Source organism: Diadema antillarum, unplaced genomic scaffold (genome assembly GCF_040938485.1).
Source record: "Diadema antillarum isolate AM-2024a unplaced genomic scaffold, OU_Dant_1.0 seq00000644_RagTag, whole genome shotgun sequence".
NCBI lineage: Eukaryota > Metazoa > Echinodermata > Echinoidea > Diadematoida > Diadematidae > Diadema > Diadema antillarum.
This window is the reverse complement of record NW_027271558.1, coordinates 300-122,730: the sequence shown is the minus strand read 5'-3', so window position 1 is coordinate 122,730 and position 122,431 is coordinate 300. Positions and strand designations below refer to the sequence as shown.

The 122,431-nt window shown below is 38.4% G+C and overlaps 2 protein-coding genes across 3 annotated transcripts; one reads left to right on the top strand and one right to left on the bottom strand.

Moving 5' to 3' along the window:
• Nucleotides 1-5,136: 5,136 nt before the first annotated feature.
• On the bottom strand, nucleotides 5,137-32,576 carry LOC139736413 (acetoacetyl-CoA synthetase-like). Its single transcript, XM_071647164.1, has 18 exons — nucleotides 32,435-32,576; nucleotides 27,021-27,124; nucleotides 24,901-25,018; nucleotides 22,896-23,009; nucleotides 20,908-21,005; nucleotides 19,250-19,446; nucleotides 17,943-18,096; nucleotides 16,446-16,526; nucleotides 14,694-14,818; nucleotides 14,004-14,068; nucleotides 13,224-13,346; nucleotides 12,389-12,502; nucleotides 11,869-11,994; nucleotides 11,224-11,293; nucleotides 9,660-9,718; nucleotides 8,339-8,541; nucleotides 7,029-7,158; nucleotides 5,137-6,251 (listed from the first exon to the last, which is right to left on the bottom strand). Exons 1-18 carry the CDS (start codon nucleotides 32,538-32,540, stop codon nucleotides 6,133-6,135), a joined length of 2,106 nt encoding a protein of 701 aa, XP_071503265.1. The 5' UTR covers nucleotides 32,541-32,576; the 3' UTR covers nucleotides 5,137-6,132.
• A 5,698-nt stretch (nucleotides 32,577-38,274) lies between these two features.
• On the top strand, nucleotides 38,275-116,839 carry LOC139736405 (transmembrane protein 132D-like). Of its 2 annotated transcripts, none has more exons than XM_071647156.1 (11): nucleotides 38,275-38,830; nucleotides 70,895-71,753; nucleotides 93,358-93,510; nucleotides 101,068-101,248; nucleotides 105,977-106,120; nucleotides 107,758-107,963; nucleotides 110,756-110,883; nucleotides 111,957-112,117; nucleotides 113,512-113,709; nucleotides 114,480-114,617; nucleotides 114,909-116,839. In XM_071647156.1, the coding sequence occupies exons 1-11, from the start codon at nucleotides 38,767-38,769 to the stop codon at nucleotides 116,106-116,108; spliced, it is 3,432 nt and encodes a 1,143-aa protein (XP_071503257.1). In that variant the 5' UTR covers nucleotides 38,275-38,766; the 3' UTR covers nucleotides 116,109-116,839. The 2 variants fall into 2 exon arrangements, with proteins under 2 accessions (XP_071503257.1, XP_071503258.1); XM_071647157.1 differs by lacking the exon at nucleotides 38,275-38,830 and adding an exon at nucleotides 69,779-70,511.
• The last annotated feature ends 5,592 nt before the right edge of the window (nucleotides 116,840-122,431 follow it).

The window sequence follows — 122,431 nt, the reverse complement described above, 5'->3', positions numbered from 1 at the left end:
CAGTGGCGGATCCAGAGGGGGGCGCAACTGGCGCACGCCCCCCCCCCCTTTATTTTTCCTAAAAAACAAAAGGAACAAAAAGAAAAAAATGAAATGAAACCCGGAAGTGGCACCAGAAATATTAGTCACGCCCCCCCCCCCTTTACAGAATTCCTGGATCCGCCCCTGGGGAATGAATGTAAAATAATAATAGTATGTAAAATAATAATAGTAGTGAGACTCTTATAAAGCGCACATTTCTACCTAAAAAAGATACCCAAGGCGCTATAGAACAGAGTACATATTGTGTCACGTTACAACAGTATCACAGAAAATAATAAGACCATAAACCAACAAACAATAGGCCTATATACGTACACATACTATACATACAGGTATACAATATTGTCAATTTAAATTGAAAATATATAGTGACAGAAAAACATATCAATTTTTTTGTGTATCTCAGTTGAGAGAGATGATATGAAATGAAAAGAAACCATGAGATTTATGAAGCTTTTGGCAGAAGATTCTTCTTTAATTCTTGTCTTGTAATTCAAGGGATAGCAATAAACATATCATGTAGGCCTATATGTTTTATGTATATTACACATATATGAACAGTCAAAAAAGATATTGCCACATACACACTTTCATCAATATGCATATTTCATATATATCATCCTGTCTTAGTTTATACCTTTATATCTTATCAGTGATTCCTTCATTACCATTTTTTGTGTGTATTTTGTCTGTTTTTAATAGATGTGAAATAAATGAACTTGAACTTATACAGCTAGATAGATACATACATACATACATACATCCATACATACATACACCACATACATACACACATAGGGCCTACACAGATCATTGGGAAGATACTAGTAGTAAAGAGGTGAAGTATTCTAGGTCAGCTGAATTTGTTACCATGAATTACGAGAGGGTGAAATAACAGGAACAAAAATTATATATTCAGTATTTCAACATGGGAAACAGCATTTCTCTCTCTCTCTACTTAACTATCTATATTCATTATATATTATTATATATATATATATATGCATTATATATAATAGACAGATATAGATATATTAGTTATGTGCCCTGAGTGTGTGTGTGTGTGTGTGTGTGTGTGTGTGTGTGTGTGTGTGTGTGTGTGTGTGTGTGTGTGTGTGTGTGTATGATGTCTAAATTTTACTTCCAAAAATATTTGGAATGTATTCTACAAGTCACATAAGTCCTTACAACCAATTCACAACCTATCATGATTAGCTAAATGATGGGATATTAATCCATTCACAATAGATACAAGCATTCAGAACACACACACAAAAAGAAGGTGACAGCATAAAACAAGACTTATTTGCTTATACTGAATATATTTTCCCATGAAATATCTTTATTATGAATAGTTATGACATTCAGACAGCAAAAGATAACTAATATGTCTTGACAAAAATATTGCCTCAGAGCCCAAACTCTCACACAACACTGATATTATGCCAAACATTCTTCAGGGAATGCCATACATTTTAGTCATTATGTTTACCCCATCCTTTAAATTGTTTCACACATTTGCCATACATCGATCACCTGTATGGTGCATACCACACTCTCTTACAGGAGATTAAAACTTGCTTGATAAATCTCACTTCTAATCACACAATAAAAATGAATATTGAGATAGAACGAACTTGTCTTGTCAGTAGAATACAGAGTACATTAGAGTCAATAAGTTAATTTGACTCTGACTGACCAAAATTTAAAAAAAAAAAGTTTGGATATTTTCTTAAGACAATGGTTTATGACTGAACTGCATTGTTATGTTCACGAGAGTTATGTAGTGACATCAAACCAAGACTAATTTCAAATTCACACTGGTTAGTAGCTGATTTGGGTCGACATATTTCAGGAGAATATTTCAGTCACAATTTCACACTACTGACAGTGATCTAGTCTGACTTGTACAGGAAGATAATACACGCACAAAGCGTGAAATTACAGTATATCCTTGTAGGATGGAACAGAACCTTTACTCAGTCTGCGGTGTAAACATTTTGGATTTGAGCATGACACGATACAGCCAGTTCATGTGTGAAGTCATATGATCTTGGCAGCACAACCAGCAATATGCACATATTCATGTCTGTCATACCTGTGATGGTATCATTTTCTGCTCACATACTCACTGTAACCCTCCAGGACTAGGAATGGCAAAATATCTGAAAACTGATACCAGAGATTTTCACTTGGGAAACACTTCACAGAAGATTTGCAATTGATGTAAACTGCAGTTATCATAACAATAGCCAGAAAAAAAGACGAAAATAAGAAAACATATTTGCTCTGACATTCTAAATTGCTGAAAAAAAAATGCAATTATTCTATCAACTAAAGACATCTTCACAAAATGGGGCACAGGTCACTCACTGTGCTGTTAATTCGCAATGTATCTCTGATGGCCCACATTGACCCATTAGGATGTTGGCTATGAGCAAAGACTACAAAACAACTAACACCTGTCATGCATGGCTGTTGATAAAACATAATAATATCACTGTATAGAATTCCCCATCTAATAGGACTGCTCTTCAATGATTTGTACTGTAATCCATCACAGCATTCCATGCAGCCATTTCAGCCATAATATATGAACTAATCATATACTTAAAGGACAAGTTCACCCTCATAAACATAAGGATTGAGAGAATGCAACAATATTAGTAGAACACATCAGTGAAAGTTTGAGGAAAATTGGACAATCGATGCAAAAGTAATGAATTTTAAAAATTTTTGTGTTGGAACCGCTGGATGAGGAGACTACTACAGCTTGTGAGTCATATGCGTACAACAGTATAAAGAAAATGTAAAAGAAAATTCAACATATTTTCACTTTTTTCGCATAATAAAAGAGCTCTTGACTTGCCTCTTTCTAAAGGCAGGGGGAATAATATTGCCCATAGCATTTGTCGGTAACGAGTCAGGGGAATGTGTATTTTTTTCAAAAGATGGAATTTTGTGAAATTCTCTTTATATTTTCCTTATATTGTTGTACGCAAGTTATTCATACACTGCAGTAGTCTTCTCATCCAGCGGTTGCTGCACAAAAATTTTAAAAATTCATAACTTTTGAACGGATTGTCTGATTTTCCTCAAACTTTCAATGATGTGTTCTACTAATATTGTTGCATTTTCTCAATCCTTATGTTTATGAAGGTGAACTTGTCCTTTAACTTGATCTCCAAATGTGTCATACAATGCATGATATCTACAGGTGAGATTCACGTCTTCATGATACATAAAAGTTCAGCACACATGCACACACTTACACACAAAAAAACAACAACCAAGATAATCTAATCTAATTCTCAGATGTTGAAACTTCTTCTCTACCACTTCTGATATATAATCATCAAGTATGTGTGGAATGAACAGGTTGTGTAGACATGATTTCGAAATGAATGAACTTATCAAAATGCTAATTCATTCTCAACCTCATGCTATGATTACAGATTTGAATTTACAGGAATAAAGACCACAAATATGGTAGGATATGTGAATTGTTACAGTGAACAAGTATTGTCAATGCAGCATATGCATTAACCATATAAGAATGCCTAAAATTTGTTACAGAGAGTATTTGATTTTGTTATACCCAGGAAAGTATTTACAATCAATAACTCATAAATTGACATATACTACAGCAAAGCATATATGCATGCAAAGAAATACTCCTCACCATCTATTACCTTCTCAATGTCAATAAACATCAAACTTTCAGCTCTTTGTACATAAAATGAGTTGGAACACACAATTTTCTTATTTGTGTATGATGTCACATCAACTGCACAGTAAAACAAAGTGATAGTTGTTTTACTCTGCACATACATTATATGTATTATCAGCTGATTTCATGCTTTGCAAACTGTAATGATAATATCTATCAACTGATTGGCATCTACATAAATAATTTCATGAATTTGAAGATCTATCAAATTGCTTCATTTGGTCAATAAAAACAATTTCATACACTACATGATAAACAGAATGCACCTGTCACAAATAATCTTATATACAGTAAAAATAACCTTTGTGTGTCTTCAGCTGTCTGGCTTTATCATTTCCATACTTCACTGACTGTTGCCCCTGTCTCTGTTTGAATTCTGCTGCCTGATTGGTTAAGAGTGAGTCACATGCATATTCATGCTCAGTTGCTCGGAGTCAATATTTTGCACAGACCTTCTACTATACTTCATGTTGACAAAACATGATGCTCATCCATTACGAGGGAAACTCTTTATCTAAATATTATGCGATACATGGAAGATGACAAATTTTTGATAATTACAAATCCTATATTATGTCATTAATTTGTTGGACAAATTGAAGCAGGTGTCAAAAAAGAATAAGAAGATCAACACATCACGTAAAACAAATTCATATCTAAGTCGTTGCATGGCTATTCTGTGTTCCTCATGCTAAATTCTAAAACACCAGCTCTGTAATGATAATCTTCACATACGAAATATCTTGTACAACCAGCTAAAACTGAATCAATGTCGGGAACATTGATCCGAATTGGAGTGGATTCTAATACTCTAATACTGTGATTTTGTTCGCACACATAGTTTAATCTCACGTTAAAGAGAGAAAGGCACACAGCATATATGGGGTCAAAAATGCCCTTATCCCCTTTACCAACATTTATATGTGAGAATGAATAGTCACAAAATCTAAATTGTCATTTTGCAAGGAAATGTAAATAAATACATTGGATCAATGCTGAATTCTATTCTTATTTTGAGACAAAAGTTGTAACTGAAAACAAAATGAGATAAAACTATCACTTTAAAAGCAGTGCCATTGACTATAAAGAATGAAACGGGAATTACAATGACTCTCTTTACAAAACAAGATGAGTTATTTTTTCGAAAGAAAAAAACCTCAATATCAAATGGGGTCAAGTCATCACATATTCCAGCATGCTTTCTGCAAATCTCAAAACTCGGTAAAAACATGAAATCTCTACTTATTCCCTCTGTTTTTGACAAATATCAAGTAAAATATCATACAAAGATCAGAATTTCATCATTTATCACATGATTTTATCATTGATAAAATAGTAACATTTCCACATTAATATTCACAAAAGAAAAGCATTGTTTCTTCAGAAAAAGAAAATTGAAGATTGACAATTTTAGCAGGAAGCTGAATTCCTTGAAGAATAGTTAGAAATCCTGGGAGTTCATTTAATAGTGGCAGTCATATGAATGGTGATGATATACTCAGTCTTTGGAATCAATTCTTTACTTTACAGAATTCCAGTAATGAAGGGTAGTATCATGAGATGATATTGGCATAACTCTATTCAAAGAGTGATGGAAATTGAGGTAATTTCTTGAGCAATTTGGCAAGACACAGACTCTTGACAGAATCCAACAGTAACCATACAACTCAACCTCTAGTCCAACCGTTGGCACATTTGTGTGGTGATGGGAGATGCTTGAATATCAAATTTATGAAAAATGCTGATGAGAAGTAAGCATGTACTTTGGATGATCACCATCCTCTTACTTGGACATTAGATCTTTCTTCATTCTACGTATTCACATCAGGAGAACTGAAGTCACACTCAAGGTTTTGCAATAGAGAAGATATCGGGGCAGAGATTTGTACTGCAAATATATGATACCACAAGATGTAGTGCAGTCTTTCCAAGTGTGTAGCCATTTCTCTCTACAGTTCTGGAGTCCGTGAGGAAAATGAATATTTCAAGCCTTCTATTCTTATACGTAACTTCTGTAGGATTTGTTAAATACCTCAAAGACTGGGTTTTGTGTCTAACATGGATTTTGAATGAATACAGTGCCCTGAGATAGCTTTAATCAAAATCAGAGAAGCCAACTATCAGCCACAGAAGGTCTAACGTGTCGTGAATACTAATACCAACGGTCAAACTCTCTTTCCTCACTATGCACTATCTTCACAAAAGGCTGCTATTGACAGCTATGGGCATACTCACACTATTGTTTTACTAATCTAGTTTCCTCAGAATATACTTATTTACAATAAAATATATACCAGAGGTCTATGTTACCCCTGTAATTGTGCTATATAAAGTGAGCTGTGAGCTGTGAACTGTGGAGGTCAGTTTTCAGGTGCTGTCTCACTGGTGGGTGATGACGTCGTGTCCACGTGAGCTTTCTTGACCGGTTGCATTGCACTTTGAGTGGGTGGGATGGGATTCTTGTTGGGCTTGTAGTAACCTAGCAACAGAAACAATAAAATTAGATCCAATTTCTGTAAATCATACATTTTTGTGTGCATGTTAACTTTTGCATATTTTGCGAGGCGCTAACATTCACAAAAGTAAAAAGCACACACAGGTTCTTATCTCCATAATGCATTAAATACCAGTGACGATTTGCAAAATTTTCATGCAACAAATAGGTAATCAGCTCCAATTCACAACAGTTTCATGTAGTGAATGTTTCTCCTTTTACACGATAAATATGATGGAAATCTGAGCCAGTTAGAGACACAGTAAGAGCCAAGAACAATAAAACCTACGTCAAATGATTTGACACTTGAAGGCAGGAAGAAATTACTGTGTTTCATGGATATTCTGACATTTTCTGACCTGGAATATCTGGAGCACATTTTGGTGGCATATCACAAAGTAAGAAAATGAGACAAACACAGTTCTCAGTGATTGTTTCTTGATTTAGCCTTGTAATTGTTCCAGAAATGCTTCTCTGGAAACCAACACCCGGCAAAATGTGTTTCTTTTATCATGTCGAGCTTTACCAAGTTTTAGAGTGGTTCATTCAAAATCATTTCTCAAAAAAAAAAGCAAAAATAGGATATCATCATTACGATAATCTCCAATATTGTTTTCATTACAATCATGACTAAAACTGGCAGTATTAGCATCTTTCATATCATCAATATGATCTTAAACACAATAATCATCACAATCTCTCATCCAGTTGTCATCATCATAACTATTACTCCAATAAGAATTGAAATCAAGTAAAATCTACCTTGTAACTCAGGAAGGTTCTTGTAGAGATCGAGAGAGTCGGGATTTGAGAAGGCTCCTCGCTGGACGATCTCCTCTCCAGCGATGATCTTCTTCACAGCCACTTCCACTTTCTTGCCGCTGATGGTGTACTGCAGATATCAATTGAACCACCATTTCAGTTGACATTGTCTATCATTCACCACACATTAGGGAGCTTTAGATTTTAGACGCGCGGACGTTCAAAGGGAAAAAAACATGGTCTGAGCGTGCGCAGTAGCGCACGTCAAGCTACTGCGCACGCTCAGACCATGTTTTTTTCCCTTTGAACGTCCACGCGTCTAAAATCTAAAGCTCCCTAATAACAGAATACAGTCACTTAAAGGTAAACATAGTTTTCATATGATTGCAGAAACTGTATATTTTTGCTCTAAAATGGAAATGTAAGAAATGCATGAGATATCACTGTAATGAAATGATTTCAGTTTCAGAAGTATTGCAATCTTACAGCACTCCCACTCATGGTTGCTATGATGCTTTGTAATTGATTACAATATACTGGGGCAATAGCCTAGTATCCATCCTGTGAAAGTTAATTGCATGCACAGCTTATTAGCTGCATGTGATTCAATACCAGAAATGCAATGTGAGGGCATGTTTCAATCATCCTGTACCAGTAACATTCTACCTACCCACAACTGAATGGGGAGGGCAACTTCAAAAATATAAGTCAGGTACACCGACTTTTATCATTTCACACTTATGACCTCAAAATACTTCAAAATAACTCATTACCCTCGGAAATTGCATCTGCCAGACAAGTTTCCTGGTAGAGCCTTTCAATATATTGCAAGCAAAGTCCAAATGGTGGGAGATAAATTTTGAGCCCTTCTAAGAACTATGTTTTAGCTTTCATCTGGGGTCCAACTGATATGCCACTTATGTCAGGACATAAGCTTGAAATACTTTGTATACACTGACAACAGAGAAGTCATTCAGACACTCTCATGCTCGCCCCCCCCCCCCCACTTTTTTTTTTGCCCCGGATGTGGCACCAGAAATATGAACTGCTCCCCCCCCCCCCCCACTTTTAAAAACTTAGTGCCTGCTGTGTATATGTATTTCCTAAATGCATCTTAGAACTCAATATCTATCAATCCCTCAGTACAATACCCACCCCTCAACAGGAACATTACTGGTAGGTTGTGATATCACTCTCTAAATTATAAATGTCTCTGCAATACTTGACCTGAATCCTGCAGTAATGTGCTTTCTTCTTTAAAGGGTGTTCTATAAAGAGCAAATTACCAATCATCAAATCTGTTCACTTACAGGAATGTCCTTGGTCTCAAGTATCAAGGCTGGCACATGGCGGGCGGACAGCTCAGATCGGATCAGGACCTTGACTCTCTTGACTACTTCCGGGTCAAAGGTCACACCCGAGGCCATTTTGAGGAAGAGGATAACTCTTTCCTCATTGAGGTGGTTTCTCTGAGGAACACAGAGACTGTCTTGAATCTCTTTCAGTCTCTCCACTGCAACAAATGTAAATACACACATATGGGACTATCATGACTCAAGCCTGGATAGCATATTCTAAAACCAGAAATTTTGGCATGCATGAAACTTTCACAAATTTCACTGGGAGCTATGATTTGCAAAAGTAATATGCATGTGAACGTTATTGTCTGCACAATGCATTAAATGCCAGTACAATGCTGTATACCTTCATATTTGGCAATTAACAAAAGTTTAACACTGCAAACAGGCCATCGGCTCCAATCCGCGAAAGATTCATGCTGCGAATGTTTCTGGGTTTACAGGATATGTATATTTGAAGACGGTGCTAGAGATTTTCTTTTTTTATCATTATTTGTTATCGGTTAAGACACTGAAGGTCAGATCAGGTCATTTCTTCTGAGACGACATCAATGACTTTGGCAACCTTTGACTTCACCACTCCTGTCAATAGTGTAAATATTGAATGTGCAGAAGTAAGAGACTAAATCTAATTCAATTCAGTCATTTATTCAGTGTAAATCCACCTGCTTCTCCAGTTCTTCTGGTGCTATCAATGATTTCAAGATAACATACATGCTGTCCAGCTTTTAATTGTTTTTGTCAGAGAGGGGTATATCTACAGACTGATGACTGAAAGTTGCCATGACAACAAACTCATAATACTGCCTCTTCAATGTGAGCCAAGGTTGGAGGAGGACTTATTATGCCTATGATAAGAAAGAATTACAGTTCTTTTATGTGAATGACACAAACATACAACAAAAACGAAGGGGAAAAAACGCTCATTAACATCACCTCTTGCAATGGTTTTGAAAACAAAATGTGTAAAAATTTGTTATTTGTGAAATTACCAACTTACATCAATATTGCCTCCCCTAATGCTTTATTTATCATATCCACGATGGAAAATTTTTAATTTTTCTCTTGAAAAGTGATAATACTTCTTTCTAATTCTGTCAATGTTGTTCTTGTTTTCAAATTCATGCACTCTTGACATTGTCTTACAAGTCCAACGTCACAAATTTCATGGTTGGAAAGTACAAGTGTTGTATATGGCATATACAGTTATTTCTTATTATAGTTCTACTGATGTTTATGAATTGATGGAGAATAAAAACAATGAAAATCTCACCAATATTGTAGATATCTGAACTGCCAAACCGTACTCCATTGGGATTCAATGTGCCATCACTGAAACAAAATGCAAAATGATTTAAAAATTAACATCTTGAGAGCAAAAACAAAAAAAAACAAACAAAAAAACCTGATTGTGGCAACAAAAGATACTTGCTGTGGATAACACTTCATGTATTCATCAGAACATGCCTCACCTGATCATGACTGTGAAGTTGATGGCTGTTGTTTGCAAAAGGTTTTTGGGCAGTATTATAGACAAATATGTTCATTCTAAAATGCAATGGTCTTTTATGCCATGTGCACATTACCATGAGAACTTTGTTATGACATAACATTGCTTTCTTTCAAATAATTTCGAAGATACACTAAGAATTCACTCACTGTAACATTACTTCTCCTCAAAAATTTAGGCAGCTGCATCTAAAACAGATAGACAATTTGTCAATCAGTTGCAAGAAAAACTATGAATCATACAATCTGCAAATAATATTTGGTAAGAATTGAAAGCTTAATTAGTTGAAAGTAATTATTCCCCATACATAGTGTGACGTGTGTAGCTTTTGGCGTATGAAAGGGCAGAAGCTGCTAGTGTTTGCACATGTTAGATTTGACTGTACAGGCACAGTACATATTGTATGTATCTTGAATCCAATTCAGCATGAATTTGTCTCAAAGCTGTCCTTCGTAAAATTGATGAGATTTCATATATTTTTAAAACAAATCACTCACATTAATTACATAAAACCCGTATGGCATCAAAGCAGTCCCCCAGTTGAGTGTCTGTGAGCATGTCTCATCAAAGCAGTTTTAGCCTTGGTACTTAAATCGCAAAATAGAGATAAAAACCCCACTCTTCCCATTAGCTCTGTCATTTTTACCATGTGTAACCTGTTGGCATACAATGGTGAGCTCAGGAGGGAATGAAAATGTGAACATTGAAAATGATGGCAAGATCATTAGCCATGATTTTCAACCACATATCTACATGTATTTCGCTCTTCTTCTTTTTTTTACATTTTCAAGTATTCATTCGTTACATTTTACACTGAGGTTTATGATATTCTTTTTTCAGATTACTCAGATCTGGATCTGGATCAGGATCTGATCATGGCAGTGTTACATTAATGTACCACAGGTACATAGACCCAAACCCAAAGTATCTCCTAAACAGGAGATTCTCCTGCCAGGACCTCCTAGCAAACTGGAGACTCTGCTTGCGAGAGCGTACACACAATATTATGCCCGCCTAGCGCACATCATGAGCACGCAGCATATCCTTTGAGACCGGGGTCTGGTTCCAGTGTTATAATATCTCAGCCTCATTTTTTAACTCATATGACAGAAGTGAGGTGGGGGAGAAAGCTTTACTTCAAACAGGAGAAAATACATCATAAGTTGAAGCTGAGTAGTCCCAACTCAGGTGGGAACGAGGGACATTATGCAAAAATGGTGTCCAGGAAAAGGTCTCCTGCCAAAGCGTTGGAGTTGGAGGAGTTGGAGGACTTTTTAGATGGATAGAAGTACCTAGCAAAATACTCACTTGGTTCCAACAGTCTTACCTTCTTCCCTGCATAAGGATTCCTTTTGTGACAGGATCAATGTTGATGAAGTCCCCATGAGCCCAAACACCTGGGCAAGAAATAGAAACAAAAATACAGTTACTACGTTTCCACATGAAGCAAACAATGTATTAATTCAATTAGTATGTATTTGATATTCCATCAAAAGAAAGAAACACCACACCATTTTCCCAGGGTAAGACAGGCATTCCATAAGCCCAACCCACTATAAGGAGTTACCATGGTTCATCTCAGAGCTCAATTTCACTTTCTCAATGCTGTGTCAAGACAGGTTTGTCTACTCTATGTAGCAATGAGTGTTAAGTTATTCATATGTAATCTTGCCTGCATATTTCCACAGTTTAAAACAAAAGACATCCACCACAATGTCAAATACTGGCCTGATGGAGCCGTCAACACACAAGTATCAAAATCACCAGGTATATGTTATTTATGTTTATATAAATCACACATTTAATGTAAATCATGGACTATTTGGTCTTGATAATGGAAAGTATTGCAATTCCTACTAAAACTTCCAATATCCACTCATTCAATGCTATGTTTATTGTTCCCTGTTTGGCACGTGCAAAATACAACCAGACAGATACAGCAATAGCCTTTAGTTCTGACACTAAAACAAACCTCTGTACTTGGCAAAGTAAGCCTTCTTGTATTTAAAGCCGTCCGCATCATTCCAGAAGTGTGTTGGCATGCAGGGAAAAGGTTTGATGCACACCAACTCCCCACTCTCACCATACACTGCCTTGCCTGATGAAGAAAAGCAAATCACCATAGGAGTTCAACAAGATTTAAACAATGACAAGAACAAAATTGGCAGAAGGAAAAATGAAAGATGAAAATGAAGAACATAATGCCATCCAAGGGATGTCCTGCTTATAGCAGCTGCAAATATGTCATCACGAAATAATTTCAATGCATAACCATCTGGTGTTAAGAAAAATATTGTGCTCACTTAACCTTTGAAACTTTCATTTATATTGTTAAGTAAAGAAAAAAAAGGTAGAAACATTAGTTATATTTATGCCAGTAGATCTCAGAGATTCGTGACTACTATTCTATTATCATCATTCTGAGTGTTCCAGTAATTATAAAAACTCATCTAATTTCACACTGGACCAGTTGACCAGAGTTTGAAGCTTACCATCTTCATTCCAAGCCTCTATCGCCATGCCCAGGTTCCTGGCCTGAATCTCGCCACGGTAGACTGGTACCGTCCAGTTCTGTCCAGCAAAGCAGGATACCAGGTCAGTGCCCCCTGTGGAGAGATGCAGCATTAAGGTGACACCTCCATTAAAGTCTGTTACCATAGTTACTTACACAGACAAGCTGGAGTGCAGTCCACACACAAAATATATGTGTGAAATTCACCTCATTCATCAATTCTGAGACTGACAAGGAAGTTATAAAAGACATTTGTACCAAAATATTGCTATTCCTTAAACTTTATTCAGTGAGAAATAACCAAAGCTACAATTTCTCACATAAAATATGATAAGTAAATATTAATTCATATGAAAGAAAAGAAAACAACTTTTGTAAATTTAGCCATACAGTATTGTAGACTATTTCATCCTCTACCCTCTTGCAAAATTTTGAGGCAAGTGGGCAATCCACGGCCAAGATTTTGGGGCCATAATGCCCCCCTGCCCAATTATAACAAGACTAAAAGACGAGGACCATCATCATTTAAACTATCATCATCATCATCACTGCCATCATTTTAACCGACATCATCACCATCTCATCACCATCACCAACATCATCATCATAATCATCGCCATCAACATCATCATCTTAATCATCATCATCATTATCATCATCACCATCTTCATCATCATGATCATCATTATTATCAACATCAGCATCAGCATCACCATCAGCATCACCATCACCATCACCACCATCATCACCACCACCATCACCAAACAAACACACATGCCACAGACATTCAAGAGATGCACAAAAATGTCAAATACCAGTGATAGATCCGAGGAGGAGGTCCTTCTTGATGGAGTTGTAGACATAGTCATAGGATGCTGGCACCAAGGGGGAACCCGTAGAGAGAATTGTGTGCAGCTTCTCCAGTTTGTGGGTCTTACCTGAGAGACAGGAAGTGACATCATAAACCATCAAAGAAGTTGACACACATACTAAAAAGACTGCTGTATATGTCACAACCTTACAGCATAACATGGTACAACTCACTATCAAACAGGTGGCTGATATGTGTATACAATAATAGTTTATCTTATTTGTCAAGGGGAGCAAATTCAGGATCTTTTTGTGTGCAAGATGAGAGGAGAATCCAACAGTTTGTCTCTGAGATGATTTGTAATGTCTGACATGAACAATTATATTGACCTAAGAGTATAAAAACAAATCTTTCCTACCTGTCCTGAATAGGCGTGCCTCAGGCATACTGGTGTGTGGGCTAGTAGCATCATAGACTGTTACGTAAATGTAAAAGGAGTAATTTCCTTCACCAGTATTAAGTCAGATCAACTACAAAGACATTTATGAAGACAATAGGCATACACTGCAGCGCTCAGTCTACTTTGCCAGACGGAGGCCAGCAGATTTCGCGGCTGAAACGTTGTATTCATACTTTCTTGTTTACCTCGCTTCGTGGAACAAAAAGATCAACTTTATTTCCCTCAAGACATTTCTTGCCAGACAACAGCAATGTACATGAGATAAAATCTCTGGAAAGGTAATTTTCCAAGAAATCATCAAGCAACAAGAATGAAGAAACTCACAGGGATGGACTCCCTTGTCCTCCAGCACAGACAACCACTTGGCACCGGTTCCTAGAATTGAGATGCTGATGGAAACAAAACCATGGCAACAGGAAATGGATGATGAATTGAACAAATAGTTCATATACTTTTTAAACAGAAAAGTCTGCTTTCAGGATGGCACATGCGGTCTACTACAAATTTCACACCTTACTATTCATAGATTCCTCATATCTTTCTCCATAATTCTTCCTGTATTTCACTTGTCTATCATGTGATGTTTTGGCATAGACTGTATCTGCTCACACTGAATGCTACCAAAAATATGTCTTTTGTCATTAATAAAATATCACTGTGCATTTATTGCCCAGTGAAACAAACTAAACTTTTAACTACTTCAATAGCTAATCTAACCCACTGATATATTTTCTTGCTGCAAAGGAGCTTCATAATAAAGAGGTAGTCTGTATGCAAGGCTAAATTTCTTGTGTTGACATCTTATCAGGGAAAGGAAGCCTTTCCAAATTATGGAAAGAGCACAATAAACATAACACTTCAATTCTAGTGAGTACAAATAATACAAGACAACTAAGCCGTCAAAATTTGAGCCTTTTTGGATATTCAACTTTCCTTGTGAGTGCACTTGAAGTGTTGCATATTTTTTTTGGTCTAATACCCCATAAATGAAAAAAACAACAACAATTCACTCACTCTAGACTGTCCACAAGGTCCCAGAGAACAGAAGGACCAGGAACTAATGGGGACCCGTCATACAGGACCACACCACTGCCTACAGCTAGAGCTGTGACCAACCAGTTCCACATCATCCAACCAGTCTAGAAATAGAATCAAATATTATTTTATATCAGTAACATTTTCCTCTCTTTTTGTTCTAACCAGATTCACATGACAGCTTTCACAAAATGGCATTAGTGAAATTTTAGCAAAACATGAAGAGCAGCAATATTTCCATGGATTCTTGTATAAGTACGGCAGAGACCCATTTCCATGAGCAACAAAACCTAAAGAGATGTCCAAAGAAATTTGACACACAACTAGAAACGCATACACAGAATTACAAATGGAGAGAATTGTCCCTTGAATACATGAGTTATCAACAAAGCAAAAATGGGCCCACACACACCTTTTATACATGCATTGTGTCATTTTGTTTTGTTTATTTTTGTCAAAAAAATGAAAATGAAAGTCTCTATATATACCATAACAAATCCATTAGATCATGTCATGTACTGAAATATAAGCTCAAAGTTTACTCTGTAGAAGAAGTTCATATATACAAGCTTATTTCAAATAAGATAACTCAGACAGAACTGGGGCCTGTTTCATAAAACTTGTCATCAGTGACAACTGCCACATTTCTATGACAAATTTGCTCTCAGCCAATCAGATGCAAGGATTTCAGTAGCTTGTCACATCTATGACAACTTGTCACTGATGACAAGTTTTATGAAATGGGCCCCTGCTCACTCAGGAGGTGTATTAAGTAAATTATTCAAAGTCCAAGAACACTAAGTATTGGTATCAACAATTTCACATGGTTCCCGATTATTTGTGACCCGCTACAACAAAAGGATCCTAAAGTCGCTGACGGCTGAGCTGAGAAAATCGAGTTTAAAGTCACATCATCAAAATTGGTCAAAACAATCGGATTTCTGTTTTTGGCATAATTTTGCAGTCCAATGTTTTGTCTATCATCTGCCAAAGTTTCGAAGCTTGATTTTCAAAGGAAAGGCAAGAAATCAGCGTTTTTCTGGGCCATGATTTTCCGACTTTCAACGTAACAAAAACGTGTCTGAAGATTTGGATTTAGCACCGCAGCTAGACTCCACCCTTAACAACGAGGGAGTGATCTTATTGGTCAGTGCGTGGCATCATGATTACTGATTGGTTGTGCGTAGACCGCTGGCGCTAAGCTTGAATGAACATCACGGAGGTCGCTAGGAGCATACCTTCTATTGTCAAGCAGTGAAAACTGTCCCACCTCCCCTTGATCATGATAGCGTCGGAAGGAAAAACTTTGGAGGCATTTTTCTCGAAACTCTGATTTCCTCAACCACTTGACATGCGCTAATAAAATCATCGATATCTCCACAACCGAGCACTTTTATGAGTTGTGCTATATATGAAATTAAAGTAGAAGAGTAAGGGAATAATGTCATGCCATTTTCAGAAAATTTTCCTCCCCCGACTTTCGGATTCTTTTGTTGTAGCAGGTCACATTTTACTTTTTTCTATCTCATTTTACTTATGAGGTTGACAAAAATGTGAGAGAAGAGGATGTCTTAATCCATTTTACACCTGCATATCTCAGCAGTCATGAATATATAGGAGTATCTTTTCTTCTGCATATCTTCACAAATATCTTCACAATGTGAAGAAAAATCTGCAGTTGCTCTGAAGTAAGACTGTGCCTATCATGACAAGACATTTTGAGTGACTCACTGTTGTGTAGTAGATGATGTTGTCTTCTCTTGTTAGGTTGCCATGGAGAACATGCTCTTTGAGATGCTGAATTAGAGTGCCCTGTGGTATCAAGGAGAAAACATACAAATCAACTCACATGACACAACAGCATTGTTAAGAATTCATCAATAGCACACTTGAGATATATTTAGACTTTGTATAGGAGCTTAGCTTTCATTCATAAGGGCTGTTTTGTATGGTTTCACAGATATGATTCCTTCTGCATATAATGCTGGTATGTCTATAGCCAGAGTGACGCTAAGTGAAACTACATGAAGTTTCACAATGCGGTATTTTGCTTTGCATAATTTTGGCAGCGTGACCGCAAACTTCTCGAGAAGTAGTTCCTATGAAACTTCCTGCAAGCACTTGGGAAGTTTCTCACTTCTTGTAAAACTATGCACAGTTTTGTGTAGTGTGGCCACACATGGTTGAAACTTCAAGAAGAATGTCATGTGATTACATCCATTTCATGTTGCTTACGCACATTTTGCATTCTTCTGCAAGCTGTTGCACATTTGCATTTTTTAAAGTCATGGAGGGTACATGTTTTTTGCCCACATGGTGAATACAAGTAAGAGATTGAAACAATGAATAGTTTCTCATCTCTAAAACTACACATAGTTTTGATAACAGTGTGACTATGTGCTCAAACTTCTGGAAGTTATCAGGAAGCAAACTACAGGTGGTTTCACATAGTGACCACGGCTTGTAAAGTGTGACCAAGGAGGTTTTATACCTGGAGTTTCAACTGGCTGTAATTATTCAAACAGTTGTCAGATTTCTATTGATGTACAAAAGAATTCCACAGGTGCACTTGTGCCTATGATGATCGATGTTCCAAGCCGCCGTCTTGCTGAGCCATCTGAAGATTCATTTTGAATGTCATCATAATGTTGGCCATATTTTGCTTATTTATTCATTAAATGAAATAAAATTTCACTTAATGATAAAGCATGTAAAACAAAAGTCAATACCGTCCAGAAATTTGTGCAAAAGTGTAAATCAGAGCTGTATCATGTGAAAATATTTAAAACTGTACCATCCTGGAAAGCTGGTTTTATCACTTTTCCGCTTAATTTCCACAAATGAAACTAATATGGAATAATCTTCAAGTATAATTCTTTATTGATAGATGTATCAGATTAGTGCCTGGGTATGCCCAGTTGAGTAATTTTCATCTTTATTTCAGCATTTTTTGCTCAATTTCTATTCGCGCATCCTCATGTCTGCACCACCTACCCTTTTATAAGAAGGGATAGCGAAAAGTAATTATCATCACAAAGACATGCCTTCCTTTGAAAGTGGCTGGTGATTATGCAATGAGACACGAGTCAATTGTCTTCCTATCTGCGTGGCAGATCCTGTTTGGCACATGCTTCAAATATTTTTGAGCGGCGGCTTTGAACATCTAGCAAAGGAAATAAGACTGTTGTGACTCCATTCTCTTGAACCTCCTTGGTGTGACTTCATTACCCCAGCTGAGTGCACCATACACTTTGGTGCCCCAGTTGTCCCAGATGAATACATGATGTAGAGGGGGTGGTTGAATGGAAGCTGCTCAAATTCCAGGGCGGGGTAGGTCCCATCAGGACACTGACCAGAAGCCAGGAAGTCTGGGAGGAAGATGCTGCAGGGGAGGAGAGGGGCGGTCAAGAAGGAGAGAGGTAAAGGTCAGAACTGGGTACAGAGGCTGAGACGCCCATGTATACAAGTTTGGCAAATTCTTGCACAATGAACAGTTTTATCGGATAACAGAAAGTATCAAAAGGAATTTATCCAAAATGTATAAGTAACTTCAGTTAATGCAAACTAAGATGTTATTAGTTCACGTTAAAGAAGTTTGAGAAATATCACTCAATTTGCTCAAAAGCTATGTATTCTTCAAGATTTGGTTAAATCCATGAGCCGTCACAGCTGGATAAGGAAGACTACAGTTCATGATGTCACAGTAGGGCAACTATAAAAGAAAGAAAATTCCACAAAATTTCATTTTTAATGAAATTCCATATTTCTTTATCTTGTTCCTAAAATACGTCCAGTGTAATATCCTTCCCCCGACTTTTGAAAGGCATGAGTGAAGTGAGCACTCTTTCACTATTATGCTACAAAAATGAAAAAACAGTATTGGTACAAACTTTCGTTTTTGAAGTATCACTTCATCAAAATCAATTTCCAACATCGCGAAAATTGACCAGCCATTCAGGCTTTGAAAACACAAGCCTAACATTCCTACTTTAGTGCCAAGAAATTATAAAAGTATGTTCTACATGCTCCAAATATGCTTTATCATAAAATCTGGTTGAATCTAGGCACTGTATACATCATTACTGATTCCCACTTCACAATTTATGTCAAAGCTACAAACCACTAATCAAATACACAAATTTCATCAAAATGCTGTTCAAAGTCCAAAAAGAAATTGGTGCCTGTTAACACAGTAGACACTGTTTGAATGTAAACAAGAATATAGTATTTGATATACATGTATCTATGGAGGTTGTATTTGAATATGATAAGAGAATAATAGAATTTCTACACAAAACACATACAAAGGTCAAATTTTCATTTTATGTCTGCAATTATATGAAACTATTTTATTCTTCATCAATCAAAGGTTAGTTATGCATTTTATATACTAAATGGATTAAACATTAAACTTCAGCGTTGATAATGTGGTAAACTAAAAGTTTATGAATGTCAAGGGAATTTTAAGGGTCTCCAAACATCCAGTATCCTGCACTTTTCAGTTTTGAAAAGATTCAGAGATTTTTCATGCTGACCTGTTTGGAATGTTAGAGATGTCCAGTTTGTCAGCCTGGTGGACATAAGGGATGACCACCACCTTTTCAAGTTCTGGCAGTGCTTCCACGACCTGGCAGAGTTTGCCGAGGTGGTCGTGGGTTCGGCCGTTATAAACCACCGCATCGACGGAGAAAATGACCTTTGGTTTGATTTGTTTGAATCTGTCCAGCACTCCCTAGATAACAAACAAACAGATGAGTGTTTAACTTTACAAATGACGTGGCTTTATAAAGATATTAATGAAATGAATATTGCTAAGTTTCCCACAGGATCTTTGTGTATAGTAGATCTGAGACTTGATGTCTTTTGGTATTTACAATGAGACGACAAAGAAAACTCTTCTCGCTTTCTTTAATTCATTTGAAAATATTTAATATCACACATTGAGCATTAAATCTTGATTACGTGGAATGTCAAGCAAAAACTTTTGAAATACATGAGCTTCAACCCATCATCTTGGATGGATTTCTTCTTTTTTTTTAACATTCTAAGAGAGTTACATGTGATTCCATTACACTTAGATTCTGTTGAAGGCTACATTGTAAAAATAAACTCCTGGTCTTTGGAAAGAAAAAACAATTGGTGCTTAGTTTGATCAACAGATTATGACATAATTCAAACTTTTCTGTTTATTCTATTAGGACTGTTGGTATTATCTTCTCGAGGTAACAAAATTATGAAAAATACAGAATTGCAATTTTTACTCAAGTCCTGTGATAAAAACAAAAGTTTGTTTTCAACAGAACTAATCAAATTAATGCTCTTTTTCGGCAGAACTAATAAAATTTTGATATCCCCCATCAAATTAATTAAGCCATGATGAATGGAGATCATCAAATTCATGCAAGTAAACAAGATCAAGAAATCCTTGATTGGAGAACAAACAAATGGGTAAATATGCCCTCTTAGACTGGAATAACAAATTTTGAATTAAAATGACCAGCCCAGTAAGAATCTGACCTGAGTAAGATTGCTTTCCCAAATACCCTGCACAAATTTTCAGTGGGTCAAGGCATAAATTTATGTGCAGTTCTCAGGAATTTGCTTTTTAAAAATCTTAAATTACGTCTAGACTTGGCATGGTGGGAACCCCATTAATCCTGTAAGGCAAAGTTGATATGAACAAAACAGTGCCTGCAACAATCTTCTGTAGGTGGGACTGTTGCTGAGCTGAAATATAAAACTAATGCAACAAAATCACAAAAGTGAAATGGAAGGAAAGATACAGCTAGCTTAGCATGGTTTCACATTGTTCACATTCTATGTGTCATGTTTCACATAAAATCTTGTGCCAAGAATTTTGTTGTTTTTATGTTGGATTTCAATAAAGGGAAATGAGCATCATGCTCTATGCAGTCTTTTTAGGAGATCTTGTGTTTGTTTGTATCATATTCATATAGGCAAAACAAATCCAACTTCTTTTAAAACTGAGTACATATCTTGCAGCTGGCTTTGTGTCATTTCATGAAAAAGGTTTAAAATTACAGTGGGAAACATGACATTGTAATTGAAAACTTAGTCATGGGATTTTAGAATTACAAAAATAGAGAAAATGATATTTAACAACTCCATCAAATTTTTGCGGTGATGGATCACAATTATGACAATAATGATGATAATTCGAGTCTTGTCTCACCGTAACTCCAAAGTCTGGTGATGTCGAACTCCATACTGCCCCCATGCTGGATGCTGCAAGCATTGCTTCTATGGCAACAACACAGTTTGGTATGTAGCCTTGGAAACAAAACACAAAGCAACAAAAATTGTAACTTATGTTTTGTTTGTTTTTAAATCATCGAACTTCATCCATACACCTCCATTTCTTTTGCTGTCAGCAAAACTGATTAAAATATTTCAAAAACTGAGTGCAGACAAACATAATGTCCTTTCCATTTGTATTTAATAGTAGGAGAGTATTAAAAATATAGAAAATTACATAATTGATGGAGGAAATTTCCTATTATCACTCTTTATGCATATTTCATATCGGGGAAAGTACCTTGCACTGTCAGTTTTGAGTGATCATATCTATGAATGTGTTCGTGGTTTCTTTTGAAATTCATTTTCTATGGAATTTTGGTACTGTTATGAATGCCTCCAATAAACAAGAAGAATGAAATTTGCAGTATTCTCTGTATCTGCAGCTCTTAAATACAAACTTATTAGAATTACCACGAAATACACATTTTTAACTCCAGGTGATGTCACTTCTTGATGATCAAAATTCAATAGAAGTCTCAAAACGAAAACTTTGTCAAAAGAGCAGTACCATTTTCAGAAACTATCTCCATGTTTAGAGATCATGTGCTGACTAATGTAATTATATTTCTAACATGAAATGTCACTTGGAACAACACTGAGCTTATTTGCACCTGGTACCTCTGGGACACTTTCAAAAATGTGGGCTGAGACTATAAAACATCCAAGGATAATTTGGGGTTGGTTTGCTAATCTTGTTTGAAGTTTGCTGGATTACCAATGAGAGATACTTACAGTATCTATATTCAGTGAAACTGTGGACAGGTTCCTGACACTAAAGAAACAAGTTGTATCTCTTTTCCTAAAACAAATAGATCTTCGAAGTCTAAATTTCATGACTACCAATCACACGAGGTGTGAATACAGGTCAGTGAGCCCAGAATCCAGTCTTTCTAGTGACTCACTGCTCACTGCTCACAAGGCATGTGTGTGGGTGGAGTCGGCATTGTCTACTTCTCTTTGTATTACATGAAAACACATTGTGAGGTCTCTTTCTATCATTTGTTTGACTCCATCGCTGTGCATGCCAAAGTCAACTTTTTGTATTTTTTTCCAACGCAAAAGGAATATTACTAATGCTAATTAAGAACTTACAGCAATATGTTTTATGATGTGAATACTACATAATTTTATGTGTTTCAAGACAACTTTAACCAGTCATTTGCCAATTAAATGGCAATGACCCTGGTCAGATATAAAAATGTTCTTTATCACAATGATTTAAAAGTCTTTGTAACAATGGACACTTTACAGCATAGTGCAATAAGTTCCCATACATTAGAGATGCCAACAAATTAGAAGTGCAGTGTAAACCCATAAACTACCAGTATAGCTCAAATTACTGATGACAGATTTTGAAGATGTCATTATTTTTTTTTTCATCAAGTTGTCAAGTAAAACTAAGAGGGTATTACAACAGGTGTAAAACACACACATATGCATATAATGGGGTATATGTCTAGTCAATTACAACAACAAAAATTTATATGCATATCCTATCAATACACAAGGTAATTATCTTTCTTTTTGTGTGTGTGCTGTATTCATGGACTTTTTCATGCATTGCCAAAAAAAAAGACTTGAACAAGAATAATTTTCCCCACTCAATCATGGTGTCCTGCATGTACATGTAATAGGCATGACTGTTAAAATCAATGGCAGCATTCTTATTTCATTGTTTAACTGTGGAGCTGTGAAACAGTATTTGATGTCCCAATGATTAGCATTATGAATATAATGTCATTAATGTACAGAATGAGATGTGACATCAAGGTCTGTGGGGATGTATAAGTCAACAAGATTTAAAAGCTCATCAAATAGTAGCTTTTCAAGTGATCACATGACTCGAGGCTGATGGAGGCTCACCAACTACCCTGTCTCCTTTCTGGATGTTCATCTTCTTGAAAGCCGCAGCAAACTGACCGACTGCCGTATGAAGCTCAGCGTACGTGACTCTCTCCACCTCCTTGCTCCCTTCAACTGGGAAGAGATCGAATGGAGAGAAAGATGAATTGATTAACCCGTTGAGGACGGCTTGATTTTGCTTCAACACACATTTTCCATGGACACTTGCCTGTGTATACATGGGACTCGTCTTCAAAGGGTTACTGGCCAGAAAGGGGTCCATAGATTAAAGTTCTTTTGCAACCCTAAAAATTAACTTCATTTCATAAGAGCTGCTGAGATGTTGTAGAGGTAGCCTAGGTATGTCATATCTTTCCTCAGAATAATGAAATTGAATGAATGAATGAATGAATGAATGAATGAATGAATGAATGAATGAATGAATGAATGGATGGATGGATGGATGGATGGATGGATGGATGGATGGATGGATGGATGAATGAATGAATGAATGAATGAATGAATGAATGAATGAATGAATGGATGGATGGATGGATGGATGGATGGATGGATGGATGGATGGATGAATGAATGAACGAACGAACGAACGAACGAACGAACGAACGAACGAACGAATGAATACTTAAGATTTTCAGTGAATTTATTTGGACCCTGCAAAAATTTCAACCGTTATTCTCAGTACAAAAGGGGAGCATATTCTTGAGTGATATGGAGTTAGTTTCTTAGATTATTTTTTTAATCTAAAAAACTCTGAGGTGTATATAACCATAAGACTTCATACATTACGTTGGGAGATATTATTCTTCCGCCATGCAAAATTGTATGTGATGTTTGCACGAGGGATATAGGAGCTTTAAATGAGAATCAAACAGATGGGTTGATGGATGAATGGATGGATACATTGTAGGTTGGTATCTAGTTAAATATATGAAGAGCTAATTTGCAAAAGGGGTTAGATCCATTTTTGATGAAAATTGAGTTACTAGCATCACTGCACAGAATTCCAGTTGAGTTAGCTACAGTGAAAATTTCAACTGCAGACAACCATTTGAATAGAAATTATTGCAAAATTAGATTTAGATTTTCTATACACTTGTGTACAATTTCTCACAAATAAACCCTTTTTTCTCTAAAGTACTAAAAGTGGATCTAACCCCTTTTGCAAATAAACTCTTCATATATAGACTGATAGAGAGATAGCTCTTCAAGTAGAAACACACATACATCAAAACAAATATATATCCATACACAAGCATACATACACACAAACATACACTGTACATACATACAGCACATAAACAAGATTATACAACTTGTACTCTATACAATCTCCCATTATTCCCTAAATCCATGACGCATTTTTGTGCTTAGAAACACCTGTATAAAGCGCCATATAAATATAAATTATTATTATTATCATTACTATTATTATCATCATTATTACTATAATTATCATTATTATTATTATTATTATTATTATTGTAATTATCATTATCATTATTATCATCACTATTATTATTAATATTATCATCATCATCATCATTATTATTATTATCATTATTATCATAATTATCATTACCATTATTACTTTTATTATTATCATCATTATCATTATCACATCATACAAACATACAGTACCAAATAATGGATGATTTGAAAGAAAATTGACATGTAAACTGTAGATTTTCAGAGAAGGACAAAGAGAAAAATGAGAGACAATCATGATTAGATGACCAAATCAACACTGATTCTATGGGAAACACACAACTTGTACCTACACCACAGTCTGTAAGCTGTGCGCAATCAAAGACTTGTTATTCCCTTATGCCACAACTCATAAAATATATTTGGCTCTGAGTACATAGATAACATCACTGGAGAGCAAGCTACTTTTCTGCCTAATCTTACATTACAAGATGTGAACATTGTCACTATAATCAGATTAACTCAGACTCCCAATATTTCCTAAATCCATGAATCCAGGGAATACACCCAAAGAGCTTACCTGCAGCATAGAGGGCGACTCGATCATCATTGTACCTGAGAAGATTCTCTGCAAAGTTCAGCAGACTGCCTTCAAACCAGACTGGAACCTCTTCTATACCCTTACTTGGGTCTACCACCTGCAGAGAAAGGAGCATTGATTCACAAAAAAAAAAAACATGACTAGCGCACCATTCAGTCTCTCGGAAAAGAATATCATTTTGGAACTTAGCATATTAACCTGCAACTAAATTTTATTTTTACTGATGTAATGGCAAAGGTGTTACATGTAGGGAAAACAGTAACTACTATTGTAATTAGTATCTTTCTTACAAAGATAATCATGTTTCAGAGCTTCAAGAATTTTGTACACAAGCTAATGTAACAAAATTTTGCTTCTAGCTAATGCAGATTCTCCTAGGAATGAAAGCTCAGGCTTCTTCTGACTCATTTTTTTTTTCTTTTCAATTTGTGTGATGGCTGAATCACAAAACTGACATTTGATGACAGCTTGTCTTAATTTCTTTCATACAGTGTGGTCAGTGTCATTTAAAAGCTAGTCATGCAACAAGAAGCAATGAAACTGGACATTACTAGAGCCACAGAAAAAGGAGGGGAAAAGCAATTAGGGAGCAAATGTCACTGTTAGCATACACAGACCTCATCTCTCCTCTATATCACATACACAAAAACAGACACACACATGGCACACGTACATAGAAGCTGCACCATTGCAATTATGGCACTTGATATATTTGGTGCTCTACCACCACGAGTCCAAATCAATAATTCCCAGTGTAGACATCCGTAGAATAAATTGATTCACTAGACAGTTCAGTGCAATGTGTTAATTGGACAAAAGGAGCACTGATTTTTTTTTCCATTCCCTACACACAATGACAATTGACATACTTCATTTAATCAAAATGTTTTATTACTTCAACCATGAGGACAAAAACATACTAGAGTAACTTAAGATTCTTTGAACTAGATCCATTTTTCCACAATCAGTTATAAACTGGCAAGAAAATATGACACGTAATAGAATTACAGCACTAGTTTTGTTTACATGGCAAATGTATGTGTACACATTCCAAATTTTACAGCCATTCAACAGCTGCATCATATGGCACTAATCCAATGGTGAGTCTGTCGCTTCCCATTGTATTATGGCTGACAGTAGATATGAATAGTATTAAGGTTAATATCCAATCTTTTGATGTTTATTGCTGATATTCAGTTGGGCATATCAAATCACTGATTGAAAAGAAAAATGTTGAATGTGCGATAACATTGTATGCCATGCAGTGACTACAAGGGAGATGCGGTGAAATGTCAGGAATGGTACCGGTAGTCCAAGAGTGTTTGTGAAATCAGTCAATTTTTCTCCATCCCCAGCAGCCAAAGAGTAACAAGACAGTGTCCATCTGCATGCATCCAGTCACCCAATGTGGCAGCCTGGACGTCCCTGAGTAATTTCTGCCAAATTTGTTTTCAATAAATTCATTTCTAGGGAGCTTGGCACACAGCTCTCAGTAAGGACCACAGGCATCATAACTCATTCACAGCGAAGTTCTGACATACACCAATAAAATCATCACTTGCAAATGTATGTACATCGTACCTCACTTGAGCACTAAAAGAATATGTACAACTACTGTAAACGTGGAAATTTTCGCGGTACATTAATTTTCGCGGATTTCGCGCTACGTTCGGCTAGCGCGAATTCAAAAACGCGCGAATATATCTTCGCAATTTTCTATGCACATTTTGAACGGCCTGGTGCGCTTCGTCGATGATACTGCTACGTAGTACAGACATGTTTACGCATATAGCAGTATCATCGCACGCACAGCACGCACCGAGCCCACGGCCGATTGGTGTGCTACATCCCCGCGACTACAGTACTAGGCCTACAGTACATGTATCGAGTAAAATACATGCACTATGTAGTCGAGCGCTTGTACTCGCACTCGCGCCGCTCGCTACGTCGCTTATCGTACGCTGGCATCGCTGGATGAAAACAGCGACTGTGTATTAACCCGCTGCGGAGCGCGAATTTAAGAACCCGCGAATATGTTTTCGAGCCGCTCAGCGCGAAAAATTAATCGCGCGAAAATATTGACGTTTACAGTATCTCACCTGTGTGTATGTCTGTGAGTGTCTGATGTCAAAGTATTTCCAGCATTCACCCCAGAACGTGGCATAGTTATCCACCGACCACTGCCACAGCTCCTCGTAATTCTCTGTCATGGAGAGATAGAGAGCAACAAAAGGAATGGTTGAAAAATCTCAGATTTAAAATCACCTCCATCATACCAACGTCTCAGTACAGATACCCTCATAGTGTGAATCAGTTCACCAACTGACAAATTCATCTAACTCACCGATCTATGCTATTCATTTAACAATATCTGATCGATGTATTCAAATTTGTTCATACTCCTCCTCTGGGAAGCTAGTTACTAGCAGTTCCCATTCTTCTTACACACACATCAACTCACGGAATCCAGGTTGCATTTCAGCTGCAAGGACATTGCAACTTAAGTCAGACAAACTCAGAGAAAGCATTCTGGCTACTAGGTGCAATCTTTGCTGAAAAGATTAACAAACACACAATATGAAATATCAAGTCATCTAGTCATTTGCAGCGAATGTAATGTAGCCATGACATTATAATTTCAGAGAAAAGGAGAAAGCAAAACTTGCTCAAGTCCCAGTCATATACTGAAATCTAATGAGGCAATTAATGTAATATAATTCCATGTAACTTCAAGACAGGGGATATTTACACTAAAACATTTTATTTTTTGTCCACTGGGGTAATCATTCTAATTAAAATGTTACAACTGAATTTCAAACTGATAATAATCTTGATATAGCCAGTTGTGTGATCCATTTTTCTTTTAGATGTCAACTTCACTTCATGTATTTTATGTATCTACATGTATACTAAGTCTCAATCACACAAACGTTTGAAACAAACCTTTTTGTACCCTTCTGCACAGAAAACATCACCATGTGCACAAAAAGAAAAAAAAAAACTTAGTTTATAAGGAATGGGTCACACATCAGAGTGTTGATCTTTCTCCCACATTAAAAGTCCTACCAGCTGATTCCAGTCACAGTGGAAGATCGGAAACGGTCAACACTAATTTGTGATGGCTCATAAAAAAGTGGTGAAAACATGCTGGTATGGTATAGTACCAACAACGTGGAAAATACCAATGCACACTTTAGGTGAATAAGTCGAGAGAACAAACCCTTCAATAATATGTTGTGCACAGACAAAGTTCAGCCCTCAGCACAGTATCACAGCATTTGTTTTTTCATTCCGTCATATCCATTTCAGATCGGGCAATTTTCAGGAGGAAGCATCCAGCTCACATGTTAAATTATTTCAGTCTGATATTTTTGTCAGGTGAATTCCCATTAGAATATCATTTATATGTGGAGCAATAATTTGCCCTCCCACTTCCCCCCTCCCCTCCATAGTTCTAAGACAATCAATCGGGAGACTTCAGTATGAATAGTTTTCTGCTGAAACACACAAATTTGTGCACACTGCCTTATAGCATGGTGTGTACACAGAGTACTGTACATACCATATATTTTGCTGGGTTTTTATTTTCACAAATTTTGCGAGTTAGGTGCCATTCGCAAATTTAACATCACACGAAAAATATTAACTTTGGTTACAACAAGCATGCATACATTTCTCTATTCATTACTGTACACCATGATTGCAAATTTAACTACTCGAAGTCCCATCAATTTGTGAAAAATTAGGCTCCCTTAAAGGTAGGGAATCCCATTTGCATGCCTTAAATGACGAGTTGTATAAATACAGTGGTATGTTGAAGAGAGTATCAATTTAGAAACTCCCATAAAGTATTGAAAGTGGAAGGTAACATTTAGTACATTTTTATTGACCGTTAGATTTTGAATTGAATTTTTTTCGGGGCTCACCGTAAATTCCAGTACATTACTAGGCTACCTTTGCAGACCCATGCACTCTATGTGTGTCCATCATGTATATTTTGTGAAGAAAGTTCATCAAAACTTACAAGCATTTCTATATACATTCTTGCCACACAATCTATATGTTATTACATCAGCTCTTATACTTTTAGATTTGTGTTTATCGATAAAAAATACAGAAGACTGCAACAAAAAGGCTTAAGTGTGGCTGACACACAGAACTACTGAGTAGTTGAGTTTTGTGCATTATTCAAATTGTAGATAACTGTTGACTTCCAAATTTCTCAGCAGTGGCCTAAACAAGTCCCCTGAGGTTCATATTTAATGTTTTGCTGCACTTTGGGAGGTCTGTAAAAGGTATCCCCTACCTTTAATATACAGCATAAGTGTACAGTATGCTATTAACAAGAGATTGACTTTTATCAGGGTTTCATCATGGGTTTTGGTATGGATGGCAGGCTGAAAGAAAATCACCCTTACCAAGCAGAAGTTTACCAGTAATATTAATAACAGTTCTACAATCAGTAAAGCCAGTCTGGAAGGGACATAAAGACTCAAAAAGGGCAATGCCGGTTGTTGCTAGGGGGTGTCTGCTGTTGCTAAGGGGTATCTGCCGTTGCTGGGGAGATGTGAACAGCAATGTTCGTCCAAAAACAAGCATTGTCATTGATATTTGTGTGTCTCATTACTCTGCAGTATTGAAGGAGTTTGATCTGGTCATGCAAGTAGGTACCGGTAGATTGACTGTCAATCAGCCTACTAGGCTTACAAATGTATGTGTACCAACAATGACCATACTCATGGCACAACTGGGCTGCATAACTCAGCAATCTATCACCAGCTAAAATAATGTTTTCTGAGTTTATCATTTCAGAACTGAATTGGTATAAGTCACAGAATTCAATAATATTTGTTATGATTGTAGTGGCTGCAGTTACATACCAGGCCCATGGTCATATTAGCAAGATTTAAAAATCAATTATACATAAGACAGTAATCCTTTGTGTAGACAAAATAGCCACTAGGACCGAAGTAAAACCTTGTCAACTAATTTCATCTCATGGACCATTTGACACATAATGGTCAGTCACAACATGCCTTCAGCAGGCTTTTCCCCATTGCCTTGGCACACCAATGGCTTAGACGTGTTTTGTTTACCATGTGCAGGGTTACAATATCATACAGGCAAACAGAGGCTACCCAAGTCTTAGCATTGAGCTGTGCTTACAGCAGCCAATCTAATGTCCGGTCCTATGCTACGATCATCTTCAAGGTCAAAAGGGAGATAGATGTTAGTAGGGGCAAGCATGGTATTACCGGACGCATGGTATTACCAGACACGCACATTTTTGCGTACTAATGACATTCTGTACGCGCGAGACTTCGTAGATTAGCCTCACAGAACTTTGTGTGGACCGAAATCGCAAAAAACGCCAAATAAAAATGTAAAAACACGAAAAAATTCACATTTTACCTCAAATTTATAGTTGAGTGACCCGCATCTCTTCATATTTAATATTTATGCATGTTTGAATCACATTTCACAACTGAAATTCTATGACATCCCACTCACATACAGGTAAAATGCTGAAGATTCCAATAAAACCAAAAGTTCACTGATCGATATCGGAAATTTGTAGCTATCGTCCTCAAACGCGAACGATGCGGAATAGTTGTGCGCTAAGGGGCCCACAGCTCATCACCCGCGCGTGCAGCTCTTATAGACAAAGCACGTAAACTAGAAGTATAGAGTCTAACCAGTTGTCGATTTCTCACAAGGTTTTATTGCGTGAACTGTTCGAAATGTTCAAGACAGACATTTTACTGTAAAATACGAAATTTGAGCCTCATTTGCCAATTTTTTCTTTGTCATCCGCTCGGTGAGAATGTGTACGGTGATTTGTGGGATGAATTATGATTCTGGTGCAAGGACTAGGTGTGAAAGACCTCGATTATTCGATTACAAAAATCGCGTCCGGTAATACAATGCGATTTAGCACCGCGCAAAAAACAACTATTTTTAGAGGGGAACGTTTGAAGCATATTTTTTAAAAACTGGAACAAAGAATTGATATAAGTTGGCTGAATTCGTGATTTCCAGGAGTCTGTGAATAAGTGGTGTTATTTTTAGCCGAAATTTCATCCACTGAGTACGGAAATCAAAGCCACGAAAAAAAGCGTCCGGTAATTGGATGTCCCACCCTATACTACATCTCAGGCGCTGACAGGTCAACATACAAGACAAAATTTCCTTGGTGGTGGCTTGACAGAAAGAGAGAGAGAGAGGAAATGGGAAGTAAGATAACAAAAAAGATTGATATTTTTTTGCAATCTGAAATGTATATGATGATATTGTGCAAAATTAATCTCGCGATTCTTTTTTCAACTGTAATATTCGATATTTTATAGAATAAGTCGTACACTTCATTTGAGTTTGTTATGGATATTTATGTGTGTAGTTCATCTGTTTGTGCATGTATTCCTCTTTTGAGCTTTTTTTATGTATTATTTTATATCATTTGCTGTAAACCATCACAATTCGGCCTTTGGCTGCGACGATGTTGATATCAATAAACCATTTCAATTCAATTCAATTCAATTGTAGTGTTAGCTTTGAACTAACTGCGAAACACAGCATGAACGCCAAATAACTGTGTACACTACAAGGAGTGCCCCAGGGTTACGGGTAAGTAGCTATGAACAAACATTTGTTGAACCTTCCAGTTTTTAATAAATTGAAATAGTTCCACATATAGACGTCTAGCCTTTATTGAAAGTGCTCTTATGAAGTACAAGTAAATAAATAAACCCTACATTCTCTTACATTATTCATCAAAATATTCAAATATGTTAACTGCGATCAGCCCGAATGCAAAGCTCCCACAGTATAACTGTGTGAAGGAGCGCCCTGGGGGTTACAAATATGTATGTTATATACATGTACATTATCATACATGCTCAATACAGTCACATTATAAAAATTTAATTTATTATTTTGGTAGAAGTACACATTGCATGGAACACTTGCTATCCATGTAGAATCTAACAATTTAAACATTTAACATCTCATATCATTTTTGAACACTCTTCAACTTCTAACTACTAGACATAGTCACTTCTGCTATTTCCCACAGGAAGAGAACTTAAATTAACAAAAAACAAAATAGGGAGCTCCAACCAAATACGCATAAAAAATATTTACTAGCAATTGTTAACAGGTTAAGTCAGATTATTTTTGAAGGAGGGCTTTACAAAAGACTGGAAAGGATCCTTTGACCTTGATACAAATCAAAACTCATGTTTAAGTTACCGAAATTGTAATTTAATTGTAATCTCACAGGTTTCAGCTTCAACTGGCACGGCCCCTAGCAACATGCATGCAACATCCGACATCCACTCACTCACAGCTCAGCGCACGCTAAACATACGGCGTATTAAACAGACAGGCATTAAAAAGCGGCCAGCCGACCGAAGAGGCCAGAGGAAAGCTAGCAGCTCGGTCAGACCAGGGAGGTGGAAAGAGACTGCGTACTGCAGCGGGTAGCTAGCAGTAAACGATGTCGAAGAATACGTACCGAGATGCAGGTTGTATGTACTGTTTATGATCCCTCTGAATTCATCCATTTTCGTTGCCCGTTTGGGATCAGGTTTCCACATAAGTTGGGGGGTTTCTGCGTCCATAATGTTGAGAATTGTACAAACAAAGATGAGCTAGAACAACTATGAAGTTCGACCTTCGGCTCTCCAAACGCGACCGATCCACGACGATCGCCGACCACTCGTACTGTGCGCGTGTACTCACTGCATGCTATATGCGCATGCATGCGTGCGCTGTGATCATGAAGAGGTCCCTTGATCAGCCGAGTTTAAGCCCCGCCCACTAAGACTGAACTCATATTTTCTTTGTCAATTTTGTTTCCTAGTACCACTCCTCTACTTTCGGAAGAGGTATCAGTCAAATATCGCCGATGCAAAGTATGAATTAAATTGATTGGTTTTATAGACTAAATCTTTCTTGTACCTTCAGTTTTTAAATTTAGTGCATGCTTCTATTCAATGAGGGATCAAAGCTGAACGTTGATCGAGTTCACGGGATTTTGCGTGTCCCTTCTCATGCATTACCATGGCTAACTGTTCATCCCGCTGTTCATTGGCTCGCGAAGATCGCACGATACATGCAGTCAGTGAGCGCACACGTTCTGTGTGGAAACTGCTCCTACTCGTCGTAGCGTCACGGAGGTGTGTCAAAGGCGTTACCCCATCTTGACCAATCACACGCCGTGTCAACTTTTTTGTTGCCTACGATGTTTTCCTTTTGTTTGCTTTGTGTATTGCGCAAAGTGAGCTGTTTGAGCAAGGAGATGTATAGTTTCCCAGCGCCTTGTTTAGTAAAAAGGTACTTTTATTCATTAACAAACATATTTCATTCATGCTAAATATCTACTCTGTCTGCAAGTATAGATTATAACTGGGGGAATTAAGATACAATGATCATGTTCAATGCGTGACGAGAGTTTTAGACGATCATCTGAATAAAAAGCATGCAAGGTTGCGTTTAGTTACTCACACTCTGACATGACTTTTTCTTTCTATTCATTCTTCATATCATTATCATTATTATCATCGCAGTGGCGGATCCAGAGGCATCGCACCGGGAGCGCGCCACTCTTTATTTTGCTTAAAGGTCCAGTTTACCTTTGGGAACAGTGATTTAAAAAATGTTCAAGATATCACTTTTGATGCAAATGTGTAGGTCAATATTATTACAAAACATCCTACCATATACAATTTTTGCAATAAAGCCTAAGATATAGGGAGATATCATTATTTTTCTCAATAAAACATAAGTGTAGACTCTGTAATCTCGAAACAAGCTTATTACATCTATTGTTCACATTTTGTATGTTTAACAATGCTTAACGTTGATTATACTGATTAACATTTTTACATTTTTTTTTCTATCCCAGCTCACATTTAAAACTGTTTTGAAGAACTACAAAAGCTGGGTTTGTGTTTCAATTCTGCAAAGGGTAAATAAAGTCTTTCCGGGGTGAGCAACTGGGGGAAACAAAGTTCATGTAAGCAGTTCATTGTTTCTGTCTGCTTTTGTTTTGCATCGTTTTGTTTTGTCTTGTCTTCGAGGGAAACAGCGAAAAAATGCTCTGTGCTGACTAATCCTCCTCAAGCACTTCTGCACACAATCCTTTCACATGGAAATCCTTGGTAAAGTGACGAAGGCTGGTTGACATGTGCTGTTCTTGCCACAAGATGGCGCTCCTTCATTCGAGACGTCTAGAGATCATAGCGCAATTTTGGCTGGGAATTCACGATGTGTTTTGCTGGGAAATTCGTCCCTGCTTACTCCAAGGCAAAAGAGAAAAAATAATAATAATGAATAAATTAATTAAATAAATGAATTTAAAAAAGTTAATTGCAGCGTGAAAAATGTTGATGAAATGTCACGTGGTACAAACAAACGAATCCATGTAGTCATTGTTATTATCAAAGTAGACACGCGATCAATGTCTACCGTTTGTGTTTCGGGTCACAGCAGACAAATTATACATCTATCGTACTAAGGTCTTATCTTTGATAAAGGTTAACCAGTTGACTTTATTGACAACAACAACAATAACAACAAAGTGATTCCACATAAACACAAAATTCCACCATGCACCTTTCAACATGACACAAATATTCATGAGATTTCACAGTTGATAACTTGGCAACTAAAATTAGTGACATGATAACGTCATCTTTGATTAAACTTGTCTAAAATCCATTGTTTGTGACCAATAATATAGCGTTTCTTGAAAAGTATGGTAATTTTATAATTCAATAAATGAAGTAAGAAGGGGTGGGGTCTGATGCTTTAGCTTTCGTCAGATAAAATCAAGGCTGAATGATTCACGTATAATGTGATCAGATTTGTAGTAGCCTAACTGTTGCAGATAATAAGCATAACAGTCCGTATGATTCATTCAGGTGTTACGGTGACATTCAAATTTTCTACTACATTGTAATTCCTTTCACACAGAAATCTCAGTTTCTCTTGAACAGTAGGTGTGTTGCCCACCCAGGGTTGCCTATTGAATATCTTGGTAAAGTGTTACCGTATGCGGGGTCATCTTGCTTCAGCGGTTACTGTAAGGACGTTCCTGATAGAGGGCGTGATCATAGCAGCTCTCCTCGTCTGCCACCTTCATGAATGACTGCCTTCAACCTGATAGGGCCTCCGACGCGCAAGGCACAAACCCGATCGCTTAACGGGTAGTAGACTTTCTTTGGAGGCAAAGATTAATATCTAATTCAGATTAAGAACGGAAGGAAAATAAAAGCAAAACGTGATATTCTGATTTGCAGATCCAAAATAAAAGTTAATGAATATAGAGTAAATGACACCCTCCCATACCGAAAAGGAGACATCATTAATTATGACTGTATTCCACACACACAATAAAAGAGAAAAAACAACAACAACACACAAGCGCTCATTCAGTCCAAAAGCGACGCAAAACTAAACAAGCATGTATGGAAGTTGCATTCTCAATATCATATTCAGGAGGTCTGAGAAATAACGAGACTCAAATCTATCCAAGATGTAAGGAAAAAACTATTGATAGTTGTAAGCATATCATTGTTACATATTTTCAGTCATTTTTGTTGTTATATTACATTGCATATTTCACCTGGTATTAAGGTATTAATGTTTTTCATGTTATCTAAGTATCATAGATTGTATAATAAACTAAAGAACAAAACGACAAGTCGTTGACAAGAATTACTTACTAAGAGTCGCAAAGATGAAAATTTGTCAGCTATTTTTTTTTGTATGTAGCATTTTCATTTTTTTCTCTTTAATCTTCTTTACCAGAAAAGATGTTGATGAATAATTTGTTACTCGACGTCAAGTCAGAAATCAGTCGGAGAAGAGTATAATGATCTTTCTCAGAGTGAAGACTGACATGACTCAGTCAACTTCATATGGCCTTGACATTTCCCAGGGCTTTTTTTCTTCGTGTATCTATTTTTTTTTTCTTAGCATATACGATTTAACAATCAATGAACAAAAATACATACACCAGAGTGAGTATATAGACCTACCAATTTTTATTTTCTTTTAGCTTTTTAGAAAAACATTATTTATCTTGGTGGCAGTGCGGAAGACGCAAACGTTTGAAACATCGGCAAAGAAAAGCGATTTGGGGTAAGAAGACCAAGATGTGGCTCATCATCATTATCATCAGAGAGGAATTTAGAAGAAAGATCATCAATATTACCAACGTTCAACGTTCAATGACCTATGATGACAAACAAACTAACAGATAAACAAACTTAAAACTTCTTTGTTTCGTGACCCATGATAGCTCCAAACGTTTAGGCCTGTGTCTCTTGATTTCGTAACACTGCATAGAAGTGAGAAGATCACAACAATGTGATTATCTCACGGTGTGCCGATCGATTGTTAAAAAAGTATAAAGTAGATAGAATAGAACAATATTCTCTTCTGTTGTGTCTTACAGAGATCGAGAACGTAAAATCAAGTTGAGGAATCGACTTTGTAGACCTGTAAGATCAATCGTAATCCCCGACCATACAATGCATCCCTCCCCCTTCACCACCCTCCTCCCTCTCCCTATTCTTTACCAATCGATCGATCTCAGGTAATGGTCAACTTTAATCAATGAACAATAGTGTGGCAGATAAAGCTGGCAGTAACAACACACGTTGAATGTAATTCAGTATCACATGGGGTTTCACACGGCTTGGTAGCACTTAAGCCCCCTCTAGATTCAGTGAATTGGATCGTTTTTTGTTTTCTGCCTATTCTTCCCGATACATAAAGAACTGATCCGATCGGAGTGCGCCAAGAAGACAGCTCAATAAATGTCTCTCCGACAATGTACTTACCTTTCTGGGTTGTCCAAAAGAACGCGCAAATTCTTGCGATAAGGGAAGACTTACGTTGATATTTCAACACAGAAGATTTTAAAAGGCCATCGTTCCTTTAAAAAAAAAGCAACACACACACACACACAAACAAAACAAAAACGGTGTGCAACTGCCTCGCAGTCTCATGGCTGGTGAATGTGTAGTGACTATACTACATGTGGCCAAGAGAGGGAGTGAGAGGGGGTGGGAGTTCGGTGGACATTGGAAGATTCGTGGATTTGTAGATGAATATGATACTGGTAGATTGGCGAGGTAGATCAGTAGAAATATTCAGATAGACATACATGCAGATGAATTGCTATCTATCAACTAGAGAGAGATAGAGATAGATTGATAGATAGAAGGGTAGAAAGATACATACGTGTAGATAGAATAACAGATGGACACACGCACACACACACACACACACACACACACACACACACACATATATATATATATATATATATATATATATATATATATATATATATATAAGAGATAGAGATAGGAGTTAAGAGAGAGAGAGCGAGGAAGAAGGAGCGAGGTTGATATTATTATAACATCGATATAGACTTCGTAGTTTTTGAGCATCACAAAAAGTGAGAGAGAAATGTGTGCAATGAAAACGGAGCGCATCAATAATGCCACTACAGGGAAAATTTGCATATTCCTCATATGACCTTGCTCAGCAGCCAGGAGAAATCTTTTCACTGTCGGAAGTATCGCTATAATGAATACCTAATAACTTATTTTGTCGGCATCTCTCCCAGAAATACAAAGTGATCGCATTACAATAGCATGAATGCGGGCGCTGTGGTGCAGCGAGGCTACACCATTATTGGCCGAGTGTGCTTTTGGATCTCTTTAGCGGCAGATTAATAGCGTGGTTTTACAGACCCTTTTTAGAATTACATCCTCACGATTATACACTAAAAATGACTAAATAGACTATAAAAGGCTATGTCAGTCATTCACTGCTGTGTTTTTTACAATTTCATAGACAACTGTATTATCAGTATTCACATAACGCTTACAATTTAGGTTATGGACAAAACTATCGTCTAAGAGTAACTTAAATATGTCTGTGCTAAGACTACGTGATGAGCTACAGTCAAACCTACCGCCCCGTAAACACTTTACACACAAACCACGCGAAATGAATGCGGCTAGACTCCGTGGAGAGCACTTCGACACACAGATAGACACACACACACATGCATTATCGCACCTCACCCCTGTACAATGTACAGGCTGCCCACATGCACACACTCAACCTGAACGAACACACACATACACACTGCCATCAACATACAACGTGAGTACGATCTGGGGGGCATTTCATGAAGCATTTTTGTCCGACAACTTGTCGGACAAATTTGCTCTCAGCTAATCAGATGCAAGGATTTCAGTAGCTTTTAACATTTTGTCAGACGAAATATCTGACAAAACGCTTCATGAAACGCCCCCCTGATCCCGAGTGTGCAAAGAGCTCGCCGCCTCATCTCATTCAGAATCTCACAACAAAAGCTTGCCCGGCCACAAGAGCAGAATCGCTGCAAAAGACAGCTACGATTTCTGGTTGTTCGGGGAAACGCGAGCAAAAGCTATGATTTGTTAGCCGAATATTTCAGAGATGCAGGAAATTTTCCAATCTCAGTTTGTCATAATATGCCTTGGATTATCTACCCTTGGACGCGAAGCAGGCGATAAAAAGAGCACCGACTCCCCGCCGTGCAGCGGGTGTGATAATTCCACATCGAGTTTATGGGAGACACGACTGCGGAGCGATCCCCGGTAAATCAGATGCACCGACTTGCTGACTGCCCTTGTTAGCTCTACAGCCACTGGACGTAGGAAGCGAGCGAGCTAACGTGCATTTTGTAGCTGGAGCAGAACGACCAACTACACTCCTTTACGGAGATTAATCTTTTCTGGTCGTAAGTTAGTCTGAGGACACAGCAAAACTCTCCAAATGGCGAGGATACATGATGTCTTTGTAGCTTTTGCAATCATGCAATATGCTAGTTGTCTGCAAGGTAAGATGGTTATTTCAATTCAGTCTTCTCGATCTCAGTCATAGGGCTGCTACTATTCTTCAAGATTTGTGAAGTTTGAGCAAAGTAAATGATGTAGAACATTATGTGATTTTCTCTGATTGGAAGTTAATGCAAAACAGATAAGGGCCAGGATAAGAATTTGTTTTCTCTCTCTCCAGAAAAAAAAAGGGTCATAAAGTCTGTGTGAGAAAGCAGTGTGTTGATGTACAAACTGTTGGAACTACAAAGTGTACATGTAGACTATTTACATGGAATTTGACAAATACGAATCAAGTACAACTTACAACTACAAGTCTTGTGTCTACTAGTACTATGTCTTGGATTATTTGAACATCAAAAAGTAGGGGAATGGTACTATAAAAGCATTATAAGAAATACTGCTACCACACTACCACAGCCATTGAGTTCTCTGCCACATTTTGAATTTTAATGAAATGTGTGTGATGTCTTTTTTTTCCCCTCCTGGATTTGTTCTACATTATGATATGTCAGTATTTGGCAGCTACAGACAAGGCATATTTACACTTACATGTATAGGGCTTACAGAGTGCATTGATTGACCGAAACCTTTTCAAGTTAACACTTTGAATATACTGCACATCAAATGACAATTGTGCATTCGGTCCTTGTGTTGTCATCTTAATATAAACATCAAAACAAATAATGTGTTACATCTAGAACTGCACAAGAGATGTCTTTGTCACATGGCCACCTCAGCTACCCGATATTCCATATTTTGACTGAGCCATTGAACTACTGCAATGTTCTGCAAAATTACATTCTAAGTGTCCTTTAGTCTTTGTATCATATAGACTCTACATGTACGTGTGCAGTTTTTACGTTTTTTTTTTCTGTGACATCTGTTGCTGGTGACAATTTTCATTAAAAAACAACTTTCAGGAGTCGAGTCAGAGTGTAACTTTCGCAAAAGGTGCAAGTACACTGTATTAAGATGCAATGAGCATAAATGGATAGAGATGCATTTACAACTTTTTACATACAATTGTAATTAAGAGACTGACAGACTTATCAATGTATAGAAAGAGAAAGTACGGGTACCCTGTCACAATACATTTTGTAACAGTAAATACACAATTGCAGATCAAGGACAGGGATTGAAGAGCTCTTCTCGACCACAAGATCAGTGTATCTTGTTGTCGGGGATATGTTCCACGGAGACTTATATCAGGCTTCACTAAATTCCCTCTTTATACAGCTGTAGAAGTTTAAGAGAAATGATAAAAGACTCTGGCTAAACAGATTTTCCTATCCAAAGCTTCTCATGAGTATTCATTGCTCTTCGTCTGAGGATTGTATCATTAAAAGACCACTTTTTTGTTATCAGAAATGTTTCTTTCATGTCATTCAACAGTAAACATTGTACTCTTTACTACTCCTTCTTCTCTGATGTACTTTATGTTCTTTTGGTGGATTTTAATAATGTGCAAGTAATGTCGATCCCGCTGTACATATTCCTTCCTCCAACCTGTCATGCCACCAAGATTGTTCCTCTTGACTGAAATATTCCCAGGATGCATGTTTACACACAAGTTTAGGTACCTAGTATGTACTTGTATGCTTCCCCACCCCCATTTCACAAGACCGGCTGCCTTCTGCCTTGATCAAATGAGCACACAATATCACAGACTCTCCTCTGTTCACCCTACCCCTCTATCCTATGCACCCCATCCCCAATCCATCCAACTCCTTCCTCAGTGTCTGGGACTGTCCACCCACCTTTACCAGCACTCTACCCACCCCCAGCAAGCCTACCAATTCTGTCCTTCTCTTCAGTCTACATATTGGACTACCTGGTACCTCTCTGGTCCACCTACAACATGTGCCCTTGTCTGTCCACTAAACTATTCCCTTTTTCTGTGCACCCAACAGCTCTTCCAGTCTACACCAAGTCCACATTCCCTTCCATATAAACCTCTCTGTTCTTCTGTCAATCCTTCAGACCTCTCTTCAATCCAGCCCTTCTCAGTCCGCCCCTTCCTCCTCCTTCCGCACCAAACTCCACTTCCATATCATTTGCCAAGATCAATACTCTGTTTCAGTGTCTACAAAGTGAGTGATCTTTATGACATCCAGATTTAATTACAGATAAGCTCCGTATGAGTGCATGCCAACAATATCTTGTCGGGTGGCAAAAAACGAACAAAGCCAGAGGCAGTATGTATTCAGAGTGAATTCATCTGCGATTTACTGAAGAGATAATTTTGATGTATTCTTTTTTTTCTGTACTCTTGTTTGCCTTTCAATGTTGAGTTGCTGTTTTGCTTTCTGTTTTGTTAAATGTCTGGAGTTTAGCCCTATTGCAGTCGTAATAATACTTGCTATCGGTACTGGAAGCATATCATTATAGAGATGCTGAAATCCTTCACAATATCTACATGTATGGAAGAGAGTCAGTTATTCAGTATTTGCATAAGTTTGGAGATATAGCTATTTTAATGCTGTTTTCCAAGTGTTTGAATTCTAAGGCAAAATCCTACTCTCCCAAAATTGTACATACATTTGTACAACTGTATCAAAATAAGCCTATCTCGACCAGTAAGATTTCCTTTTCTTAGTGTTTGTTTTGTTTTGTGCTTATCAAGGATGTGGCAAAAGTTCAGGTACTTTAATCACAAATCCCATAACTGAAGGATCTATATACTGAAGTGTGGATCTTTTTGTTTGGACGATCCCCCCCAGCCTTTAACTTCTTTCAATGTTCAGGTACGCTTGAAAATATATGCTATTCTCTATACTATTGGGTTCGAAGTTTTTGATTGTTTGTGATAAAAACTTCTGGTTTGACATCAAAATTTTAGGCCTATTTATTACGAGACAATTGTGTCAAAAAAAAAAAGAACATCTGCAGTGTGTGTAAGCCTCAGACTACCAGTCTCAGCTGTGTTAATCTGAAACATCCTGTCTCCCATTATCCATCACAGTATAGTACTTGTAAGATGACTCTTCTCACTTTATCAAGTTATACTCAATGTTTTTGGGATTTTGGGTAAAAGCATCATGATTAGGAGGGAGAAAAACCTTTGATACTCAAGCACATGATTCCTGTGGCTGTCTATTTATACTGTGATTCCAAAAGTGTGTTTTACACAAATTGGTATTGGGAAGTACATGCACTGTAGCTGAGTATTTTCAGAAGTTTGGCTTGAAACTTCTGCCTGGGCAGATGTTTGGTATGAAAGTGAGAGAACTGTAGTGATGTATGTATTGAAAACTTGTTGAAAACTGGCAAACAGTGATGAAATGTACAGTACACTCACAACATGGGTGAGGAGACTATAAAGTTACATAGTCATTAGGAATTGAAGCAATGACAACTAAAAGTAAAACTATTCGTAAGACAAGAAGAACATAGCTCCTAGACACTTGCCTTTTAGAAGTAGGTCCTACATGTATTTCTCATAAATCCATTATGGCCATACATCATTGGTATTTTATGAGAGAAATACATGGAGTGTGTATTGCCCTGCTTGTCATTGTTGATTCATTGTGTGTGTGTGTGTGTGTGTGTGTGTGTATGCCTGTGTGTGTTTGGAGTTTGCTATGGTTGCTGTCTGGAAGTCATATTAAGTTACTTAATTATGCTCAAATTCTCACTTTCCTGTTTCTTTTGTTTCACTATCTTAGCTCAGGTTTCCGATAGCAGACATCCAGTAAATATGATTCCACCCTCAGGTTTATGATAAGATTTTGAGTGTACATTATGGTGGGGGAATCAAATAAAACTGCTCATCAACAGGACACTGTTTCACAACAAGTTGTCAGTCTCTGATTAATACCATAGTAACAGTCAGTGACCGAAGCTTCTCAGCCAATCAAAACCAAGGATTTTACAGGGCTGACAACTTTCATGAAACGGTGCCCAGCACTGACTCAGAGCTGATTACCTCTCTTCAATTAGCGTCAATCAACGCTTGAATCTGGCTCATCTGTTCATTTGTACATGTACCGTACATGTTCCCAAACTGTTGGTTCATTCCCTTGCCAAGCCACAGAATGTCTTTGCCCTTATCCGCAATGTTGCGAGAGACTGTGATCCCCTGAGTTTAGTCAGAGAAACTTCCGCGGCAACGTGGTGTCAGCCCCCTCTACCCCAGATTAGAGGAGAGCGATCCTCAGCAAAGCAAACATTTTCACCAACACTGTAACAGCCTAGCCCCAGGATTACTGCAAGTTGGGTTTCCTCTACCAAGGCTGGGTTACATCACTGTGTTTAGGTTAACGATCAGGTTACCTGAATATGTTCTGAGGGGAGGTGCCAGACAGTTAATTTCCTCCTGATAACATTGAAACCTTTTTTTGAGGCAGTCAGCTCTCTGCAGCATTCTACAGCTACATAAAAGAACTGAGGAGAGGGGGGAGAGGGAATGATTTGAACTTTTACTTAATTGAGATGTGTTGAATAGCCAAGCCTGCCTGACCATCAGTGACTCGATGTGAAGGACTAGTCTAGATTCAAGGATACTCCTGTTTTGGTTCTCGTATAGATTCAAGGATACTCCTGTTTTGGTTCTCATATATTGAACATGAAGTAAAATCTTCAAACCGTACATGTACATTTACACGAGTAGATCTGTATTTTCATGAATTACATGTACATCTCAATTTGTGCTCTATGATTTGTTCTGCCACTTGGTTATTCTATTTAGCATAGTTTAGTGAAGTGAAGAAAAGAAGTAAAATAGAAGACATATGGTGCAGATTGCATTATAATAGAATGGCAATTTGGTATCTCTCTTTTTGGCTTGTAGGACGTGATATTGCCTACAAAAGAAGAATTACAGCCGAAAATTGTAACTAGGCCATGCTTAACAAATCACCCTCTGTTTATGTACCTTTGGTAAGGGTTGGCATTACCAGTGTGACATTCTGCCATACATCACTCTTTGTCTCGTTCTTGGAGAGACGATCGGTCTTCCTTTCTGCTGCAATTCAGGCTTGTGCTGCTGTCAAGTTTGCCCGCATTTTGAGATGATTCACAACTGTATCAGTTTTTGCTGCAAAATTGAGGTCAGAATTTGGCACTCTGGGGTCAGGTCCCCCGCTTGCCCGCCACCCCCTGTGATTGGTTGGGGCATAGGGAGGCTCTGAGGGTGCTATTCCAGAGGGGAGTGGGGAGGGAGGGATGATTGGGCTTGGGAGGTGTGTGTGTGTGGGGGGGGGGGGGGGGGGAGGGGATTTGTGAGGTGGGGTGGGATGTGGTTCAGTGTGTCATGATTTCCTATGATCTTGGTATATACAGCATGTCTGTCTTCATTTAGAATGTCGCCTTCCCAAGTGTTGTTAACCCTCAAACTCTTATTGCAGATGAAGATCACGGAGGCAGTCTGAAAGAACAGCTTGTTTCAAATTTTGACCTGGTAACTGCTCCTGTGTGGGTAATGTGAAAGTGAATTGAGATGTGTAATGAGTGTATGCTCCTCTTCATTGCTACTCCTACTTGCTGAAAATTGAGGGTTTCTGTAGGCCTACTCATAGCAAAAAGAAAACTGATGAATAGGCCCCTATATTTTACCCATACACAGAGAGACCATTTCCTCTTCATCTTTGTTTATACAAATTATTTAGGGCCTATGTTCATCTTTTTGTTATTATTATTATCATCACTATCATCATCTTTTTTGTTTTTGCTGAAAAGTGGGTCACAAAAATTAACAGTTCATGATAAACAAACTTTTACTATAAAACAAATATCTGAAATCAATACATTTGGATTTTATTTACATTGACAGTGGCAAGGTGTTAAAGAACAAACAAACAACAAAACACTTTGAAAGTGGGTAGTTTTAGGAAGTGTCCATTACTAAGGGCCTACAACACAAGTCCTTACAACATACATACTTTTACCCTGTGTATTTATGGACGAAATAAAGGAGATTTGGTCATTCTTGGTATATATGAGGTTTTGCCTGCCCGCAAACTACGACTATCAATTCTGGTACATTTTGCAATGTGTATTTTATAGATATTATTCAAGATGTAAACTAGTAAGATCAGTATTGACAGTTTGATGTGATTGGATTCTTCGGAGATGTATTGAAATTGTAGAAATCATGCACAAACATACTTTCAAAGATGAAAGTGGTAAAATAAGAAAGAGACAATGCAGATGAATATCTACCAATTTTTTTTTATTTAAACCCCCCCCCCAAACTTATTTGCCATTTTATGAATTTCACTCAAATGAACAGAGCCTATGAAATTAGAGATGGCATTTGGATATGTTGGATATATATTTGGTAAGTTTGTTACTAGAATCAATGGTACTGGATAGTTGCAGGGGATGCTTGCAGCAGTCTGCACATTCCTGGGCAAAAGCTCAGCTTTTCAGATGTTTTCATTTTCCTCCCTCGTCTCCTTTGGGACAGCCACATCCATTGCAAATCAACAGACCAAGAAGAGAAAAAGGAAAAAAAAAGTCAAAAACAGGATTAGAGAAAGAAAGGCATTTGACGGGGGCGAGGTAAGCTACAAGACATGGCATTTCACATTTTGTCTGAGCTGCTATTTCCGAAATAGAGTTTGTCTCGTTTGTCAGTGCCTGAGGTATATTTTCCTATTCGTGTCTTCTGTATGCTAAAACTCATCTCGTATACCCTCACAGTGTCTGTAGTCAACTGGTTTGATTAGAGATATTAAAAATGAAGGAACATTATAATGCAAGTAATGGATTTTGTCATTTTCACCTTTTAAAATTACATTAAAAAAGTCCAGATTGTTGTGTTATAATATGAATATCACATGATAAACCTTTTCTGCATATGCAATCAAATGAGGTAGGCCTATGTGATTTCCATGACATGATGGAACCAATGTAGGCCTACATACTATCATCACATCTATTCTTACTGTATAGGCCTACTCCACATATTTAGCGAGTCTAAATTTTTGCGAATCGGGACTTCCTAACGATTTTGCAAGTGGTTAAATTCGCAATCGTAGAGTATAGTACTGAACGGAGAAAATGTACAATTATGTGTTTACGTGCATGTCACATTCGTCGTGTAGGCCTAGGGATCAGAGTCAATGTTTTCGTGTGTCTTTGAATTTACAAATAGCACCTGACTCGCGAAATTTGTGAAAATAAAGACCTCATGAAATATTCATCATATAGGCTCCTAAGCACCCTCCTTTCTGTATCAATACACCAAAAGGTCCTAAACTTCAATGGTATACCTTGCTATTGTTTATTCATCAGTAATAAATGGTGCATGATACAGCTACAACAAGCATTAGGCCTATAATATGCACAAACCAATTTTATTAGTACAACAAAGAAGGCTTGATTTTAATTCAGTTTTGTACCCTCTCAAATGTAAAAAATAGTATAGCACATTTGCACATGTGGAACTGTTCAGTGCAGGGCAATGTGCAATGCAACAATCAAACAAAACCACCGAAATTTTATCCAATATTGAGAGGAAAAGAATAAATTTCTGAGGATTAACAGGAAGAAAAGAGCTTGATAAAAAAATAAAGACGAGAATTCCAAGTTCACTTGCTTTCAATTTGCGAATCAAATTGGCTTGCCCCAGCACCTTTCATCACCGTATTATTTTGTCAGTCATGCTTTCTCTCCTGAAATACTGGTCCTCTCATAGTCTCTGTACCAGACCTTTTATGAAACTTATATAAACACTACTTTTACATAGCAGTGATGATACACTGTTGGGTTTTAAAGCCCTTTTTTGTGGAGAATGGAACAGGTTTCCATAAAACAGACTCAGATAAATCAATAATTGTAGTATGTTGAAAAATGATTTGTAATCAAGGGTAGAACCATGTCAGTCTTAAATCTTATCAAAGAATTGCTTCCCAGTAATAAAGATTTAGGATGCAAGCATATTGAGCCTGATTTTAATCATGGTGAAAACATGATGTAGATTAATAGAATCTTGCTTCGCAGTGTGAAGAACTTGACATACCCTCAGCCGTATTTCCTTGCATTGAGTTGCACACATCTTGTGTTGAAGGTGCAAGTAGCAACATCAGCTGTATTATGCACATGTATGTGATAATAATATATCAGAGAGAGATATGTAAACCATTGTGGCACAAGTTGTCAGAATTTTGCCCTTTTATCATTTAGCTCTGACAGTTCATTAAAGTGTTGAAATGAAATTTCTTAAATTCATGTGAAACAAAAGGGTTTGAACATGTCTGAAACTACACAACAGTAAAGGGTTCTGAAAACTAGACTAAGGGATGAGGTCAGGTCAAGAAATAGCCAAATGACATCCTTTTTTTCCCCCTCTCTTTTTTTTTTTTGGGGGGGGGGGGGGAGGGGGTGCTGTTTGGTAGAGAAGTTTAAAAAGAATTGTAAGCTTCGTGAAATTACCTACATATCATGTTGCATGCATTTCTTTTTCTTCTTTATCAAATAGGATTTTTATAGTAATCCTCTTTGGAAGTTTGTGTGTGGCTGAGTATGTGTGTGTTTGTGTGTGTGTGTCTGGCAAACAAGACTAGTGTCGTATGATTGAAGAAAGTGACAAATATACAAAGAATGCTATCATTTGAGAAAGAAAAATCTGGAGCAGAGGCAAGAGTGGAAGAACATGTAGGTTTTATATCAAAACACATCGATCAGAAGACATCTAATGGGACCAATATAAAGTAGGAAGGAAAATTAGATTCATGAACATTGTTGGTTTTGTATTGGAAAGGAGGCAAATATTTGCTCTGTATGCCATTATACCTTATCATTACTAGGGTGAATATTTGCACATAACATGCTTTAAACCATGGAATATACTGCAGATATTGGAAATCTGATTTGCTGTGCTGATAGCAACTTTTGCCCCACCCTCTGTTACTGTGAAAACTAAGATTTGCTCTCGCGTGTGTCTGTTGTGATACATTGGCGGAGTAGAAACTACAAGTTTCTCGTCACTGTGGACTTTTGATTGGCTTGTGTGCACACCACAATCTGTGCAGTCTTGCCTTGTAGTGACATTCACACCAAAATGAAATAGCAGGATATGACTCGGGAGATTTGCATTGCAATCCGTGCCTCAAAATTTTTGCCAGTGTGGATTTAAAAAGCTCAGTAAATAGCGTGATAAGCGTCATGCTCCAAATCATAAGGAATCTTGCAATTATTTTGTAATTATCACAATTATGTGAGAAATAGTGCAATCATTTGCACTTCAGTGGGGGGTCAGGATGGCAGAGCAAACAGTCTTGGAATCTGTAGACCTACATTGTTGCCACAATGCTAAAATATGTGTTACTTCATTGTAGGTGTGTATCACATTTAATAGGAACTGCTTTGATTGCCAAGTTAATATGTAACATCTTTGTGTCAAACTAATGTTATGCAGGCTGCTATAAAGTCTCCACAGTATTCACCCATTTACACACCCCAGGTAGACTAAACTCAATCTAGTGAAAGCTTTAAATAAGTCTTGATAAATGAGGGAAAAGATGCAGGTGGTTTCCCAAGAAATTCATTCCCATCGTGCTAAGATCTTTCATGGCACTCTATTTTGAGAGAAAAGGATTGAAAATGCTGATTTGGTGATAGTCAGAGACAGAAAAGGGATCATCTGATGTTATAAGGGAGTTCACTCAGTTTTGTTTGTGCAATGCAATCAAAAGGTTATTCAACTCTTCAGTTATGGGGGAAAGGGGGTGACAGGAAAAAATAAAAGGCCAAAGAAGAGAGGGTTTGTGGATAGTGATCCTAGCATTAGTCATTGGCAAGTAATTTGCAGTGGTTACTTTTAGGGCTTGCTTCACAATAGGGGTGGAAAATTAGCTGCCAATTTTACGACCGGTTTGTGGTGATGAGGTTGTAGGTGCGAGGAAGGCGTGGAATGAGATTGGAGAACGCTCCAGGAAGAGATGAGAGTTTCATGGAAGATGATCAGGGAAAGGAAATCGAGAGGGAGGGATGAGCTGAATTCTGAAGAAGCAGATGGTGGGATGATCTAAAGAAATTGATAACATTCATGTGAGAAGAAATTCACACAGGATTTTGAGGGGAGGAGGAGTTTGATGATTGTAATTATTTCCTACATCCTTTATTTGCAATCAGAATTTGGCAGGGGAATAGTATTTGTGTTATAATCTGTTGCACATATACATGCACAGTTGACACGTACATATTGTGTGTAGTGTGATGATTGCATTTTCCATGGTTAGTGTGTGGTCAGTAGTCTGCCAGGCATAGAGTGATATAATGGTGCATGTTTGATACAATTTACAAATGCAGACATGCAACCCTAGTTTAATATTTTATATAGAATGTAAGTAAACATACATGTACAAGAGTTCAGAAGGTTTTGCTTAGGAACCTCAAAGATGACAATTATTTTAATAGTAAAAGAATATGTGTCATGGAGAGGAAAAGATGAAAAGGGAAAGAAAGTTTAGAGGAAGAATATCAGACTAAATAAAGGAAACAAGAGTGTTGGAAAAATAGAAAGATTGAAGGAGAAGAATAGATACTGGTAATAAGTTGTGGCCAAGAATCCTTCTTAGCAAGAATTGAAGCTTTCCTTTCCTATTAATCTCACTTATCCATTACCTGAATTGCCACTTCACAGCTCCGCATCACCGCTCCTCGCTTCCTTGTCGAGAGAGCTCGCTGAAGAATCACGCTGCCAATAAACACTCCCACCTTGTGTGCGGTACCACCTTTGATCTGCGCGGCGTCCCACCGCTCTTTTTGCCGATGTGCTTTTGTTAGTTCCCTCTCGCCGCCAGTATTCATACCGTTCCTTCTGCAGCAATCTCGTGTGTGGCATTTGACTTTGGAAGCCCCTTCCAATGAAAGGTCACTTGGGATAATGTTTTGGTGTGTGTTGCAAATGGGTCTGTCTCATGCAGTCTCATGTTTACAGACAGAACACACCAACATTTCCACAGATTTTGATACTGTTTGCATATGAACAACATCCTAGTAATTTTGCTGAAGTTGTATCATAAAAAACAGCTACCTTATAACCTTGCAAAAATCATATCTCATATTTAAAGCCTCCTACCCTTATGGCATTTCTAGTAACTCTCCTGATGAATGAGTCAGATTTCTTCCTGGCTTGTCAATATTCAAAACCAGAAATGGAGACTCAGAGTAAAGGAGAAAAACAAACTATGTTTTAATGATCTAACTGTATTTAAAGTATAACTTGCTGACACAAGTGTGTGTAGGCCCTATACTACATACAGCATACTTCTGCAACTGTTAGAAAGACATTTATTTTGTCTTGAGTTATCGGCTTAGAGGCACTGTACAATGTGAGTTAGATTTCTCACATCTTGAAGCTGTACTTATCAGCCTTGAGTAGCATACAACTCTGCATCGCTACTCATTAGCTTTAGAGTGTCAGGAGAGTGTACAATGTACACGGAAGTTGACAAGATTCTTAGTGTTTCATCTCTTCATTACATTGTAAGCAAAAGAATGAGAGATCTACACTACTGTGTTGTTAAAAAAAAAGTTCTTCAGTTGAGAGAATGTGGAGGTCTAAGAAGACTGGTGGCAACAGAAAAAGAAAGAAAGAAATTAGTAAGTACAGTTACAGTACAGCTGTATGTAGGCTTATTCCTTGTCAGATGCTTTGCATTAATCTGGTAGGGCCTATATATAGAACTGGACATCAATGAACTGTTAAATCCAGAAAATTTGATGCACGACTTGTTCATATGAAGGTAGATTCACAGAAAATGCTAATGACCACAAATTTTGATTCCTCAAAATAGCATGCTGTGTTCAGCCATGCAGTTGCAGTATCATCGACTCTTGATTCCCATTTTGATGATACAGAAAAAAAAAAAGGATACTGCCTTTCTGCTGAAGGAGAGTTACGAGTCCTTTATTGGGAAGGTAGAGAGAGTGCTATAGAGGAAGATTCAGAAGGCTTTATTGGATTTTGAGATAGCGTCCATGGTGCATTCAGCGCTATGTAGAATGTAATTGTGACAATCAGGAGTTGAATGGGATGGGTTTGAGCCAGGGAGATTGGATCTTTTCTCCACTGACCTTTTCATCTATCTCTTTCTATTCTTGAGGCTCTTTCTCTCTCTGTGTTTAGTGCTGTATTGGTGACCTCTCCCCGATCTTTCTCACTTTTCCTCGTTGTATGTGGAAAAAAAAAAAGCTGTTTTCATGTTAGGTAACAAGGACAGATGAGAAGTTTGTATGAATCTCATTACAAAGGGAAACATCGTCAGTGTTTTCTGGATCAGATATCACTCTTACTAAGTTTAATATACCCTGTACAGGAGGATGCAAAGACACAAGTTAGACACCATTTTCATCCTCCACTATAGCTTTAGGTTTGTGGATTTCTGTTTCTTCTTATATTTTCTGGTCACTTGTAAAATTCATTTAGTGAGATGCATTCATTAGGCCTATACATTCTTCAGCTTCCAGGTTATTAAATGCCCTGATTCTCAGATTGTTAGCTACATGCTGTATATGGATGCCTCCATTTAATGTTTGTATTTCTTGGCAGTTTTGTTTAGAGGGGATGGCTAGTACCTGATCAGTGGGAATCAGTGGGAATGCTGGGGGTGATTGTTCCAATCCTTGTGGTAGTTTGAGGTAAGTCTATAACTTTTGATATGATCAGGGTTTCCATCCTTGTAACCATTATGTAGAAAGATTAAAGTCAAACTGTGTCTCAGACCTCCTGCAAGAGATACATTGTAAGTTAAGTGTTTTGATGGTGTAAGGAATCTTACTTTGTTGAATATTTTATCAATCAATATGAATAGGATTTCATACTGTGACAGCATTGTGTAGAGTTTAAATGTGAACAAGGTCCTTACCCTGTAACAGATCTATTCATCACACAACTCTCATGGTATTAATCACCCTGCAACCCATGGTGAGTAGTGGTAGTGAATAGCTATCATTTCCAGCTAATCCCTGTCTTTACATAGCTGAGAGGGTCCTCTTCCCTTAAGTGTCCACTTTCTTGGAGCACCTGAAGAGCTCTCGGAGGAAACAATACAAGGCAGTCACAAGGGGCTGAGAAAGGGGCGCTCAAGGCCCCTCTCTACCACCGCCCCCTTTGTCTGATCTCTATTGTTATACTGATAGAGAGGGTATGGAGGTAATGAAAGAAGGGAGGCCAAGTAGTGAAGCTACATTGTACATATTGAGTGTGCTTGTATGGGGGTGGGGGGGGGGGGGACTAGGGGTTGGGTGGAGGGGGTGGACTAGGGGTTGGATGGAGGGGGGGACTAGGGGTTGGACTAGGGGTTGGATGGAGGGGGTGGACTAGGGGTTGGGTGGAGGGTGTGTGTAGTGAACATCCATGCATTCTCTTTGCACTTACCTCACTTTCCCTTTTCTCTTGGAGAGAGAGAAAGAGAAAAAAGCAAAAGTCAAAGTTTATAGGCAGCAGGACTACCACACGGAGCAATTCAGGGCTAGACACGAACTTCAGCTGTGACAGTCCTGGCGCTCCGACTCCCGTCCCCATTTCTAAGCAGTTTTGCTCTTCTGTGTGGACGGAGCTATAAGGACAAGATCGGTGATTGACTGCCTGCTCAATAGTGCCCAATATCGGGACCAGACGCTATTTTGACCGAGAACCGTTTTCGTTTTCTTCATGATGGAAGGTTTTTCGGATTTGAGCATGTGCAGAAGCAAATTTTGCACATGGCACACTCAACTTGCGGCCGTGTCTTGCTTGCGAAAGCTCCCTGATAACATGTATGTAGTCACAGGACATAAACATGAGCATTCCTTTTGAATAGGCCATGACTTTGTAATCACTTGCTCATCATTCGCTGAAATCTCACATGATTTTTTAATGTCTTTTGCACAGCTTTTCCTGATTTGACCATCCCACTTTTTCTTCCTCTCCTATTTCGTCTTCTGGCCTTTCTACCTTCTCTCTCTCTCTCTCTCTCGTCTCTCCTTCCTCTATTGTTCGCTATTTTCATTCACTGCTAGAAGAAATACAATGTAGCAAGGTTCATCTCAGTTTTGGCCAGAGTCTTTGCCAACATGCTGGTTTTATTAGCCTTGCGTCCCAGGATTTTATGGCTTTGTTTGCTTGCTCAGAATCAGAGCTCCACTGGGAACACCAGGAAATTTGCCCATAAAAACTCAGAATTTCATGAATCAGGGAGATTGCCGACTCCGCTGGCTCGTAAAAATGAGCCTCACAGTTTAATAATGATAATCTTTGTATTAATATATCCTTTTGCGTACAATTTTCATTAGCCCCATAACTTGTGGTCACAAACTCTAAAATGTCATGATACGTCCAGACCATAGTCATAACATCTTCTTTTAAAGCCTAGGCAAGCTGGGAGTGCCGGGCAATGAATCTTCTGATAACAAATAGTCAGTTTGATGTAGGATGTGAAGTGGACCACTGTTACAACTGTGGAATCCAAATTGGAACCAGCTCCTCTTGTTGGTGCTGATTCACCTTCAGCACTGGATACCTCTTGTCTGGTAAACTGTGCTCTTTCCCCTCCTATCATGAATGTCGAGGATGCTAAAGGAAAATGATAAATTGAACAGAACATGAAAATTTCTGCCATTGCTGTGGTCTGTGCTGCCCCTCCCTTTGTTATAATCTTCAATGTTTTGAAATTTATGGATATTTCTCCCTTTGATGTGATTCCAGAAATAATAAGAGCCAGTTTGCAATGATGGTTATTACCTCCGCCAAGGGGGAGGTTATGTTTTCGTTACCGTTCGTTTGTTTGTTAGTTAGTTAGTTCGTTCGTTTGTTTGTCCGTGTGCAAAATAACTCAAAAAGTAGTGAACGGATTGGGATGAAACTTGCAGGAAAGGTTGAGAATGACACAAGTAACAAACGATTAACTTTTGGTAGTGATCCGAGAATTTTTAGGGAATTTATGAAGGATTTTTGATATTTTGGCAGGTAGGGTCAATGAACTTGGGAGTTCAGGCCGCGCGTATTTGAGGTTTGCATGCGCGCACTAAAGCGCGTGCTCTAGTTTTTCTGCTAGGGCGAGGCGCGCTGTGCAGCTGAGGGTTTATGACGTAACAAAGCCTTCTATATTGGGAAATCGGGCGGCTTTCAGCACACATTGCAGTACGTATGGGTGGAAATCGCTGATCTCTGTGGAAGAACAAGATCAGAGCGGGTGGAAATGGGCTGCATGCTTGGCGGAGGTCTGTGCTCTCAGAGTGCTTCTCTAGTTATCAATAGTTGGACTGGGGGTACAGATTGCCGAAAATGAATTGCTACCTTGCCAGACTGTCTGTATGTGGGCATGGGGGGAGGGGGGGGGGGGGGAGGGCTTGATAACCTTAGAGTTTAAAAAAAATCCTTTATTCCAAGAATATTGTAAAATCAGAAATGTTCGCATGCATTTCAATTTCACAGATTTCACAAGAGCCAAGATTTGCACAATTAGAATGCATGCAATTTGTTGTCTATGCCAGACTGCATTTGATGCCAGTGGCAATTTGCGAGAATTTCTTTCCATGAAAAAGGCTGTAAGCTTCCATTCATGAAAATTTTATGCCACAAACAGCCTATATCGTGCTTTTACAGTGTGTTGTAGGATTGGATGCTGTACTTATACTCCAGTTATAAATGCTCATGGAGAAGGTGACATTATTAGGGGAACAGATTTTCACTATAGAGGATTAGAGGGGATTTGTTATGTAGTAGGCTTTATATTATTCAGAGTTTTAAGGAGAAAATTGGCTCACTTCAAGCCATTTTCAGTTGGTATTGGTAAACAGCAGATTTGTTAATGTTTTTGATATTATGCTAATCACTTACCAGTTGTTTATTTTGGGTGAGTCTCAAAGCAACTTGAATTAAGTTTTTCCCAATGTTCCCAAATGTTTCTCGTATCACACTTGGCCAATTGATATCAGAGATGGTTTCCAAAGGAGTTTTATGGCATTATCTGCGGTGCATGTTTTCCACTCCAGTCTGAATGTAGGAGACTGGGCTTAGCTTGACCTCATAGCGGTATGTGTTTGTGTGTGTATGTGTGTGTGTGTTTGTGTATAAGTTCTATGTGTATTACAACTGTTGTGTGGGCTATTGATTGCAGTTACAGTACAGTTGTCCTTGAAAGAAGACTACTTGTAATTTCAATGTTGAACACTCAGGAGGCCTTACCGTGCTCTGAAATGCATTTCACAAAGATGATTATAAATGATTTGTCATGTAAGTGTGAAATACCTCTTTGACTCCCAATAACCCTAAAAGATGCTTCTGCTATGCCCTAGTCTTCCAATCCAGACATTTTAGAAGTTTCAAGGATTTTCTTACATGCTACGTCCCCATTACTGAATATATGAGCGGCTTGAATGAGACCAAGGAAGCCTGGAAATGATTAGCCATTGACCAATAGTGAGTCTCCCTCTTTGTTGCTGACTACTCCAAGGTTAGACGTATAGGATTTATGATGGAAGCCTTCCAGTGACAGCTAGACATAAACTGAATCTAATTTATCAGTCTTTCTCCCCCATCATTCTGAAGTGACAGGAATAAGTTATTGAGGTCCACCCAGGAAGAACCCCACCCTACCCCCATACACCTTATCATACATGAAAACCCACCCACCTCTTCAATGCTCCTGATGTTGAGTCACACACAAAAATTATACTAAAACGGTATAGCTATACCAAAATGGTAAGCAATACGATGAATTTATACGTCTGAACGCTGACTAACAAAACAACGTACCAGTATACAAAACGATGTATAATGAGATGATGGTCAGAGCATCGTTTCAAACTAGAACTCGATATCGAATCAGGATTCCATCATATCCATACTGCGTCTGAACGTATGGCTTAATGTGAGCTCGCACAAAACTGGCCATGTTATGACCAGAACAACATGCGCAGTGGGAAACTGCGCATCTATACAATGTTTTCCAGAATGGTCGAGATTAGCGTCTGAACGGTCTGTCGGCTGTACAATGATTCTTTATACATTGTACGTTGTTTCTTTATCAAGTTTTGGTATAAACTGGCTTGCTTCTGAACAGGGGGACTGTTGATATGTCCCAAATAGGAATTGGCCAAATCATTGAATGTGTTTGCATGCATGTGTGTGCATGTGTGTGTGTGTGTGTATGTGTGTGTGTGTGTATGTGTGTGTGTGTCTGTGTTTTAGCAATAATGTGTGTGAGGTACTGAGGAGCTAGTAATACAGAGAGACAGACAATGATATGCGGTGTCAGTTGTATACATAATGCATGTTGAAGGCAGTGTAAATCTTCCAGGAGTCTGTTTCAAGGTAGTAATAATAAACTTGCATGCTTCAAGCAGCTGAAATGAGGGGTATTCACATCGGAATGGCCATCGCATTAAAATAGGCCTACAGGGTCATTTGTTGTCACTGTTCTCATTGGTGAAATACTACAGTAATACATTCCGCGGTACTGTTCTCATTCATGAAATTCTGTGGTATTTCTCGTCCAAAACGACACCTCTCCCAGCGATGGTGCTGCCCACACATATCTCCTATAGGAGAAGACAGGGAGTATGTCTGGTCATGTGAGATATATCTACGGCCTACCGCTATAATGTACGGTGGTATTTCGTGACAGGATTCACACTCAAATGTAGCATGTGCATTTTGTGTGAAGTTTGAATCACTGCTCTAATTCCCTGTTTTTGCGAGTTATTTGCAGTCTCATTGCGAAATACGGTAGGATTTTACGTCAAGTGTAAATGGCCCTATAGAGGGCACGTCTAGAATTAATAAGCTTCATGGTTCATAATTTGAAGGCACAGTATGCAGGATAAAGAACATCCGTAACCTCACGTCAACAAACTTTCAAAGTCACCATTTAGGTTTGGCTGAAATCAGTTGCTTTTTGTGTGTTTATGTGCAGAAATTAAATAGATTCGCATTTAATGTAGTATTTTATGTTGATGTTTTTAGATACAAAGGCACAAATGTAACAAGTGTGTTGCTTCATTGGCAAGAAAGGATGTTTACAGTGACGTTTCCCTAATTCATGGCCTACCGTCATGAAAATGGTTACATTAATGTCCAGCAAGTTTCATTTGTATGTGCGTGTGCACTTGGGTGGCAAATACCATCTGAGCACACTGAAACCTGGGCCACATTGCATAAAACTACAGCAACTTTACAATTACCATGGTAATGGTAACTTTGCAGTCAGTGGTAACTACTAGAGCAGCACTATTTCATATCCAATCAAAGCCAAGAAATCACTAAAATGGTTACCACTGGTCGCAGAGTTACCAGTGATTGTGAAGTTCCCATAGTTTTATTTAAGGGAACCCAGGGATCATTTGTGTTTTAGTGATTGATAAGACTTGAAGGATGAATGCTACATGTAGTTGCTCTGCAATAGGTGTGTAGAGATCTACTGTAGATGTAAGATGTATCAATCTGATTTCAAGGACAAAGTAATAACAACAAACAAGTGATTAAAAACTAGTGGATTTTATGGCTCAGAATATTTCACTGCCAGTGAGATAATCTACTATAAACGCAGAAATTTTTGCGTACATTAATTTTCATGTATTTCGCGCTACTAATGGGCAAGCGCGAATTCTAGAACGCGCAAAAGTATCTTCACAATTTTATCTGCATGTTTTGAATGGGTTGACAATTGCACAGCATGAATTCAAAAACCCGTGAATATGTTTTTGAGCCGCCCGGTGCGAAAAATTAAGCATGCAAAAATATCGTTTACAGTACGTGTAGGCCTCTAGGAGGGAGTTCATTGATAGATTAACATACTTCTCAATGTTGACAGACTTCACTGATAAATAAGGAATACATGGCATGCTTTGATCACTTATATTTTTGTCCTACATGTTTGCTCTTTGTGGAAAGGAAAATACTTCCATTATTCTGTCCATGGGATGGAGTAGGCTAATGATGAATTCTTGCATGCAATATTTGTATCCTTTTGGTTTGGTTTTGACCACTTATACTGTAACTTTAACCTGTGGACAAAAAGAAATATACTCAAACAGGAATGTTCTTGAAAGAATGCACTTTCAATACTTACTCCTTTGAGGAAACTGATAATATCACACACTCCCCATAATTTATTCTCTTTTCAGGACAGACAGCTCGAAAAACCAATAATGCCTTGACGTAGCTGTGTTCACACTGGACTTACTTATCATAAGTTAGGGGATATGTGTTGCTCCCCAGACTATTTTTTCCCAACAGCTTGATTTCTGTCGTGAAATCTCAGCAACATAATGTCAGTATGTGCAGAAAATCTTTGCCCCTGTTGTTGATGGTTGTTATGAAAAAATTGCTCCGACTCTATTCCATCTGCCAAAAAAAAAAAAAAAATGGTTTTTGCAGACAGCTCTTTTATTCATCTGTGATAATTAAAAAGAGTGTAGCAATGTGGCAATCATGTGTAAAAATCAATCTCAGTTTGTAAAGGCTTTCAAAAGTGTGAGCTAAGTGGATAGGACAATGTAGCGTTAAAAGAAGCAGCAGCATAACTATGTTTGCAACTCAGTGACTTCAGACTTCTTTCACTAGGCATGAGGTACAATGTAATTTTGTGAAAAGTAGCATAGGATTGTGTGAGAGAATAGTCAAGCACGGATAGCTAATGAAGCCATTCTAATTGGCCAACAGCCAAGACATTATTTGTGACTTGTACTGGTGTGATTGTTGAATACATCAAGGTCACGTATCATAGCCTCATCATGATTGTAATAGCTACAGGAAGCAATTTAAAAACAAGTTTAATAGCAAATTATCTAAAAAATGTAACACATCAAGCCCATCCAAAAAAGTGGAAACTTGTACATGTTCAAGCAATGCTCTTGTGACCTTCATAGTGCAGTACAGCATCAAGTGTCATACATTGTAGATATTCTACACCAACAATAGTCTCAAAAGGTATACTGTATACGCCATATATTTACCTAGTCTAATTTTTTTGTGTGTGTGAATCAGGACTTCCCAACAATTTTGCGAGTGGTTGATTCGCGATCATGGAGCAGTGAAGGGAGAAATGTATGCGTGCACATCACATTCACATTCATGTTGGGATCAGTGTTAATATTTGTGCGTAGGTAGACCTGCATTTCAATTCAGAAATAGCACCCGATTCGCGAGATTCATGAAAATAAAAACGTCGTGAAATATGTGGCGTATAAGTGTACAGTATATTTTGCATAGAATTTCATGTATGTACAAAATATCAGGATTACTGTTGACCTTGCTACTAATTATGGAGGATATTTGATATGGAGATACTTAGCAGAAGTAATCAAATATCCATTTGATGTCACTCTGCTTGTTGTTGTAGTTGCTCCAACCATGTGAAATGGTTGGTAGTAATCTCAGAGGACAGTCGTGATATTGGCATCCAGTGTGAACGTGCCATATGCTGCCCCAGTCTAAAATAAGGGAGAAAAGTGTAGAAAGGGAAAAAAAGCAATAGTCTTGATGAAGAAGAGAAGACTGTGATGAAAGAGAAAAGATGGAGGAGAAAAAAATCTCAACCTGGCTTGCCTGTGGAAATAAGAAAGGTTTGAAGAAATCAATGTCGGGCCATAATGGCGCCAAGCTGCATCTTATTATACAGGAGGAGCAGTGTGTGTATTGTGAGTGTGATGCCTAGTCTCTGTCCCAGGCTGTGAAATACATTCCCACTGATGCAATTATAAACATTCTCATTTGCATTTACTTCCACCGTACATACAATTGCACATGATTACTGTCGGGTTTACAAAATCTATCAATTTTATTCCCCAGCATTCCCATGATCAGCATACTACATAGGCCTACTGTACTTCAGATTTTAGTATTTTAGCCAAAAAAAAACCATTTTCACATAGTTTCTTACAGACAGCATTGCATACAGTGAATAGGAATGTGAGTTTTTTTTATCACAATCTGTCTTCCACTCTATGTGATATGCCATTGTAGATTTTGCTGCTCTATTTCTCTGTGACTTGTGTGACTTGTGTACATGCCCTCTAAGTAAAAATCAAGATCTTATTAAAATGGGGCCCCCACTTAGGCTGCGTTTATCATCTTTCCCCTATTTGAAATGGCTTTCAAAAACCGTTTCTAAAGCCCTTTTGAAAGTCGTTTCCAAAGCCCTTTAGAAACGGCTTCCAAAATAGTTGCGTTTATCAACTCATCGCGAACACGAAAACTGGCCTTGTCACTGCGCAGCTGCATTGCGCATTTTGACCCGCATGGTTCGTAACCGCAGTACAAAGCCGTTTCAAAACAGCTTTGCATTTATCTCACTTCAAAGGGCTTCTAGAAACAGGTTTCTGAAAACCCGTTTCAGAAACCTGTTTTGGAAAGCACAAATTTGCGGTTTTCAAAAAGGCTTTCCGAACCCCATAATCAAAACAGCTTTGCGTTTATCATCTTGTAAAAATTCCCTGAAAGCCATTTGGAAAACCTGTTTCTGCCGAATAAAAGAGTTGATAAATGCACCCAGAGGCATAATGTATCTACATGTACCTCTAACCATGCACTGAGCATTCCCCAGGAGGTGTATTTTACCTTTTCTTTTCATTTCAATTGTTTCCATGTATCCAAAGTGCAAAATTTTTACAAAGTAACAAGAATACATGTAACTGTACAAGCAGATGAAAAAGCATGTTTGGATCGTACAATAAAGTAGCATTTTTTTCAGTATCTTGGGTATGTTTGTTGGTCTTCAGGACGGGAATGGGGTAGAATCTGACAGTGTAAATGCTGATTGCATAACACTGCAACCATTTAGCCAGCCTTATCACTGAACAGTCACCCCATTGCAATGTTTGACTTGTGCTCAGTCAGTGGCCGTTAGTTGCTTAGAGAAAAGATACGTGGACAAAGAGAATGGGTAGATTTAAAGCAGAATGCTCCAGTTATAGTTAATGTAGCATTGTTGGGTTAAACCATGTCTGAAATGTACAAAGTACCTGTGAAAAATGTATACATGGTGTGTTTGAAACTGAGACACACACACAATGTAATAGGTTCTTTAATGCTGGATATGAAAGTAATAACACAAAGTACATATTAAAGACTGGCTTTTGCAAGTTACTTCCATGCTGTGCTTGTCAAGTCTCTATCAGTACGACTTGTAGTTGTAGTTACTTTTTTTTTGTGCTATAGTTCATTGCAAGAAGGCCCTATCTTCACAAATTTTCACAAATCAAATGATACATGTGTACGCCCTCTTTGTTTAGTTCACATCATGAATGATTGTACAAGACTGACAATTGAAATTCTGTGGCATGCCATATTTGGCTTGGCTTTGTTTCTTTTTTCATTCATGATTTATCCCCCCCCCCCCCCTTCTTGCTTAGTCCCACATGCAGCATTCTTTGTTGTATAGGTTGCATTCACTTCTGATGTGTGGGATATCAACAAATGTGATGACAAAATCATTGCAGTAAGAGCGGACTGTAGAACTTCTGTTTAGTTAGAAACCAACAGCCCACTGTTAAAGTGCTTTACTGAATTTCAGCATTTTTAAAACTTGGGCAAAGGAAAATGGTATATTATTATGAACACCTATACTCAAGTGAACTTTGAAGAATATTAAATTGCAATCGATATCACATATAGGCCCTAGATATTCTTGTTTTCCACACAAAAAAAGTAAAACCTAGCAATTCTGCAACTATAATAGACTTTCTGTTGCAAATTTAATTTTTTTTTTATTTTTAATATAGTCATCTTAAAAAAGAAATCAAGCCTTTCTTTAAAGAAAACAATTAAGAATTCATAAAATGCTTGTAAGTAACACATAATAAGCAATGCTGATGTCTCTGTTCCTTCCTGTCTGTTTATCATGTGATGTTGGTTCAAAGTCGGGTTCTTTCATCGAGTCAAAAAGGTGACAAGGTGTAATATGATTTTGCTCAGACAGCACGGAGAATGGGTTTTGCACAGGGAAGGGCATGAGCTGTTTACCTGCTTGCCCAGGCTGGGGTAGGCTTATTACAGGCTGCATTCAGTGGCCGAGGCTTAGTAACTTGACCCGACCTTTCTCTCCCTCTTTTCTTTTCCTACCAGAATTGGGGGAAGTAGTTGTTTGTTGGGCAGCCTTCTGCAGACAGCATGGCCAGAATCTTATGTCAGCGTGTACAAGTATGATGCTCTGAGGAAAGGGGGCGAGGGGAAGGGATAATATGATTTTAAAATGAGGGGTGAAATGAGATATGAGAATATGTGAATGACTAATGTGAATATATATTTGTGTATATTTGTGTAGGAGTGTGTGTGTGTATCGGAAGTTAGACTGTAAGTGATTCTAGGGCACCTCAACTTGGCTCAGACTACTGTAAAACGAGGAATGTTCGCGTGCATTTTAATTTCGCGAATTAAAATGCACGCTAAAGATCTTGTCTATACTATATGCATTGAATGTTAGAGACAACTTGCGAAAATTTCATGCTCCGAATAAGGCCGTTGGCTCCCATTCGCAAAAATTTCATGCCGCGAAAATATTGTGTGTTACAGTGTGCATAGCCTAGGCCTGTAGGTACATTGTATGGTTATGATAGGATTCACCTGCATCTACTAAATGGTACAAATTTTCAAGGAAATAGCATGCAATGTTAAAATCATGGTAGCTTGGGAAACACGGGTGTTCCAATTGAATTGTTCTTCATTTGATGCCCATTGGGGTAGCCTACACTCGTACATTCGAAACCATAAATAGTACCCGTCAGCCACGTGCCAGCAAGTACAAACTGTAGGGGCCTACATTGTATGTGTGTCGAAGTATACATGCTCACTGGTAACAGCTGACACCAGTCAAGAGTCTCTGGCTGTGTGTGTGTGTGTACTTACAATGATCTGTGACAAAGCTGTACACAATTCATTACACAAATTCTCGAATGTATATTAAGTAGGCCCTACCTGAACCGGGCTCACCTTCCCACTCCACGAATCCCCCACACTACCGCATCTTTAACCCATTGATGCCTAGTCCTGAGTATACTCAGGCAAGTGTCTATAGGAAATATGTGTTGAAGCAAAATCAGCCCGTTTTATCCCAGTGTTCACATGGGATGGAGGGTTGCTTTATACACAGGTGGCCTTTATTTGCAGAGGTGGCCAAGGAATCATGGGAGAGTAGTTTGTATTTTGACTTGTGTTGTCAAGAAGGATGAATCAAACTATTATTGAATTGAAAATAATTTCAGGAAGTAGGACAGCAAGAAAGATCAGATAGGATGACCATGACATCTGAAGGCATCACGAGTGGATACCATTGTCATATATATTGGTGTGAATGTACTTGGAAATGAGATGTAAAAGGGTGCAGTAGCATTGGGGGGGGGGGGGGGTAAGTGGAGGGGAGAGCTGTGGATTAGGGCAAAATAGGGGAAAACGGAGAAAATAAAAGAGAAAGGAGAGATTGGCTGAGGATGAGAGAGAGGAAGAGGAAGGAAAGGGTAGAAGGAGGTGTGATGGGGGTAAACAGGAAAAAGGGGTGAGGCAAGCTGCAGAACCTCAGACCTTATTCATACTCAAAATTAGAACAGTTCAAAGGGCGATGAAAGAGTTGAAGAAAGTTCTATTTTCCTCACTCTCCATTTATTGAGATTGAAACAATATTTGTCTCCCACCAAGTATCTGCTCCTTCCTGTAACACCACTGTGGTCTTCAAAATGTCATCCATCACATTGTTCAACCACCACATCGATATGTGTGAAGGAGTTAGCTAGGAATATGTTCATAGCAACTAACCCTTCATACTTGCCTTAACCTCTTCAGGGCTGCCACTATGAAGTGCCCTTGTTATCTTAAGTATTCAGTCACCAGACATAAGACGAGTGTTAAAGCGTTCCTGTTGACTGCAATGCAACTGAGATCAGTCTTAAATTACAAGTGTGAATGGGACCTCAGATACCAATTTACCCAGAAGAAAGTCGGCGCTTAGACATGAGAAGAGGAAGGAGGAGGAGAGAGAGGGAGACGGAAGGCAGGGGAGAGCTCTTGATGTGGGGGATTTAGGCATTGAATGGTGGGGGCTGGATTGAGTTGTTAAGGTGAATGTGATACCCTCATCCACTCCACACCTGTAGGGGATGGTGAGTTAGAGGCTCTTACACCCCTGTCAAGTGCATGCCTGAGACATGACAGTTTATGCAGGTCTGTTTAAAAAGCAACAAAAGACAACAACAAAATCCCCTCCTTCTTGCTGGGTTTCTGGAATGAGTTTAATTGAAATGAATAGTCCTCATAAGGTCCACACAGGAATTATTTCATATAGAACATTTCAATTCTTACTTATGTCTAATTGTATTTCTTAATGCTATTTAGGTCAAGACAAAATTACCAAAATAATTTCCATACATCCTTGATAGTGTGTTTACTCCATTCACTTGATCTTCTTCATGATTTGCTGTGAATTATGAAGCCATAAAACTTTTCTGAAATCTTAACCATTTTGAATGAAATTTAACCCACAGAACTTTGCTTCCAAGACTGTTTGTCAGATTTGTCAGCCACATTTGAGTTAGGCCTAAATTTTAATGAAAATTTGGGACAGGCGTCACTGGTATGGTTATCAAGCCTGTTCTCGGGTCAGTACTGTGATTTGCCCGCCCACCGTTCTGGTACATCTGGTGCATTTGTAGCAAACAGGCATCAGGCTACAGGGAAAGACTCCTCAGACACTCGGGAGCAAGTAGACGGAGGTCAGAGGTCAAGCTCAAAGTACTTAGTGCATGATGGGATGCACTCCTGACAGCAGCTTGCTGCTTTCTCTCCACTCTGTCAAGGTGAAGGGTCTCTAGCTTCAAGTTAAAGGGATGATATAGTTTTGGTTAAGATGGGGATTCAGCATTTTACATTTTGAGAGATGATTAGAAATCATGTATAAAATATCAAAGAGCATACAATTATTGGAAAAAAAAAACCAAAGTTTATTTGATGAAAATCGGTATTAAAATGGCTGAGATATCCAAAAACAAAGTAAAGTAAAGGATTCCTAATAAAAGGTGCATCCCAACTTTTGTTAACTGGATCATTTTGTTTTGAATATGTCAGCCATGTCAAAACAAATTTTCATCAAATGAACTTTCAGATGTTCTTAGAATCAAATGCTCTGTAATATTTCGTAAGTGATTTCTAATTATCTCACAAAAAAAGTTGGAAACCTGAAATCCCATCTCAACCAAAACTGTCTCATCTCTTTAAAGGGCAAATTCTATAATTACAGTATGATGTTTGTAACTTTGCTTTGAAGAGACATCCCTGAATGAGATGGTATCAAGCTCATAACTAATAGTGGTAGCTTTTATTTATAAGCTTTTCAGCTTCTGCAGAATTTTTTGCTGAAGCAGATATTTGGTTTTGTATCTCTGGTGAAATTTTAAACTAAAATTGCCCCAGCATTTAGATGTGAGAATGATGCGCATTTCAGTAATTTCTTCTCTCCTCATCTTCTAACATGTTAATATTGTGACATTAACACATGTATTTGGTTTAGGATTGAGAACATGGGAAACTTTTTTTTTTTTTTTTTTGCAAGACATTTTGTTTTTTATCCAACTTTATATCAGTGATACATTTATTGGACTACAAGTTTTCCACATTGACAAAATTTGGTCTCAGATTTTTTACAAAAGCACTCTTTTTTTATGGATGAGCAGACTGCATTGTATTTTATAAAGTCTTCAAATTTGAGAGACTTATGTGAATTTATGGTTTCAAAAGTTTTCAGGACCGAAGAACTCCCTCACAGTCGCAGTATGTGGATCAAATTGTTTGCGCAGCATCAACACTCAAACACAGTTGAGAGTATTGACTTAGCTATGACATTCAGTATTGTCAAATATAATGAACAATTTGTTTGAGGTATGAATTTTGAGCAAAAATCATTTGAAAGGAAGAGAAAAAGAGAGAATTAGTGCCAAAGTCGATGATGGAGTTCGTACATGTGGTACGTGCAGAATTGAGAGTTAGTCACTCGGTTGCGAAAACAAATTCGCAAAGTCATTCAAAGGACATATCTCATTGTACGGCTTTATACTTGACATCTTCATCAATTATTATGAAAAGGATGAAAAAAGGAAATCCGCCCAGTTCTCACCACACCAGGGACATTCCATCAAGTCGGTAGGGAAAGGGGTGGAAGCAGTATTGAGCTGTTTGACCGAGTGTCCCACTGCTTGCCCTCTTCCTGATCAAACACTGCCATCTAAATCGTTACTTTGAAAGCAAACTTTATGAGCGATATGATAGTTTATGTTTCTATTTTGCCTGGTTGGTCCAGAGTAAACATCAAATGACGGACATTTCAATTCTCCTTTTTTTTTCCCCCTTGGTCTATTTTACTTTACTTGCCATTTGCTGTTTGTCACACTTCTAGGTGAAGTTTTCAAAATTGACTGAGGCATATGAATGTAAACAAAGAGTAAGAAACAAGAACACACACACACACACACACACACACACACACACACACACACACACACACTGAATCTAAAGTCTTTTGCTCTAGACTCTCGAAGCTTTTGTTTGAGATGCAATGTAGGCACACCTCTATTTTCAATCTCCCCCTTTTATCTCTGTTTATCTACAAAATGTACAGGCTTTACACAAATATCATCAGAGAAAAATGAGTTCCTTGGTCAGGCTTACGATTCATAAAATGGTCATTTAAAATGATAAGTCTATAGTTGTCCATGATAGATCTATTTGGGATTAAACAAATAGCAGTTAGGGATAAAAGTTATCGATTTTTATTAGTAGTAGGAGAGAGCTAGGGCATCAACAACTTATGAAGTGGAAACAGCCATCATGCTGACTCAGGCCTGAATTTATTTAGCAGTGACCTGAGTATGGAGGTACGTGAAAATACTGAGGACATTTGACATTTCTTGTATGAGAGAAAGAAACAACATACCTGGATGCCTGTTTTCTAAACAAAGCTGTATTTTTCAAAACTGTTTGTATTGAGCATGGAACTACATGCTCCATGTATTAAGTATTTTATTTGCCTAGTCATTTTTGACAGGCCAAACTTGACATTTGAAGCATGACCTTGCTGTGATGAAGACATGAGGAATGTGAAATCTAATCATTGTAGCTCTTATCACATAACAGATTATTTACCAGAGGTCTAACATTGGTAATGGTAAAATCAGCATTCTTTTTCAGTATTAGAAGAAGTTTTGTTATTCGTAGTAGTCATAGTCATCATAATAATGCTGATAATATGAAAGTCATCTCCGTCGTCGTCATCATCGTCATCATCGTCATCATCATCATCATCATCATCATCATCATTTCCAGTGATAGTCATCAATCTTTATGTAGAATATGATGAGAACATCATGTGAGTGATCATACGAGCAATTCTCTGTGAGTTACATTGAACATTGTCAAACTCTGGATCTTCTTCATTCCGGTCATGTTCAGAGTCTGGCATGCAAGACTAATGCCATACCTTTTGAAGGTGTACTTGGCAGTACTTTGGGAGTTGGTAAGCTGCACCTCCACAACTTGTTTGTGCTCATTTTTTTTCAACCTCTTTCTCCTCTTACGGAGGAACAAAGCTTGGATATCATGCATGGCCAAGTGGGAGAGCTACTTGACCTCTTGACCTCACCAGCTGTATATTTGAAGTGACCCTTGACCTTAGTTCTGTTAAAGGTAGTAGGTTTCGTAGCAAAGCCCATCGGACCAGTACAAAATTTTGTCAGCATATGCAGTAGCATCTGTCAAATCTGAGAGCGAAGACTGCCTCTCGGTTTGGCAGCAGGAAATGCAAAAGTCATTTAGTGCTCCTCCCCCTTTTGAGTAAAAAAGAAAAAAAAAAGAAGATTCATTTTTCATGTTTTGGGCCACCATGAATCAAGTATGTCGATGATGAGTGATCAAAGCTGTCATGGAGTCATATCTGATTGATACTCCCATGATGCATTGCCAAAAAAGATTCATGGTACAATGATATTTCCTGCTACCAATGGTAGATGTACACTAGTACTGTGTGTAGTTGGTGGAGAGTTGAAGTGGCCTACATGTACCTACCATATACATGAGAAGCAGAAACATTCATGGCATAAAGTTTCAGTGAATTTAAGCCAACTGTCTTTTTTGCGGCGCAAAACTTTTGCAAATCACAACTGGCATTCAATGCATTGTACAGACAAACAACTTTCATGTGCATTTTACTTTCGTGAATCTTGGCTCCTCATAAAATTCTTGAAAGTTTCATGCACAGGAAAATGTTTGATTTTGCAGTATGTCTTCCCTGCTGCCACATGGCCTTGACCTTTCAAAGTCCAGTGCACTTTTTGATACAATACCTCTGTAGAAATGACATTTGATATGCAGTACAGGTATTTTACTATCATTCAAGAGCCAATCTTTTTCAGAAATTCATCTAAAATGACATTAGTCCCCTAACTTATGAATGTTATGTATAGACCTATACGCTTTCTTGTTTTTAATCTGCTATTTTTCAGCAAGTGACTTCTTATTTTGGCAACCAGTGTTTTAGTCCGATGTGTGGAAGGATCAAGGATATTTAAAAGTGACCTTTTTGAGGCACTCCTTCAGTAAACAATTATTATCTTCCTTCTTCAATTTTATCATTCACATTGATGTTTTCTATGTGTGAGTAATATGGGCTACTGGGAATGAAATGCTGAAATAATTTAATAGTAAACTTCACAATTGTGAATGAACTTTTCAAATTCCTGTGTCTTCATCACAGTGTCTACGAGATGCTTCAATGGAGGAAGCACAGTTTATGATTTGATGGTTTGCCAAATAACCATAGGAACACTGATAACTCTGAGTCTTATGGCTCATAGCGTAGCAAGTTTAACTCACTGAAGACAGACTGATTTTTCTGTAACATGCTATCCTATTCACCCCAGCCCAAGAATAGTGTCTCAGGACTAGTCTTCAACGGGTTTAAAGGTCCTGTTTACCTTTGGGAACAGTGATTTAAAAAATGTTCAAGATATCACATTTGATGCATTATATGTGTTGGTCTGTTGTATCACATAACATCCTACCATATAATTTTTTTTTTTTTGCAAAAAAAGCTTAAAATATTAGGAGATATCAGTGTTTTTCTCAATAAACTGTAACTGTAGACAGTTAAGTCTGGAAACATTCCTATTATAACTATTGTTCACATTTTGTGTATTTTACAACCCTGAACATCGATTATACAGATTCAGTTTTTTTACAGTGGTTATTTCTATCCGTAACTCACATTCTAGAACTATTTTAAAGCACTAACGCTGGGTTATTGTTTCATCTGCAATTGGTAAATTATGCCTTTGATGACAAACTAGTAAGAATGTCACTCTGACCTCTAAAACAGGTCTACAGAATCTCCAATACTCTTTTATTGACTCAGTAGGTTGGCACACGTGAGCGTCTTTCTAATCGTCAATTGAGAGTAAATATTCATGTATGTCAACCGGGATGGCTTCCCCTGCTGCTTATTGTAAGATGGGCACTTAAAGGGACAGTGCTTGTCTATTTTTGAGGGAAATTATGCCTTCTTTTCATCCCTGCTTCTGTTGTCAGGGTTCGAAATTGGCGATGGTCCGCTGGCCATTGGCCACCCGAAATCACGTCGGACTAGCTAAAAATCGTAAAATTCTGAAGTTACTAGTCCGTCTGGCTAGCCAAAATATTGCTTCAGTGTCAAAATTGATTCTAAGTAGTCCGCCTGGCTAGTTAAAAAAAAAGTTAAGTGCGACCCCTGGTTGTGTGTATGATTGTATTAGAAATGGCCATTTCTTGTGTCTTGTAGCTAGTTTTGAATTGTGCAATTTATATGCTCTGAATTGCTTGCAAACTGTAGTTGTTTGTTTGTTTTTGTTTGTTTTTTTAATTGAAAATATTTAGTGTAATGATTAAGAGAAAAAAATAGAATAGATATATAGGATGTAATAGAGAATACTGGTAATGACCTCCCCCCCCCCCCTGCATAAAATGTAAAGAGTGCCCATGTCATCATCCTTGTTGGGTGCATTTTACTTTGGCAGTAATGTCCCACATGGACAATGCATACATTTAGTGCAATTATTACATGTAACATTTGTGCTGTGTTCATCACAGTCATAATGACCAGGACAGTGCTACTGAAATGTCTGTTAGGATGTGATAGGACTTCTGTGGATTCTGGTACCTTTCATAGTCCCTTTAAGTTTGCCCTTTTATTCAATCATTCTGGCAATATTCCCGTCTGAATATATTTATTTTGGCGAGTTGAGCTGAATCATCGTTGGCTAAGTAGTAGCTTGCGTGACAGGGGAGAAAAACATCCACTCGTGTAGATGTGATCCGTTCAATGGGAAGCAAAAGCAGAATTGGGTCTGTGCTAGCAGACACCACTTGACGTTGAGAGCCAGCTATCAATAAACTAGTCAGAAACGTATTCAGAGTGTCCGGAGGGCGAGTGTAGCTACACCCTGGGGCTGTCACGCAAACCCTCAGATGTAGGTGAAATGTCCTGTTTCAGGCAACAAGTCTGTTTACCTTGTGAGTAAGATGAAAGGAATACCAAATAATAAATGTATGATGATCAGCTGCCTCCACCCAAATAGAGAGGTTGGGAAGGACATGTGAAGGAGAGACTGGACCTAGCCTCAGCTCCAGTCTGCGGGATGTTTCCGCCAAGTTTGTTACTGTTTCAATAAATGGCAGTCTGATGAAGGACTGCCCAGTCTGACTGACCTGACCTGGCCTGACGTAGACCCAAAGAGTTGCAGGTATACTTTCCAGAAGGACCTTACCAAGGCACTGTAGGAATGACTCTCTTATGCACAGAAAGCAAACTAGGAAAACTTCCTGAACATTATGGAGTCACAAAGATAAGGTGAAAATCTGTTACTCTGCCATGGAGAGTGGAGTCCAAGCCTCACCAAGTACATGTTATAATTGGCGAGACGATGTATTTCTATAATGGAAAATGGTGCTTACCCTGTGTGGTTCATTCAAGGTGAGAAGTAATATAGCTGCCAGTCAATAGAAAATGAATTCCTGATCAACATACAATGATAAAAAGGTAAAGAATGACGTCCTAGCTATTGTACATTCTACCCAAACCCAGCCACCTAATCATATTGCTCTCTGTTTTTGTCATCCTTTGCAGGAGAAGCCAACTCGAGGTTCACCAAGCGTCGCCTCCGTCGAGATGCTGTCCTAGAGGACATGGGATGGGAGACAGTGGACTACTCATTCCTCTCCAACCAGGATGTGTTTTTACTGAGAGACACGCAGGAGGAGGAGGATTCACCCATTGTTCCTGTCAGGAACGACACCAGTTTGTACTCTGACCAGTTGATAGGGTCCAGTGATGTGAGGAGGACGTTACTCAAAGCATCAAGTGGTCCTTTCTGGGTGCAGGAGGAACTCTTTGCATCCTCTGCGGAACCCTTCGATGATCTCAGTGTACAGGCTCATCTCCTGCTCAAGGAGATCTCACCGTTTGCCAGCAGCATCGATGTTCTCTTCAGTATCAAGACAGAGAGTTTGTTCGCTGGCAGCAGTGAGGAGCATGGGGGTGGTAAAGGTGTCCAGCCATGCTTTCGGGCGATGGCGCAGTTTGGGGATGAGGAATCAGATGCGGTTTGTTCACCAGTTGGGGACTCTGGGTTCTGCATCGCCAAGGTGCCTATCCTGTTTTCTTGGTATGAACACAGCAAGGTAGAAACAGTAGATGGCATTCAAGTCACCTACACTATCTTCCCTGCCAGGACTTCTGGGAGCTGTGATCCACAGCAGGGCAACTCTGCCTCAGGCACAGGGGAAGAGGAAGGGGCGAGCCCAGTGGCCACGCCCTATGAGGTTGGTAGTGTCACACTCCTCTCTTGGGATGGTAAGATGGACTTGGTGGAGGATGACCCCTTCGTCAAGATGTACATTCCTGGAAGACGTCTGGGTATCAGAGAACACTTCGTCATCCCAATCACTATCAACAGGAAGTATCTTGATGGAGTCTGTACTGTCAAGTGAGTATTGAAACTTTCCATGTGACACTAATAATGTACCACTACACAGCTTGCATTGAACAGTGAACTTTCTTTGTGGGATAGAACAATAACTTCCTCAAGTAGGTAGCAAGAAAAGAGAGTTGTAACTTTCAGCAAAATGGAAGATATTACTTTATACTTCCACCAGAATTTTCTGGTCTTTGACTCATTCCTATAGTAGTGTAAGACCAACGAGAGAACCTTTTGAATTTTATTAAATGATTCTCAAACCTTTCCTCATCACTTACAAATAACATGCTGCATTACAGTGTGTTCACATTCCTTAATTCCCTTCTACCGTCTACACATTCCCTTGAAAAAAAAGAAGAAACTAAATGAAGAAAATTGAAAAAATGACAGCATTTTGAAAGAAATAGCAATGGAAATGATTAGACTTTGTAGGTCTGTTTTATGTCACAAAATTACAAACTGCTTCTCCGGTTAGGTATGTGAACTAAACAACAGAAGAGAGACCAAGAGGTTTTTACCTACATACAGGTATTCCTTGTGTATCCAACTTCTGTGGATATCCTGTATAGGCCTATGTGTGCCTTTGATAGTTGTATACTGTAGATTCTCATGTAAATTCCTTGTGTATTTACCTTTTGTGGATACTTTGTGTTGATGCAATAGTGTACATGTATCCTATATAAAGATACCTTTAGACATCTTGGGTTGGTATAGCTTGTCGTTGCCTGCATCTACCAGCTCCACACATTCTTTTGTCGCTATTCTCTTATCAGGTGGACATACGTCTGGCTGTTTGCTTGGTCGCTGATAGCCAGTTGACCTTTGTCTGTTCTGACACATATTTCTCTGAGACAATGCGTCATAAAAATCCTGTGTCTCTCCCCTTCGCCCCAAACACAGCTCCAAAAAGCTCCTTTTTCTTCTCTACCGACCAATGTAAACAAAAGTCGGGAAGATGTATTCTTACCTTGCCAAAATCCTAGCTCTACATGGCAACATAGCTATCAAATAGAGATTATGACTTTGCGGGATAGCCTATTAGTCTCGAAGTTTGTTGATTTTAGCCCTAAATGTAACCTACATGAAAAATTTTAAGACATTTGCCTAGGTCTGTTTGTTCAGTGTAACATGCTGAATAAGGGAGCCTAACTGCAGGTTTACATCGGTAAAGTTCAGTTGTGCCATGGTTGACTCAAAAATATTTTGCAGACAAAAATACACCACTTCCAGTTTTGGAAATCAACGGAGAACTATTGAGTGAGGGGGTTTCACCATTATTGAAATTTCTTTCATCTTTTCTGATATAATTTTTAAATCCATGTTGTTATTTTTAGATGAGCAGTCTTCATTTACCATCAAGATGCAAATTGACACATTTTCCATGAATGACTTGTTGATATGGCTTCCACTGTAAAACCATTGTTTTTTGGGCACATTCCATTTTTTCATTACATTTACAGTTGCTAAGCAACAACTGGCATGAGTGCAAAATCCCTCCTCAGAAGTAAAGTTGTTGTTGTTGTTTTTTCAAACTTGGCAGTTACAGATTTTTTGCTAGTGTAAATGCCCACTGCCCGGCTCGCCAATTTTTTTCAAGTCTTTGGTCACATGATGTCTGCCTGTGGTGTGGGGGGGGGGGGGATCTCCTGCCCCCCTGTCTACAACACTGATCTCTATTAACTCGTTGAGGACGAGTCCCCGAGTATGCTCGGGCAAGTGTCTATGGGAAATGTGGGTTGTAGCAAAACCAGTCCATCCTCAACAGGTTAAGAAGCACATGCATCAGTAGCCTCCGCTCAAAGACAGTGACAAGTTGCTCAGTGCACACAATTTCCCAAAACAAAAATGCAAAACACCAAGGTTAACATTCTGGTATTTCTTATGCATATATATATATATGCATTTCCCGCCCAAAAACTGGTAAGTTTTTGTTGTTTCTGGCAGTGAAAATGGTACATAAATGCTCCTAAAGGTCATGTTGTGTGTGTTACTTTCACTGGACAGCTTGTGATTTGAAACTACGAGGAAACCTGATCCATGCTAGCATCACCTTACCTCCACCACCCTCATCTATAAGTTTTAGCATCCTGGATCATGAAATCTGATTGTTTGTCGGCAATGCTTGAGAAGTCTTCAGTCATTGTCATTGTGTCTGTCTGTCTGTCTGGTATTGATATTAACTTGTGTTCTGGTCTTCTACCTACTGATCTGTCTGAGTAATATATTTCTCTCTTTTTCTCTATCTCTTCTTTCTCTCAAATATGCTAGCTTTACATTCTGCCATATTTTAACAACAGGGAATTTTCTAGTCCGTCTCTGTGTTCCTTTGTACCTTACCGTTATTGCTTTTGTAACATTAATGCAAAATTAGCTGAGCTCTAGACAAAGGGGAGAAGCGGTGCGTAGGGAGAGAGAAAAAAAAAGAGGGGACTCTGGCTCTAATGGAATAAACATGTCGTCCTCTGTAAACCCAATCAAAATTGGTGGATGGCGGCCCAACCTGAGTCAGGCGGTGGCTTCTCATATCGGACGAGGCAGTTTGCCGAGCGGAGACATGAAAGCCCGCCGCGGCACAACGCAAAATTGAGTCATGCACGTGAGGCAATCAGCCCTGCATACTTGTGTTTGAAGCAGGCGGCAGGATAGAGAGAACGAGAGATAGAGAGAACGAGAGATGGCGGGAGAGAGAAGTGATCTATTCGAGGTGCTCTTCTGGAGGGATACGATCCAGTGAGTTTAGAAACATAAGGACAAGGTCGGGATGGGGTGGGGTGGATACAGCCTCATGTTCAGTCAAACATAACGAAAACTGGCACAGCTGTATACAGTCAGGCTATTCTTCCTCCTCTTCCATGTTCACTTGCATGTCCAGCGGAACAAAAGATGTTTGACTGCATCTTACCAGTCAGCTGGTAAAGATGCATTTAATACCAAGAGGATGGGTGGATGTTGGGGTGAGGATGGGATGGGGTGGGGATGGAGGGGAGAGAAACATAATGACCCTGTAGCTGGAAAGATAGACAGGATACGGAGGAGCATAGTTCTAAAATTAGATCAACATTGGAAGATATACACCACTGTTGCCAGGTGCAGTATGCAGATAGCATACTAACACAACACACATATCATGTGCATGATAAATAGAAGGTTACAACCTTGATATATTGGTGTGATTATGATAGAACATTTGGAGATGCATGTTGGTCATTCCATTGTGTGCTGCTTGGCTAAAAAAAAAAGAAAACATGGCAATAAAACATGTTATATAGGGGTAATTGAACCAGCCACACAAAAATGACAGCTGTCTGTGATGTGCTTCGCTGAAGACCCAATTACACAAACTTCCACCAAAGGTTTATGACAATGGAAAGGTTCCCTCATAAATATGTTTAGGCAATGTGGTTGAAATACAGAATGGGAAGAGGGAGCATAATGTGTAGGCCAACAGCTGTACCTCATAAGTTTTCTAACATACAGGGAATGCAGGTGAAGATACTTGTAAACATCAATATTTTATGAGGAGTGTGCAGAAAAGGATTGAATTAGTGGTCATTAAAATAGACCAGCCACAAAATTATCAATTTGATTAATAAGCTGCTAGTATTAGTATCATTTCATTCTTATTTGTAGTAAAGGGATTGCATTATATCATGTAACAGATATAATACACATTATTTATTGGTATGCGAAACAATACTTGTTCATTTGGAAGAATAGTGAGATTTAAGATTCTATCAGAAGTTACTTTTTGTAATGGTCAGATCTTTTATGTTTAGTCATGTAGAGAAAAGGCCAAACTCTGTCTGTAATATTATGCCAATGTTTATGTGCAAGCCAATAGCATGTGTTGGTTAGGGGAGACTCTCTCACACAAGAGCAGTGCAGTGGGGAATAAGAGAGAAAGTCAAGTGCAACAGTATTACCAGCATCTCTCTCCCTGCCTGGAGTAGTATTAACTTTTAATCTCTCAAATATCTGAAGGTTACAGCAGCATTTCAGACGTTGTTAAAGGCTTTGGTAGTGACTGTAATTGTGCCAAATTATTGGCGTTGTTAGCGAGATATACGCCTGATAACTAATACACCTGGCTTCCCGAATTAAAGGCGTCTGTTAATCCAGTTACCAGCACAGAGTGCGCCACGGAGACGAGTGACAGTAATTAACGTTCTCGCGCCTTTAGCGCGGCTAGAAGCCAGCTGCGGCGCTTCTATGTCGCGACCAAAAAAAGCTCTAGGGTACAAGAGATGCCAGGATAAGATAGCACACTATTCCATAGGCTGTAGGGGAAAGATGATGGAGACTGAAAAAAAAAAGAAGGAAAAAAGAATAAAGAATAAACTTGACGGTAAATAGGTACACAGATAAGGCTCAAAATTGACATGCAATAAAAGCACTATTGTGCTCTTGCCACCACAAAGCCGAGAACATATTGAGTCCATGATCATTTGTGCGGCGCGATAAACAGTTTCATTTGAAAACGCAGCCAATGCGACCACGACATGCCTGGCTAGGCAGTCGGCTCGTAAAGATGTGAGAATGAGATTGTTGCCTTTGTTAATTTATCGCTTGTGAGGAAATAATGGCAATAAGTGATCATAACAATGGGGAGAGGGAAAAAAAGATGGCGGCGTGGATGAATCAACCTTGGCAGGAACTCTCCCAGATTGGTTAGATTGAGGTATTCATGTGGTAGATAAATATCTTGTGGAAACTCTAGAAAGAAGGGGGAGACTGAGGGGTATAGATCCAAACAATCTACACCCATCAGACCAGCGGTCTCACACATCCTGTGCATCCTTGATTTCAAAGTGTTCCCCTCCTGTTTTTTGAATCTCAAGCAGCATTTATTGAGGGAGCCAATCCCAAGTTTGGTGATTTTATCAGTATTCTCTGAATGCAAATTGTTTTCAAATGGCTTCAGATATGGGTAAATGACTCCAAGGGTCTAATAAAAGCATTCTTTGTTTAGTGTATCAAATGCCGATAAAAATTCTCTATAGAACCAAGCACTAATGCTATGGCTGCGGCATTTGATTTTAATCAGTTGATTGAAGCTAGAATCTCAAACATCACTGGCAAAATAATCACACACACCTTTTTGGAATCTCTTTAGAGATTTCTGAAGAATCATCTCATAATACAGACCTTCTATTTGATGGCAACAACTAAAGCAGATTTTGATTTTTTTTTCAGCAGTGCAAAGCTTTGGTTGAAATAAAATTTTCATCTACCCTTACTGGTACTTTTCACCATTGGGATTCGGCATTGGCATTTCGGGATATCACATTTGATGCATATGTGTAGGTCAGTTGTATCACAAAACATCCTACTATATAAACATTTTGCCATAAAGCCTAAAATGTGTTAAGGAAATGTCACTATTTTTCTCAATAAACCATAGCTGTAGACGGTTTAATCGAGAAACATTTCCATCATAACTAATGTTCACATTTTGTTTATTTAACAATACGTATCATTGATCATACTGATTCAAATTTTTGCATTGGTTGTTTCTATCCCTAACTCACATTTTTATAGAACTATTTTGAAGCACTAAAGCTGGGTTTTTGTTTCATCTGCTAATGGTAAATTATGCCTTTAAATAGTTCCTAGACTTGACTGAAGTGGGGGGAAGTGTTAACTATACATGAAGTATCTATGAGAATCATTTTTGGTTTTATTACCATTGATAATGCTTTTACTAAAATACTGTCTGACAGTGATACTCTGGGTTATATCTGCTAGTAAAATGTAGACAAAATGACAAGCAACGTTGATATGGATATATGGGACTAGGACCATGCAAGTAGTCACTGTGATGGATGAAAACAGCAATATTGTTCAAAACCATTCCTCCTGTTTCTCCACACTTGTATTATCTGAGTGCTTTTTTAGTTGTTTTTTTCTCTCCATGAAATTTCCAAAATGAAAAGAACATGCTATTACATACATATTTCTGAATTTTATTTGACTTGGTATACAGTTATAACAATTTAGGGGGAGTTACAGAAAAAATCATTGGCTCCAAATTTGCTGCATTTCTCAATTAGCTGCAATATCTAATTTCTGTATGTATACCCAACATCACAGCAGGCAATGCTTATAAATAACTAGCAGTAATCATGAATAAAACAACTACTAACAAATCAGAACATTAAAGGCATAATTTACCATTTGCAGATGAAACAAAACCAAGCATTAGTGCTTTAAAATAGTTCTAAAATGTGAGTTAGGGATAGAAACAACCACTGTAAAAATTTGAATGCGTATAATCGATGGTAAGTGTTGTTAAATACACAAAATGTGAACAATAGTTATAATAAAAATGTTTCCAGACTAAACCGTCTACAGTTACGGTTTATTGAGAAAAACACTGATATCTCCTTATATTTTAGGCTTTATTGTGGAAATTTTGTATGGGAGGGTGTTTTGTGGTACAACAGACCTACACATATGCATGAAAGGCGATATCTTGAACATTTTTCACATCACTGCTCCCAAAGGTAAACTGGACCTTTAATACAATTGCTAACAGTAAATCCTGTGAGTTATAATGCCAATTCCATACATATTAATTGTGAATTTGTTGTTATTAGCAGCAATCATAATGCCTTGTTAATTTAGACATAACTTTGGCACACAGCATTGTGTATGCATTGTACTAGCAATTACCACTTCTGAAGCAGAGAATTATTTTTAGACAAATTTACTTTGGGTATTCTCCATTTGCAAGAGTAAAAAGCCAACACTTTATACATCAATGAGGTGAGCAACCTATACGAGAGTGACCTCCAATGAGAAAGTAAAATGGATCTGTGAGACATTGAAGACAAAGGGATAAATAATCAGAAAGTTATCAGTGTCAGTGTGAGCAAGTCATGTGACAGAACAGCATAGCCCCCCCCCCCCACACACACACACACAACCAAAGAATAAAGAAAACAAACAAAAAACAGCAACTTGTCTCTATCACATGTAGTGATGCAGCAATGTGTGTATAGAGCAGATGCTCATCTCTTATCTTCACCAAAGCCATTATCACTATCATTGCTATTTTTATTGTGTTGTCCATAACGAATGATTGATATTGCTGTTCCGGAAATGGGTTTCATGGGCATTTTTAAAAGATTGATTGTCTTCTGACAAAAACAATTTAGAAAATAAAGGCTGTGGATATTCATCAGCGTTGCCTTGAATGCAGTGGTTCAGTGGACCATCCAAAGTCAAGCCAATTGACAAACAGCCATTATGATATTAATATGATTGATATTAGTGTGAAAAGGCATATCAGGTGTGAGAGAGTGACAAAACTCTTTACAAATTCATGACTTTAGAAAGTTTTATTATGTGTCCTTCATATAAAAATGTCCATGATATTCTAGTGGATCTGGGGTCTGATCTTTTCTAGGTTTTTGAGGCCATCTTATCTCAGGGTTTGGCCTTGCTTCCTGCTTGTTGCCTTGTTACCTCCGCCAAGGAATGGGGAGGTTAAGTGATCATTGGCGTTGGTTTGTCTGTTTGCAAAATAGCTCAAAAAGTTGTATACGGATTAAAATGAAACTTACATAAAAGGTTGAAATTGACACCAGGAACACCTCGTTCAATTTAGGTAGTGATCTGGGAATTTTTATGGATTTTTGAAGGATTTTTCCTCTTTTTAGCATATAAGGTGAACGAACTTGGGGTTCAAGCTGCGTATACTGGAGGTTTACATACGTGCACTAAAGCGCACACTCTACTTGGGCAAGGCACCGTGCATTGACATGTAAATGCTTCTATTTTGGGATATTGCATGCGTGTAAGGGTGGAAATGAGTTGCTGGCTTGGCAGGCGTCTGTGCTGTCCGAGTGCTTTTCTATTTGGTTTGTTTTCTGTAAAACCAGAAATTTTTTGCATACATGAAACCTTCACAAGTTTTTGCAAGGGGCCAAGATTTGCAAAAGTAAAATGCACGTAGAAGTAATTGTTCGCACAATGCATTGAATGCTAGTGGCAGTTTGTGGCTGCATTTATCTAAAAAATTTTCTGAGGCAGAATCACGATCCTAAACGCGTTTGAGGCATTTTCAGGGGTTAAATGAACGCAACCATGTTTTCAAACACGTTTAGAAACGCCGTTTTGAAACGCCTTTTAAAGGGCATTTTGAAACACGTTTGAGACCACGATCGCCGTTCTGTGAGCAGATGAACGCAATGCCGTATTGAAACGCGTTTATATAAAAATTTCAAGGTCAAATTTCAGCTGTTTCCGGCTGTGCTCTCTGCCCATTATTTGTGTGTGACTGAGGAGGCATGTTTGGTGGTATGCAGTTGACCTTTACTTCCCGGGTCAAACGGCGCAAAGCAGCTGCGCAGCGACACCACTCAAATCGCGATTGTAGAATGGTTAGATAAACGCGGCTCCCCGAGAATCGCGTTTCAAACCATGTTTGCAAACACCGTTCCAAACGCGTTTTGAAACGTGATTCTCTCTCTCAAGTTAGATAAACGCAGCCTGTGACAGTTTCATGCGGCAAAATATTATGTGGGCTTCAATTCGTGAAAACTTCATGCCACAATTGTTTCTGGTTTCGCAGTATTTATAATGTTGCAATGTTGATTTAAAAAGTTATGAACAGATTGTAATGAAAGTTTTAGGATATGTTTGTCATGATAAAAGGAAGAGGTAATCAGTTTGTGGTATTGATCAGGCCCCTGATAGTGATTTGAATCTAGGAATATTTTTATGTACAGTTCCGTGGATTTTGTGAACCAATGTCCTTGGTAGAATTTTGAGCTCTTCAAGTGCTTCTACTTTTGAATGCATCAATGCCAGTCTCATGAAAAATTTGTTTCGCTTGCACAGACCTTGAATAAATGGTGTAAAACCCAAATGCCAAGCTAGCTTATTGGATGTGTGTCTTGCTATGATGCCATTTTACAGAGGCAAAAACCAACAATTTACCATCTAAGCTGCATTTAGATTCAATTTGCCTCTGAAATGATAAATTGAGGAATCTAATTTAGATGAGAGGATTGTTTGGGCGTGATAAACTTGCGGTAGCTTCAGGGGTAATATCACGCTCTCCCTCTCTCTCTCCTTTTTCATATATCTCATTATTTTTACCCTTTTTTGGTCCTCGATAGATTTGCAACTTTCGTAGTTTCTCCCTTGTTTGATTTGCAGTGTGAGCTCCCCGTGGTGTGGGAGCTCTCTGTGTGGGCTCAATGATACGATGTAGAAACTGTTGCAATTTACGTTGTAACGAATCTCGCATACTCAACAAATATTGCCAATTTGCGTGCGGCATGGGGTCCAATGAGAGCATCATCACGGAGCTGGAGCTGAGGGGGGGGGGGGTTTGAAGGGAGAGAGGGGAGAAGGAATAGCAAATGAAAAGCAACAGCAATGACGGGGGGATGAATTGGCCACCAGATTCAAGTTATGAGAGAAAACTGCAACGTGATTTCAAGCATGGTACAAACTGTGGAGGTATTTGTGTGCTTTTATTCAGCGTCAAGCCTCCTGTTGCACAACTTTGTCTCCTCATCATGTGGCTAGCGCTAAAAGACTTCAAGTTGATGATTCATGCCAGACCTTCAGAGTATCAATGCTATAGAAAATATTGCATTTATGAGGTGCCTCTTCTCTGCAGGTAGTTACCATTTCGATTGGATTTACTGTCCTTCAAACAATGATTTTGAGCAGAATAGTTCAGTGAAAATCATTTGAGGGTGGGGGATCAAAGCTGAGGCCAGAACGTGATACAGTCAAGCAATTTAAAAACAAGTTAGGGCTCATTAAGTGGGCAGGGGGCATGTTTGTCAGTGTAACAACTGCGCCGATTGTGACCGACGAGCGACTGCAGCCACAAATTCCCAGAGAGAATTAACCCCCGGTGGCATGTTTCCAACTCATCGAAAATTTGTGAAAACAGCTTCTTTCAAATTTCCTCCCACCCCCCCCCCCCCCCCACACACACACACACACAAACATACATACACTCGCACACGTAAAGATAACATGCATATCTTTTTCTCACATTTTATTTTTTGGTACGCTCCATCTGTCCCCTTTTTCTTTCTCCCCTTTGTAATGGCACCTATTATTGCAGGGTCTCTCAATTCTAACAAATATAACGTAAAATGATGATTCAAATGACACAGACCTGATGATGCTGATTATGATCATGATAACAATTTCTATGATTTGAGGTATCACTTGAGATCAAAGTGCCCCATTTTAACTATGACAAAACAAATATTTGTTTTTCACATGCTTCTGAATACTCTTCTGGTTCTGTAGGTTTTTTTTGTTATAGTTTTCTTTTATGATTTTGAAAACATACAGTGAATGTATTTTATATTGCTGATATATAAAGCTCATGTGTGTTACATTCAACTTTAGTTACAACTATAAACCAGTGTTCAGCGGAAACTTTTCACTTTGCTTTCAAAATTTTACAAATATGTTGGGACGTGATATCTGCCTAGTTATAGATTTCTTAGAATATGATGGTTTGTATGATGTATTTTAGTTAAGCTGTGCTAGCTGTTGCCTTTCCTCAGATATTTGTCACTTCGTCAGTTAGCAGCATTTTTGGTATACAAGAAATGAAAAATGATCACTCATTTTTTTTCACTCTTCGAAATTTAACATTAGATTTCATAATCTAAAACAGGGATGAAAAAATAGACCTAGAGATTAGAATGTTGCATAGAGGGAGGAGGTATAGTTATATTCACAGGCTACCAAAGGGAGAATATACAAGTTTATTGGCTTTCACAGAGCCCCAAATGTTTATTTCTGAAACCAATCAAATTGAGTCATCATATTTTATTAAGGAAAGTGATGATATCTAGCTGTTCCGGCTCTGGTCCAATCATAACAAATTCTTGAAGCTGTTTCCTTCTGAAGCTATCTTGTTTTTCTTTCACTCAGTCTATCTGTCAAATTGAAGACGTTATTTTTTGGTGAATTCTTTTATTCCTTCAAGCAAAATGATTGATGTGTTCGATGGAAGAGTTCTGTGTGTTCAGTCATTGATTACTGGATGTTTTTATGTTGTTTTGCTTCAATTTTGTTTTTACTGTGACTCAGCTTTCTCTGGGCAGAATGATTGTATCATAAGTGCGTCAGTGGAGCTGTGAAATTGGATGTATTGTATGAAATCGTATTGCATCAAAAACCACTCGCACACACATTGCCTCTCTCTTTCTTCTCTTGCCTTTTCTTTGTTTATGATGACTTTCAATAGTGATGCCTCCTTTCAACCCCAAAAGTACACTATGAAATTCTTCTTTCATGAAGTATTTAGCCCACATAACAAAACCAAAAGGAGTTATACCAAACTCAAACATCCTATGTCATTAGGATCACTTGATAAACTTGTTCATGTGGTAAATAAGTGTGTGAAAAAAGGGGAAATTTCCTTGTAACAAGTATCATTAACTGATTTTCTACTCTTGTGTATTTGTCCCTTTCATAAAAAAGGAAACAACAACCAAAAACAATGGAAACTGTTTATGTGTGATGCTTGTGATAGTTGGAAAGTCAGCCATTTTCTCAATTCTGGAACCCACTCAGGGCCCCAGCAGGGTACCGCCAGGCCTGTAATGCGGGCTAGCAGGTGCAGTGAGGGGGCCTGCTGCGCCCCAAACCCAGCCCCACCCATCTCCCTACCGGTCTCTGTGGAAAGTCAAACTTGACTCCTTCCTGGTTCACTGTTACTGTCCTGTCACAATGTAGCAAGATGACTTGCTGGGTGTCAAGTGGAATAGTGTAACCTGTCAGAAAGTGTCCCCCAGGGCAACCAGATCCCTCTGGAAGAGAATACAGTCAAGGTATCAAATAACTGCCTTGGCTTATCTGTTCTGTCTTTGTCAAGTTTGTGTCTATTGTACAGACAGAGATAGGTATGAATCATATAGCGCAGTCAGAGAAGTATTAATGATAAGTATAGTTTGAAAAGAAATACAGAGAAGAATGAGAAACAGTGAACTGGAAAGAATTTTGTCGGATGATGGGGGAAATGTGAGCAAATAAACCATCTGCCTATCCCCCACCCCCATCCACATGCCCACCCACATTTCACGTAGCACCCTACATTTTTTTTTTCTTTAATGAGAACTTAATGTCAATGTAAGGACACTAATCTTCCTTGCACCGTACGCTAGCTTTGCCTTTCATGTCTGCTGCAAAGTACAAAAGTTTATGGGATTCACAATTTGTTAATGCCTTGCCCCTTTGATCTCTTGCCGTAGTCTGAAAGAGATCCTTTTCTTCTCTCGTGGAAATCAATTATGCGGTTGTTCCCTCACCGAGGGGATGTATGAAGTGTTCTCGCAATGTTTGTGATCTCAAGTGAGAATTTGTCTCTGAATCCATGTGCGTTTTGGCGGGTCATTAAGAGGCGAGGTCAGACATGAACTTTTCTACACCTGTGACTCCTCACCAAGTGTCTGGTCTTCCTGATGACTCGTTAAAGGTTGCATCCATCCTTGTCGAGCCTGGGGAAAGCTTACAGACAGTGATATCAGTGTTACGTACCAGGATGTCCTCTCAAAGGGTTTAAAGCTTTGTAGGGTGGGATAATGGCCTCTCTGCTCCAAACATTTAGGGTATATAAAAATTCTGTCGTTCAAAATTGCCTCCCATTGTTTGATTTTTGGAAATTGCGTAAAAATAACTTGCTTAAAGCTATATTTGCTCAGAAGTACCAGCAGAGGATTGTTGCTGTCTTCTTGAATGCAAAGTGCTGTTCGCTAAAGCTTTGGTCTGTGAAAATACAGCTTTCTTGTGAGAACTTTCCAGCCTGCACACACTGTATGAAAGCATTATGGTATGAAAAAATAGTTTGACCAAATCACCCTGTGATATCCGCAGCTGAACATGAGCTCTAGATTCATCGGTAACATGAATGAAATGCTTAGCAATCTCAGGACTGCAGGATAACAATGCCATTATTAACATTTCTGAGAAAGGGCTAAATAGATTGATTTAGCTTTGTTTGAAACTAAATGCCTTGTGAGCTTATTATTATAACTCACTTTTTTGGGCGATATCCTAGATATTCAGATATTTTGCTAAGAGAAGGTTTCACTCAAACAGTATTGACTCTTTAAGCATGTCAGTTTAACTTACTTGATGTGAAGTAAAGCAACAAACTCACACTGCAACAAGTCCGGTGTTAAATAGTGAACACCGAGCTGGTGTTAAATTTTCGGTGCTCATTTATGGTATTAAATTAATACCTCCGGGTGTCATTTCCAAATATAAAACTGTTTTTTGAAGAGTTTCTTAGTAACTGCACTTCTTGTTGATTTTTTATTTAAACAAGATGATCAAGAATTTTACATTGAAATACTAGATTTTTGAAAAAATGTGAAAATAAATTTACACCACAGTAACACCAGCTGGTGTGGTCTCTTATTGAAGCTGGAAGGGTGTTAAACCATTGATATTAACACCAACAAATATCAAATCAACACCATGTGGTGTCATTTTTGAATTAACACCAGTACAGTGTCAAAATAACACCAGGTACAGTGTCAAATTAACACCATGAAGTGTCAGGTGAATACTTTTCAACACCATCACAGTGCATTTTCTACACCTGTGGGTGTGGTCCTTTATTGAAGTTTGATCGGTGTTAGATTTAACACCCATGGTGTTAAATCTAACACTGATGTTTTTACAGTGCAGTCAGAGTTAATACATCTCTACCGACAGAATGTTTTATAACACTTTCATTGTCAAAGTCATGTGAAACACAATGTAGTATGTTACCTATGTTGAACAGCCATTATAAAAGACACAAAAAAAACCCAAACAAATAGAAACAAGTTCCTGTGAATGAGAACTTTAAGAAAGTTGAAATGTGAGCATGCTAATTAGGAGAGATTATCGCCTGGAGACGCTGGATGGAATAGTCATCAGATGAATTGGAATTAATTTCAGCTTATTACAAGAAGTTAACAAATATCTTGGATAAGATGAGTACTCTAGTGCGTAATTAGTGGCTAATTCATTTGAGAGCCGATAATGAGAAGTAGGAGTCTAATAAATGTGTCGCAACTGCTGAGTATAAAGGGTTTGGGTGATTACAAGGGAAGTTAGCTGTTAGAATGGTTAGTTATTTAGAACTGATGTATTACAATTACAGCAGTGAATGTTTCAGAAAATTCAACAAATTATGCCAAGTTATATCTATTTATTATAAAGTTATCTTTGTCGTTGATACATCAGAATGGTATTTGGAGTCTCAGACTGTCATGCATTAGAAAATAGTAAATAGCATTAGTAAATAGTGATCTCTATAGGAACGGGGATAGGAATTGATTTCAACAAAGCAAGTCTGTGTTTTTCTACATGTTTGTCAATGCAAATTCAATTGGCATTCAAGCAGAATAGCTTTCGTTGTCATAACACACTGCAGACAGAAGACAAAATATTCTCAAGATTTTAATTCAGTGTTGGATTAAGAGGTTAACTGATTTGAAGAATATTTGATGAATAACTTTCATGCACGACTAATATACTGTTCTCTCATCTTTGAATGCATATTGTCTTCATGAAAAAAACCAAAGTCCAGAAGGGCAGTGATGCTATGCAACATTCATGGATTTACTGTACGTGACATATATTTTATGAATTACGCAAGTTGGTTGCTTTTCATGAATTAAACAACACACGAAAATGTTAGCTCTGATCCCGACACGAATACCATCTTGTTAACACACATACATTTCTCTATTTTATTACTTTACCCCGAGATCACAAATTTAACTGCTCACAGAATTTTCTGGAAGTCCTGATTCACAAAAAAAAAATTAGACTTGCTAAATATGTGGTGGATACAGCATGCCACTCTTATCAACATAGGTTACCTCAATTCTTCAAATGCTGAGATAATTAACTGACAACATTTTGTGAAGTTGAGACACGGGAATTGTCTTGTTTATTGGTTCAGTTCAAAAGTATAAATACACTTTAGTTTGGCTACAATACCATCCTCTTTGACCTCCAGGGATTTTTTGCTTCTTTGAAAGTAGTTTCATATCGTGGCAGATGTAGGGGGCTGTCAGCTTGAATGTGAGAGCGAGGCAATGAGATAAGCCTCTCATGTCATTCTACCATCATCAACCACTTAGGGAGGTTGGAAGTCTTCATCTGTTTTTTTCTCCTCAGAGAACAGCTTGGCTTCTGGAAGCATGCTGTTACTGGGACGACACAGAGGAGAAGTTAAAATGTTCTGTGTCACAAAGTGGGTCAGAAGTCAGTTGTGTGAGATAATGGTCGCTGTTTTCCTCCGCTTTATCAGTCGGCCGGAAACGGGGAAAAATCACCGATATGACCAGAGAGAGCGGAGGAGGAGCAGGAATCCGGACAGATTTATGAAACAGTCTGTCAGAACTTTGGGAGATATATAAACAAGAGAAGGGGAAGGATGGAGGCAGGGTTAGAAGGTAGGAGGAAGAATGAAGCAGGGAAGTGGGAAGGAATAAACAACTGGATCTAGTGGGATTGGAGACATGATTTACCATAGTCCCTCTTATTATACTTTGACATCTTAAAATGGCTTTCCAGATGAAGGGGACTTGCTGTGGGATTTGGCTCTGTCTTGCTTGTTCTTTGTTTTTGGTTTACTTTTATGAATTATGTACATGTTCCACACAATGAGTGTTTTCTTTTAAGATCAAAGACTGGAAGAGAGGGGAAAGCCCATTTTGATAGATAAAAAATGATAATGAAGTAAGGAAAGGAGGAGGAAATGTTGTTACAGATGCTGTCCCAGGACAAGCTACTGAGAACATCTATCCTGACATTTGATGCAGTAAGCATACAGTTAACTATTCTTTCTAGGAAGAAGAGAGGGTTAGGTTGGGGAGACGTGGAGAGGGGAGGGGGAGGGGGAGGGGAGGGGGAAGGGGCACTGGGGTGGAGTCACTTGGTAATTGGGAAGGGTTGATTCATCAGGTTATTGGGGAGGAGAATTACAAAAGAGAACTAGAGATTGTAATTTGTCATCACTGACAAATTAAGGTGATCCGATCTTTTTTTTTATCAATGATTCGAGTCCTGATACTGCAAAGTCTCAGCTACAACATATTAAAATCTGAGAGAAATTCACCGAAGCATAAGTAAGATAGTGCTCGATAAAGAGAGTCATGTCAATTTTCACATCTAAAAAAATTCCCTCCCATAGAGAACACGTCATAGCGAAGATAGAAAAAGAAGTACATGTGACCTTTGACCCCACTTTGCACAGACAAGATGGCATCTGAGCAAAAAGTGGTTATTTTGTGAAATGATCCTTGTTACATGGTCTTTGTGTGTGCAAAATATGGGAAAGATAGGACATGTATTCACCAAGATACAGGATGAAACATTTATGACCTTTGACCCTAATTTACATACCCAAGATGGTGTCTGATCAAGTAGTTGTTATTTTATGAAATAATGTACGTGACATGAACTAAACATGTGCAAAATATGGGATTGATAGCCATTGTTGTTGTTCATCTATTGCACAGAAAGTAGTAGAAAGAAAGAAAAATAAAGAAAAAATATGTTATTTTATAGAAATTTGAAGGAGAAGCATAAAAAAATCAGAAAAAGATAAAGTTAGGAAGGGAGATTAAGACTAACTAAAGAAAAAGAAGAAAAAAAGTGTTTAAAAAAATGAAAAAAAAAATATTGGCAGGGGTGAGCCTCGAACCAGGGACCTTAGGATTACGAGTCGGATGCGCTATGCAATGACCTATTTCATGCTCCATAGGCCCTGTGTATTAAGCAAAATGACGCTGCATCGAAGCCACGTGCCATTTTCAACCAAGTTTTTCGACGTGATGCCGACGTCGTATGAAAAAATGAAGGGCACACTTACGATAGCCCAAAGTCTCAGCTACAACATACTAAAATCTGGGAAAAATTCACCGTAGCAAAAGTGAGCTAGTGCTCGAAAAAGAGAGTCATGTCAATTTTCACTGCCAGAAAAAATGCTCTCCCATAGAGATAACACGTAAACTGGTCAAATTCTACAAGGATACATTCAATCCATTTTTACGAGGTGATGACGTCATCCAATCAAAATGTTGTTTTTACATTAATGAAAGAACATTTCATAAGCTACAACATACTGAAATATGGGAGAAAATTGGCAGAGGATAAGTGAGATACGCTCGAGTAAACTTGTAATTTGATGACGTCATTTTGAAAATTTACTTTTTTTACTTTATTAAGAAATTTGATATCTTTTAATCATTTTGTCAGCATTGCCTACCCATGAAATGACATGTACAACTCATCAGCTTTCAATATATGTAAAGAAAATGGGGGGTCACCGTCCATCCTGACGAGTAAAATCGGATTTAAAATTGGCAGTTTTTTGGCATAGTTGCACTGTATATCGCCATTGACGCGCGCGCGGAATTTCAACTTTGACGGCCCCGTATGACGTCATATTGAGTCGGATTGACTTGAAATGTGGTATAAATATTCCTTGACATTTCAGACATGCGATCAAAGTGAAAAAACTGGAAATTTCAATTGCATATGAGCTGTGCGTGCGTATATGCGCGCGCGCGTACGCGTCCGTCCGATTTTTTCAATTTTTCAAAAAATGCTCCAAATGGTCTGAAACGTGTGCAAAAAAATTTTGAGCTCGATTGGAGCATACAAATATTTCAACGCGCGCGTACGCGCACGTTTTAAGAGAAAATATGAATTTTGAGAACATGAGTAGAATGCGCATAACTTTAAATATATGTGACGTAAATTTCATTGAAAAATTCTATTTCATTAATGAGATATGATTGAGAATGTGTTTTCATATAATGACGTCATAGTGACGTCACGGTCGACTGATCACAATGATTTTACTAAATTTGTCGTCTTTGGGACACAATACATATATGATATAAGTATGACATTGATAGGCATTGCACTTTCTGAGCTAACCTCTGCACAACTTTTGAGGAGAAATAAAGAAGAAGAAAAAAGAATCCGTACAGATACAGAAGGTGATCCGAGAGGATACTCGGATCACCTAATTATATTTAAGAAATCCCCTCCCTTCCTCTTCCCCTCCCCTCCCCCTTGACCCCCCCCCCCCCCCAAAAAAAAAAAGTCACAAATGTTAGGCTTCATTCAGGCTAAGAGATGTTGGACTGGCTGCATTGAGGCTGAGGGGTGCTGGACTGGTTGTAAATTATTCTTCCTGTTTGTGTGCCCTTGTTCACCAATGGCAAATATTTGGAGGGAAATGTCAGCTATCTCAGCCAGCGAGGATATGAGTTATTAGGTGATCCGAGTATCCTCTCGGATCACCTTCTGTATCTGTACGGATTCTTTCTTCTTTTTTTTCTTTATTTCTCCCCAAAAGTTGTGCAGAGGTTAGCTCAGAAAGTGCATTGCCTATCAATGTCAAACTTATACCATATATGTATGGTGACCCAAAGACGACAAATCTTGTAAAATCATTGTGATCAGTCGACCGTGACGTCACTATGACGTCATTATATGAAAACACATTTTCATTCATATCTCATTAATGGAATGGAATTTTTCAATCAAATTTACGTCACATATAGTTCAAGTCAAGCGCATTCTACTCACATTCTCAAAATTCATCTATATCTTAAAACGTGCGCGTACGCGCGCGTTGAAATATTTGTATGCTCAAATCGAGCTCAAATTTTTTTTGCACACGTTTCAGACCATTTGGAGCATTTTTTGAAAAATTGAAAAAATTGGACGGACGCGTACGCGCGCGCTCATATACGCACGCACAGCTCATATGCAATAGAAATTTCCCGTTTTTTCACACTTATCGGCTGCCTGAAATGTCAAGGAATATTTCTACCAAGTTTCAAGTCAATCCGACTCAATATGAGGTCATACGGGCCCGTCAAAGTTGAAATTCCGCGCGCGCGTCAATGGCGATATACAGTGCAACTATGCCAAAAAACTGTCAATTTTAAATCCGATTTTACTCGTCAGGATGGACGGTGACCCTCCATTTTCTGTACATATTTTGAAAGCTGATGAGTTGTACATGTCATTTCATGGGGTGGCAATGCTGACAAAATGATTAAAAGATATCAAATTTCTTAAGAAAGTAAAAAAAGTAAATTTTCAAAATGACGTCATCAAATTTCAAGTTCATTCGAGCGTATCTCACTAGTCCTTTGTCAATTTTCACCCAGATTTCAGTATGATGTAGCTTATTTAATGTTCTTTCAAACATAAAATTACAATATTTTGATTGGATAACGGTATCACCTCGTAAAAATGGATTAAAAGTAATCTTGTCAAATTTGACCAGTTTACGTGTTATCTCTATGGGAGTGCAGTTTTTCTGGAAATGAAAATTGACATGACTATCTTTATCGAGCACTAGCTCACTTAAGCTTCGGTAAATTTCTCCCAGATTTTAATATGTTGTAGCTGAGACTTTACCCTACCGTAAGTGTGCCCTTTGTTTTTTCATACGATGTCGAAATTACGTCAAAAAATTGGGTTGAAATTCAGGCTTATCTTCGATGTATTGAGATATTTCTTTCTTTCTGCAACTTTCTTTGCAATAACCCAAGAAAAACGGCCTCTATCACTTCTATATTTTGCACATGTTTAGTTCATGTCACGTACATTATTTCATAAAATAACAACTACTTGATCGGACACCATCTTGGGTATGTAAAGTAGGGTCAAAAGTCATAAGTGTTTCACCCTGTATCTTAGTGAATACATGTCCTATCTTTCCAATATTTTGCACACGCAAAGACCATGTTACAAGGATTATTTCACAAAATAACCACTTTTTACTCAGATGCCATCTTGTCGTTGCAAATTGAGGTCAAAGGTCATATGTACTTCTTTTTGTATCTTCGTTATGACGTGTTATCTCTATGGGAGGGAATTTTCTTTAATGTGAAAATTGACATGGTTGTCTTTATCGAGCACTAGCTCAGTTACCCTTCGGTGAATTTCTCCCAGATTTTAATATGTTGTAGCTGAGACTTTGCGCTATCGTTTTATTTCCTTTGTTTTTTCATACGATGTCGGGATTACGATAAAAAATTGGTTGAAATTAAAGCTTATCTTCTATGTATTGAGATATTTCTTTCTTTCTGCAACTCTCTTTGCAATAACTCAAGAAAAACACGCCCTATCACCCCCATATTTTGCACATGTTTAGTTCATGTCTCGTACATTATTTCATAAAATAACAACTACTAGATCAGACAACATCTTGGGTATGTAAATTAGGGTCAAAGGTCATAAATGTTTCATCTTGTATCTTAGTGAATACCTGTCCTATCTTTCCCATATTTTCCACACGTATAGACGATGTCGCGAGAATCATTTCACAAAATAACCACTATTTCATCAGATGCAATCTTGGGAGTGCAAAGGTGGGTCAAAGGTCATATGTATTCATTGCTGTATCTTCGTTATTCAGTGTATACAGAATTTGGTACCAAAGATGGCAGATATGACTCCCTTTTCTAAATGAGAATGCAAACATCACACGGCCAATGTCTCTAAACACAGATGAAACTTGTATGGTCATGCCTATTGCGATCAGGACTCGAATCATTGATAAAAAAAAATCGGATCACCTTAATTTGTCAGTGATGACAAATTACAATCTCTAGTTCCCCTTTGGATTCATGAGGCATTACCCCATGGCTAGTCACTAAACAGAACATCTTGCTATCACTTCAGATCCAGAAGGGTATAACTTCGTTAACTGTTTAACATGGTCATGCACTCCTGGTTCTTAGTGAAAGATATAATAGCCATTTTCCTTGAAGGAAAGTGCAGTGCCGTCCTCAACAACTTTTGTCAATCTTTATTACTATTAGTCATTTAGCAAAAGTTTGTCATTTTGTATCAGTGTAAATACCTCGTGAAATTTATAGCCAGTACCCTCTGAGCTTCTCTGCTTACAAGCCCCTGTGCCCTTTTGCCAACTGGCATCGTAATACAATGAGGAGAGTAAACTCACACAGACTGTACACGAAGGACACAGTAACGATAGCGCAAAGTCTCAGCTACAACATTAGTTCAAGTTGGATTATGTTAACTACTTCCTATGTTTCTGACTCATCGCTAGTTAAAAGGAACATCAAAAGCTGTTGGAAAAAAAATACTCTTGCAACAACAGGGATTGATTATTCATTCATCACTACTGAATTAATATAAGCAAAAATCTCCTTCTAAATGAAGTAGTTTGAAGGATAAAAATAAGACAACAACTTGAATGCTGTCAGCCATAACATCAGTTTAATTAATACAAGTAGGTGAAACCTTCAGCAACAACACAATAACATGAAGGAGGGGGGGTATTTTTGACAAGGACCTTGTCCCTGAGTACAGTTGGTCTTGTAAATGCATTTTAGTCCCATGCAAGATAAATCATGTTCTTTCTGCAGGAATGCCTTTAAAGCTGCATTTGTTTATTGCAGCAGTGAATGTTATAATATAGGCCTACTGTCAATCAAAACCAGACTCACACACTGCATTTGGTAATATACACATATGAAAAATTACGTTCTCCAGAAAGTAGCAAGTATTGTATTATCACCTCTCTAAATTGGTTTCATCTTATGTCTTTCTTCATCTACAGAGCCAAGGCACGGAAGGGCATTTCGGCAGTATCCGTGAGGTCAACATCACAGGAGCAGTGGACGGTGTTGTCCATGGTCAAGCAGAGAGGGACGTTTGCAATGGTCACTGCTGAGGGCCTTGGGGGTGCTTCAGGTAGCAGCGGGACTGACAGGTATGCACTGAGCCAACGACTGTGATAGTAGCAAGTGGATGGAACTTGTTAGATCATAGAAATGGTAGAATTCACTCGCAACAAAATGTTACCATCAGTTTAACCTCATTTCACCTGGAAGAAAAACCCTTCAACACAGCATTGTGCGATGACCACATAAGAGGTAGATTTTTCCTCCACATAATATTGCAAGGTGTAGGCCTACAGTCTTCTCACTTGTAACAAGAGATGCTGTTTGCCATCCTGTGCTGAGGAATCTAGAATTCTGCTCTTAGCCAGTTGATTCAATTCACTTTGAATTTCACTGGCCTAGATAGCAAAGCAATGTAAAAAAAAGTAATATTCTGTGAATGTCAGTTTGGAGTAAAGAAGTCATGTCATGAAAATACAGGCTGCATTGTGCATACCACGTTTCAAATAGGCCTACTTTTACTCACCTCCACCCCCCCCCCCCAAAAAAAAAACCCCACAACAAATCAACAAGAAACAAAACAACAACATACAATTGTATGCTGTCTCAGCATCACCCTGTTAAACTCCGAGAAATTATGAGAGTTTGCCTCCTCAACTCGAGGGGAACCAAGGGTAGGCCTATCAGCAGCAGTTTTTCTCTGGCGATCTGTGCTTTAGACTTTTTTATATGAATTTTTGGCATAAATTTTTGTCAAGCATATGAAGACCTTGCCAAAGGCATTCCATAGGTATCAGCAGTCACATTGATATTTGAAATTTGACCGAGTGTAACATTGTTTGTCTGCCAGCCAAATTAGGCAGAATGGAAATACTTTCAATCGCTGTAAAGATGAAAGTTGTCAAAGTTGGTTGTGCGTGAGGCTTAAAATGATTTATGAAGACATAAAGATGTAAGAAATTTCTCCTGCTGGGAGATAGGTTGTATAATTTATGCCACTTGCTCTGCTATTATAATATTTATTCAACATTGTGAGAGTTTCACAACAAGCATTTGTTGACACAACAAATCTGTGTGTAACCATGAGACAAGTGTTTGGCTAATGCTCCATGCTGCCGGCTTGACAGCTCGTTAATCTCCACTGAACCTATTAAACTTTGAGGTTTCGTCGTTCTATGAAGGAAATCAGCATCTCGGCATTTCGGCAGGTGAAATCAGAGATGGAGCCAGCACATTTAAGCTCCGCGGAGAGAAGCGTGAGCACACGATGCTCCACTCGTATTATGTGAGCAGGGGGGTCGGACACGTAGACTGAACTCTCATTTTCATCGGCAAGAAATTGAATGTTTGAGGGGACTTAAAGCTGGAGAGAGAGGGGGGAGAGATTGAGAGCCCAAGGAACTGAAAATGAAACCATATGTTGCAAAGTGTGCAGTGGAATGGGAGAAGAGTTTGTCGGTCAGCAATGAGTGCTAGCCTCGCTTCAAGACACCATTTTGCTCTACCGTCTTCCTTTTTGCGTTCACCCAGTGACCTAACTTTGTGGTATCATAGTCGTATGGTTGGTTTAGAAGTACTGTATATGCCGTATATTTCCTGTCTAATTTTTCACAATATTAGGACTTCCTGGCAATTTCACAAGTGGTTAAATTTGCGATTGTGGAGTATAGTAATGAGCAGAGAAATTAACATGTATACAATGCCAATATCAGAGTTAATATTTTTGCTTGTTGTTAATAGATTCACTAATAGCACTTGATGTGTGAAATACGTGAAAATAAAAACCTCACAAAATTTATATACAGTATAAATAGATTTGTGAATAGAGGCTTCTAAACATTTCATACCATTTGATTTGATCAACCATGTCCAAGTTTGATAATCTATTTATCTGTATGCATTTATAACACTTTATTTTTATAAATGATTCTGGGGAAAATCTATGACCTGCTATCGTACTATCAAAATGATAATTGAAAAAAATCTGAGAAAATTTGTGGAGCTGGTATTTGCCATAATCCAAATACAAGATTACCAGCATGAATTGATGATGGTCATCAAAGAGGAACAATGAATGTGGATGGTTTCCATAGCAATGTGGAGCTTGGCTGGGCAGTGGAGATGGGAAAAGTAGAGGTGTTGTTTGGACTTTTCTTTAGATTACACATCAGCTCTTGTGGATGTTCAGTTTGGGTTAGCTTTAATAGGAGCACTGTGGCAATATTTGTCAAGCCATATAACAAACATGCAGGAATCAGTGAGGTAGAATCCAGCACTAGTAGTTTCTCCTGAAGATATTTTTTGGGATTCATGTGTAAAGCAGGTCCTAGCTGGCAAAATAGTTAAAGATGAAAACTAGAAAAGGGAAAACCCCGATTTATCATCTTGATTAGATCTACTGAGAATGATTTAGGAGATCTGCAACCTTCGACAGAGTCTTTCACTGATGTGGGTAGAGTAGCTGTGGGTTTGTCCAAGACCTTTCTTCAAATATTTAGTCACTAATGATTATATTTCAGAGACTAAATTTAAGATGTATCATCCCAAACACCTCCTGCTGTATGACGAGACTACAACTCACCTGGTCTGTGTTACTGCTGCCAGCTTCTACTGACCCCCCCCCCCCCCAAAAAAAAAGTACCTGTATCTATGAAAGAAATGAATAATACGGTACTTTAAAGGAAAAAAAGAGGATGACTGGAGAGAGGGGAGAGAAGAAAGGAATGGCCAGCTCTCAGTTTCTCCCCTTGGCGTAACCCAAGCCGAGCCAATCAGAGAGAGGTAATTGAAGTCACATGATCTGCGGCTGGGAGGGAGGTATCGGAGATGGCCGCTGGGAGATTGGGAAATGAAGAAACAGAAGAGAGGAAAGAGTAAGGAGACAGGGAGAGGGGTGGCGGGAAGTTAGATGATTTATAGTAGAGAGAGACGGAGAGATCAGAGGACAGGAATGGACAGAAGGAAAGAAACAAGAAGGGAAAGGAAGAGAGGAAGGTGGATGGAGAGCGACGAAAAGAAAGAAGATCAGATGGAGAGAGAAATTGAAAGGCAATATTAGGTGGGATTGGGGATCAGAATTCTGCCCCAATTTTGTGGAACATGAAGGAGAAGAAAGAATGACAAATGTGGAAATTTGTGTCCCCCTCCTCCCCTCCCCCCCCCCAAAAAAAAATATGGTATGATATAACATGGGCATGAAGTATACAGGACATACTTGAATAAATGTAGAATATGGATTGATCCATCCCAACAAATCCCAGCATCTCAGTTTGTCACCCGTATGCCTCCCAAATAGAAAAAAACAAAACAAAACAAAACACAAACACAAACACAAACAAACCCGAAAAGTTGCTGCTTACTGTTATGTGAGTAGGAAGAATAGAATTAGGTTGAATGTCAAGTCTGTGTAACATTCGCCCTAAAAATCTTCAGTTTTATACGAATAGACATCAACAGAATGTGCAGAAGCTATTTGTAAGAAGAATAATGAGTCCAAGGTTAGGGGATGCCTGTACTAGTTGATTGTACCTGTGGTACACTAGACACAACGCTCTGTCTGGATGATTTGGTAATTAATGAGATTTAGATGATTTAGATCATTTTTATAGTCCACATTCCTTGACCCAGATTGGACTGATTGGATGCTAAGAGGAGGAGGCTATGAGGATTTTTAGACTGTCCAAAAACTTGTTTGTAAATTTTTCTAGCAACATGTTATTTTGAAATGCTCTCAAGTTAATTTTGTATAAAAGTCTACATGCAAATTTGAACCCATGTATACTCACAAAGATGTTTGTCAAATCATGTTTTGACAGTCACAACTCACCTGTGTTTATCAGCCAAGTTTTGCCAAAATTCTGGACAATGGACAGGTTGACCTCTGAAGCACGAAGAGGTCAAACTTGGCCATGTATTAGCTTCAGTCATAGTGCATGTAGGACCTATATCACACAAGTGTAATTGTATCAAAGGTTCCATGGGACAGTCATGTTAATGTCTGAACACTCTGTATTACTCTAAACATGGTTCCATAGTATTGTGTAAACACTCAGTGACTCAAAAACAAATTGGTTCAGAAGTATTGTGCTCGAGATATATCATTCTGAATGAGTTGTTTTTGAAAGTCTGAAACTTCTCAAGTAGGAAGCGGAAGAAGGATGAAAAGGGGGTGAGGAAGAGGGGGGTGGAGAAGGGGGAAGGGGAAGGGGGGGAAGGGGGGTGGGTAAGAAGAAGGAGAGGGACTGAAGAGGAGTAAGAGGCGTGGTGACCCGGCTCTCTTGGCTTCACAGTAGGGGTCAATCAGAGCTCACCAACCATTCCTCTCTCTCAGTCCCCTCATCCTAAACTTCGTCTTCTTCATTTCATCTGTTTTTCCTCGTCCTGGCCAGGTGAAGAGTGAGCGATTATTTGGTGGGATGCGTAGTCCTCGGCAGTGTGCCAGTGAGAGGGGGGATAAGGGGTCAGGTAAATTACTTTGCCACGGAACGCTTGCTGCAGCGGTTACAGTAATTGACTTTGGAATTTTTTCATTCGCAGATATTTTGCGGATAACAAAGTTTGTGATGACCATTTTGTCCATACTCATATGTCCCTGCAGTCAAGTATTGGCCCAATCAGAAATGAGTGAGGTGACAACAGAGGCAGAGTGTCTCAATATGCTGAGGACAAAAATCAGAAAATAAAGAAAGAAAGCTGCAAACTTGATGTAAATGTGATGCCCAGACTGAGGCATCATCTTAAAGGCATAAAATACTATTTGCAGATGAAATAAAACCCAACATTAGTACTTCAAAATGGTTCTTAAATGTGAGTTACGGATAAAAGGAATCAATGTAAAAATTTGAACAAGTATAATCGATGTTAAGTCTTGTTAAATGTAAAGAAATATGAACAATAGTTGTAATTAAAATGTTTCCAGACTAAACCTTGTACAGTTATGGTTTAATGAGGAAAATAGTGATATCTCCTTATATTTTAGGCTTTATTGCAAACATTTTATATGTTAGGATGTTTTGTGATACAACTGACCTACACATATGCATCAAAAGTGATAGGGCCTATCTTGAACACTTTTTAAATCACTGTTCCCAAAGGTAAACAGGGCCTTTGATACTGATTTTCAATGAATTAAATCCAAAATATAGTTCTCAGAAGGGCTCAAAATTCATCATCCACCATTTTTGGTTTGTTCACGATCACTGAAACATCTAAAAAACTTAACTGGCTGATGCGATTCACCAGGATATTGAGCTGTTTGTGGATTACTTTGAAGTCAAAGGTGTAAAATGATTTTGATCGTAGGACACAATGTCTATTCCTGAAACACTTTTCTCTTTAGTAGTATACTAGTAGTAGGTAGTATGTTACGTGATGATCGTCCATGCCCTTGCAATCTTATCAGCTTCATACCATCCACTTTCTTGCGGAAAATCGATGGATATTTCTGTGGCCAAATTTGTACATTATCGATAATCAACTATCAAAAAAAAAAACAAAAAAAAAAACAGTACTGGTAACAAATATGTAGCGACCACAGTTGGGGTTGCTCTGAAATTGTAGTACTTCTGTCAAACCTTTTCCACTAATATTTTTCATAACTACATCATTGCCTAACTGAAAAGTTATTACAGCATTATCTCACACATTTCCTATGTATCTGTTTTATTCTGAAGCAAAATTCGACAGTTGAGCAGGCATTTGAGAACTATGCTTTCGCTTTAAAGTTTGATTTTGTTACATTCTTTTGTGTGTGCGGGGGGGGGGGGGGGGTAGGTATGGCATGATTTACATTTTTAGTGGCATTTTGTTCAGGGTAAAATATTCACATAATTTGCACGAGTTTAGAGTGTTTTTAAGTTCACCTGTACTGTACCTAAGCATTAATATTTGTGAACTCATGGGACCCTCAGAATGTTTCAGAATCTCTAGATGCAAATTCCTTTTCAATTTTCAGGAAAGTTTAAATTATGTTTTCAATCCTTTTACATTAAAATGAATGTCTCTCTTGTATGAGGCACCATCTTCTTTTCAATGCTGGGTTTGCTTTCTGTTCCTTGACAAACAATATGGATGGATATGTAGTCAAATATCTTATGATATTTTATGCCAAAATGTGTTCATTTCCCAGAAAGACTCACAAAAATTACATTCATACAGTGATCCTTAACCCATTGAGGATGGACTGATTATGCTGTAACATGCATTTCCCGTAGACACCTGTGCCTGAGTATTCTCGGGACCCGTCTTCAACAGGTTAACTTCGAGGATTAGCTTGTAATAAAGTATGGGGCACTTAGTGTCGTCAAAATTGGGGTTTTTTTCCGTTGACAAGTTATAATGTCAATTTTGTCACGAAATAACAAATTTTGGCGATGAAATTGATGTTGTCACTTGTCAATAAACAAAAAACAATTCGTCACGAAATGACAATTTTGCAACGAAATGACAATTTCGGCAAAGAAATTGACGTTGTCACTTGTCAATGAAAAAACAATTTCATGACAAGAGAGACCATTGGACGCTTGGCGCCCCATACTTAACTACTAGCTCATCCGGGAAGTTAGCTTATTTTCAAAATTCAGGATCACCGTCTGAACATGACTAAAGACTTTCCAAGTGAAATTTGCAGGATTTGGTTTGTTCCAACCTGCGAGATAGTCCTCCCATCTCACCCACGCTCCATGCATGCCAGAAAACACACAACCAGCAATACCTCTGACTGGATTATTCTTGATTCTCATGAAGTGCGTTTACATTTGAATTACCATGGTGATATATACCACAGTTATTTCTTGCCACCAGTCTCACAGCCAACCTGAAATGAACTACAATCTCAAATCCTAACTATGTGACTTTTTATTCAACTTCAAGGACAAGTTCACCTTCATAAACATAAGGATTGAGAGAATGTAGCAATATTAGTAGAACACATCAGTGAAAGTTTGAGGAAAATTGGACAATCGATGCAAAAGTTATGAATTCTTAAAACTTTTGTGTTGGAACCGCTGGATGAGGAGACTACAACAGCTTGTGAGTCATATGCGTACAACAGTATAAAGAAAATATAAAAGAAAATTCAACATATTTTCACTTTTTTCGCGTAATAAAAGAGCTCTTGACTTGCCTCTTTCTAAAGGCAGGGGGAATAATATTGCCCATAACATTTGTCGGTAACGAGTCAGGGGAATGTGTACTTTTTTCAAAAGATGGAATTTTGTGAAATTCTCTTTATATTTTCCTTACATTGTTGTACGCAAGTTATTCATACTCTGCAGTAGTCTTCTCATCCAGCGGTTGCTGCACAAAAATTTTAAAAATTCATAACTTTTGAACGGATTGTCTGATTTTCCTCAAACTTTCAATGATGTGTTCTACTAATATTGCTACATTCTCTCAATCCTTATGTTTATAAAGGTGAACTTGTCCTTTAAAACTGATAGAGCAATCAGCAGAAGTCTGCTTAGTTCAGACTAGCTACACCAGTGCATGTCTCCACTTCTTTTCTTTTTTTTTTTGGTCTTTTTTTTGTGCTCATCTCTGACTCTTCACTTTTGTTTATTTAATTTTTTTTCTCTCGTCTGGTTGTTATCCCCCTTCTCTTCTTTTCTCTCCAACCTCTTTCCTACATCTCACCAAACCGATGGCAGCCCGGAGGAGAATCCACTGCTGTTTGTGATTGAGTTTGAAGTGCTGAACGATACGGCCACCACGCGTGTCATCAACTGGCGCATTGACTGCAACCTGGGAGGGGAGGCGAGGGCGTCCCGTTTCGGCACGGACATCACAACCTCGGACAGCTGGATCCAGGCCGTAGTTCCCATCCCAAAGGTCAGAGGTCATCACTGGTTTACTTTCGTTGATTGGTCAAGCAATTTGCTTGACTTTGCATCTCCAAGCTAGAATCATGATTTTTTTTTTTTTTTTGGGGGGGGGGGGGGGAGGGAGAATGGTGAGGGAGTTGCTTTATTTCTATTATTTTGTTAATGACATGATACCATCTTTGATTTTTTTACATCTTTTTAACTGTACATCAGTGTGCTTTTTTTTGTCAGCAAATGAATGCAACCTTGTAAAATTTTAACTTTTTTTTTGTTTTTTTACAACTGAAACTCTTTGATTGTCAGTGGCCAAAAGTTTCTTTTTAATAGTTTCAGGTTTCTTCTTAGAGTGTATGATAGCACTTCCAAGTCTTGAAGAGATGAAGTTATCTGATAACTTCTGGTATGAATAATACACATTGACTATAATATCAGATCTGAATCTATGTGTACAAAGAGTAATGAATGTAAGTTTTGTACATTGGACAGAGAACGCTTGGGTGATTTGGAAATAAAGATAGCTGCCCATAAGGGAGTGAAGATTATAGAAACAGGTATGGACAGCAAAACTGTGGAAAGCAACATAGAGATATTCATTAGAAATAAGAGTTTTCTTTGGCAGTTTCCACGTTCAATATTCAGCATTTTGTATCATCTAGAATAAAATTCCAAATTCTGGGGGGTTGATCCAAGTTAATTTCTTTTCTTTTTTGTGTGTATGTAGGGACGTGGGAAAATGGCAGTTGGCACCTAAACTCATTTTCATTGTTTATTTCGACGTTAGAGGATCTGTGTAGTATTGTTCTGCCAAGTAATAAATTCTTGGAAGAAAAAGAACATAGCGTAGGATGTAACCTTGAAATGCTATGGGAATACTGCTATTAGAAACACATTTTAAGAGGTATGCAGTTGAAACAGTGCATTATTATATTCCTTTCTTTCCTTTTATCTGTATGTCTGGCTTCATTGCAAGATGGCTTCTTTTGTAGAAATTAGTGATGAGATTGTATTAGATAAATTCTATTACAGCCATGGAAGAAAGCATTTACAGCTGGCACATGCCCAATACAAATATCATCAAAAATGCTTTAGCTGTGGCATATCGAGTATGGATGATTTGGTATGATTAAAAAAAAAGGGGGGGGTTTAAAGGGATAGTACAGTATTGGTGGAGATGAGAATTGGGCTTTAAACTTTTTGCGAGATACCAAGAAAACACTTATGATATAGTACAGAGCATACCATTTTAAGAGGAATTCAAAGTTTATTTGATGAAAATCGTGTTTGGAATAAATGAAACATCCAAAAACAAAGTAAAACAAAGCGATCGTTATAAAGTGTGGGCCCCACACTTTATTAGAGTCGCTCTTTTTTGGATATCTCAGCCATTCCAAAACCAATTTTCATCAAACAAACGTTGAATTCCTCAAAGAATTACATGCTCTTTCATATTTCACAAGAGGTTTCTCATTATCTCACCAAAAAATGTTAGAAACCTGAAATTAGGTCTCAACCAAAACTGTACGATCCCTTTAAAGAACATGTTAAAGCTTCTTCTTGTTAAGCTCCTTCTTCTTCATGTTAAAGCTTCTTCTTCTTGCTTCTTCTAGTGGCAGTTCTTCTTTTCTTGTCATCGTCTGCAACTCAAAAATTCTCAGGCTCATATAAAGCTATGGAGTATTGAAATGCATATGTTTTATAGTCCTTTTTCAACATGTCTACTACAAAAAGAAGTTTAAAAATCTCAAAATGTGTTGTCTTACATGTTAATTTCATTATTGATAAACACATGTAAATGCTTTTAGTATTGTTCTTTCGTCTACTTGCACCTGGCATACATACCATGGAGAAAGGCATTCATTATGTTTTGAGTCTTCCCGAACACGACCAATACAAATTTATAATTAAAAAAGGAAGGATAACAAAGATTTTGTTATCAATGTGCATGAAGTTTTCACAGGGAAATCACAGATTAGTTTTATTACTTTGTGCTGAATGAGAAAGATATTTGACTTAAGCCCTTTTTAGCTCACCTGAGCCAAAGGCTCAAGTGAGCTATTGCGATCGCCCTTCGTCCGGCGTCCGTCGTGCGTCGTGCGTCGTGCGTCGTCCGTCGTCCGTCGTCCGTCGTCCGTCGTCCGTCGTGCGTCGTCCGTCGTGCGTCGTGCGTAAACTTTTTACATTTTCATCTTCTTCTTGAAAACCCCAAGACCGATTTTCATCAAACGTGGCAGGTAGCATCCATAGGGGGATAGGAACTCAATTTGTTAAAATGGGCACCATGCCCCACCCAGGGGGCCCCCAGGGGGGCCCAAACCCCCCAAAATTAAGGAATCTGTAAAAATCTTCTTCTCTAGAACCAGAAGTGATAGAGCTATGTTAATACTATGAGTTAGTACATTGATGACTGTAGTTTCAAGTTTGTTCATGGCAGAATCAGGGGTGCCCCCCTTGGGACCCAGGGGAGGGGGTGGGGAAGGGTTCTAATGGGGCCTAAATTGTACATTTTCATCTTCTTCTTGAGAACCCCATGACCCATTTTCACCAAACTTGGCAGGTAGCATCCCTAGGGGGTTAGGAACTCAATTTGTTAAAATGGGCACCATGCCCCACCCAGGGGGCCTCCAGGGGGCCCAAACCCCCCAAAATTAAGGAATCCGCAAAAATCTTCTTCTCTAGGACCAGAAGTGATAGAGCTAAGTTAATACTATGAGTTAGTACATTGATGACTGTAGTTTCAAGTTTGTTCATGGCAGAATCAGGGGTGCCCCCCTTGGGACCCAGGGGAGGGGGTGAGGAGGGGTCCTAATGGGGCCTAAATTGTACATTTTTATCTTCTTCTTGAAAACCCCATGACCCATTTTCACCAAACTTGGCAGGTAGCATCCCTAGGGGGTTAGGATCTCAATTTGTTAAAATGGGCACCATGCCCCACCCAGGGGGCCCCCAGGGGTCCCAAACCCCCCAAATGAAGGAATCTTCATAAATCTTCTCTAGAATCAGAAGTTATAGAGCTAAGTTAATAATATGAGTGAGTACATTAATGACTGTAGTTTCAAGTTTGTTCATAGGAGATCCAGGGGTGCCCCTCTTGGGGGGGGGGGGGGGTGGTTGGAAGGGTCCAAATGGGGGCCCCAATCCCCCCAAATTAAGGAATCTTAAAAAAAATTGGGCCCTTATTGTACATTTTCATCTTCTACTTGAGAATGCCTGGTCAAATTTTGGCAGAGCTGTGAATAATTTAGATTAGATAGATTAGTGACTGCGTGAAAGGTGAACTTGCGATACTCAGGTGAGCGCTAGACCCGCGGGTCTCTTGTTACACTTGTGTTTCTTAACCCCGTACTTTCTCTGACCCAGGACTATCGTTAGTCCCGTACCAATTTTTTCAGCTTTTCACACTCGCCAATAAATCCCGTACTAAGCTCTTGTCCGGGGCTGAGGAGAAAATTGACCTTTTTACTCTCATATTTCTTAGCCCCGTACTTTCCAAACCACATGAGTATTCATGATTACACTGTACACTGTACAAGTACACGCACGCACCTGCAGGACTTGATTATCTCGTTTCTGATTGGTCAGTGGGGGGGGGGGGGGGGGGGGGGGGTCGGACTTCGTCTTTGTCACTTAGCCCCAGATTATTTTGTCGTTCTGTTTACACTCACTTGCTTGGCATCGCAATTGCGGGGTTAGCACCGCAATTGCGGTGCTAACCCTGCTATTTTGCAGGGCCAGATAGTACGGGATTATCGGTGGGGCTAGCCCACTTTCGCAAAAACAAGACAAACAGAAAGTGGGCTGAGGAAAGTCTGGTACCAACGGTGGGGCTAAGGCCCCCCCCCCCCCTTAGCCCCACCGTTGGTACGGGACTAAGCAAAAATGTGCAAGTGTAAAAAGCCCTTATAAGTCCGGGGCTCTGAGTGTATACCAGCATTATGCACAGGTGCTATTTTGTCCAAATAGTTTTTTCCAAAAACTGATGCAGTCTTATGCAGTTCAGTTTTTATTGGTATCATGATTCATGCATGGACCACCATGTGTGGGAGCATGGTGCCAACCATGCAGAAAGCGTTTGCACTAAAGTCAAAGCAGATGTAGGTTTGAATCTTTTCTGCTGTTTGTTGGCAACCCCTGCAGATTTTCTTTTATTTTGTCAATGGGAGGGTTGCCAGAAAGATGGTTAGATATCTTCCTTTTAAGATATAAATGTCAACAGCAATCTTGTGCACAGGTGTGACAAGCTCAAGTTTCAGGTGATATGAATGTTTCATGTACGCTCCATGTGGCTCTGTCGACTTTAACAGAATGCACAAGAATACCTTAACATTGTTTTAGGCTGTGACAAAAATGGACTGTCTATCCGAGTTAAATTCTAAAATTTTGTAATAGGTCAAGTAGGTTCTTCATTCTCCGTCAAAGATATGCAGACTTGTGTTTCTTCTGTAAGTATAGCCATTGCTCACAGAGCTTCTGAATTTTGCAAGAAATTAAGGCTGAATATAAAATATGGCCTGTCTGGACCTGGTATTTTTGTTTAAATCAAATTCTTTCCTGGGTTCACTCAAGATATGATTTGTTGTTGTTGCTGTTGTTGTTGTTGTTGTTATTGTTGTTGTTGTTTAAATGTCAGTATCAAATGTCGCCATCTAGTGAAAAGTATGGTTTTGTTGGCATGACATGACTTATGAGATGCCTTCTGTAAAGATTTGACATTTTTCTGTCTTCATTCCCATGACAGGAGACAAGTATGACCAACACTGCCATCCTGACGGGTCGGGAGGTCAGCATCCCCCTGGCTGTAGGGGTCGTGACCCACGTGGGTGATGTCATGGATGCTACAGGTCATGCCAGATGTCACAGTGTGGACACTGAAGTCTTGAAGGTACCGCCATCTTTTTCTCATCTCACGGGATTCGTCGAACAACACTCCTCACATAGGGTGGTTCAAGGGGTGACTCGATATTTGCTCCTGCGACAAGTGCTCCAGATTGACTTTCTCAAAGGACTTAGGGTTAGGGTTTGGGTTGTGATATGGTTTTAGATTTAGTTTGATATGAAGATTGGGATTAGGGTTAGGGTTATGCTTGTGGGTAGAATTTACAGTGTATGTTTGGCTTAGCATGCAGATATTTTATAGGAGCTGTTGTCACCTGAGCAAATGTCATGGAAATGATTTAAGGACTATCTCCATTGATCCGTTGTTCCCCAGCCAGTAACACAACTAGTGCAGAGGTGCTTATGCATCCTCTCTACAGGTCAATAAATCCAGTCGCAGTTTATTTTTGGTGTGTTTTTTTTATATATCACCTTTGATAATTAACCAAGAAATGAAAGGTTCGAGATGAGCACAGTAAGTCAAGTCAGGTGTATCAAGGAACTATGTGTATATAATGCACATTCATGTCGACTTATGCTGATTCATGATACCCTCAAAATCACGTGTATGACCAAATGAATATCTAAATTCATGCCTTGTATCTTGTAATAATGTTTCTTATATCGTTCTTCAGATTGTTTGCATACACCCACAAAAATTCTTCCAAACAAAGATTCTGCCAGTGACACTATCCGTCAATCATTGCTAAAGTACTAATAATATGATTAACAAAAGACATTGGAATGCACCTTTTTCTAGACTGAGCATAAATTGCATGTTTCCATGTTACAAATACGATTAACAAAAGAAACTGCAGGGAAATATGCAAGGTGTGTTTAGTCTAGGGAAAGGTGCATTCCAATGTCTTTTGTAAATCTTACGAGTACTTTAGTACTTTAGTTCAGAGTATACTCGTGCAGGTGTCTATGGGAAATGTGTGTTGTAGCAAAATCAGTCCACCCTCAATGGGTTAAAGGACAAGTTCACCTTCATAAACATAAGGATTGAGAGAATGTAGCAATATTAGTAGAACACATCATTGAAAGTTTGAGGAAAATCAGACAATCCGTTCAAAAGTTATGAATTTTTGAAGTTTTTGTGCAGTACCCGCTGGATGAGAAGACTACTGCAGCGTATGAATAACTTAGATGTCACATGCGTACAACAATATAAGGAAAATATAAAGAGAATTTCACAAAATTCCATCTTTTGAAAAAAGTACAAATTCCCCTGACTCGTTACCGATAAATGTTATGGGTAATATTATTCCCCCTGCCTTTAGAAAGAGGCAAGTGAATTGCTCTTTTATTATGCGAAAAAAGTGAAAATATGTTGAATTTTCTTTTATATTTTCTTTATACTGTTGTACGCATATGACTCACAAGCTGTAGTAGTCTCCTCATCCAGCGGTTCCAACACAAAAATTTAAAAAATTCATAACTTTTGCATTGATTGTCCAATTTTCCTCAAACTTTCACTGATGTGTTCTACTAATATTGTTGCATTTTCTCAATCCTTATGTTTATGAAGGTGAACTTGTCCTTTAAGTCAGGTAATAACTGAATAAAAATTCAATTAAAGCTATATTCCAGAAATGATTCACCACACGCTCTTGTACGACATATCTTTGTTGATGTATAAAGGTGAGACGCAGTTGCAGTAGTGTCTACCTGGACGGTTCGGAGACGTTGGGGTCAGAGAAAGTGGACATCCAGGTCAGTCTACAGGGTCACACTGCAACGACCTCTTTCAGCGTGTGGGTCCCAGAACTCCCGCTGAGGGTGGCTCTCTCCGACACCAAGCTGAGCGCCATCAGGGGCTGGAAAGTGTCAGCGGGTCGACAAGACGAGTGAGTCATAAACCCATCATGATTGGCTTGCACAGTGCAAACTGGTTTAGATACAAACTAATGGTTTGATTTAAAGGGGTTTAGATACAAACCAATGGTTAAGATCTAAAGGGGAAGATACAAACCAATGGTTAAGATTTAAAGAGTGAGTCATGAACCCATCATGATTGGCTTGCACAGTGCAAACTGGTTTAGATACAAACCAATGGTTAAGATCTAAAGGGGAAGATACAAACCAATGGTTAAGATTTAAAAAGTGAGTCATGAACCCATCATGATTGGCTTGCACAGTGGAAACTGGTTTAGATACAAACCAATGGTTTGATTTAAAGGGGTTTAGATACATATCAATGGTTTGATTTAAAGGGGGTTAGATACAAACCAATGGTTTAGATTTTGAGGGGAATGATACCTGAATATATACATAAGTGGATTGAGTGAATGTAGCAATATTAGGAGAATTCATCAGTAAAGTTTGAGGAAAATTGGCAAAAATGCAGACAAAAGTCATGAATTTTGACAGTTTTGGTGCCAATGAGAAGACTACAACAGTTTGTGATGTCAGTGCATTACAGCAGTCAAAAAAAGAAGAGAGAAAATATTTTGAATTTAACATTTTTATTTTTCCAGCATAAGGAAAGATCACTTGACTTGCCTCTTTCAGAACATACAATTTTTTAATACCCTTAACATATGTAAAGCAACAAGTCAAGAGAATGAGTACAATACATAAAAAACTAAATTTTGTGGATTTCTCTGTAACTTTCTTTTTATCATTGTCCTGCAGTGATGTCACAAATCGATGTAGTCTTCTCATCCACCTATGGCTGCATCGAAACTTAAAAATTCATAAATTTTGAAAGGATTGTCAGATTTTCCTCAAACTTCATTGATGTATTCTTCTAAGATTGCTAAATTCATTCAATCCACATCAGGTATTGGATATCATTCCAACTTAACTGCCTTCTTTGACATAACCGCAGTTGGCATTAGACTAGTTTGCAGTTAGCACTGGTTCAAGTGACCCTGAATTTTAAACCATCAAAACAAAACAGTTGCCAAGCTAGATATCACCCACTTTATTACATAATCCAGCTTGCTTTTTATGTTAGCAAGCTGCTTTGAATATTTGGAAATCTTTTTTTTTTACTTCACCATAAGGATATCATTCAGCTACTATACTCTGTTTCTCATTGTGTTGTTTACCACATTTAAAATGATCTTTATGTGCTCCTGCTCAACATGTAATTCTGAACTGGCGTATAGCTGGCAAAAAAAGTAGGCAGTTTGAATAAATATGTCAAGTTAAACAGAGTCTGTGCTATGGAGACTACATACCACTGTATTAATTTGTGCCATCTGTCAGAGAACAAACCACTGTTAACCCTTTGAAAATCACTGCTACCATGTGTCATAGACATTACAGAGAACCGAGTTGCCAGTGGCGTTGGCAGGGCTCTGATTTTAGTCTTGGCTGGTAGCTGAACATAAAACAAAGCTGCCATGCTTCAAGGGTTTAGCTCTTTGAAGAGACCACGTTCTTCATCAACAGCATGCTGAGAAGCAACATTGTGGCCTTGAATATGTTCCTTCAACCATGTCAAGGAACATGGCTGTTTGAATGCTGGAAAAAATATCATAAACATTCAAGTTCTGCAACTCATTTGTACTTCTATTTTCTCTCTTTCCTTCCCACTCTTTATTTGTTACTCTCAGGGAGAAATATGTGCATAAGTATCATCAGTTTAAATTTGTTTGTTTGTTTGTTTGTTTGTTTGTTATTTGACCAAGGGACAATAATTACCTGGATTTGATTTCAGGATTTGATTGCCAAAATGTTCTTTGTACCTTTATTGGAACAACAAAACCTTTTATCTCAAAAATGCCAAATGTTCAGTAGAGTGAAAAACACATGGTGGCCAAAGCACTATAACAAATGGGATTGCATTTCCTTTGACATGCTGTGGTGGCTTCATTTTGGGGGTAAGACAGCAAGGCTTTGGACATGACACCACTTTAATAAGTGATTATCTGACCATTAATCCAACAACAAAAAAATTACTCTCACCATAATTTGAAATACAAGGTCTTGTCTCACTAGCGACAAAATGGTCCTCAGATACTGATGATGGTAAGCGTGGATGATTGCTAGCTGGCCCCATGAAAGATTGATCAATAGGATTTCAGCTTTACTCCTGCTATAAAGTTTATTTGATGAAAATCGCTTTTGGAATGGCTGAGACATTGAAAAACAAAGTAAAACAAAGCTATCATAATAAAAGGTGGGTCCCACCTTTTATTATGAATGCTCTGTTTTGGATATCTCAGCCATTTCAAAACCAATTTTCATCAAATAAATGTTGAATTCCTCTTAGAATTACATGCTCTTTCATATTTCATTAGTGGTTTCTCATTATCTCACCAAAAGAATAATAGAAACCTGACATTTGGTCTCAACCAAAGCAATACAATCCCTTTATCTCTTTACAGTTTGCTCCTAATAGAAGCTGTGGCTTAGTGGTAAGACCACTACTAACTATCAATCAGTAGGTCCGTGGTTCAAATCCCCTGGCAGCAGCGGATTCTGCCCCTAGGCAGGGCACTTTGTCCTCATTTCCTAGTCCTCCAGAGAGAATGTCAGACTCATGAAATCAGATGTTGTTTATTTAGGGAATAGTCTCAGTTCAAGACTGTTCCAATGTGTTAATTTAAGAGATGTAATGTACTTGAAACTAGGCTAGAGGGTGAGATGTCTAAATGGTTGCCACGTTTGTTTTCTCTTTGTGATGCAGTGGCATTCCGGAGCCGGATCAGATGCTAAATGGAGGTGGAGACTCCAAGAAGACAAAGTGTCGACTCAAGTATCAACAGTCAAAGGTCAAGGTCTACACCAGATTCTACGCCCCGCACGCAAACTCCAGTAAGTGTCAGGAAATCCATCGGTGTATTTATTTTGTATTATGTGAAGCTGTGGGCTGGATATTTGTGTTCATGTTGCACATTCTGCTGAATGCTACCTCAAATGGAGTTGCTTTTCAAAGATCAAGCTTACAGGGAAATGTTATGCAGACATAGCCCCCCCCCCCCCCCACCCCACCACCACCACCACCCAGGGGAAATCTGTCTGGGACCCATAAATGAAGAAAACTGGAAATCTGTGGCAAGATAAACTTGTTGAAGCTGCTCCGGAGAAAAGGGAATAAGCTTTAGGTCCATCTGTGTTGGATTTTAAACATATGAAATGACAAGAAAGTTACTAGTGCACATCCATGGCTGCTGTGGTGTTGTTATTGCAGCAGAAATGTGGTAGAAAAGCAACTGTCCAAATGCAGTTCTCTCAGAATGTAACCATACATCCAAACATACTTCTGGAACTGATAGACCTGCCAATATGAAGCGTAAAATTTGAAACTTTTCTGGAAGGCCATCACTGTCAAGACTTTTGCCACTTATTTGTGTATACGTGTGCAAGTTGTCACTGGAGATAACTTGTTTGTTGATGATGAAATGCAGTGCACTCCCATTATAGCGAACACGGTTATTACAAAATTCCGGTTACAACAAAGTAAAAATTCATGCTACAGCATTATCCACTCTATGTCTTTTATTGCCAACTTGTTATGATGAAATTTCAATATAACGAAAGAAAACTGCCAGTCCCGAGGATTTTGTCATAACTGGAGTCAACTGTATATATTTTTGAAATTTACAGAAAGTATTATTTTCTTTAACATACTTAATTATTAGTATAAAACGTTTTTATATGGCCTTAAACACCATCACTTTCGTGGGATGATTAACTTTTGTAGCGTTATCATCTGTTTTGGATTGGATGGGAACAAATCGTTAATCTGTTCATGTGGTAACCAAAACCTATCTACAAGCTGAAATATTGGACCTTGCATTACTTCTGTTTAAAACGGTTGTGAAACATTGAAGAAAATGTCATGAAGAATAACATTCATGTTCACTGCTTTTTCTTGTTTGCTGCAGTGTCAAGACCTGACGGCAAGAGGATCTACCTATTTGGAGAGAACTTGGAACAGTCCGTCACTCATTTAGTCAAGGACCAAATCACAGTACTGGATCGTACCATCGCCCAAGTAGAGGGGACCAATATCCTTGCCAGGATGCCTGGGAATACCAAAATACAGGTTTGTTTTTCTGAAGCAATGTGATAGCCAGTTTGTACATTACATAAACAAATAGCGTTTTACCAGCAGGACAATCTATGCTTGGCAAGTCCAGCTGTAAGAGCATTTCTACAGACCATTTGAATGATAATTATTTTAATTCCATTATATTGGAGAAAATGTAAAGTTCTGTTTGTTATTTTAAGGAGGGAGAGCCAGGAGTGAACAAAACTTTTCTCAAAACATTGTTGAATGCTGTGTGCCATGGGACTGGTCACTCTTGGCACGTATATTGGTACATTAGATAGAGTATTCTTTAAAATCTCTTCTTATTTTGCTTCTTCTGCAGTAATTGATTATATGGCTATTTTGTTTGTCCAAATATTAGTATGCTAAACTTCATGACTTTTTTACATTTCTGTCTGAATTCTTTCCAAGCATTCACAGATATGTGTCAAAGACATCTTTGATGAAAATTCTAAATAAGGTTTCCAAAAAATTGATGGTGAGCTAGGAGAATGTGCCCCTGTGAAATATCTATATTTCACAGTTGAAGTGAAATGAGCTGAACAGAACAGTGACAATATGAAGAAACTAGTGCAAAGCTGTAGAAAGCTTGGAAGGCTTGAATACCAGGAAATCTTCTTTCTATCTTCACACTCCTGATGCCCGTTCTTGCATGCTGTAGTTCAAGGGTATCCTCAGCTAGAAGACTGGTCTTTGAGAGTGGTGCTCTGGAAGAGAGCAAAAAAAAAAAAAAAAAACTTGGTTTAAAGGGTGTGTACAGTTCTGGTTGAGGTGAGGATTTAGCTTTTAACGTTTTGCGAGATATTCAGAAACCACTCTATGAAATGTCAAAGAGCATGCAATTCCAAGGGGTATCAAAAGTTTATTTGATGAAAATCGGTTTTAAAATGGCTGAGATGTCCAAAAATAATGTGAAACAAAGAGATCCTAATAAAAGGCGTGGCCTGTTACCTTTTATTATTATCACTTTTTTTGATATCTCAGCCATTTGAAAACCAATTTTCATCAAATAAACGTTGAATCCTTTTTAGAATTACACGCTCTTTCATATTTCATAAGAGGTTTCTCATTATCTCACTTAGGAATGTTCAAAACCTGAATCCCCACCTCAACCAGTACTGTACACAGTCCCTTTAAAATGAGGCTAGAAATCTTTTATTAATCCTTTCTGTACCAGTGCATCAAATGCATCAAATGCCAACAAATTTCACACACAAATCTGTGGACAGGTAATATAATGTGGCATACAAGGGTTAAGATCTATGAAGTGTGGACAGACATTGCTTAACCAATGATAACAGAAGAACAATCATCCAAGTTGAACTTTGAGAAAACTGTATTTGATCTGTAGCGAGTATTAAGTCAAATGGGATTTTTCTTCCCTACAGATTTTGCACCCCAGGAGCAGAGATATCCTGGGTGAGAGTGGACTCTTGGTGGCAGCAGACAAGGTCAACGTAGCTACCTACATGGATGTCACACTGGTCTCGGGCATGGCCCTCAGTGTCAGTGACATCACAGGTCAGGGGTCAAGAGTCAAGCTTGCCAGTGTCACAGCCCTGAGTGACCTCTTTGTGGAACATCAGGTACGTCTGTGACTCTGTGTGTAATTCCACAAAACAGATGATTACATTGAAAGTGGGTAATTGTAGAGTAGTTTAGTATTAATTGTGATGTGGATCCTAATCAAATGATTGGCTGGGAGCTATCACATGACCAGTCGTATTATTTTTCCTAAAGCCCCAAATGTACTTTTCTCCGGGCATTAGTATACTAATGACCAGTACTAGCGGCTGCTCCTGTGCACTCAACTACTGCCTTGGCATTATGTATGCTTCGCAAGTGTTTGTGGATGCAGTTCAGTTAGCTTTTAGCTGGACTGGGAATCTTGCGAAAATGGCTGCCGCTTTATTCAAATCATGTTGCCTAAATTTTATAAAACATATAATGCACATTACTTACTTGGGCATTTAGTAAAATTATCCCCCCTGTGTGGAACAGTCCAAAACACCGTCAGCTTTGTCTTATATGTTTTGGACTGTCCCAAAGTAACTATCTGGTGGATAATTCTTACTGATGCCCCTGTGTCGTGTGCATTACGGTGGACTCCCGTCATAACGAAGTCCTTGGGACCGGCAGTTTTCTTTCGTTTATTGAAATTTCATTTTAACTGAACAAATAAACAATAAAAAACATAGAGCCTATAATTTTGCGTCCTGGATTTTTATTTCATTGTAACTGGAATTTTGTTATAACCGTGTACATTTTAACGGTAGTGCACTGTATCTGCATAATACCGGTATCCTACTCAGTACCCATGATACAATCATTCATGCTTTCATCTTATCACCCACAGGAGGCCTTCCTCAGTGCAGTCATATTCTTTGACGATGGCTCAAGTCTCGCTCTCCAAGATATCAGCACCAATGATTACACCATTGCCATAACAACACTGGATCCCAGCATCATCCTAGATAGTCCAGATTCTCTGCAGGTGAGCATAGTCAAATTTACTAAAAGCAAAAAAGTTGAAAGGCCATGTAATCATTGTTTGTGCATGGAAAAAGAGATTATCATATAGAAAGTTTGCTATGCCTGGATTTTAAAACTAATGAAATGCAAAGAAACTTTGGACATTCTCAGAAAAAAAAACTTTGTTAGAACGAGAATCTATTCTATCAGTGTTAACGAGAGTCAAGTGTAATAACGATTAATATATGAGAAGTAAGTGAAATAACCGGTATAACAAAACTTGAAGCAACTCTCTGCTGCATTCATCCAACAGGCGTACCCCGGAGTTATTGCTATGGGTCAAGGGTCAACCACCATCACGCTGGAAGTGGAACTGCCAGAGCCGTGCATGAAGAGACGGGGCAGCACCATCACCCGCGGCATCATCCCCATCAACGTCACCCTCAACAACCCCAAGTATGCCGGTCTGGTTGGCTCTGAGGGCGAGTCACCTCCGCAGGGTTCCGACAGCCTTTGGAGGAGTCTAACCAAGGTGCACGGTGCAGTGGATTATGGGATTGTTAGGACCAACTTCGAGTTGCAAGATGACGCCAACGTGAAGAAGGGATCCAGCGTCATCTCCTCTATCCCCATTGATATCGACTTCAATCGGGTCTACCACGGGCCACAAAATGAAAACAGGGAAGAGAATGGTGCGGACGGTACAGTTGGACCGGGAGATGGTGACGACACGAATGATTACAGCAATGATGCGGAACGCATGTCTGGTATCGAGATTGGGATGTATGTACTGCTGGGTGTGTTCTCTCTAGCCATACTGGCATTCATGGTGAATTGTGTCATGTTCATGGCGCGCTATCGTCGATCCAAGAGAATACCAAAGACCCACCAGGGGCCAGCCACGTACCCCCAGAACTGGGTGCTGTTTGGTATGCATGAGGAGCATCCACGCATCTCGGCCGAACCGTCGGAGAACATCCCTCTTAGGCACAAGGATGAGGAGGAGGGGAGTAGTCGCGACGAGGCCATCGGCACCGAGAGTGAAGTGAGCGTGGAGAGACACTGCCTAGGAGAGTGTCGCAGGCTACGTGAGGGCGCCCTACAGGAGACGATGCTGTCTCAGTCAGCGGAGCATCACCCTAGCAACCAAGACTCTCAGGAACCAGATTGTGGTGTGGTGTTGGACTGTGATGACAACGAAGATGATTCATTACCTGACCTTGAGCGGGACTGCCAAATAGCGGACAATTCATGCAACGATGAATCACATACCAAGAAAACTAGCATTAACCATTCACCGAGGCTGGAACCAGTGTCATCCAATGATATTGGCAGTCAGTCTTCGTTGAATGCACCAACAGTGTCAAACACTAACCAGTCTAACAATTCTTGCGATGTCCGGATAACTTTAAACCCCTCGGATGAAAGCTTGCATCTGAAATCAGGATTTGAGGGAATGGAGTATAATCAGATTGTGAACTATTTAGACAGCCTGAAGGAGAGCTGTACATAGCAGCGGTAGGACAGGTGGTCACTGGACAGAGTGCATGCGGTGTTTGTGTCAGGCGGACTCGTGGTAGCCTTCAAAATATCTACAGCACTCTTCTACTTGCCATGGAAAATTCTCCAGCCAGAGTTTTTGTCCAGTGTGTGCAGACACTGTGCGATGATGTTTGGAGTGTACTGCTATGTTTCTTTCAGCCAAACAGAAATAGTTACGCAAAATACTGACCAACATCCAATCACTGACGAACCAATCTCAACCTTGTCTGTTGATTATCTCTGTCAGATATGGTTGGTGTCTTTTAGCTTACAATATATTGCTGCTAGGGCGACAAGACCTCATATCTACAAAATGTAAAATGTTCAAGAGAGCAAAAAACAAAACAAAAAAACATGGCCACCAAAGCACTATATCAAATGGGATAACCTTTCCTTTGGTATGCCATGGTGGCTTCATTTTTTGGGGTAAAACAGCTAGGATTTAGACAGGACATCACTTAAATGATTATCTGACAATTAATCCAAAAAGGTCATTTTCACCAAAATTTGAGATACAAGGACTTGTCACCCCAGCAACAATATGTGGGTGTTGAAAAGCTTGTGTTGACGATATACAAGCCACAGATTATATTTGATGAAAACTGCGCTAGTCGTTGCTCATACTTTAAGGAGATATTATCTTGCGCAGTATGTGTTGTTTGTGTGTGTGTGTGTGTGTGTGTATGTGTGTGAGAGAGAGTGAGAGAGGAGATGGTGATAGAGCAATGCATGCATTGCAGATATTTAATGTGAACACAATATTAATGTACATATGAATATACAGAAAACATTTCTTTTCTAACTTGAATATATGTCTATGCCACCGTGAGTCAGTAAGGGGAAATGTGCCCAAATTGACCAAAATCTCCCACTAAAAATGTGTGTTTTTCTGTTTTGTTTGAAATTTGAAAGTTATGTGTATATGTTTCATACGGCACGCAGTGCATTTGTTTTCGTCGCATATCTTTGTTCCTGGCATACAAGTAAGAAAGATTCTTCAAGAATATGCTAAACTCACGTGGAACGGTGTAATGTACCTACAAAATTATCTACAATGAAATTCTTTTTTCAATAATCATGATTTTAGTGCCTCCTTGAGTGAGACCAGCTGATGAAAATTAGCTACAGTGTAGTCTCTGTGAGTTGGGTCATGCGATATTATGTTCTAGGCTATGCAAAAGTTGTAAGGCTATATTTTGATAGTGTGCTATTTTTTATTTAAGTGGAGGCAGTATATACTGTACTTGAGAACAGGACCTTCTAATTTTTTGTTTCATTTTTCAGCATTTCACCCGTTGAGGACGAGTCCCAAGTATACTTGAGAAAGTGTCTATGGGGAATTCGTGTTGGAGCGAAATCAGCCCATCCTCAACAGGTTAAGATCTAATGTTAGCCTATTAAATGCATTAATGCAGGTATAATGTGATAGGAAATAAAGGGAATGAAGCCAATGGAAAGCAGAAAGAAATATTTCTATCCTTAGACAGAGTAGAATGATATGAATGCTCATCCATTCCCAATCCTGAAACAGTGTGTGCTATGTCTTCAAAGAATAATGTGTTGCTTTTTTTTTTTTAATATGAGAACAGATTGTAATAGTGCACTAATTGTAGACATTGACCGATGTCTACCATGATGAAAAGCTGATAGGACATAGGAAAAAGAGAATTCTACCTATCATATATAAATGTAAACATTTTACCACTTGCAGTTGGGTTCGTACACTGGCTGTACGCTACATGCAAATGAATGAGGTGATCGTACACACCTATGTGCAACACACAGAGGTCCAGTGGGGTCACTTCTGCTGTTTACTTGTCCCCTCCCGGTAATGCCAAGTTACTGTGTAGCAGGCACAGGCAGAACCTAGATGCAGTAATCGGTATAATTTTCCCCTTTTTTATCATGACTGAAACATTGTTACTTCACAATAGAAATACAATTTCAGAGCTTGCAGTTGATATTTCTTTTCAAGACATGCAACAATTGCTGTGAAAATCTACAGAACTATAATAGTGTGAGATAGAGATAGTGCTTGGTGCTTTTCATATATGACCAAATAGAGCTCACGCTTTGCACCTGCACAACACTGTCAACACATTATCATGGAAATTCAATAGTGCTGCTGACGTTTGAATTTTTGACAGTTATATGGGATAGGGAGAATTTGCCCAGAGCACGAGGTGATATATAAGTTTGTCATCATGCTATTGTTAAAAAATCTTGCAATAAGGGCTTGCTTCAATGAAAATTCAGCAGTGTTTCAAACATTCTGTAACTACTGAGTGTGACTAAAAAAAAGTAGCCACTGCTTTAGTAGAGTAGCAAGAAGAAATTCCAAAGTTTGTCTAACTTTGCTATTCTAGTTGTTATCGTTGATAGTTGCTTTTATTGATGTCCAGAAGGATAAGAAAGACCAAATAATCACGCACAAACTATTTCTATTTACGATTAATTAAAGGACAAGTTCACCTTCATAAACATAAGGATTGAGAGAATGTAGCAATATTAGTAGAACACATCATTGAAAGTTTGAGGAAAATCAGACAATCCGTTCAAAAGTTATGAATTTTTGAAGTTTTTGTGCAGTACCCGCTGGATGAGAAGACTACTGCAGTGTATGAATAACTTAGATGTCACATGCGTACAACAATATAAGGAAAATATAAAGAGAATTTCACAAAATTCCATCTTTTGAAAAAAGTACACATTCCCCTGACTCGTTACCGATAAATGTTGTGGGTAATATTATTCCCCCTGCCTTTAGAAAGAGGCAAGTCAATTGCTCTTTTATTATGCGAAAAAAGTGAAAATATGTTGAATTTTCTTTTATATTTTCTTTATACTGTTGTACGCATATGACTCACAAGCTGTAGTAGTCTCCTCATCCAGCGGTTCCAACACAAAAATTAAAAAAATTCATAACTTTTGCATCGATTGTCCAATTTTCCTCAAACTTTCACTGATGTGTTCTACTAATATTGTTGCATTTTCTCAATCCTTATGTTTATGAAGGTGAACTTGTCCTTTAAGTCCAAATGTATCATAGTGTCTTTAGTATGGGATTATGTTGCATGTAATATTGCGGAGTAAAATCTTGTTGGCAAAGACCTGAAACAATACATGTATCTACAAAATGTTATAACAATGCTGCCTTTTGTTGTGCCTCAAAGAAGTCAAATAGGGCAACCACATTGTGACTCATTAACATCTCAAATGTGCAGATACTGTGATTTATATGAATGTAAGGCAGCCTGAGAAAGTGGGAATGTGTATGCCACATTCCAGAAAGTATTGATATGATAGATTAGAAAATAAAAATGAAAACTTGATATCTACTGCTCATAAACATTTTTTTGATATGTGGAGCAACTCAACTTCTCCCTGTCATTGACATTTGCCAAAATGTATGTAGCAGTAAAATGAGATGCATGCCAAAAATCATGTTTGAATACAGATAGATTTGAATAATAAATGCATTTAATACCACTCAACCCCCCCCCCCAAAAAAAAGAAGAAAAACACACTCCGACAGACAACAACAACAACAACAAAAATGCTTCATTACAGCTTACAAAACTTTATATTGCTTTGTTTAAATGTGACTGGAAATGAGTTTGCAAATGCAGTACGATTTTTGCCATTCTTTTTATGATGTGAATTTCATGTACTTGTGAGTATGTAATTCACTTGTTGATATGACTTTGTTTCTCAGTGTAAGTATTCACAAACTTGACCATTTTCTTTCTAAAAGAAGTCTGAGAAATGTGAAACTTTATCCTTTATTTCTACATGAATTTTCTGTACAGAATTATTGTATTGTGTACCTGAAACATATTTGCCAACCAAACTTTATATATGAAGAATATAAATATGAATATTTCGCCATATGTATTTCTCCATTGGGAGTGAATAACGGAATTGAAATATAAACGTGGAAAAAATCATAACTTCTTTCTTTTGATGCTTCTTAATGACTGTTTTATCTCTGAATCAAATTGAAAAAAATTGCTGCAAGTGATAACATCCATGAAGGGAGAGGAGATGACAAAAATGGAATGATAGATAGATAGTTGGACAGACATAGAGAGAGAGAGAGGGAAGGGAATAGAATTGATGGAAGCACTATAATTTGTATATACATATATATATATATCTATATCAATATGTATGTGTATATATATATATATATATATATATATATATATATATAGTCAGCTGAGAACCAGAAAGGTGCTATCGCATTCTAAGATTTTGTGGCATAAATTCAAACAAAACAATCAATTCTCATGCAATCATAAACGTTTATCAAATCAAATTGTATAGGGTAAAAGAGTGCCCTTGTGGTTTTGATCTTCAATATTTTACTTGAACCAGAAGAAATTAAAATTAACACCATAGAGGGGATATAAGATAACTCAATACCCCCCCCCCCAAAAAAAAGAAAAAACAACAACAGCAGCAACAACAACAACTTTGATAAAGGCCTCTGGTTCTCAGCCAACTATATATATATGTATATATATATATATATATATATATATATATATATATATATATATATATATATATAAGTAACAAAACTGCAACAAAGTTCATGCTGTATCAACACTTGAGAAAGGGCGGCGAGACGCTCGAAAATTTGTGTGAAGAAATAAACCGTTGGTGAATACAGCATGAACTTTGTTGCAGTTTTGTTACTTATCTTTTTATCTTGCCAACACGTGGACTACGTCATCAACATATGTATATATATATATATATATATATATATATATATATATATATAAACTCGTGCTCTTTTCCCCAAAAAGGAAGAACAGTAAGAGGAATATTAATTCCAAGCAATGCATCATATTCTCCATCGTTACGTCATATCTGATGACTTTAAACAATGCCCCAAATGGGTCCTTTTTTGCATTAATTGAATTCATCCCGCAAAATACTGAATAGTAATCCCAAATACATGTACATGAATGCCGTAATTTAAATCTTTAAATATCTTCTCGTCAGCCGTTTTTTATATCTTCAATAGGAACCCCAAACAATTCGTATTTGTATTCACGAAATGTCTATCAAGATCGAATTCGAATTCATTAGCTGGAGACCCTGGAGATCTGCACTTTCGTCCTGTTAATTGCGATTTTATTAATCCGTACTTTTTCACAATAATAAAACAAAGCGTTCCACAAAATAATGACACTGATTTGTTAAAAAACTAATCAGTCGTTTTTTGTTTTTGTTTTGCTTCTTTGCTTGTTTGTTTGTATTCGAGGTGAATTGATAGCCAATATTACGAGATAAATCGTCTCAAACTCTGAAAAACGCGCACCGATCCGATAAACCGATAACCGCCTGAAGAACTTCTTCGGGTCACTACTGTTGAGGGCGTATTGCAGTCATTGGTAGCACTCACTGGATAATGGCTCCTTCGGTTTGTGTGTGGTAGCTGCAACTTGTGTGTTGTGTAGCTTTGTGTGAGTGGAGAGCTTGGTGTTCTGAAGTTGAACATTAGCTGTTCGCTGCGCCAAGCGAATTAAATGGACGAATTAAATGGCTTTGTATAATCATGATTGATTTTTCTTAACCCCTGTGACACATTTAGACAAAAGGTCTCATACTACGTCTTTTCAGGGAGGTGAGAGGAAACTGGTCTTTTCAAAGGGCAATGGTATCCCCCTCCCTCTTCAATCGTTGGTGGAATTAATGTGGTGGGGTTTTTTTTCCGATATCAGAACGGATTCAAAACATTTCAAAGTTCCCCTTTATGTATCTTAAAGTACGAATTTGATAGTGCCTGTTGTTACGCCGTTTTTGTTTTTGTTTTTGTTTTTTGTTTCACCAATACGCCTTTCCGTAATTTTGTGTGGTAGAATGATCTACAAAGGCATGTGCGATTTTTGGGCTCTAAACTTTATTTTTCGCTTTCTGCTATGGCATTACTCAATACGCAAACGTTAACCTGAATTTAAAAAAACAAATGGGGGGGGGGGGGTGGGGGCTGCAGGTGTAGAGGGGAGTTGGGGTGAAAATGTAATATGAAGCATTTTACAAAGCTTGGTATACGTGCTGCAGAAGTAATAGACCAGGAGCTGGCTGCTGGTCAATTTACCCCATCAAGCCCAAAAGGTTTGACCCCTCAAAGTTACTGGGGCCACCCCCCTCATTACAAAACTGCGTGTCAGCCTGATACCTGAGGGCGGGGTCGTCCCCCAGGGACCCCCCCCCCCCCCCAAAATGGCCCCCGGCGGGTGTAATTTACCCCATGGAGCCCATGGACCAAACCTGGTCTAA

Bases quoted from the DNA above. Each gene is read 5' to 3' on its own strand.
- LOC139736413 (XM_071647164.1), bottom strand. From the start codon at position 32,540: ATGGACGCAGAAACCCCCCAACTTATGTGGAAACCTGATCCCAAACGG. The intron at 23,010-24,900 runs GTAAGCTCTTTG...ATCTCTTCCCAG, and splicing joins AGTCGCCCTCTATGCTGCAG to TTGAAGGGAGCAAGGAGGTG. The intron at 9,719-11,223 runs GTAAGACTGTTG...ATTTTGTTTCAG, and splicing joins ATCCTTATGCAGGGAAGAAG to TGATGGCACATTGAATCCCA.
- LOC139736405 (XM_071647156.1), top strand. From the start codon at position 38,767: ATGGCGAGGATACATGATGTCTTTGTAGCTTTTGCAATCATGCAATAT. The intron at 106,121-107,757 runs GTACCGCCATCT...TGATGTATAAAG, and splicing joins TGGACACTGAAGTCTTGAAG to GTGAGACGCAGTTGCAGTAG. The intron at 110,884-111,956 runs GTAAGTGTCAGG...TGTTTGCTGCAG, and splicing joins CGCCCCGCACGCAAACTCCA to TGTCAAGACCTGACGGCAAG.